Genomic DNA, 144,179 nt, shown 5'->3' with positions numbered 1-144,179 from the left:
AAGGCCTATTAAAACACTATACATACAACTTTTGAAGCATAAATATATTATAATTGTATGGAAAAAACTTAGTAGTCCATTATATTAGTACTGAAAATTCTTGATTGGAATCGAACCCGTCAAAAAAAATGGTGGACTATAATTAAAAATTCTTCAGAACCGCTCACGGAATTTTATACATATTTACTGCGGTTAATTCATTACTAACTCTAATTCCAAGCGTCTCTGTAGCGTTTTCATCCAAAGCTGACTGTCATTAGTGAATCGTATTATTGTTTTTGAAAATATTCTCCATAAAGATCTATGTAATTTTGCAACCAATTTCCGAAACACTTTTGCCGGTCGGATTGAGGTAATCTCCAAATTATGCTTTCCAAACGCATCAACCGCCTCTCCAGGTGTCGAAAAACATTGACGTACATATTAGTTTATCTTTTACGTACGGTAATAAAAAGAAGTCATTCGGTGGCAAATCAAGACTTAACGGTAGATGACTCATCAAATTGATGCTTTGAGTACCCAAAAATGCAGTTATTTTAGTCGATTTGTGGGAGTTCGTATTGTCGTGGTCTGTCCGTCTGCGGCAGTTAGTTTTCACTGATTTCTTCAAAACAATTGGCGAACAAATGGTTGTGTATCACTCTAAATTTATTCTTCTGCATTTTTCTGGTGGTATGGCTTTGATATATCCAGTTATTCCAAAAAAACAGGCAACCGTTTGCTTGGAAGTGCTTCGCGGGCGAACTACTTCTGTTAGATGCGACACATCTTGAAACACCCATGCAGTCGACTGATATTTACTGTCTGGCGCATGCGCGTCAATCAACTTTCACCATCTCTCACGATTTCATAGAAGTCTTTAGAAGCGCAGCTATCGTATTTTTTATCATTTCGCCTGACCAATCGACAAGAGCCTTTCTTTGAGCGATCGACAAATGGTGTGGGATTCAATGTGAAACAATTTTTTACAGTCAAATGTCCATGCAAGATTGAATGTATGCTGGTCCCACTAATGCACATAGTTGCCTCTATCTTACGATAGATCATATGACGATCTGGCAATATTAGTTTGTGCACAGCATCAAAAGTTTTCTTCACAAAATCCGTCTTGTACTGATCTACAATCTCGATTGACCATCGATAAGCGTCATCATCAAAAATTTAATTAAGTTCACCTCGTTCATATACACCATTGCTGATTTAATCCATGTCGAAGGTTGTAAACAATAATAGCTCCAAAATGTTCGCGGTTGAATTCAATTTTTTGTAGAGAAGAATATTTTAAGTCACTATGAACAACAAAAATAGGGGTCATGTCAAAACATTCTGAGTTTGTATAGTATCGAGAGTGTCAAACTTTAAGATAAAGTCGTGATTTCCCAGATTCAACGCCAAATTCCGAAACATAAAAGGCAACCTAAGTGCATATAGTACTATGCTCAAATTGAGAGGTGAATTTCTAATTTATATAATTTCGAAACGTAAGTTGGTAGTGCTGTTAGCGACATCTATGCTAAATTCAAAATATTCATTAGTTTTGTGAGGCTCTAAAAATGAATTCTTCGATTTTTACTATGTCTGCACTTATTGAACAAAGAAGTGCGATAATGCACCATCTCATACTGCATTGGTTATTCGTGATCATTTCGCCACATTTTCAACTAATATCGTGTCGCAACCACTGCATGCGCCTGATTTACCTTCGTGTAACTTCAGGCTATTCAGCAAATTCACATGGCCACTCCGAGGACACCGTTTTGACTCAATTGAGGATATAAAAGCTGAATCGAAGAAGACTCTGATGGCCATCACGACGGAGGATTTTCCCAGCTGCTATGATGACTGAAAAATTTGTGGGCATAAGTGAATTGCAGCGGGAGGGGATTACTTTGAAGGAGATGAAATGGACAAAAATCACCTTTCAATTTGATCACAGTAGTATATTGAATAGTTGGAGACAGCAAGGCTGAAGAGCTTGTAAGGAACTGGAAATTTGTGGTAGTTGTATAGCTGACTTCTAGGTAGGAAGTACGTTCGAAAATCGCTGGATAAATGCCAGTATTTGCACAGACGGAACGAAACCTTGATGTGGAGTTCGTCTTACGATGTCTAAAGGATTTCCTGAATTCAGTAATATGCATTTTTCTCTAGTTATAATGTTTGGACTGTTCACTTTGCTGCACGAACAATTTTGTTTGTTTAATCCTGTGAATCCTGTGTGGAATTTACTCAGCATTGTGTTATAGGCTGGTCAGATTCAGCCAAGTTTTACGAAACCACGGTTGTACCATATTAGCAATTACCACTTCAAGCATTCAAGTGAATTATACGGTCATATAAATAATTACATTATAGAATTTGTGATGTCAGTATAATTTCTCGATGTCGGTGCGTTTCGTCGCAGGGATTATGTTATTATTTAAAGCTACAAATGAGTAGGAAATCAGTCACAATAATATAACCTAAGTTAGTAAAGGAAACAACTGATGACCCACAACATCATAATGAAGAAATTCATTAAGTATATATGTATGTACGTATTCAGGAGTTATAGTATGTTCTCTGCCGAAGATATGTATATACGGTATGAAGGATATACTGAGGCTTAGTTTGACTTCGAATCTTTAACATTTTGGTAGAGTTTTGATCCGAATATTTTTCGGCAATATTGAGGCCAAACAATTTGGAGAATATTACCAGGACGAATTGGTTTAAAGTAGGAAAGTATTTAGATATGAGAACATATGCAAGGGAATATCAAAATTATATACAAAGTCTATCTACATATGTTTGTATGTATCTTTCGAATATCTTTGCTATGAACATAGTGTTGTAAGTATGTATTTATGGTTATATAAGTATGAACAGACATCCTTATATGGAATGGAAGGTTCACAAGCACAAGGCAGTTACATATAAGTACATAGTCGTACTTACATAGTATCTATGAGTCTACAGCTACTATATACTTAGAAGCACATTATATAAAAGCACACTTACAAATGTATATCTGTATGTATGCACTTGTTGTTTGCAGAAAATGTGAGCAGTAAAGTCAAAACTGAGTATACACACTTTATCGGCATATACTCAAGTATATGCTTATTTACGTAACTGCAAACATAAATTTTCATACCAAAATACAAATATATACAAATTTTGTATATACTTACTTGTATGTAAGCAACATGCAGCTAAGTATATACTTGCATTAAATATGTATATACATACATATATGTATGTAAGTAAGATGTGAAGATGAAATTTTCGCCACTGTGTCTCCGCATGCAAAAGTGTGGCAAATTCAGTACACTTCAATGCGGTTGAACTGAGTTTTTAACGGTTTCGGCGAGTTGGCAATGGCGGTTAGCTTAAAGCTCACGCACGGCCACGATGGCAAGGAAGACAAAACACAAATACATACATACTATGTATTTAAAGTATTTACTTTTACAAAGCAAAACTCATGCCGAATGCTGTGCGATGAGGAAATTTTGGGTAGCGAAATGTTAGAAAACCAGGTGGAACGTGGCAACGCGAAGAGAGAAAGGCGTGAGTTCGTATATACCTATGTATATATATACATACATATATTTATATATGTATGTGTAAATGTATGTATGTATACATCTATGAGTTTGCAATAGGCGAAGAGGACACGAGCAAAATCCAGATAGCTAAGAGAAATAAATGCATATTACTATGTACCTAGGCAGTAGGTAGATGCAGAGCTGCATAAGTTGACAGATGTAAGAGGAAAAACTTTTCCAGCGAAAAGAAACCAATGATCTATGAGTTGTGATGCTTTAGTGAAAGCCAACAAAAAAAAGCAAAAAAAAACACAAAAATTGTATGCAAAATTCAAACCAAATATACTTATGTATAAGGTGTGTTCTAAAATATCTAAACCTTTTCGGTATAGAAAAAAAATATAATATATTATTTTTAAAAGTTAATATTTATATTCAATATATATTTCATAAGACACAATTCAAAGATTAGAACGATGAGCCGGCGCATGCCAAAATTTTTTTTTAAGTTCTTGAGCACCTCAGTTAGGTTAGATTACTTTGGCTGACTGACACGCCATTTAAAGACCCACAGGTTTTTGTAATGCCATATCGAGGTTCATTAATACGAGTTAAAGTTAGGCCGTCCAGAACGTCAACGCTATTTGCAAGTTTAGTAGACACTCCCTTTCTAATTTGAATACTTTATCCAGTCCTTCATCCTGAACGGTGAAGTTTTCTAATTTCTAAGCCGAGCTCTAGATAAGGTCGAAACGTTTCTCTCAGGCCTATTTCATAGATAATAATCTCCATACGGCTACCAGTAAGTTGTGACCTGCAACTAGGCCAACAACCGTCCATCAATCTTTTCGAGGAAGTGTGAGTAGAAGATTTGCACGTTTTCACTCCACTCAATGCACATGATCTTGCGATTTGGCATGCCCTAATGGCATTCCATCTCATCTTGAACAGTCTGTCAGATCTTTCGGAAATTTCATTGTGTATCGTGTTTAACGTCTTTTTTATTTTCTGAACTAGTTCGGTAGTCAAACGAATGGCACTTTTGACAATCTCCTCAGCTATCACCCCGATTACGGCTTATTAAACCACTGGGATATCATTATAAAATGCTACTTTCAAGTTAGTTTTCAGTTTTGAAAATAATCACATGGAAAGAGATCAGGTGAAAACGGAGATATGTTTTTGGTCTTCATTTAATTCATGAGAAACAAAAGGCACAAACCCTTTCTTTTACCCAAAACTTCAGTTCAAATTCTCCAAATAGTGGTTTTACTCAATTTAAGCCCTCAGCCAACATTGTGGTAGCAAAATTTGCATCGCATGCCAATTATTTCACGGACCTTTTCCACCAATTCAGCATCATTTCTAGCTTCTGAACGACCGGGCCTTTGGTCGTCATTTAAATCGTCACGGCGTGTAAACCACATACATACATATAAACGTGGGTTCACGATCTGTGAAAGCTCTGTTGTTCCGGGAGTTAATTTTCAAAAATTTCACGGAGCCATGAAACCAAATTTGTATGAATTTGACTTTTAGTCACTTCGGAATCCAACATATATATACTCTAGGTGTAGTTAGGTTAGGTTAGATCATAGATTGTCGGATATTCATCCTTTGTGATATCCGCAAACTCCTAAATGAGGATCACCAGATCCTCATAGGTCGACGCAGCGTTTTGAGCTTACCTCAAATTTATAAAAGCTGTTAAGATCAAAGACCTATCTACCAAAACATTTCAATCTCAGTCTGACAAAAGTCGGACAAAAGAGAAAGAATTGACAAAAGAATTGGAGATTCCAAATGTAGTCAGGTCCTTCTCCGACTGGTCTTTCCAGCGGAGTTGAGCTCTTTCTCTTCCTTTGCTTCCCCCGGCGTTAACTGCGTCGAATACTCTCAGAGCTGGAGTGTTTTCATCCATTCGGACGACATGACCTAGCCAACGTAGCCGCTGTCTATTAATTCGTTGAACTATGTTAATGTCGTCTATATTTCTTACCGCTCACCATTCCATCGAATGCGATATTCGCCTTTGACAATGTTACCATAAATCTTCCTTTTTCACGAAAACTCGTAACGCCGACTCATCAGATATTGTCATCGTCCATGCTTCTGCACCATATAGCAGAATGGGGATGATAAATTACCTACGACTTCAATACTATACTAATATTATCAACAGTGACGTGGGAACCAAGTCTCGACGACTGTTTGTTTGATGATAGCAGATTGCCTTATACTAACACCATAAATTTCATCCACATTTTCGCTTTGCAAATTTATCCTCATTTTCTAAGATCAAATACATACATACATATTTATGTGCATGCGATCCAAATATAGTCGGCAAAAAAAATTTTTAACGATAGAGAAGTTTAAAGTCATATTAATCGCTATTCTTCTAAGATCAGTTAGCTTAAAGTTCACACCAAGGTTAAAAGGGGATTACATATAACCGAGCAATTTAAATGGACTAGTCGGCGTCGTATATTATCAGATTTTTTTACGTAATCACATATGTATGTATGTATGTATGTGTGTTCATTGTAAAACCCGCCCCTAATCATTGATTGAGATATACATATGTACATACAAAGCCTTTACACTTACAAGACATTCGTAGAAGGGTCGCCACCCAGGAAATAAGAGTGAAATATTAACCTTGACTTTTCTGAAACTATTTTTTGAATCGTGCCTTTATTTTATATTCTTTATAGATGAGTTAATATTGTATATACATAGTATTAATAACATCTATACATATGCTCTTGTTTACAAACCTTTTACTGGGTATTAACATCCATTTATGTTATTAAACATTAGAAAAGGGGATGGTTATTGCAGTTCGGACACGAATGACTGGTACTTCTAAGGAGTGTATTAATTTTCTGTTCTATGTACGAGTCTGTATGTAAGTGTACATATCAATAGCAAAAGTGTTAAAGCATAGCAAAAGAACTACGCAATTTCAAGCCGCAGAAATGTTGTATTAATGTGGTGGATGACATCAATAAACATGAGTCACAACTACATATGTATTTGCGCATAAAATATTTCAATCTTTTAATATAAAGCATAGAAAGTGGATTAAGGGTAAGTGAAACGACCCTATTGAACTACATAAATGCATGAGGAAACCAGCGACGACCCTGTAGAAATACCGATTAATTTTGACTTAGTTCCGAGCATAAACGTCAATGAAGTTAAGAAATTAATTTTAGTAACACAAACATGCTTACCATAGAGCCAAATCTAGGAGAGTGGCATAACGAACGAGTAACTGGTGTATGTACATCAAATAGGGACATATAATCTTATAAAGCTAGAATAGGGATGATTGCTCCTTAATGGGTTAAACACATAATCTCAAAAATTAAATTCAACTGGAACAATTGTGAAAAGTTTTTGACAAAAGAGCAGACTTAAACATAAACAAGTGAGGAAAACTATTGTTCAGTGCTTAAACGAAGAATATTAGGTTCATAAGAGCGTCCCTGGAACCCATTTTGATTTAGTAATAGTAAAAAATATTGCGACATTTTCAATGGGAATCGTGATTTTTCACGTCTCACGACAGTAGGGTCTAAGTACGTACCGGAACAGGCCCGAATTGTTATCCGGACAAGAACTGTCAACTCGGCACAATTTCTAGAATTTATTTCACGCTACAAGAACAAGATGATTTCCAAGGGCACCTAACATCTTTCTTAAAAAACCCACCATCTGATCAAGTTTGACCCGAACTGAACTACATTTATTACCGTTTGAAAAAAAAAACTGCTGATCATTTCAAATATACTATTGTTTAAATCCAATTTCCATAATTTGCTGTAATAATCGGCTGGGAGGATCTTCAGTGCCTTCGGCGAATTCGGATTTTTTTGGGTTTCGGTCCACTTTTGGAACGCTATGCGCTAGATTGTTGGACTGTTTCGACGCCATATTCATAAACTCCAGTGTCGGCACCAGTAATGAGATCAGGGTTGCGATTTTTTTGATTGAAGAACTTTTGGATTAAAAACTGAAAATTTTATTATTCTAAAACAAATTTCATTTCAATTCTTAATTATATGCTTGGGTTAAAATTTTTTATCCGGTATGATGGAACAACATTTTTTTTTTGATTTTTTAATCCGTTACTTTAATTTAAATGCTACTTCAATTAATTTTCATTTGATGATTTGCAACCCTGATGTAGGGTTCTCAGCTACGTCGTCAAACTTTTACGATCTTTACTCGACGTCATTTTTGCAAAAGGTTCAAGTCTTTTGGTAAAAATCTAAAATTAAACGCTACATCCTTTTGATCCTTTGCTATCTCTCTAATATCGATACGATGAATTTACAGCTCCGCTTCTTGAACTTTTTCGATGTTGTAATATTAACATAGGTGGTTGGACGACTCGCATGAGGCAAGTTTTCGATTACTTCACTTCACTTTCTCACTATATTCGTGATAAAGTAAACACCTTAAAACACTTCCTAAAAATTATAATTATTTTATTCCATGCTAAATATCACTGGACAATCGTTTTGCGTCGTAAACAAGAAGTTGTTAAACACACACACCAATAGACATATGGAGATCAAATTGCACAGAGAATATAAAAAATGAAAGAACGGAATTAAAAAAAAAACATTTTACTGATTCGGATTGCACGCGCAAACGGATCCGGGTCAAATTTGATAAGATGTTATAGTGGTTGAAAATACTCTTTAGCTAATTTATGTATATAGCACTCAAGATAAGATAGATTGATAACGAGATTTAAAGGTCACACGGAGTTCGACTATGCGATGAACATTGAACAACTCCACAGTTCTTTGACATTTACCTAAGTTTCATATTTATAAAAAAAAGGAAAGATTTTCCAACAATTTTGGGGGTGTGCGACAGAGTTGCAAATTGTTGACTGATTATATATAAATCCGAGTGCGTTCCCTTTCTGTTGGCCCGGATGTCGTAGAAACGATCCAGCGCGATGTATTTCAATAAGAATATTCAGAGTAATTATATGTATATGTATAACTTTTGGATTAGATTTACCCATAATTGTATGGCATAATCATGTTTAACAATGTTTTCTCCATATTTTTTGTACTGTATGCAAATCTATTTTTCATTCAAGACAGATCTTATTGAACAGAAGTCGTCTCTATTCTGTCTCAATTCCTTGGTCTTTATACTGAAGTTGATTGTATAGGTTGGGCGCACAGCCTAACACCTTTCTAGCGACGTCCACTGAAGTCAAGTTTGTTGTTTGCTCTATCTCTACCCGACAAATTGCAGGTGCAAATCCAGGCCGATTGAAATTTAAAAAAAAATCCTCCTAAATTTTCAGTCAATTCGTCTGCATTTGCGGCGTTAAAATTTTTCATAAAATTAAATCACACAATAATTCCTATAGGGCATCAACGTCCTTAAGAATGTCAGCGCAAAACTGTTACACGTTTAAATGGATATAACAACAACGCACGAGACATTTTTGTTGAGATTGCAACTGATACAACGCAGATTTCACACAAAACGCTAGAAAAACAGCAATTAAGGGCGACGCAAATAATTCGCCCTTAACGTACACATTCACAGGTAAAATTTTAGCTGCAACAATGCAAAATAAATCAACATTTTGAGCAGCTTTCAATAGTTCACTATGAGCACGCTGCTACAATTTGCCATATTTTCCTCTTTTGTTCTTTCAATCAATTTTTATGCGCCCTGTGTCATGAATACAAAAACAAGCCAACGCGCATTTAATTTTAAACCCCTAAAGTTGATACTTTTCCAAGGTACTTACTTTAAGAAACAACCCTCGAGTATGGTTTGGCAAAAACAAACAGAAATTCACAGCATTTGAGAGCGGCAACAATAACAAAAACAACAGCTAAATAAAAGACCACAAAGGACGGAAGAAGAAAAGGTCAAACTGTCAAGCAAACTTGTGCACATACAAATGCACTTACATATCTATTTACAAAAATTTAATATATACATATGTATGTATTTACATATTCAAGGGTATGTGTGTGTATGTAAGCGTGTTTTGAGTAAATTGTATCTAGATAAGGCACGTAAAATCCAGAAACCACTGGCTGACTAGCGGACAGCTTGACGTACTCGCGTACCGACAGAGATATTTACATATCTGCACATACATATATATGTATTCATACATATTCACACACATCTGCATGTAAAAACCGCTGAAATTCTTACGAACGCGCGAGGTGTGCCGAGAAATGGCAAATACTTTTCGATTAAGGGCGCTGCGCTGTGGACTTGGGTATGTGTACGCCTGTATAAGGGTCGCTTTTTGTCTTATTTTATATTTTGTGGAATATGTTTACGCGATGTAAACAGGCATTAATTGCGCATTAAATTAAGTAGAAATTGTATGTGCGTAACAACGGGCGAGAAATCATACAAACATTGCAGTAGAGGGATGGAGGGGGCAACGTATTTAGGTTGTCTCAAGAATCGACGAAGAATTGTGGACAAATTAAAATTGAGCGATAAAAATGCGAACAAAAGCCAAAAGTGTGAACATCGAAAAATACCAACGAAGCATAATAGAAAATATTTATTTTTAGCTTTGGATTTACGAACTACACAACTTCAAGTACACATACATATGTGCATGCATATGTATGTAAGTATCTGTGTACCCATAACCATATTCGTAAACAAAGAGAAATTAGCGCATAATTACATTCGAAAAATAAAAATTTAAGGCCTAACACCCAAACGAGCGAGTACAACAAACGAGAGGCTTCTCTCGTTCCATTTAGCTACTATTTTTCAGTTGATTTGTAGTTTTGCGAAACTGCCGACTTTTGATGACAGCAACTGCCTGTGATGACGTTACTTTATTTCAATAAATAACCTTTTTGTAGTGTTCTACGTCGTTAGACTCCGAGGCGAACGGCGTTGAGTTGCGCGACTAATTGACAGATCGTCGTGCTCAGTGTCACTGTGACACCACATTATATGGTATGCAGTACATCACATCATGGCAGATAATTGCGCAATTTATCGCATATTATATTTGCATTTATTAGAGCGACCTTGAGAAATGCATTTCCAATTAGCGTTTAATACATATGGATATAGTAAATAGTGGGAAATTTGTCGCCAATGTGCGAAGCTTTTCAAACTCTTGAAGCTGGCTAGGCTAAGTGCGCCGTTTTTAAACGCGTTTTTCTTGAGCCTACATAAGTACATACATATGTACTTACATATGTATGTTTTTAAAGTTGATTGGCAAGATTTGTCGAGAACTACTCAACCGATCTTCATGAAGTTTTACACATATTATTGATATACAATTCTTAAAGTCTTGGACCAAGGATTTTTTCGATAACTTTTTTGAAAAAATGTCGCACTATTTTCACTGAAATTTTCATTTTATTTGTAAAAAAATATCCGCCAAAAATCCAATTTTCAGTTTTTTTTCCTTCGTCACGGTTCTAAGTTAAGGTTTTAACTAAAACACTATTTTTCACTTTAGACGATCCTGGACTGGTGACTGTTCGCCAATGAGGGAGTTGGGAGGTATCTAACTAAGATCTGACTTGTTAGTTGGCTGTTCGTTGCTCCTCAACAGAGCACAGCATTCCAAAAAGAATCCTTACTATGGTTAGGGTTACAGAAAAGGGCTAGATAAAGGTGTCATGCGACCCTTGCCAAGGATCAGCCTTACTAATGGTGGAGACAACACCTTGGTCAACAAGCAGGCAAACGTGACATGAATGGAAAATGGACCGCGTATGCCGACAATTAAAATTTAAAAATAATGATATAAGAACTCTAGTAGTACTAAAAGGTCACTGTCTAATCGGCAGTTAACAGACTAGAACCGGTGAAATCGTTTAGCACTAAAACCTCAAGTCGAATGAAGAATTTTACTGAAACGAAGTAAATCTGCTGCGTTTTTGAAACGACCTTGAATAAATCTTGCAGTCCTTTCGCTTATTACACAGGTCAGTAAAGTATTACTTAAAACGGTATTTATTGAGTATCAGCCCTCGGCAGTTTAACCAAAACATTCGTCAAACAGTGCAACGTGTATTGACATACATATGTATGTATGTATGTATGTATGTACGAGCAACTCAAACCAACTGACATGTGCAGTGGGGGTGCACAACGTAATTCATACTTACATATGTACATATGTATGTACGAGCATGTGTTTACACATTCACCTATTGACGTAAATATTTGAGCATTTAAGAGCGGTGCAATTGATGCGCCATCACGTCAATCCGGTGTCGACTCCGGCACACAAACACATAAATGTATTATACTTAACAAAGATACAAAAAGCGACAAGTAGAAATGGAAAAGGCATAAACACATATTGAATTTGAGCGATGGATAGATACAGAAAATGAACGACGAAGGCGAGTAAGAACGACAAATGAGTTGCACGTGGCAGCTTCTCAGTGGGTAGAAGAGGTAATGGATATTAAAATAATGGCCCATGGCCCACCCGCCGCTGCTAATAGTGTGGAGTTTGAATGAAAATTCGAAGAGGAAGCCAAATAGCGAAGAAAGCAGTAGAAACAGTAGAAAACAAAACGGAATTGAGATTAAAATGGGTTTGTAGATACACACACACCCACACCCATGCAACTATGTATATATTTGTTTGTGGGTACAAGCATGAACGCTATACATACTTATGTACATATAATTAGGTATGTTTGTGGCGTAGTCAAGGCAATAAGTAAATTGTATGTAGAATAAAAAAATAAAAAATTGAAAAAATAATAAAATAAAAATAAAAAGTAGAAATGTATAATATTAATACCAAATATAGACAAAATATTATATATGTATGCGTCTCTTTTCACACCATTCTGTGCAGTAAATTTGTATGCAATTAGATACAAGATACATATGTACATATGTTTGTATGTGTGTGTGACTTTGCGTAAGAATGAAGAATGTAGCGAAAGTGTAGAGAAAATGGAAAATTACCAGCAGCTGTTTTTGTACAAATTCACACACTTTTTGTTGTAGTTGTTTTCTAATTTTCTGTTATTTCATTGCATTATGCTTACGACACAAGTACACAAGTTGTTTATATGGTTGCTGGTGGAAGTCAAGTACGTTTTCGTTTCACATTTACAATTGTGGAAAGGAACAATGTTGATAATCAAGGGCTTCTAGGTCGATGTAATGAGTACCTAATAATTTTATTTAGGGCCTTTTCTCAATGTCTGATTAACAGTCATCTGTCAGCTCAGTTGTGGCTAAAACAAGGTGCTTCATCGAAAGAAGCGGTCTTGGTTAAGTTAACCAGAAGTAACCAGACATTGTGAAAACGGCTCTTAAAATGTTATATGGTTTTTCGCGCCACAAGCATTATGATACGATGAGTTTTCGATCAAATACTTATATAACATTATTCCGGTAGATGGCGCCATATGCTAATTACTACCACAAATATATGTTTTAGGTCCTATTTGGTTAAGGAGTACACCTAGTGTGAACTTAATATAGAAAATCGTTTTTTAGATTTCGATATATTCTACCCTTAAGGAGATACAGGGGTTTACGGGTTTCAAAAAATCGATTTTTTGTTATTGTTTTATTAATTTCTACAACACCTTTAGAATATTGTCCTAAATTTTCAAGTTGATCCGAGTAATAGTTTCGGAGATACAGCCCTATGAACTTGTGCGCTCGAGGCTAGCTAGGCTAAGTGCGCCGTCTTTAAACGCGTTTTTTTAGAAACTTTGTTTTTGAAATGGGTTGGCAAGCAATCTAGAGAACTACTACACACTTACACAGGTCTTTGAGATACAATTCTTAAAAGCTTGGAGAAGATTTTTTTCGATTACAACTATTTGAAAAAAAAAAATTGGCGAAATTCTCCCGGAAATTTTCATTTTTTTCCATCGTCTAAATTCTATGTTAAGTTTTCACTAAAACTCGTATTTTTTCACTTTAGATGATCCTGTAAGAAGTAATCCTGTCAACACGGGCGCAATTTTTTCCTAGGGGTCACCGAAAATGGCTTCACAAAGCCCGAATTTAAAATATCTTTTTCCTAAAATTTCAAAATTTCTTTGTTAATAGTGTATTTGTAACAATAAAAAAGTGTAATAAAATATTTCAATTTTTATATGAGAAAAAACTGTTGAAAAAAGACTGTCTTTTACATGAGGAAACCCATGTAATCCCTTAAAATTATTTTTTTTTCAAGTAGATTCTGGTCGCATTCGAGCAATATAGTGATTTGCTAGTATTTACATACATATGTAATTCTTTATCTAGACCACACAGTATTTATTCATATATAAATATACTTTTGATATAGTATTTATCGTTTATTTATTTATTGAGTTTTGTACCATAATTTACCAAATAAGTTCTAATTTCACATCAACACGCTCATTTGCATTCACATTTTATTAGCTGAAATTTTTTTATATACGTACGTATATGTATGTATGCATGTATGCTAGACTGTGCCAAATAAATAAAATATATTTTTTTTTCGGTCCCATATCAAAATTTCGTTGAGAGTCACGAAAAAAATTTGTGTAAAAATTTGAGCCCTTTATCTTCATTTTTCAGTTAGCGCTCGCAAAAATAAGAATTTTCGCCAAAAAATGTCTTTTTTCATTCATTTTTTGGTTATAGATAATTTAAAATACCAAATATAAAAAAACCCTAGGTATGGTTTTGTAGGAAATTAAATTCTCTAATAATAGAATAGAGCTTGTAACTTGAAACGGCAGTTATATAACCCCGCCAGGGTACAACTGCAAAAATGACCTCATAGATGTCGTTAGTATAAGTATGTATGTGTCACAGCTGATTAGATGAAATTGGCTGCATTAGCTGACTAGTTTCTATTCTATAATTTGAGATATGTGGATATTTATTGTTATTTGTTTTGTAAAGATATATTACTTATGTCGTAAAATAGTTCAAATTATGTTTATCTTTTGGGTGCCGTTCATAATAATTTGCCATCACGCAAGCTGCCTAAAAATGGAGATGTTTTTAATTATTTCATGTTTAAGTACAAGATCTTAAAGAAAACAATTCGTGAATGTGCTGCCGAGGTTATAGAAGAAGTTCAAGAGATTTGGAGTGTTATGAACATAACACTTATAAAAAACAACATGCTATCACAAAAATCGAAACGCTTTTTACAGAATGGAGAAATTTAGATAAAAGTCGATTTAAAAAACATTCTGAGTTTCATCTGTTGAAAATAAAACAATAGAAAACGTTAATTTCGGCTGCACCGAAGCTAATATACCCTTTACAGGTTCGGAGATTATATTATTACCTTAAGCAGTAATATATGTTCAATTTCGTGAAGATACCACGTCAAATGCGAAAATTTTCCACATAAGCCCTTGATTTCGATCGTTCGGTTTGTCTGATAGCTATATGCTATAGTGAGCCGATCTGAACAATTTCTACCGTTATTACATTATTTCTATGAGCAATAACTCATACCAAATTTCGTGAAGATATGTATATCGTTAAATGAAGAAGTTTCCCATGCAAGCATTTGATTCCGATCGTTCAGTTTGTATGGCAGCTATATGTTATAGTGGTCCGATATCGGACCGTTCCGACAAATGAGCAGCTTCTTGAAGAGAAAATGAAGTTTGCAAAATTTCAAAACGATATCTTAAAAACTGAGGGACTAGTTCGTATATATACCGACAGACAGACGGACAGACAGATGGACATGGCTAAATCGACTCAGCTCGACGTACTCATAATTTATATATATACTTTATAGGGTTTCCGATGATTCCTTCTGGGTGTTACAAACTTCGTGACAAACTCAGTTTTTAAGATATCGTTTTTAAATTTTGCAAACGTCATTTTCTCTTCAAGCAGCTGCTCATTTGTCGGAACTGCCGATATCGGACCACTATAACATATAGCTGCCATACAAACTGAACGATCGGAATCAAGTTCTTGTATGGAAAGCTTTCACGTTTGACAAGATATATTCACAAAATTTGGTATGGATTATTTTCTAAGGAAACAATGTCATCTCCGAAAAAATTGTTCAGATCTGATTACTATAGCATATAGCTTTCATATAAACTGAACACATAGTTACTAAAAGAAATGCACCTGTGAAGGGTATATTAGCTTCGGGGCAGCCGAAGTTAACGTTTTTTCTTGTTTTTTCAAATTTCGCTTACTTTCTTTCTCCTTGGTCTGCTTCTCAGCGGGTTAACAATACCAATGCAATTTCTTTTTGGTATTGTTTGATTATTCTTTGATTTTGCATTAGCAACTTGTTTCCCTTTTTGTATGAATAAGAAGTTTTTGGAAATTTCCATTCAATCGCACGTGTTCTGTATATATGTATGTGATTATCCATACCTGATATCGAAATATAACGATTGTTAACGTTAAATTTGTTGTGCAAATAGTAATAGCATATGTATATCAATATATCTATATGTATGCATTTTTAATGTGAATAAAATCGATAGGAAATTGAATAAGAAATCAATCAGTTTGTATGGCAGCTAATAGGTGGGCTGAAAGTCCAGTCAGCGCCTAGCTTCAAAGATATGTACGTGTACAAATTTGACAGTTGTCAAACTAATAGTTAATGAGATAGATTTTGGGTGAAGCAACCAGCACCAGGGAAATTAACCGTTGAAAAGTGGTGTGCTAAATTTGAACGAGACGAAATAAGCACCGAGGATGATGCAAGCACCGGATGCCCTAAAGAGGCTGTTATCGACGAAAACAACAAAAAAAAATCTCCAAAATAATTTCGAATGCCCGTAAAGTGAAGTTGTTCGAGAGAGCTGTGACCCTAAAGATATCATAGGAACGCTTATCTGAATAATTATACATATTATGAATAAATTGGGTATGCGAAAGCTCTGTTGAAATCGGGAGCCGCGCAAGCTCACAATCCAACAAAAACAACTATCACTGATTCTGAGGAGTGTTTGAAGCTCTTTAATTTTAATTTTTGCGCCGATATGTGACAACGAACAAAACATGATTCCATTATTTCACTGCGGAAAGCCTGAAGAGACGCAAAAATCGGTTGGCAAGGTTATGACACAGTATCTAAAGATTCAAATGGCATCGGTATTTGTTTATAATATTCAACGACCATCGTCAAAAGAGAAAAACCATTAAAAGCGACTATTACTCTGCGTTATTGGAGCATTTGAAGAACAAAATCGCGAAAAACCGCCGTCATTTGAAGAAGACGAGAGTGCTGTTTTATCAACACAACGCACCATGTCACAAATCAAAGAATACGATCTCAAAATAACATGAATTGGGCTTCGAATTGCTTCCGCATCCACCGTATTCTCCAGATCTCGCCCCCAATGACTAATTTCCTGTTCTCAGAACTCAAGGCTTAAGGCAAATGTATTATAAACATAGTATTGAAATTTTTTTTAATGTTATAATCGCCCTCGAAAGTGGTATGTAGAATAATAAAATCAAATTTTATCAAACATTTTTTTCTCTGTTAACCTACAAACTCTTCAGCTGACTTGTTATACCCTAAAGTGAACCAATATCAACGGTTCCGACAAATTAGCAGCTTCTTAAGGAGAAAATGACGCGTGCAAAATTTCTTATCGATATCTCAAAAAATTAGGGACTACCGTAACTACTACATACTTAAATGCAAACATGACTAAATAGACTCAGTTCCACGCTCTGTTCATTTATGTGTGAATGTTCTTTATAGGGTCTGAGGCGTACTTCTGGTTGTTAAAAACTTGGTGGCAACTTAATTTACCCTGCACTGCACCTTGATAAAACAAGAAACAGTAGTTCTTGAATACAGATCTAACAAATCAACATAAGCATATTTAATTATGAAGTTACTGGGACCAGGAGCATTTGGCTACCGTTACGGCGCCATGGTAACCGACTATTTGGTGCCCGAAATTGAAGTTACCAGTCGAAATGCTGGAACGAGTCATCGATAATTGCCCTCAACGGCTGAACCATCTGAGACGTAGCAACGGCCAACATTTGAAAGAGATATTCATCAAAAAACAAATTGCAAAGAGTGTTCCTTCGAATGACAATAAACATTCCCCATTAAATTTGAAGTTTCTGTGTTTTTTCTTTAAAAAAGTAGGGATCCTCGAAATGGATAACCCTTTAAAAAAATAGATTAGAGTACCAAAAGTTCTGGCAACTTTAAAGTTTAGACAAGGCTAAACCTCTACGCAAAACCGATATTTTTGGCGCATTAATTTCGAAAATATCAAATATTTTATTCAAAATAAACTTACAGTATGACCTCCAATAATAACTGCTTCTGATTTGACACTTAACACACTTGCGACACTTGTTTCGAAACCGTTACTTTTTTGATTATGTTTATAGCTTCACAAATTACACAGTTACAAAAGGCCATTAAAAGCTAGATTATTTCTCATTAGTTTAATGCACTTTTTATACGCACTTTATAACCTTAAATTTTTTTTTTTTTTATAAATTCGTTTCTATTGCAACACACAGAATATTTTTGTTTGCGCTTCTTGGCCAAAGTATGTATATATAAAAGTATATAAGCGTATTTCTTAATTGTATTAAAATTTTAATAACATTTCAATAAATTAAAAACCACCTCCACTACATGCCGTTTGGCTGACGAACTCCACTTCAACCATCGGCGGCGCTATTTGTCTTTTCGCGATTTTTTTCCGACACTTTTGGGCCGAATAGGTGCTCAACGCTCAAACTCTCCACGAAATTCGGTTAGTTTTGGCATGCGTTTTTGTTGTTGTTTGATATTTTCTGCTGGTTTTTGGCTGCAGCTTCACGAATACTCATTTTGTATCTTTCGGCTATGTAGTTTTTTATTCGCGATGCACTTCCCACACACACACATGGACACATACACGTACAGTCACGACGAGTGTTGCGTTGCAGCTACTTGGGTGCACACGAATTGTTGCGAATATTCAGTGCACGTATGTATGTATGTTTGTATGTAGGTGGCTAGGTGGTTTGTGCCACATTTTGTTGCATGTAGAGAAATTACGCGATGCCCAGCTGCTGCTGACTGCACAACGGCGCTGTCCAAATGCTCCGTGTGTACGAATGCAATATTCGCTATTGCGCTTAGTTGCTCAGCACAGCTCAGTATATCTACTGTTGCTAACAGTTGTTGTTGTTGCTAAAAGTTGTTGTTATTGCTAACAGTTGTTGTTGTTGCTAGCGCTGTTGGCCGTTGTTGAATAGTTGTTGGCAATTGTTGCTGCACTGTCTAGGTTGTAATTTTTTCCTTGCCACAGTGATGATGCTGGTGACTGTGCTGCTGGCTTTTGTCTGGTTCGAACGCATTTACAACGCTTTGCCGACTGACTTTCATTTGAATTTCTCAACTCTTCAATGCACACAAACACGCACACACACACATATATACACATAAACAAAAACGAAGCAACAAACGTACACACAACAAATAGCGAAAGGCAAAAAAAAACAGCAAAAAGTTACGAACGAAGCACCAGAAATCAATGAGTAATGCGAGTTTTCACATTTCCTGCACACCATCTTCTGCCATATTTGAGTTTTTCGTTTCGTTTATGCAGCACTCGCAGTCGGCCCAGTGCACCCCGCCGCCCACCCAATGTCACCAACAACAGAATACACACAAGCACATATACTTTGTGACTCGCTTGATAACAGGCAAGCAACAATCGAAAACAACAACAAACAGATTTTTGTTAAATAAAAAAAAAATATTTTCTTTTCAGGTAGATTTTGTAGATTCTCCACTCTCCGCCCGTGGTTGTTGGTGATTCTATACTTGAAAGGCATTTTTGCTTTTATTTCTTTATATTAATATTTTTATCTTATTTTTCGATTTTTTTTTTTTAATTTTATACCATACGTATGTTTGTAGTATGTGCTTATTTATATTATCTGTTAGATTTGTTGCCTGCTTGAAAATAACTCAAAAGCAAATCAGCGAAGACCAGAAACAATGCAACGGTAAGCACTTTGAAAACATATCGCTGACGATCACGGCCATGTTGGCGTCGGGCGTCAGCGCTGAGGGCGATGAAATATTTGTTCGACGACGCTTGATGTTGCTAGCGTTGCACGGTGTTGACACATCGCCGTTGTTGTGACTGTCAGTGAGCGTGTAAATTGGTGTAGCGTTCCACTCTCTTATAAATGAAACGACAAACAAAAAAACAGGTAAGTTCGGCTGAAGCGATAATACCCTTTACAGGTGCATTTTTTATAGAACAAATTCGTATAAAAAGATCTTTCTCTTGATTTTGATAGATCAATTGTATGCATTCTATATGCTATGGTGGTCCGATATTGGCGATTCCGACAAATGAGCAGCTTCTTGGGAGAGAAGAACGTAAGTTAAATTTCAGATGGATATCTGAAAACTGCGCATATAAGACAAACAGACATGGAATTTCGACTCAGCTCGTCATGCTTAGCTTTTATGTACATATATATTTTTAGGGTTACATGAGTTTACGGGTTTCAAAAAATCGAGTCTTCTTAAATTCTACAACACCTCTAGAATATTGTCCTAAATTTTCAAGTTGATCCGAGTAGTAATTTCGGAGATACAGCCTTGAGAACTTATGCGCTTGAGGCTAGCCAGGCTAAGTACGCCGTCTTTAAAACACGTCTTTATCGAAACTGTGTTTTTGCAGTCGGTTGGCAAGATTTTTCGAGAGCTACTAAATTTTACACAGATATTTGGGATACAATTCTTAAAGTGTTGGACGAAGAATTTTATAAAAAATATTATGAAGAATGTTCATAGACCTTTCGGCGACCATGTATATTAGGTTATGTAGGTAAGTATGCTGATTACTTGTGCGGCCACGAATAATCTCACCTGGACTGCTATAGACACTTGTCGTTGTAATGCTCAGAACTTCTAGCTCTGAACCAGAAAAACCGCCTTATATCGACAAAACGCCTAGAGCCTGCCTCAAATTTATTAAGATGGCTAATATCTAAAAGTATTCTAGCCAAATTGCTGGGTTCGTAAAAAGTATGGCGACCGAAATTCTTCAGCCTTAATCTGGCGAAAGCTGAACAGTGGAGGAAAAAATGTCCACCTCATCTTCCTCATTGCAACTTTGACAAGTTGTATCCTCCAAACTCTTTAGCTTCACCTCGTGAGTGCCAATATACAGTTAGAACGACTATCAGTGTGGCGTTGTGTTCCTTGCCAAGAGATAACAGTTCAATTGACCTTTTATTGGCCACTCTGAGTCAGAAGGCTTTCACAACCGCACAATTGCTGGTTGCTGAGCAACGTTTGCTGAGCTCGGGCGAGCCCCATAGTTCTGCTGCCACTTCTGCTTGAAAGACAATACAGTGATCTGGCAGTCTGAGAAACGCTCACTAAGTCGCTTCTCCAGCGACTCCGCCCCACATGTTAAAAAAAAAGTTGATGAACAGGTTCATAACTTCTAACTCTCCGCATACAAAGGAGTCTTCAAAAGCTAAAACCTGTGCGATAAACAATAGTACATATACTCCTATAATGAGCGGTGAGATTCGTTTGAACTTTTTGATGACATTTTGTAAAGAATTAACGAAAATTGGAATGTTTTATAGGAAATGCGAGCCTCATTTTCAGGAAGGGATCGTAATATGTACTGATATCCGAAAAAAGGGACCCCAGGCAATCACTTACATTTTTGACTTCGGATCAGTTACAACCCCACTGTGATCTATCTAGGTTCCAAAATTAAACAATTCGTTACATAAAACTCTTAATGAACAATTTTCCAACGTACAAACTGTTAAAGATTAATTAAATCCTTAACAGGGATATACCCTGAGGTATATAACTGACCAGCGTGACGATCTGAGTAGATTTAGAAATGCCTTCTGTACCTCTGTATATAAACTGCTCATTTGTCAGAACCGCCAATTTGGGACAACTATACAAAATAACCGAACAAATTCATGTCCTTGCTTTTGAAAAAGCGTACAAAATACAGCTTGTACAAGAACTGAAGCTGCTGACCTTCCCAAGCGACACCGCATCGCTCTATGGGCTCTTGAAAAGTTCCAAGAAGATCTGACGTTTTCGAGCCAAATTTGGTTCAGCGATGAGGCCCATTTCTGACTCAATGGATATGTAAGCAAGCACAATTTCCGCATTTGGCACTAAGAGCAACCTGAAGAGATTCAAGAGTTGTCATTTAAGCCAGAAAAAACAACGGTCGATCGATCGATCCATATTTCTTCAAAGATGATGCCGGTGAGAACGTAACCGTCAATGGCGACCGTTATCACACCATTAAAAAAGAATTCTCGTTCTCGACGAAATTTGGTTTCAACAAGACGGTGTCACTTCTCATATAACGCTTCAATAAATGGATTTATTGAGCAGATAATTTCACGTTTTGGGCGGGTGCTTTGGAGCAAAACACCGCGCGTGGCATTCGCCAGTTAGCAATCGAAATGCTCGAACGAATCATCGAAAATTGGACTCAACGAAGGAACCATCTGAGACGTAGCCGCAGCCAACATTTGAAATAGATGATCTTCAAAAAATTAATGCCACCAAAGAATGTTCACTCAAATGATAATAAACATTCCCCATTAAATTTGAAGTTTCTGTGTTTCTCCTACAAAAAGTGGGGTACCTCGAAATGGACCACCCTATATAAGCTCTTCAACATTATAATCACTGTATCGAAATTGTGAATCATTACAGACTGGACATGGAATTCATATACACCCCACTTATAAATAAATATGTATGTAAACATAAAATATATATATACATATGTACTTATACATATGCATATACTTAGGTGCAAAACCATTTACGTGTCCATTTATTTACATGTCTATATATGTACATACATATACATATGTGTATGTATGTAAATGCTTTTACCTAATTAAAATTATACTGGTTTGACATGTATATATACATATGTACATATGTGTACATTATACACGTAATTAAAATATTCTGAACAGCTACTTGTGGCCTCTCATGAGTTAACTTATTAATATTATGTATGTATGTATGTAGAAAGATAGTAAAGCATATACAAGTAACTCTGCATATATTAGTATATATATATATTTATATAGTATATTGTATATGTGTATAGACGTAAAGAGATCAACCAGGAGCCTAAGAACAGAACGGCAAATAGTACATGAATGTAACTGACTGACATTGCCAACCAGCGACAGGCGGACAAACCAACAGCAGCAGCTGTTATCTGACAAAAAATGTAATAAAGTAGAAAATAAAACTCAAAAGGAAAATAAATAAAAATATAGCATAAAAATCATAATAAAGAGCGCATACACAAAATAAAAGAGGAAGTAGGAAAGTGTGAGCGCGATAAAGATGTGGAAATATAAAAAGTGTATAGAATTAGGAAGCTGATGGAGGCGCCATAAGAGGAAAAACTATCTGTAAGTGCATACATATGGAAGAATACATATGTACATATATAGAAAACACAGTATTAGGCATATAATAGATATGTATAAACATACAAGTACATAAGTGCTATGTACTTTTATTATATACAAATGAAGTACATTTCCGTTTACTCCAATAAATCCAGAGTAGCATTCATACGTATGTATGTACATACATATATACAAGCATACACATATGACACATATGTGCATACATACATATGTACATATGTATATGCATAAATAACGCTTGAATACGATTCAGAAACTTTAACGCATTGTAGTGTGTGCATCATCAAAAGCGAGATAAGCCTTATTTATTGAGAACACAGTACGTATGAATGCAAGCGTACGGTTTTACAAAAGCAAACAATCAAACACATTAAAACAACAGTGTACTCAATAAAGAAAATAACAACAGGTAGAGAATTTTCTACAAACGGCCACCAACCCTGCGAGAAAAATTCACTTAAAAATTAATAAATTTAAGTTGAGCGGCATTCATTTCAAATTAAGATGAATATTTTAGAACTGAAATAAATAAAACAAGAATCCATATTTATTTGCGCATCTTATAGCATAAATACAACTTTATCTTATTTTTGAACGCTCTGTTTGCATCGCAGTCATACGCTATGGTGGACCGATCTGACCGATTTCTTCGGAGATTGTACCGTTGCCTTAGGCAATAATCTATGCCAAATTTCATGACGATACCTTGACAAATAAAAAAAAAAATCATACTAGAACTGGATTTTGTTTGATCAGTTTGTATGGAAGCTATGTATGTATATGTTACAGTAGTCCGATTGGAACTATTTCTTCTGAGATTTTGCTGTTGTTTAAAAGAATAATTCATGCAATATTTCGTTAAGATACATTGGCATATAAAAGAGTTTTCCGTATAAGGATATGATTTTGATTGTTCACTTTGTATGGCAGCTATAGGCTATAGCCGTCCGATCTGTACAATTTGTTCAGAGATTGTAGCTTCTCTTCAGAAATATTATATACCAAATTTCATGCAGATATCTCATTATATAAAAAAGAATTCCATGCAAGGACTTTGTTTTGATTGTTCAGTTTATATGGCAGCTATATGATATAGTGATCCGATCTGAACAATTTGTTCAGAGATTGTAGCTTTTCTTCAGACAATATTATATGCCAAATTTCATGCAGATATCTCATTATATAAAAATTTTTCGATACAAGGACTTTATTTTGGTCGAAAAGTTTGTACGGCAGCTATAGGCTATAGTGATCCAATCTGAAGGGATTGTGCAGAGATTGTAGCTTTACTTTAGACAATATTAAATGCCAAATTTCATGAACATATCTCATTATATAAACTAGTTTTATATACATTTACTTGATTTTGATCCTTCAGAATGTATGGCAGCTATAGGCTATAGCGATCCGATCGCCGGTGTTTCCAACAAATAAGCAGCTTCTTGGGGAGAAAAGGAAGCAAGCAAAATTTCATATCATGTATGTATGTACTAGAGGATACTTCGCATAGAAGCAGTCAGACGGATGGATAGACGGTAATGGCTTAATCAATTCAGTTGGTTATATGCTCTACAACGCTTCCTGCTGGATATTGCAAACTTCATGGTGAACTTAATATCTACACACTGTTCAGGGTATAATTATGTGCGAAAAACTTTCTGCCAGGGAAGGTATATCAATTATAAGAACTTGGCTACACGTATGAAATACTTGAACCCGAAAAGGTTGCGTAACTTCGAACCATACAAAGGTTCCGATTGATTTATAGTAGTTTAAGCTTGCTTTCTCATTACTTTCTTCGAAGAATTGTTGATTGAAAAAAAAACAGATTTCGGGCATCAATTAAGTTTGAGTCATTTTTAAGATCAAAATACCAGCAAGGTTTTGGGCATATAAAAACGCACATATACAAACATACATATGTATATGTATGTGATCATATAAATATTTCAGTATAAGAAGTATAAATGAATAAGTTCCGATACAATAACTGCGAGTTGTCCTTGCAACAGGCATGTCGGCGCTGTGGCCATAAGTTTGTTACTTGGTTGGTTTCTCGGCTCACTGTTTCTAGGGGCGCACAGTATTATTGTTGCAAAAAATCAGGACAAAGGTAAAGGAGGAAAAATTTGTATACACAATGCTTGTGAGCCTAAGCATATACTCGGAACACATAAGTATGTATGTGTAAGACACAAAATTAGTTGTAGATAGATACATTTGCTTACATACATACATACTATATCAGAACACTGCACAACAAGCAACTGGCAGCTGCAGAGTAGAGATCAAACAACTGCAACTTGCAGCAGCCGAATAGTGTACCAACGTACTTTTGTATATAGATATATGTATATGTACTAACATACATACATATACCATATATACCTTACATATGTAAGTACATATGTACGTGTAGCACAGGAATCGCTTACAAGCATGCATATGTAAATATGTACTTGAATACACAAGTACATGCATACATATACATATACTTATATATGCTCCTATAATAGAGCGGATTGCAGTGGAGTAATATCGGGTGTACCGTGAGATTGGGTCGCCGCGAAATACAGCGAGTGCGTACACGGCGCGTTCTCGCGGCTGCTGCTGCTACCAACCGGCCGATCAGGCAGGCAAACCAACGGACTAGCTACATACATATGTACATATATACAAATGTTTATATGTATGTATGTATATATAATATATGCATTCCTATGCCAGCTTTATTCGAAAGGTATACTACAGACTACAAAATTCGACGATTCTCAATAACATCCACGTTGATGTGGACGACAAACGACGAACGACTGGGCGATGAGAACGTGGAATTGTGCTGGGCAAGGGGATGGTAGGTGTAATGCGTAGACAAGAAAATGCGATACATAAGATTGTGCATGCATATAAGAGTGGCATGCACATAAATATATGTATACATATGTATATGTACATATATTGTATGTAAGTACATACAACCGCGCATAACTGTTAACAAAAATGCATTAATATACATACATATGTACAAATGTATGTATGTAATGTGCGCTTGTTTGTAGCTACTACGAAAATGCATTCGAACTGCAGCTGGCAGAGGGGTGGGGCCACTTGCAGCCAAGAACAACAAAATGGGGCTATCGATTAATTTTGGTAGATACTAGCACTCAAACCTATATTTTTTTTAATTTTTTTACGCAAATGCAGGTAATTGTCGCTAATGAGTAAATTTATGTTATGTTTAACGGTAATTAGTCAGATCGTCACCTAAAATGCAAAACCACATATCAACAAAAAAATTCGAAATTGAGTTTTTTATATAGCCAAATTTCAAAATTCATTGCAATGTTTATTTTATAATTTAGATAGTTTTTCCTTCTCTTTGAAGTTTATGAAAAATTATGTTAACTTATTTTGAGATTTGGGTAACTAAACATAAGTACATGTATGTATGTATGTGTGTACATTTACACACACACACACTTTGAACCACATGTATGTACATACGTACATTTTTAACCACACAGAGTCATTGTGCGCCACTGCTTCCTACACTTTTATTCACTTTTATTATGCGTTATCAAAGAATTTTTTATATTAAAATGTATCCACACATACATGCCTAATATACATATACATATATGTATGTACATATCTATGTGTGTATCACCCAGCAGTTGTACGTGCCTAGCAGCATACTCTAGCATCTAGTCTAGAATTCCACGACTGACGTCATCCTTACCGATTATTAAATACTTAGGGCAAAGGGTGGAGACGTTAAAAACAACAAAAGTTATTTTTAGATTTTCCACACTCGTCAGACGTGGTGAACTTTATTTCAAAATGCGCAAATTACAAATAGTGGCGAGTAAATATACAAACATAGGTTTGTACAAAAACATAGACATATGTATGTATATATACTATGTATTTATATGTATACCCACCCAAGATTTTATAATATAATTTATACGCGTACTTAATTACATACAAATTTTTATAGCGCGATACTAAGCCGGTACCAATCAGCTGTTAATATAAGACATAACTCTCCATTATACTATAGAACTTCACTTAGGATAAAACTTCATATGAAATACATATAGGGGTTTCACATAGTCTCATAAAGTTATAAGCTATAACGATCCGAAAACATAGAGTTCCACTGACATTGAATTTGCAAAATTTTGCCATTTAAGGCTAAGCCTGAGGCAGATATAGCTAAATTTTGTATCAAAAACTAAAATGTCCAATAAACTCGAGTTTACGAATCTCCAAATTTTAGGCATCTATGTATGTATTCAGAGATTTCTTATCTAAACATTGGACTTATTGTTCTGAAACCGAATATGAGCAAACAAATTGTATTTTTTGAACCCGAACTCTAGCGATTTTTACTATGAAAAAAAAAATTTAACAACGAGTTTGCTTGAAGTTTTGTGTTTCAATAGAATCACTTCTACAAAATGTTGCCGAAGTGTTTTGGGAGTCCACTTTACCACGAATGCAGTATTAGTGCCTGGAAATCGTCGTGTGACTCAACAGATATTGGTGACATTTTGTTGAAGATTGGCGGAGGATGGAGCCGTGTGTATGTGTCACGCAAGTGAGGAAAGTTCTCTGAGCACCATTCACTTGAAATTGGCCGGGAACGATTATTTTATATATGGCTCGAGCAGTTCACGACTTCCGGTCTTAGACCAAAGAACATGAAAGCGAGCTAAAGTTAGAAGGTGAATCATCCCTGCCCAAGGTTATGCGCAGGGTTCGGGACCCGCCACGTTAACACCAACCCCAATGAACGGATCAAAAGAGCATCGGATGAGAGATCGCCCTTTCGATGATGAACCCTGCAATTTAAGGGCACGCACCTGAAATTTCCGGTCCCTTATTTGGGAAGGTGCCGCTGCCCAGTTGGTTAATGTCCTCGTAAGGGTAAAGGCTGACATCACCGCCCTGCAAGAAAATGTGATGGACGGGACAAGGACTGAGACGAGTAGGTCCTTGTGGCATTTACTACAATGGCCATATAAAGAATCGCAAATTTGGTGTGGGGATCGTGGTGCACATTGGCAACGGCGAATATCGCAGTCGATGAAACGATGAGCGAATTAAGACACAGCGGCTACGCTGACGCTGACTAGGTCATATCGTCCGAATGGATGAAAAACAGCTCTGAGAAGTAGAGAAGCAAAGAAAGAGGAAGACCTCCACTCCGTTGAAAAGACCAGGTGGAGAAGGATCTGGCAAAACTTGGAAACTCCAATTGACACCAAACAGTGGAAAGTAGTTCCTCCTGGCGCGCTGTTGTAAACTCAATTATAATCGCGTAAGCGGTGTCTACTCTAATAAAGAAAGAAGGAAGAGAAATTCATCAAACCCATTGTTACTGGTGACGGAACGTGTGTTTTGTGAATATGACATCGAAACTGTTCAACAATATAGCGAATGACGCTCTAAAAATTAGCCAAATCCGAAAAAGCCAAAATTCGCCCAAAGCCATCCTAGTCGAGGCTTATGACAAGTGTCAGGAAAATAATAAAGATTTGTATTAAAAATTTTGTAAATATTGTTTTTTGCTCTTTTCAAAAGCATTAGAAAATAAGTGAAAGGTAACACATATAATTAATTAATGAAACTTATTCTTCTTACTTGACTTTTCAACAGTAAGATTTACTTAAAATGTTGTCATCGTGTTTGTTTTGAACATTGTGGTGAATTAAAAATCGTCTTAAACTTACCTGAAAAGAGAAAAATATTTGTATGTAATTAATTATTTCTTTTTTATATAATACAAGTTAAGCTTATTATATGTATATTATATACAAAGGCTTCTTTATATAAAATTTGGTGTGATGTTTTTGCAATGGGAAATTTTGAAATCCAATGATAGGAACTATCACCGCAAAACTAATACGGTTATGTAAAGTGACTCGAGTAATACCAAAAGCTCCGTCAGGATCGCGATGGACATCTCCGAGACGTTCGATACCAAACGAGGTTTCAGACAAGGCGACTCCTTATCGTGCGACTTCTTCAATCTTCTGCTGGAGAAAATAATTCAAACTGCCGAGCTAAATAGAGAAGGTACAATCTGCTATAAGAGTGTACAGCTCTGCTGGCGTACATCGATATTGATATCTTTGGCCTCAACAACGGCGCCGTTAGTTCTGCTTTCTCCAGACTGGATAAGGAAGCGAAGCGTGTGGATCTGAAAGAGAACAAGATGATATATCCTCTATCATCAAGCAAACAGTGGTCACACTCGCGACATTGCTTCCACATCACTATTGTCAGTTATAACTTCGTAGTCGTAGATAATTTCGTCTATCTTGGAACCAGCCTCAACACCAACAACAATGTCAGCCTCGAAATGCAATGCAGACCTGCCAACAGGTGCTACTTCGGAATTGTAGACAATTCAGAAGTAAAGTCCTCTCTCGACGAACAAACGGACAAAGACCAAACTCTAGCAGTCCTCATTATTCCCGTGCTGCTATGTGATGTAGAAGCATCGACGATGATAACATCTGATGAGTCGACGTTACGAGTTTTCGGGAGAAAGGTTCTGCCGAAGATTTATGGCTCTTTGGGCATTGGCAACGGCGATTATTGCATTCGATGGAACGATGCGCTGTACGAGATATACGATGACGTTCACATAGTTCAGCGAATTTAAAGACCGCGGCTACGCTGGCTAGGTCATGTTTTCTAGAGCAATATTAGTGGTCTGTCTTTCACTAAAGATAAATCGAAGCAAGGCAATTCTAACTCTCACTCAAGGCCATAATAAATTCAGCGTAAAAGAATACATAAATTTATAGCTTGCATCGCATCCATTTTGGATGCATTTTCTCAATCCCCAGTTCATAACATAACATAATCTAAGTATATTAAAAATTCTGGCACCCTTGCGCAGTGGCAAAACTAACAGTTTCCTAAGCCGGATTTTATTTTTATTAGAACATGAAAAATTCTAATAATTTTCATGACACCAACGCCCCTGTGGGGAATTCGCCGATAACAACATCGCATCGACGACAGTGTAATCATCGTGGAATTCGTTGTTAGCTGTTGTTGTCGCTGTTTTGATTCGGGTCAATTATGTTGGTTATGGATTTTAAGCGAAGCCACATGACAAACGCGTAGTAGAGTATGTGTGTATGTATGTATACAATATGTGCCGAGTGCAGCGGGAGGAGCAAGCTCGCACTGGGAGATATGCGCGATATTGAAAACTTAAACGGAGAGCCAGTTGGCGAAGTGAATTTTATGAGCATGTGCAACTTTTCCAGTTTCACAATAATGGCATTCCGGTGCTGCTGCTGTAGGAGACGAAAGTGCTGAGAGTTAGGGGTGTTGAAAGAAAATTGTTTTTTTATTTTTTCTTAAATAATGAGAACGAAACTTTGTTCATGATTTCCTATTATATTTAACTTTCTGTTTAAATTTATGATAAATGTATGCATGTAAATAATTCTTATATATTTCTTATATTCTATTTATTGTACTTGAAGGTTAATTAGCTGAGCCATTATTTTAGAGCTATAAAATTTCCAAGAACGATAGCTGCCAAACTAACTGTCAAAATGAACACAGTTAATTTCATGACTCGAATTAGTTTTCAAATTGGAATTATCAAATACCTGGGGAAAGTTCGGCTAGGCTAACAGTCGAACGACAACGTGGCATCCGTTGGGCAGCTGAGAAGGCCGGTCCAATGTGATACCTAAGTACTTCTATGTAATGATCGAAAAAGCTCGGAAATCGGCAAAGCACTTTGAATCTTCCACAAATTTGTTGAGGCGGATGATACCGATTCCAGCTATTTCTCCCCGTCAACCTTGCAAAATCAGGACAATGGAGGAGAAAGTGCCTGACGAGATGTTTCCACCTCACCTGTACCATGCAACTTTGACAGTTAGCTAACAATTCAGCATGCAAGGGTATTAGACAATGTCCAGTAAGAACACTGACGACAGCAAGATGAACCTGTAAGCAAGTAGTGCAGGAGATACCCTCCTTCTGAACCAAGCCAGAAGGGTCTAGCAGTTACACAGAAGCTAGTTTTTGATCAGCGTCTGTTAAACGCACGCGAAGTCCTGGGGTTCAACGCCAGCGACTTCGCATCTGCAATAGAATTCAAGTCCTTCTGTGGATAAGATATCTTCGTGAAATTTGGCAAAGATAATTGTCTAACGCATCGTTAAAATTTTCGAAAAAAAAACTGTTGAAATCGGACTAAAACTTTTTTATTTGACAAGATATCTTCATGAAATTTGGCAAAGATTATTATCAAAGGCGTCGTTACAATCAACGCCAAAAAATTTCAGATCAGACCACTATAGCTATAGCTGCCATACAAGCTGAACTATCAAAATCAGAATAAAGATATTTTCTTATAGATTTTCATCATATAAAAAGGCAACTGTGAAAACTATTATATGTACATATGTACATATATTCGGTACAGCCGAAATTAACATTTTTTTCTTGTTTGGTATTAAAACCTGTCATCATCAACACAACATAAAAATTATTCATTTGAAATAAATAAAGAGTGGAAGCTATTAAATTAACTTCAAATTTTTATTAATTTCTCCCAACTTAATTTCTCACACTTAAAAAGTTTTAAATGGCAAAAATTAACAACCATCAATTGGCCGACGCACAGCAAGCATCTCTGTTCTTTAACATACATACATATACTACAAGTATTCTCTCCACTACTAAAATAGTGAGAACTCGCTTTCAATCCCCACTGTAGCAGTTGTCAAATAAATTACGCCTTCTATACACATACATACATATTTACATATATAAGTACATATATACATACATACGTATACAAATAAGTATATATCTACACTTAATAAACAGAAAATTCAACTCTACAAACACTCAACAAATTCTCACCCAAAATCTCCAACACATTGTTTTTGCGCTTTCGGATTCTTATTGCCGTTGCTCGGTGCTCGCTGCTCGCATTATATCACGTATGTATGTATGTTATTCGTGCCATGAATTCATTTTACTTGCATGCAAGCAACAGCAATCAACCCATTGACTGTTTAACGACATGCACGCGCTACGCGAATCTCGGATCGAACCGAGGCACAGCAGCAGCAGCACCAGCATGAGCAACCAACAAACAAACTACACCCGACTTCCCGAATGACCGAATTCCCCAAAGTGCTGGAGCGCAACGCAGCCAAAAGCAAAGCAAAAGCAAATATCCAACTCCTACAACGAGATGACTGAGACTTCGGGGTCGTGTGCTGTGACTGTAGCTGAGAAATAATCGATGATAAGCAAATGTTGTACTCATAGGCAGGCACCAAATATAATTGTTCTCTTTACTTCCGTCGCACGCTTTTCAAAGTGGGATTTGTACCATGCGACGACTTGCCAAAGTAGTACAAGCAATATTAACAAGTTGGAACTGCGCTCTTAAATTGCGACAACCGAACCGAGTCTGCTGCTGCTGCTGCTACTGCAGCCGTGCTGTGGCTTTGAGTGGCCTGTTCATCTGTCACCATGTAATAGTCGGCTACATTATAGCAGCAGTGTGCCAAGAGCGTACGCATAGATACTGTTAACAAGGCACCTCTGTCACCGATATATGTTGCCGTTTTGGCTTTTGTACGTTGTATGTATGTATGTATGTATATGTGTATGAACACAGTGACCCGAGAGTGCACCGCATTCCAGTCATTCCAACACATACTCACAATTTCGACGCGCGCTTGGCAAAAACTCGCAGCCCCCATGGTGTATGCCGGCGAAATCCATTTGGATTCATTTTGGTGGCCAGAGTGCAACTTTTATTGCATTGTAAGCATATAAATCAGCTGAAACGACGAGCCTGTGACGACGAAGGCTACGATGTTGCTGTACGAGATGACCAACGAAGCAGCAATGGCGAGTCACTATAATTTAGTCGTTGTGTTGTTAAAAGAGTTGCCAAGGTGCACTAATTGAATTGCTTGGTTGTATCATATACATCTTTTCTTGTGGCTCCAAACTCTCTCTTCAATTTAGGTGCTTTGGTTTTCCTTCAGTTCATCCGACAATATGGTAAAGTCGAAGAAATATTTGATATACCATCTATTCAAATTTGACACGGGCGTTTTCCCTCGATTTTTTTGCTGAATTTAAATGAAATCACGGCAATAAGAACTTTGCAAATATTGTAGAAGTATTTTGGGCTCTCTACTGAATCAAAAAGTCAAATAGTTGAGTGGCTTTGTGTCACTTCAATGAAGATCGTGAAACCATCGAAAACTTACTTCATTTAAGTTGTCCATCCACCACGGTTAATGACGATAATATCGAAAACTTTAAGTTCCACAGTTTCTTTGTCTTCGTCTTGGCATGCGAAAGATAGCAGAGGATCTCAACCTCAACTCCTATCGACAAGAATTGGGTTAATGTTTGGAGTATAAAACGTTTCAATGCTAAACTCATACCAAAAGACCGGAATTTTTGCAAAAATAGCAAAAGATCTCAACATCTCTAAAGTATCAAAAAGATTTTGGTAAATATTTTGGGTATAAAGCGTATCAATAATAAATTCGTACCAAAAGGCCGAAATTTTTGCAAAATTGACGGAGCGTAAAAGTCGCAAAAGAATTGTTTGTCGAGGTGGACTCTGCATTCCCCAAACGCATCTTTACTTGTGACGAGTCTTAGGCTAATGTACATACATACATACATAAATACGTGTATGAAGTTAAAACTGCTCAAAAATCTAGCGAATGGCGCTCCAAAAATGAGCCGTAACCGAAAAAAATCGCTGAAGGCACCGAAGGACATTCCAGCCGAAGCTTATAACAAGTGTATAGAAAATTGGCTTAAAAGCCTTGGTATGCTTTTGTTGGTTGAGGAGCCGATGTTTTTTAAGGTCTTAATTAAGATTTGTCAATCCAAGTCAAATGATCAATGAAGTGAGGAGTGAAGTGAATGGGAGACATAGAATAATTTGGTTACATTTTTTTCTATTTTAAATTTTAAAGTTTAAACCAATTCTTATTGTTCCAAATAAAGAAAATTGTACTCAGTACAAAATTTGTACAACTTACCCACCGTACTTTAAAGAACATTTATAAATTAATCAAAATAAGAAAGGACGATTCAATACATTTATATACAGACCTCTATATTAGTCTAAACACTCAAACAAATTCCATAATACCCGAAACACTTGGAAACCCTATTGCCGCTTTAAAGTAGCTACTATCTTATACAAACTAATAAAAAAATGGATTTAATTTACATTAGATCCCACATGAATTTCGTTGAGACAACATCCACTCAATTCAATTACAAGAGCACAAGACACGAAGAAAAGCAACACAAATCTTCAACAACTAAATCGCACGCCAAACCTGTTCCGCAGCCATTGAAACGTACCACATTTTCCAAGCTGGCTCATACAAACAAATAAATATAGGTATTACTTTCAGTGGTCTGAACGGAAAACGACCCCAACAAACTAACTAACCAGAGGCGCTAAAGTAATTACCCTCGAGTACCCCCCAAAGCGAACACGAAGCACACGATAAAACACGCGATAGATAGCCCACATTGAACCACTCACCCGACCAACAACCATTTAAAATGCATAGCACAACAGCTGACGGCAAGCAAGCAAACAAGTTCGATGCCAACGAACAAAAACAACGTCAACCGACGAAGCAAATAACCGAAAAAAAGCAACAGCAACGCCAGCAAAGCGAATACTATAAAGGCGAAAAAATGCACTCGCAGCAAAGCCGAGCAACAGCGTGCGTCTGAAGCTAAAAATAGTATTATATTTAAAAAATATTTATGTACGTATGTAAACATATTAACGATTACGCTGCCGACGGAGCGACAGCAATAGCAACAACGTCGCAGGCGACGCCGACGACAACGATGGAATATAAAAATGTTGAGAGATACGATAACATTGTTTGCACGATTTTCATAATAAATAGTACGGTTGTTGGTGTTATTGTTGCGGTAAAGCGACCTTCCGGTGCGCCGCACGACCAAACGACACCGCAAACATAAGCGGAGAGCGCCATAACAGCGCGCACAGCGCACAGCTGCTCCCCAACACAATACAATTTCAATGGAATGGTTGGAATGCTAGACTGTGATAAAGTCGCCTAAGACAAGTGAGAAATGAAACGAAATATGCGAAATGAGAAGCGTACGTACATGTGTATGTACAAATGAAAGTGGGGAGCCAGTCAGCAACAGCAAGAGCAATAGAAACGGGAACGGCAACGGAACTACCGCATGATGAGGTGATAATCCAGCTGGGGAGCGCACAGCAAGAAACGAATGCTGTAAACGAGACGACTACACGCTCAATGAGTGCAGCCAAACGCCGAGCGACGCTAAACGAATCGACACAAAAACATACCATACATATGAATGTAGAATATGCACAAGTAAACCAACGACCTTCTCTTAAATTTTCGCCTTTTCGCATGGCTGGTGCTTGTGTTTTTTAACGACGAGGCTTTAATAACTATTTGTGTGGAATTTGTTGGAATTTTATGTGTAATCGAGTTAATTACATGCAATAATTCGTTTTTAATAGCGTTTTTTATAAATGATTTATATATTAATGTAATTTAAATATCTATGGGTGTAGATGAGATGACTTCCTTAGTATGCTATAATCTCTTAAATAGTTGCTTAATTGTTTGAATACTCAAATGCGCAGTGTATACATAAATTCCACCTACATAATAACCATAAATAATTATAAATAAATGGCACACAAAAAGTTTTATATTTATATTTATGTGTGTATTTGCGTTTGTATCCACAAAGCTGTCGGCATTTGTTTTGTGCAAATCGCTCGGGTGCCCATTCCACAGCATTTAAGTGGATAGTAATCAGTGGACATAAACTTTTGTTCGAATTACATACTGCCACCATATTAAATTATCGCACTGTTAGTTTGCTTTTTAGCAAATTGTCGGCAAGGATTGCCATATTATTGATAATAAAAAATTAAAATCCATCATTTTCAGATTTTATTCCTTAAGACAGCCAAATAGGAAAATTACTCTAAAATCTGTTGATTTTAAGTTCTTACAGTGGGAGCTTTAGCTGGGGAGTAAAAGTTGTCTTTAGCTTTTTTTTTGTTAACTATACCTAACCTACTCCCAACTCCAGACTCTCCCACGGAACCCCTGATTAAGTATCACTTCGGGGGAGTGATAAGATATTTAAGTCGCCGTTATGGCACGGACTGACGGACGCCTAATCTGCACTATACAGAGTTTGTCCGGAAAGTAATAGGACTGAGTCGATTTAAAAAAATTTATGGAACCAATCGTTACAATTCTTTAAAAAATTTCAAAATAGGCTCCTTCTGCGTCGATGCAGCGCTGCCAGCGCGATTTCCAAGCCCGGCACGGGGGGCCATATTTGGGCCGTGGGGCGGCTGCGGAAGCGTTGGGATGCCGGCATGTTCACGTTTTCTTGGTACACTTCCACTCGCCGCAAATTTCTGGTCGTCAGTGAGCTCTTTTGGGACCATCTTCGCGCACACCTTGCGGCGGAAAAAAATCAGTCCCATTATTTTCCAGACTTTCAGTGGACTGGGGCACGTGTGTCGTCAAATTTTCCACCGTAAAACTGCCACCGAGTGTAGTTGTTAGTTTTCCCTTGTACTTTAAAAGCGAGGGTACGTCGGACTATTTGGACTAATGTCATGCTGGAATCTGTACAGGTAGCTTCAAAAGCACCCTTCACATTGGTGGTTGGGTTAGGTGGAGATCTAAATCCCCATGTCATCTGTATATCCACGAATGGATGTTCGGTATCAGTCTGTGGGTCCACCGTCATTTGAAAGAGGTTTGCCACTGCTGCTGCCATATAATGACTTAAGTTGACTCTCTCTTTTCTTTTGGCTCCTATAGACGGCTCTGATAACTTGTATACCTGCTCGCATACGTCACCCTGGATGTAAATGGACACATCATACTAGCTGTTACTTCAGCAGTATCACTTAAATTTGAACCTTGAGTCTATTATTACTCCCAGATACTTTAATTGTAGCTGTGAATGAATCTCACACTCCCCTATGGTCAGAGATATACTTTCATCCACTTTTGTAGTACTTATGAGCAAAACTTCTGTCTTTTGCACAGCCAGTTCTGAACTCAGACCCTTGATTCCATTGGAAATACAAATTTTTGTTGTACCGACTTTTTTTATGTAAAAATCGACAGACAAACCTTTCGCATTTTGAACAAGCAGGTGCCAAACACACACCAATTAATATATACGGATCAAATTTCTTACGAACATAAAAAAGGCTTATACCAATCTTGCTTGCACACCAGTCCGGGTCAAATTTGATCGGATAGTGTACATTGAGATTTATTCACTCCACTGTAATTCAAAACAACATTAGGTAATGCAATTTCGAATGTCTAATTGGCCTTTTAGAAATAGAAAGTGAAAAAAATCTTTCTCTTCGAATTTGTTGAAGGGAAATCAATAGTTATCAAAACTTGGAAGGTATTCAAAATTTCTGAGAATAAACCTTTCACGGGATCTGAATTGAAAGCTTATGACCCCGTTTGTCTTTAAAGACGACAGTGTTTTCAAATATTTTTTCTATAAAAACCAATCAGGTTTTAATCGCGTTATACCACATAAATCCAAAAATCCACGATATTTAAACAATTGAAAAATCTGGCAACCTCTTTATAAAGCTGTATATGTAACAGTGGCGCTCACACGCTCTTTCAGCTCAACGTCATCATGCAGCCGACCAGTTTCGTTGCTGCCGTCTCATTGTTGTTAACGCTTCGTGTCGTGCCGTCTGGCTTTCTGGTTTCAGTTTACTAGGCTAATCATCTGTTTTGGTTTTCAATGTTGATTCATTCAAAATAACACGACAGCAACGACGCGCACGAAGCACCAACAACGGCAGTCAAAGTAATAAAAACGCCACCACTCGCTCAGAGAGATTCCACTTGTACAATGAGTGTGCTGATTGCATGTATAATATATATATATGTGTGTGTGTGCGTGTTTGTATGTTTGGGGATGTGCGAATGGATGAATGTAAACGTACTCGCTTAAATATTATATGTGCTGATGCAGCAGAAAAACGGCCACGGGGCGTATAAGTAGTCTAAACGAGTAGTGGGTAAAAAAGTTCACACGCTACCCACCCCAGCCACACCCGCTGCTGCCCTGCACAGCACACGACGACAACGAAGTCGTAGAGGAAAGCAACGAACTGGTCGGATGGATGGTTTTGGTTTGTTGTCGGTTGCTTATACGGTTGTTTGGTTAGCTGGATTATTTGATGGAATGAGTGTACAAGTATGAAGTGTTTGCTTGGCCGGCTGTTGGAGTGTTGGTGGTTAGTGGCTGCCGGTATATATGTATATGCATGGCGTGTGGTTGGACGATATGAAGAGCGCGTAATAGTTGTTGTTTTTTGACGGTGAGAGTCGTCGGCACTGACGTTGGAAACAAGTTGGCATTAGTATATAAGTATGTGTGTACATGGTGTTATTGCAACGAGTTATTAAGAGCCAAGGCGTCACATCGGATTGCTTCGCTTTCCGACGTTGGGGTCGTGGTCGTCGATGTTGTTTTTGTCGTTGTCGGTGTCGGTGTCGGTATAGTTGTCGACTGCTTGAGCTGGGGCTGTCAACAGCAGCACGTTAGCGTCATTCAGTCAATTGTTGACTGTGACGGCGTTTGCTGCTGCGCGCGGCAGCAAATGTTAGCTGACTAGCCCGACTAGCTGGTTATAGTATGACTCTAAACAGCTGATTGCTGTTTTTATTACTTAAATCGCTTGTGGCTCATTACAAGTTTTGATAGAATTAAATATGGTAAAGTGATTAAATAAAGCAAGCACATATAACATATTGCCGACGATGTTGTAGCGACGCAAACCCACCACCTAACAACGGCGTTGACGCCTCCGCCTTTGACGATAGCACAATAGTACGTACGTACGTACGTTGGCACGATGGGAAGCAATTAGGCATGAGACGTCGACGTGAATGTTGAGGAGGCAAGGCCGGTAGCCATCGGTAGGTTTTTGCGGCAGCATTTACCGACCGACATTCACAGCACCGTAGCGGCTCGCGGCAGACGGTTGTTTGGCTGTTGACCGGCTGGCGCGCGCATTCACTTGTTCAACACACTATATAGCACAACATTTGGAATATGGCGGCTAGATACCACACTCACTCACTGCAGTAACATTGCCGGTTGGCGGACTTGGCACATTTGTTTGTTGTGGTTGTTGCATACACTGTAGCGGCAGTTGGTGTTTGCGATAAAAAAAACAGCGTTGTTTGTTGTATTCATTTCTGGTTGATCTTTTTATTTAGTAGCATATTTATTTATTTATTGTTAAATTTTGCAAAGATTTAAAAAGAAAGTGTGTTTTGTTTCTGAAAGGAAAAAAAATTACAACGAACTCGGCGGTAAAATCTCATCGAAATCGAGATTCGATATTCGAGGGAAAGATTAGGGGAACAGCCGCGTCAGCAAGCAAACGCGCACCAAACAGAAATTCAAAACCAGAAGCGAGCGCAAAGCAAAAGCAAACAAAGCGCCAAGCAGGCGAAACACCGCCAAAGGCAGGCAAACGCGCGAGTACAAAAACGAACGAACGCGCCATGCCGCACCATGCCGCTCAACGCGTTGGGGTTGCTCGCTTTGCCAGCGGTGAGAGCGGGAGCGCGCAGGGTGGCAAAAGGTAAACAAAGCGGTTGAATGGAAAAGAAACAACAACTTGTTCAACAACAACATCACAAAAGAGAGAACGCAACAAAAATGAGAGGACATAACAAAAATGCAGTGCGAAGTAAAGTGAACGAGCGCACGAATGAGAACGCGTTGATAGTGCGGCGCGCTCACAGCAAAATATGAGCGCACCGGCACGACGCTCAGCGCACGAGTTCAGAAAGACAAAACTGATAACAGCTGAACAATAAAAAACAACAACAAATACGCTAGTATGTATTCCATAGTGAATGCACTAAAAATTACGAAGCGGACCGCCTGCCTAAGCAGTTCACGCTGCATATGTAGACACACACATGCGCTTGGCGCATTGCATTGTCAACCGCACAGTCGAGCGGTTGAGCGGTCGTTATCGATAACGCATAACAAGCGTTTTGTAGTTCAGCGGCGCCTTCATACATGGCTTATTATAATAGGTATAGGTATTATAAACACGGCAGGCAGGCAGTCAGCTGCAATGATGAAGCGGCCAAGCGCGCGCGTGCACACAAGTCGACAGCGTGTAACCGCCAATGTAACAGGCAACCAGAGTCGTACATGACGAAACAGCAAGTAGCTGGCGATGAACGATTGCCGCACAAAATTTACCTTCAAAATGTGGGTTACGACGCGCTAGCCGGCAAACCGGTGACCCACCACTACTAAAAACACATAGAAAGAGAGGGAGAGAGCGAGCGCGCGCCATTGAGAGTATGCGCGTTGCTGATAACTCGAGACCGGTTCAACTGCTCGTCATATGGTCAACAATGTACTGTGGAGCGCGCGGTGAATTGAAGCAGCAAAAATAAATTTTATCTAAACTAAAGCTGAATGTCTGATTGAAGTACTTTTTGAATTCGCCAGCCTGATATCAATTGTTGGCACTCTGAAAGACTTTTAATTTATATTAGCTGAACCTCATAAGGTAAAACTAAAGGCTCATCTGTGGAAATCAACTTTTCCTATGTTAGTGTGAAGTTTGATTTCCATATGTTAATTAGTTTGTATTGCGCTGCAGTGTGTTAAGCAGGCTCCCCCGCTTTAGAGGCTTAAAAAAATAGATTTTTTTGAAAAATTTTTCGGGAAGGAAAGAACTAAGTGATTAAAGCAAAATTTCTAGGGTTTATAGTAATGTTTCTATTTATTTATTTTTTTTTGGTATTTTTTGATATTCTGCCTTTGGGAAGCATTTGCCCGATGCATCTCGCATGTGCATCTGTCGGACGGCGGGCAGTATGCAGGTCGTCATTTCTATCGGAAACAAAAAAATCAAAGATTCATATTTTTTAATAATTAACTTCTAGTTAAACTAAAAAAATTCCACAAAAAAGTGTAAAAATGTAACAATTTTTTAATAATTAAAAAAAAAAGTGGTTTCTGAACAAAAAAATTTTACTTTATGTTGTTCAAAAATATGTTCTAACTTGACTTTTCTTAGTTTTTTTTAGTTTAAATAGAAGATAATTGAATGCCAAAGCTAATAAATTTTGTCCCAATTCCATACGACGTTTAGTTTTTTTCTATCCTGCCCGCCAAATAAGAAAGATCGTAAAAAAGAAAAACCGAGAAATCGCTCATATATCTGCTATATCCGCTCATACATCTGCTAGACGCGCGGTCACTATTTTCCTTCTAGCTTCGAAAATATTTCAAATTCCCATCTAAAACTTTGGGGACATATTCTTAGATTATTTTTAAAGAGACTTAAGCAAAAACAAAAAAAAATCGATTTTTTGAAGCTTCTAAATCAGGCTCCTCACATAATGCCGTGAACAATTTGCCTAGTATAATTTTACTGTTATCGTCAATTTCAAACTAGTATAATTAACCGCTTTATAATTTTGATCTAAAATCACATGAAAAAATTTTGTATATTTCATTTTATCTATGTATGTATATATATGAACTTTTTTTGGTAGTATGGTAAACAGAAAAGTATATATATCCCGGAAAGTATGCTAGGAAGTTGCCTGAAACAAAAGACTTAAGCAGCAAACTTAACGGGTTACATGGGTTTACGGGTTTCAAAAAATCGATTTTTTGTATTATCTTATTATTAAATTTTACAACACCTCTAGAATATTGTCATACATTTTTAAGCTGATCCGAATAATAGTTTCAGAGATACAGCCTTGAGAACTTGTACACTCGAGACTAGCTAAGCTAAATGCGCCGTCTTTAAACGCGTTTTTCTCGAAACTGTGTGTTTTGAAGTCGGTTGGCAGGATTCCTCAAGAACTACTCAACCGATCTTTTTGAAATTTTACACAGGTCTTTGAGATACAATTCCTAAAGACTTGGACGAAGGATTTTTTTTCAATTACAACTATTTGAAAAATGAAATGTCGCGAAATTTTCATTGTTTTGTAAAAGTGTTTGCGAAAAGTCCAATTTTCAGTTTTTTTCCTTCGTCCAAGGTCTAAGTTAAGCTTTTAACTAAAACACGTACTTTTTCACTTTAGATGATACTGTAAGCAGTTATCTTACCAACGCGGGCGCATCTTTATTCAAAGGGGTTACCGAAAATGTCGTCGCAATGGCCGAGTTTAAAATATTCTTTTCCAAAAATTTCAGAATTTCTTTGTTTGTAACAATAAAAAATTCTAATAAAATATTTAATTTTTTTTATGAGAAAAAATGTGTTGAAAAATGCTGTATTTTAAGGTAAGAATATAGTAGGTGGCGAACTCAGGGTCAGGTCAAAGGCTTCAGCCGAAAATTAAAATTATTTGTTAAAACCTTTTTATAATTTAAAATAAACAGTGCCCAAAACTTTAAAAGCGTTTTTCTCAAACTTCTCTTAAACTTCAAAGTCGGGATGGAAAATTTCTCCGAAACGGTTGGACGGATCGACTTGGAATTTCACATGAACTGCTAGACATATGTATTTGTTAAATAATAATGGAAGAAATCAGATTTTATTCATAATTTTTTTTTTTTTCAGAAAGAACGACTTTCGCTTGGGAAGACAACATTTTCTCAAAAACTTAAATTTTTACTGGTTCTTCGATCACAGTCTGTTTCATCTCAAGTAATAAAAATATTGTTTGGTTTTCAAAATTGAGAAAATTTTTAGCAGAAAAATCTTCCTCACGGCCAAACATCTTTTTCGGAAGTCCTCCTGGAGATCGGCTAGGGATCCCGCGAAACAAAAATTTTTGAAAATTTATCATCGATTATTATAGTACTTTAAATTATGTATGTATATGTATATTTTTTATCTGAGTTCTTAAAAGAACACGTATCTGGTCACACGGATATCCTCACACACTTTGATTCATACCGGATTACTTGGATCATGGAGTCGACAAACCGAACTCTGTCGGCTCCTTCTCTGCCCATATACCGACGAAGGAGTGGGAAGAAGCCGTTGGAGGAGAGGTGCAGTGAGTTTTTTTACAGATAGACCAAAACTTAGAGGAAAGGTTGGTGGAAGGGTTTACTGTCAGGAGCTCTCTATCAACTCCAGCTTCAGACTTCCTGACTATTGCAGTGTCTTCTAAGCCGAGGTTGCAGCAGGTCTACTGCTCCGGAGTGCAGTCTCCGTCTCCTTCAGTGAAGTGACCATTCACTCAGATAGCAGTGCGCCGATACTAGCCTTGAACTCATTAACAGTGCGTTCAGGGTTGGTCGAGGAGTGCCTAACATCGCTATCAATAGCATCGAGTATCTTTGTGATAAGACTGGTATGGGTGCTAGGAAATTGCAAAGCTGATTTAATGATCTTTTTGCCCTCAGTAAGGCTAGCCTCTACCTAGTTGAGGGGCTTTTAACTCAAGACTTACTTCTTGATTCGCGACTCCCGCGTTTGGGAGGTCAAGACTTAGACACTTGGGAGCGCACACCTTCAAACAGCCCACCGGTATTTACTACTAAGCGTTTTTACTCATTTATAAGTTCGAACACAGGAGTTCCTTTCTATGGCTTAGCACTACATAGCGCAGTCGACATGCGATCTTTGATCAGCCATATAACCTAAACTAACCTCACTTAACCTATATTTTTCATTTATTAAATAAAATACCGTTTAAAAAAATCACAAAAACGCGTTATTATTCTTGATTTAAAAATTTTGAATAGCATTCATGGTTTTTGCGATCTTTGCATCGATTTTTTTTGTTTCTCAACCCACTGTGCGCTTAAAACTTGAACAGACACAGAGAGAATGTGCCCCACAGCGAGTTCACATAAATAAAGTGCATACAAATGCATATCTATGTAAGCATGTATTGCATAATAGAGTGCAAGGAAATAGCAATGGTATAACAGCTGTCAGCGTTGACAACGATACACACATATGTATGTATATACAGTACATATGTATGTACATTCATACAACATTTTAGGAGAGCGATATTAGAACACGAGCTGTTTTAGATATACACACGTGATAATATCAAAATAGTGAGCGAAACCAGAAATAAATACACTAATGAGAACAAAACTCAACATTATGACTACATACTAACGTATCTCCCTACATATCCATACATTTATCTTGTGACACTTCGTTGCTTTGCTTTTGCTTTGCTCTGTATTCTGATATTGTTTTTATCAACTTTCGTTTTTGTGTATAACTAAATTCTTATTTTCTTTCTATTTTTAATCGACCATATAATATCATACCCCCTTCGGCATACCTTCAAGTGATAAGTAATATTAGTAAGTTTGTAGGTAGATATGAACAGTCAAGCATAACAACAAAAGCTGCCTAACGTTAAAAGTCGTTTGATTGCCATTCTGTTAGACGTTTGGTTGGTTACTCGTTCGTTCTTCGTTCATTTACCTACAGCGCATTCATGAGGATTTTTGTTGTACAGCGCGAATGTGAGTTACTTGGATGTGAGAAAAAAATAGAAGGTAGCTAGCTGTGTCGCTATCCCTTTTTTAGACTTTTTGCACAGTTTTTGCACACTAGTGGCTTGTGCGTTTGTCTGTTTACTATTTTCATGAGAGAATGAATGCCTTTAATACTTATGCTCTTTTATTACTTATACGCTTGAATATACTATATTCAACGCTTGATGCTCCTCTTGTGTGAAAGCATCTGGGTATGTACTAAGCAATTGCTTTTCTGTTTTTTTTTTACTATTTCAAATACAGAAAAATAATTGTATGTATCTAGCTAGCGCTCAAAATGGTAAGACTTAAAAATAAATTAATTATTTTTTCATACAATCTGTAAAGTAAAAGTAAAGTGTAAACACATAATTTTATTAAATTTATTAATTTTTATTTTATTATTGATGAAAACAATGTTTGAGTAAATAACTTTAAATTACAAGGATAAACAGTTTTAAATTATATTATACGACTTGTGATAAGAGTTTAGAATAAGTTAAGAATCAGAAAATGCAGTTAAACTTCCATAACTCGAAGTTCTTCATAACCCGAACTCTTGATTTGGCAATAGAAGTCAAATTTCATTATTTAACTAGAAGCTTATTTGTTTATGTTGATTCGAGTTAGGGTTTAACTGTATATCATTCATATCATATAAAATAATCAAGGGGTACACCTAGTGATATTTTGAAAGGTGTAGACTATCGAATGAAGAGAATGTCATGAAATCATCCCCACAGTCACCTGCTTGAAGCGGAACCGCCTCCTAGAAGCATCAAGAGCATCTCAACTACGTCGACGAAATAAGACAATAGGCCGACCAGACTTCGGACGCAACAAACTTCAGGCATGCACTGACTGCCACTCATCAACTGGATCCATCAACACCTTCACAGTCTTCCTCTCAATGAATGGCGTATTTGGAGTCAAAGCACCACCCATTGCAGACGGCGAGTTCAAGTTGCCGCGAGAATCGGGAGTGAACCTTGCAGCAGTTTCGCTCTGGATACGGTAGCAGCTTAAACTCTCTCTCTTAAACACCTCTACCTATGGTCCGACCCGGCAAAAACGGCACGTTTCCTGAGCCTAGTGAGCGGTGACCATCACTAATCCTCAGAGATTCAACTAAAATTCATCGGGCAAAAAATTTCGTTTTATTGATAGATAATCCAGTGCTTCATCGAATCTTTTTTAGTTAATAAAATGTCCGCCTGAGGAATTTTTTCCCGGATATTTAGGCCAATTGTTAAAAATAAAAATTGAAATTACTGTATAAATTTCATTGATATATACGCAACGGCTTTCGAGCTACAGCGGTCAAAAAATTCAAAAAACATATCCGTACAACATATGGAAACACACCGATACGACCACGGTCCCAAAAATGCAAGGTTTAGAGAGTTTAAAAAATCGATAATAGTGGGGATAGTCAGACGGATATCAAAAAAGTTTCGCCTGAGAAAAATTTTATCACTTGAACTCCAAGACGCGTCGGGCCAGATACTTTCAAAACAACTTTTTTTTGGGCATTAAAGGTGGTAAAACATTTGATAGCAGATTTTTTTTTATTTCCAGAAAAGTAGTCGAAAAAGACTTCTGAATATTTTTAGTGATGTGGATAACGCCTACAATTACTAAGGTTTAATCTAGGATCACGAACTTGGTTTTTTTTTAACACTGAAATTGAGCGAAGCAAAACTCAATTGAAGTTAAAATGCCGACGATTTCAAACGATTTACGAACGAATTCAAACAATTACATGCGATGATCTCGTCAAAAACAAAAGTTTTCCATACAAGGACTGGGTTTTCTTCGAGTTCAGTTTGTATGTCATAGAATATGATTCGAGAACGAAAGCAAATTGTAATCATCAAAAATTTTCAACATATTCTCCAGTAAGATCTAAACTTTTGCATTCGTTTGAAGTAATTGTCGAAGCACTTTTGGCACTCTAATTGAGGCATCTCTAAAACATGTTTTTGAAAGCATAAATCGACTCTTCAGGTGTCGAAAAACATTGACCACTATCATTCAGTGCCAAGTCAGCACTTTTTGAAGGAAGATTTATCAAAATCAATGTTTTGAGTGCTCAAAAATGGAGTTGTTTCAATCCATATATGAAAGCTGGCATTGTCTTGGCGAAGAAGGCTGAGTCTTCATCGATTGGTTTTCGCGATTTCTTGAAAAATAATTGGCAAAAACTTGATTTTGTACTACTCAGAATTTACTGGAACAACAACTGATTTTGGACGACGTCCACGAAATTCGTCTTGGAGTGATCTACGATTTCAATTGTATGCACCATGGATAAACACTGGCCCTTGATGCAGATTCAAAACCAAAAATTTAATTAAGCTCAACGATGCACTATTGCTCAGATTTAATTCCAGATAGAATATTTCAAGTTACTGTAAACAACACAAATAGCGCTCATATTTCAAGAAGTTCTAAGTATGTATACCAAAAAAAATGTCAAATTTTACGAAAAAAATTGTGACTTTCCAAATTTCGACACTAGTGTTGCCAAATCCCGAAATATAAGAGGCAAATTACGTATTTTTTAGGGTCTCCGACGTCATATAATCCGTAATATATCCTATTCAGGGTATAAAAAATAATATTAAAGTGAAATGATTGGACGCCACTGTGAAATACAATGGGAGCTGTCCGACCTCTGTTTGCTTAAATAAATAATAAGATCCAGCAAACAATGCGCACAGTGTATGGATAACAGAATATAATTATGTTTACTCAAATTAAGTCGATACGGCGAGTACTAAGCCTTGAACAAACCATAAAACATGTAAAATAAATACAGGAAAGGAAAGGAAGAAGAATCAAACGAAACAAACTGACAAAGAAAAAATCAAATAAATCAAATTAAAGTGGAATGAAGAGCGAATAATGGAGGCAATAAACGTACACAAAATGGATTTGCTTTAATGAAACACATACATATGTACATATGTAGTATTACTAACAGGCGCCACTAATCGCAAAAAGCGGATTCACAAAGTAAATTTCGGGGCAGGCAAGGAAGAAGATGAGACGGAAAGCTGGGAATATAAATATGTATGTGTTACATGTAGTATGAGTGTGTGGCGACCTTAAAGAGGAGAAAAACTCCAGTGAAAGACAAACACTGATGTTGGCGTTGAAGGAGCTGAGCTTATCGGCGACAATAAGTTTGTAAACGGAGCGAAGTTGTATGTAAAAATTTACGTATGGCTGTGTGTGTGCATAGAAATGATTAACGTTTAGGTGGGATTGTGAGGTGGAGACTAGATAAAAGAGTGAATAAGGGGTAAAAATAACGAAACTGAAATATACATACATACATACATAAATTCAAATGTATATATTTCTACATGAAATAGAAACCTAAACAAGGTATATCTAGATATGTATAGTATGTATGTATGTACTTAAATATATGAAAAATATAAATAAAAGATACCAACCGAAAAGAATGATAGCAATAGCGAATATAACGCAAAATAAATGCAGAAAACAAAAAAAAAAATGCATACTATATACAATTATAATATGTAAGGCTTCTTAGCGAAATTTTCCGCTTGGTATACATTCTGTAGATTGTATGTATGTATGTACATACTCGTATATAAGCACTTCTCAGAGGATTAGTATGCAAACGGCACACTGTCTGTCACAAAGCGCATATGAAGCGTGTGAATGCGCCAACGCTCCACTGGCTAATGACTGCGGAATGAATGTGCGCGATGCTGCTAAACGGCGGCGAAAACAACGCCTGCATTGGCGTTGAACCACACCGGGGTCGGTTGCTCGCGCGACGGCGACGACTAATCGAACAAGCGACTAACCAGCTAGGCAGGCACCAATGATCCAACTAAAGCAAAATTTATTTAGTTAGCTGATTTGCCGTTACAACACCAGTGAAGTGGAGTGGTCGGTCAGTTAAACGAATAAAGCAGCCGACGCGCAGCGCACCTAAAAGTAACTACACAATGACGATGCACAGTCTACAAATTGTAACAGGGGCTGAGTTATTGGCAGGCAGCTACTCATCTAACTAAATAAGTTTGTGCAGAAATATAATTACAAGCTATAATAAATATTTAGCGGTGTGCAATGTGTACATATGTACCTACCTATAATTTTAAAGTACACTGTGCGTCAAAACCATAATATAAATTGTATAAAAATAATCAAACTGCTTAGTAGGATTAAATGGGTGCTATATAATTTGGTAAAATTAATATTGTTATATTAGGATCAAATCCGATAGATACTTAGCTTAATGGAACACACCGTTCATGTCGGGGAATCAACTGAGAATTTGACATTTGCTGTCTAGGAAGGTCAGTACTTTCAATTGTTGTTATTATTCACTTTACTCTTTAGGCTGAGCTACAGCTTGGCGAATTTTTGACGGCCTAAATTCTTACATGATCTGTGTATAACAAATAAGCCGCCCCCGACTAAGAGCATAACATAAACGGCAAACTAGGAAAACAAGGAACGAAGTAGAACCACGATTTCGACAAACGATTTGGAAACGTTAAACTTGGGCTGACGGCTGGAGCATTCTGTTATTTTAGTATGCAAGAGAACTCGCGGAGTCCCAAATTTCCGAAATTTATTGAACCAATCGTTACAATTCTGAAAAAACTTTCAAAATAGGCTCTTTCTGCGTCGATGAAGTGCTGCCAGCGCGATTTCCAAGCATTGAAGGTGTCACGGAAGGTATTCTCCAGAATAGCCTTGAGAGCCGAGGTGCATGCAGCTTGCATCCCCTTTGTCCCCTCAAAATGTTTGCCTTTCATCGGGCTTGTAAGGCAAGGAAACAAAAAAAAAGAGCTTCGTTTCAGTCTCTTGAAAATTTCCACGTAAAACTTGGCGTTGACGGTTGGTCCAGGAGGAACAAATTCATGGTGGACGATGCCTTTGATGTCAAAAAAGACAATGAGCATCGTTTTCATTTTGGATTTGCTCATTCTTCCCTTTTTTGAGCGACCGGCCCTCCCAAAAGGCCTGGTGCCACCGAAACACACCACTTCTAGCTAAAGCAACATCTGGGGGGTGAGCCTGCTTGATCATATCAAACGTCTCTGTAGCAGATTTACCAATTTTCACACAGAATTTAATCGAGGACCTCTGCTCCAACGAACGCTGCACTTTCGGCTTGCAGCACTCACAGAAACACTCCGTGCAAAAATGTTTGTCGGAGACAACTGACCAAGCTAGGAACGCCCTCTACCGAGTCCAGTTGGTGCGTCCACATGGTGAAACAACAATTTTTTTCTACTGAACCGAGTTCAATTTTTTATCTTAGTGTAATTAGGTCCCAAAACTTTAAGCACTTTTTATCGAAATTTTTTTGTCAGAGCAATTGAGGAGAATTTCTTCGAAACGCCTGAATCGATCGACTTGAGATTTTATTATTATTGTTTTTATTTAATATTTTTATTGAAAACTAATCGCTGATTATTATAGTAAATGAAATTCAGTAAATGAACATTTATTAATTAAATAAAATGACTCTCCAAAAAAAAAACGCAAACGGATTTTTTCTACTTGCTAATGAATAAATCCCCTTCATACTAAGGGCTTTAGGTAAAAAGCATACTCGTACAATATTTCTGCGTGGAAATCGCTAAAAAGCTGATAATTAATGAAAATAATCAATGGCCTGCTGCTTTTGTAATTGTATTTCTCAACCACTCGAATGCGTATATTAAAAATTTTGTTAGTAAAATTCCACACATTTTAAATAAACATAAAAAAGTCTCAAACTAATAAATTTTCCCTTCTCGAATTGAGAAAGTACCCAACACTTACCTTACTCAACTGTCAAAGCGGTTAACAACTGTGCCGCAACCGTACAGTGGTGAAATGCCGTTGTGCCTGCCATTGAACAGGTTCTCAGCATCGTTGTGGAGAGAGAGCAACGCGACAAATGACGAAGATTATATTAAACAATTTTCGTACGAAACAATTTTAAACTGTCCCCACTGTTTTATTGTATTGTGATTTATTGTTGTTTTTAACTGTATGTGTATAGATATTGTTGTTTTTCATTTGCACAGTACTTTCTCCACACTAACAATGCACCTAGGCATACACATGCATATGTGTGCGCATGCTATATGTCTATACTTATGTAGATACTTATGCGAATCGGTTGCTTATTTTCTCGGTGAACTTTGATATTACGAGCGCTTTTTACAGCTCCAAATTGGTAATTTGACACATACACATTATGTGGATCACAACAACAGTTAGGATATCATGACATTTCAATAAACTTTGCACACACTCCGAAATGTGGGGGGAGATGCGGTTGGAGTTTTTTTCAACGTTCACGTATTGCACTGGAAATTGTGTTAATTATTGCAAAACACTGTGCGTATACATATGTACATAAGTATGTGTAACTGTAATACACGAATTTATGACGATTTGTTATGTTGATTCGCTCAGATTTGCTGACAGCCTGGTTGGCTATTCGTAGAGTTCGGTAACTAGCTTTTGTTGTTGCTGACTTTGATGCATTATATTGACAAGTACTTACGTTATCTATCGATTCTCAAATACGAATGGCAAATCGTATAGAATTAAAAATAATATGTAGGAAAAGAGTAGACAGTAAAGTAACCTTGCGTATATCTATGTATGTATGTACGCAGGCACCGTATGCGCGAATGTTAGTAATACGTATGTATGTACTATGTGCGTGCACTAAGGTGGGATTGTTTGTTCAGAGCTATCGATATATGAATTAATAAAGGTAACAAAAACATATTCCGTTAAATGGTCAAGGGGTCGAATTATTAAAAAAAATATATTTCAAATTAGACATTTTTCATTTCCTGTGGTGATATGTATGTAAAGACTAAGCCTATGCGGACAATCGCGAAAGAATGTTCATTCGAATGATAACAAACATTTCCCATTAAAGTTGAAGTTTCGCCGTTTTTTTTTAAGTAAGGATCCTCGAAATTGATCACCTTTTATGTATAGGTCTCCTATGGCTCCGAAAAGCTTAGCTATTTCGACCTTATCAACGAAACCGCAAGAAAGAAATTTCGCATAAAACAAACACGCACTAGATTCGGAACATGGAAAATTCGCACACTCTCAGAAACATCACGGCTAGCCGCCCTAGTAAGCAAAGAACTCAATATTTGGCAGAAGGCAAAGAATATAATTTAATTTTCTTCTCAGCAAAATAATCAGTATTTCAAAACAGGAAGTATAATTCAGCTCGAAAACAGTTATATTTTACGATACTAAGCTAATAAATGATCTAGCCTAGAAAAGTGAATAGCGCCACTAAATCGTCGTTCTCGAGATTAGTGCAGAAGTTTTTGAAAAAATTAAGGAAATTCATAGTAGAAACCTATGGAAAAAGAAATACATACATATAAAATAATAAAAATGAAAGGAAAACTAATCTACGTTCGATCAGGGGTCGGAAAGAGGAAAGTAAGGGCGTTCTTGAACTTTTAAACGTTAAAAAGAGTTTATCTCGATTTATGGCAAGACTACAAGCCATATATAAAAAAGTTATATGGCTAAGCTGTAGGTAGGTAGGTAGGAGTGCAGCCCTATCGGGATCAATTAGCACTTGATGTGCCATTTTGATACACTATTCGTAGAACCTCCTGTATCTGCTATTACGTTTCACCTTCTCTCTCAAACCATTTTGAGGTTTCGATGAAACTACTTATGTCCGATATGCTTTTGGTGGAAGTCCCTTCAAGGTTTGGAGCTTGGTGGATTCCGAGTGTTTTGTGTCGGATCTGTGCTAGGGCTGGGCATTCGCAGAGAAAGTGGAAGATTGTTTCCTTGTTCCCTGCTACTCCGCAGCCACGGCAGATGTCGTTGTAGTTGCTTTATGTATGTATATTCCCGTGGTTTTCTAATAGAACTTCGCAGGCTTTGCTGTAAGTAACGAAAAGATGTACAACTTTTTTTAAAACCTTTTTCATATAATCTCAAAATGTCAAAATGTTCAATGATTTTATTTTTTTTTTTTTTTTTAATTATCTTCGTGGATACTCAACAGACAGAAGCCATATAAAATATATCTTTTAAGTTAGGTTAATCTGGTAGGGTAGTGAGTCACGAAAGACCAGTTTTCGTTCTTTGTGATACCAGTTGGAGTTCAGTTACTAGGTCCATGAGTAGTCGTCCTTTAGGATGCCTGCGCTTGGCACGAATTTTAAAAAACTCTGTAACCTCACTATCGAAGATATCGAGTGTATCATACCGTGGGGACCCCAGGAGCTCACAGCGTAGTCCTGCCACTGCAGAACAAGTGCACAAGAGATACTCCATTGTTTCCCTGGTGCCTTGCTGTAGACATTTCCTGCAGTCTTTTCGATCTGTGTATTTCAAAAACGTCGTTGAGATGTCAAAATATGCTAAGAGAAGGAACTTTTACCAAATTACATATCTTAACTATACTCTCTATACTATATGTCCAGTTAAAATCATTTATGAATAAATCTAAGCTCGATCTCTCTGAGAGTAGAAATTTTTTGTAGCAGACAAATCCAAAGGCGGTTATTTATAGTTCTAATTTTCAATATAAAAAACATCGAAATACATAGAAACATAAAGTTATATTTTCACTTTTATCTAATCTACACTACACTTTTTGATTTGGAGATGAGCTCAAAGTGAAAGACGAGTCGCCCATTTCTGCCAAATAGTTTCATAATCACATTAAATGTATACGATTAGTTGGAGAAATGCATTTTAATAAATGCACTTGTCTATGTGTGCACTTGTGTATGTGTGTGTGCGATAGCCAATGATGATAATGGAAAACTTTCTCGCTAGAAATTAATTGGCGAAAATGCAGCGACACAATTTGAGGCGAAATGAGGAAAAAATCAGCAAGCGATACATTGAGCATGAGAAGCGTACGTAAGCAAAACAAAAACAAAAAAATAATAAAAAAAAAAAAAAAAAAATAAAAAAAAAACAAAAAAACCAAAAAAAATACAAAACAAAGAAGAAAAATATAAAACCAAAACAAACTAAACATAAAAATAAAAACTAAAACAAAAACAAAAAGAAAAAACAAAATTAAACTTAAATACAAAAAACAAAACTAAAAAACGTTGAAAACTCAAGTGTGGAAAAGACAAAAACCAGATAAGTGCAGAAATCAACTAAACTGCATATGAAAGTGCGGAAATGTAATGGAACACAAAACATAGAAGAAGAAGCAGCAACACTACCAACAACAGCATACAAACACACACACACACATAAAACACGAATGCAAGGCGATGATAGTCACATAGATGCACAGTTAGTTAGATGCAGACAACATAAATAATAGCGCAAAGTAAAGTGCAAAAAAGATGGAAAAAAACCACACACAACTAGACGCGCGCGGAAATTCGCAATTGCAATTTTGCACAACAACAAAAGCCGGGACCACGAACAACACACACCACACAGTTTGTCGAACTAAACTGAACTGAACTGAACTGAGCCAAACTGCGAGCGAATGCCGAACTTGGGGAATGCGCCAATGGATGAATGGATTGTTGGACAAACCGACGGACCGACAAACAAACGCATAGACTGAAAGACGTACCGTCGGACGGGCGGCCGGGGGGTCGGATGGATTGGATAGTTGGTTTGTTGGCTGGTCGGTGTGTTTAAGATAAATAGTGGTAAAAGGTAAAAAAGGGGGGCAGAGGGTGGTACTGTTGCCGACTGGCGGCAGGTTGATGCTGCTGAAGGCTGTTCAAAGTGTGATTGCGATGGCTGCTTTTGATAGTGCAACTGCAGTTGCCGAGGCTGCTGTGCATGGGACACATTATTGGCGATGGCGGTGGTCATCACTGCAACCAAGCAAGCAAGCAAACAAAAAACAGCGGTGAGGTGGAAGCTGCGAAGACAAGGGCTGCCGCTGAACTGTGCATGAGCACACAAGCCCACATATACATACATACAAACATACATTTATATATATGTACATAAATGGAAGCCGCAGATGAGTACCGAAACTTTATCCATCTTGGCTTTTGTTGGTTCCGTCAGAGTAATCTCGCACAAAATAGAAAAAATGTTATTTTACTTAGGATAATATTTAAATTACGAAATACTGTGCAGCGCAGAGTATGGATTTTTGAAGAGCAAGCGTCTAAATGGCAGCCATGTTTTCCTTTCTTTTGTTTTGTTTTAGTTGTGCTTTCCAATGCATAGCCTACCTCATAGCGCTGCTCCCAACGCGGCCCACAAATTTTCAACGTTTAGTCACTCAGCCATGACATTTTCCCAGAGTTGCAACTTGCTAAGTTGCAAGTCGACATCAGAAATGTTGCATGCGTGTTAGCTTTTTTTTTGCATGTTATAAATCTACGCATTTCGGTACAGGCACATATGTACATACATATAAGATGAACTTCCATACATATGTACATATGTATATGTATATTTTTGTATATTAAAGTGCGTAGAAACTTGAGATAGCTTGTTTGTTGCATGCAACATGTATATAATGTATAAAAACATGGCCTCTATCTACTACTTGTTGGCGATAGTGCATACCTAATTACATACACAGATATTTTAATGAATTGTGGACTCGTGTGAGAAACAGAAAATCTATAGTCCATTTAATCAACTAAACGGGATATCTCAGGTGGAAGGTACAGTAGTCAAAATTGAATTATTTCCGATGAAAAAACGTAAATAAATAACGTGGATTTTTTATACTTGTAATGATAAAATTTATTGAGATAAAAAAAAAAACAATTACACCGCATTTAAATAAAAAAAGAGTAAGGAAGAGCCAAGTTCGAATGTAATCGAACATTTTGTACTCTTACTAGCATCGGAATATGGAAACACTTTTTAGAATAACAATAATCATATATATCGTATTATTATATTAGATTGTCAAATATCTCCCTTCCGCCTTTCTGTCTTTTGAATTTCGCGGCTATGTATAAAGCGCTACAGAGCTCGTATCTGGCAATACTATACATCTTTCAAAGGTCTTGACATAACCTACAAAACGACGCTATGCATGATTAGTTTGGATATTGTGTTCAACAGTTATAGCAATGTAAACACATACTAACGCCGAAATTTGCGCTATTTTAAAGTTTTCCGTCGTTAAAGGCAAATCCGCTAGAGAAACTTTCCGAGATTAATGGTGTTTTGAGTGATAGTACTCTGTCTACTCTATGAAAAACATCGAGTTAGACCGGCATGTGGCATCTCGTGACATCGCCCAGAAGTTGGGAGTTAGTAAACCGAATCAACGCCTGCGATATGCTGCTGAAACGGAACGAACTCGACCCATTTTTGAAGCGGATGGTGACTGGCGACGAAAAATGGATCACATACGACCGAAAACGATGGTGGTCGAAGGCCGATGAATCGTCCCAAACAGTGGCCAAGCCGGGATTGACGGCCAGGAAGGTTTTGCTGTATGTTTGGTGGGATTGGAAGGGAATCATCCACTATGAGCTGCTCCCATATGGCCAGACGATTAATTCTACCATCTACTGCGAACAACTGGACCGCTTGAAGCAGGCGATCGACCAGAAGCGTACAAAATTGGTCAACAGGAAGGATGTACCAGGACAACGCCAGACTCCACACTTCGTTAATGACTCGTCAGAAGCTACGGGAGCTCGGATGGGATGTTTCATCGCATCCATAATATAGCCCGGACATAGCGCAAGTGTTCCTATCCATAACGAACGCCCTTGTTGGTGTAAAGTTGAACTCAAAAGAGGCTTGTGAAAAGTGGCTGTCCGAGTTCAACGCAAATAAGGAGGGGGGCTTCTACAAGGGGGGTATTATGAAGTTGCCGTCTAGCTGGAAACATATTATCGAACGAAACGGCGCATATGTATTTTAACTATCCGATCACTATAACACTTTTTATAAAGCATTTAACAAAGAGCAAAAAAGCGGAAGGGAGATATTTGACGACTTCATATATGGGAGTTTGGGTAATTCGTTGAACAATTTCACATATTTTTGGCATTAAACTAGAGTACATCCAATATTATACGTTCAGTTAATTTTGCTGGGAGGTCTTACATAATGGCCAATATACATGGTATAAAGCCAACCGGAAGTTTGAAAATCTTATATATTAGGTATATAAGAGATAGGCATTGCGAAAAAGTGATCCTATTAGAGGTATTTTGTTCATCAGCCTTTTTTGGCAGATCTCGCGTGAGACGTGTCAAGCTGTCATGTTATTTTTGTTAAGTATTGCTTGTTATTATTATTGCTTACATATCGTTCAACTCTATTATGAAAATTCACGTTCTATAAAAAATGTATTTCGCGCGATTCGCTGAACTTATGATCAACATAATCGGCCTATTGAGCGTACTATTTGCAACATCACCACCCATCTTGAGAACCAGCATTCATTATTGGATACTATTCGACCGAATAATTCACGTCGAACACGCAGTGAAGAAAATATAGCAGGCGTAGCTGAGAGTGTACACGAAGGTCAGAGAGTCAATTCGACGTCGTTCGCAGCAACTGGACTAACGTATGGACCGACTTGGAGCATTTTACGTCGGGATATAAAATTAAAAGCGTACAAAATACAACTTGTGCACAATAGGCCCGACCTTCTCAAGCGACTTCGTTTTGCGCAATGGCTCTTGAAAAGTTCCAATAAGATCCAACGTTTTCGAGCCAAATTTTGTTCAACCATGAGGCCCATTTCTGCCTCAATGAGTATGTAAACAAACAAAATTGCCGCATTTGGGACCTTTGGGCAACCTGAAGAGATTCAAGAGCTATCATTTTATCCAGAAAAAAACAACGGTTGATAACCGACTATTTGATGAAATTGAATGTGATGTTATCGGCGACATTTGATTTCAACCAGACGACGGTACTTCCCACACAGCGCATCAATCAATGGATTTATTGAGAGAACACTTCGGTGATCAGATAATTTCACGTTTTGTGCCGGTCGATTGGCCACCAATAACGGGTGATATCATAGCGTTAGACTTTTTGCTGTGGGAATATGAAAAGAATAGGTCTATCCGATATAACCATTTAGGCTCAAAGATGCACCGTTATAGGTAAATATTAGTATATTATAGTATATTTCAAAATTGTATGTATCTGGCGCATTCATCCAGATATTGACTGCACCTTTAGGTGTTCTCAACAACGCCGACTGAACATGGTAATATTCCGAATTCACCCATTTTCACAGAGTTCCGAGAAATAACAAACAGATTTGTCCCGAATCAATTTGGTTATTATAGTTTGAATGGTTAAAGAAATATATATGTACATTAGACTAATTAAAGGGCGGACCCACGCACACTTTTTAAAAGTTTTCAGATGTAGATGTTCCTCCCTAATGCGATTGTACGAAATAACCGTCTTGTGGAGTTAAGTTACGGCCCTTTATAAATTTTCGATTAATGGCGTTTTGTGGACGTGACCATTGGCCCTTTTACAATACCAACTGTCTTTGGGTGCCAAGGAACATGTGTACCAAGTTTCAACAGTATACTTATCTGAATATTTATCCCATCCCGTTTTTTATTATGTTTCATATACTAGCAGTTCCTGTAATATTTAGCAAAACAACAAAAGGATAAATTTTATAGGATATTTTAAAGGTCGGCTTTAAGCTACTGAAATTTTTTTATTCAAGAAGATGGGTTTCGAAGTTCCAACGCTATCTACCACCGATGAGTTGGATTTCGGCAGGTTCGAGGTATATAAAGAATTGAATAGATCCTGAGAGACTATACCTGAAATAATAATCGCTCACAAGGTAATTTCAATGGTACGATGAGCTCTAATGCTCAATCGTTGAACGAAGTATGTGTGGAGTCCCAACCTTGTGAAAGCTTTAATGCAAATCCAACCTGTCAACGTGGTATGGACCACATTATGATTGTTAAAATTTTTATGGCAAACACGGCAAAAACCACTGCGACATACTGTAGTTTCACCAACGAACAGGCCTTGTGCGCAACAACAACAGCAAGAGCAATTGCAAACGCGAGAAAAATGCAGAATAATGCGTTTAACCGGGAGTAGTAAGCAACGGCTCAACAACGTAGTATACAGAAGATTGCAAATATGATTTTAAGTGAGCGAGAAAGCGAGATGATGAGGAGTTCACTTTAGCCGCGCTATACCTTCATACATATATGTATGTTGTGCTTCCAATGGCATACGCAGAAGTCGCATACTGGAATAGTGGAATTTGAAACCTGGAGACAGCCACTGCCACCACTAGCGAGGTGCAATGAGGGTAGTGAGAGGGGAGTAAAATGAGGAGCTTAAATATACCGAAACGAAGCGAAGCACGCACTTCGACTAACCAACAAGCGAGTCAGCTGGCCAACCAACTAACACATTTAATGAAAGCGTACGGAGGTTGCAAAACAAGCCGGGTGGCAGTCGACCGACATATTCGGCATGTTGTAACCCGGCGGAAGTCAGCAGCCGAACATCGCATACGCCTACACCTGCAAGAGCATCCTTCCATTAGACCAATACATACGAATGCAGTTTTCTGTACGAAACTGTCGGGGCGAGTGGCGTGTTGTGTGTTGTGGACTCAGGGTATAGGGGTTAGCAGCAAGCAGCAACAACTGTAATGCATTGATGTGAGCGAATCAACATTGCAGCAACCTAAAAACGCAATGAAATGCCAAAACCGAAGTACACAATAAACAAACAAAGGAACAAATGTAAGCCGGGCTATTCGTGCCAACGTAATGGACGACGACCCAGGGTTCTCATAACGTTTGTACTTTGGCGCAACCTACAACCACCATCTGGAACGCAATAACCGACACAGTTCGATGAAATGATTGCCAAATTGTGCGCTTGGAGAGCTCACACTCAGGCTGAAAAGTTCGCAACAACATAGGCGTTTTATGTTACGGCATGCAGGATATGGGAAGAGTGGCGTTGAGAGTAAGTTACTTTTTCTTTTAATCCACGGGGTGAGCGGGCAAATCACTGTTAGAGGAAATGAATAAAAAAATGGTGAATTAATATATTTTTAGGAACACACTTGCAGTTTCAAAAATTAATCACTTCAACAAGAACTTATGTATACTAATGGAAGCGTTGGCAGGAGGGTCGTGACTTTCTAAGTCAAGGGTCGTTTGAAGCAATGGACCCTAGTGGAACACCACAAGTATTGGACGACTACCGACACAGAGTTTGCCCATAAAGTAATTTTGGGGTAGTGTTGATGGTGGACAAACCAAAAAGCTTCAACTTCTGTAATATTGTTAGGGTGATCAAAGAGCACCTACTCTGAAGATTTCACCTTTAGAATGCTGAGCATGTGCGGAGGAAGATGATACGCTGGACCGGATTAGACGGGACATATTTCACGGTTACTAATGCTCCAACTTAAGAGACATTGGGCAGCTGTGATGGCAAAAATCATTCTTTTATGAGATTCAATGAGTTTCTGGATAAGGCTTCACATGGGAACACAACGGACCGTCACATAAACAGCCATGACATCGCTAAGGAACTTAACATTCATCATCAAACGGTTTTGAACCATTTAAAAAAAGGCTGGTTACACACAGAAGCTCGATGTTTCGGTACCACATGAATTGTCTGTGAAAAATTTGATGGACCGCATTAACATCTGCGATACGTTGCTGAAATGAAATGAAATCGAACCATTTCTGAAGCCAATGGTAACAGGAGACGAAAAGTGGATAAAATACGACAATAATGTGCGAAAAAGATCATTGTCCAAGCGTGGTGAAGCTCAACAAATGGTCGCAAAGCCAGGATTGACGCCTTGAAAGGTTATGCTGAGAGTTTGGTGGGATTGGAAAGGAATCATCCACTATGAGCTGCTCCAGTCTGGTCGAACGATTGATTCTAAATTTTACTGAAGATGAGAGAAGCAAGCAATCGAAAACAACGACAAGACCTGATTAACAGAAAGGGCTTCGTCGTCCATCAAGACAACGCTAGACCACACACACCTTTGATGGCTCGGCAAAAACTGGGGGAGCTTGGCTGGGAAGTTTTGATGCATCCATCATATAGCCCTGACCTTGCACCAACGGACTACCATTTGTTTCGGTCAATGCAGAACTCCTTTAATGGAGTACAGTTGACTTCAAGAGATGCCTGTAAAAATTACTTATCCCAGTTTTTCACCGAAAAACCAGAAAAGTCTTACACTGATGAAATAATGTCTCTAGCGGAAAATGGCAAAAAGTGGTCGACCAAAATGGTATATATTTTGAAGTTTGATTAGAAATACGAAAAGACTTTTTAGACTACATAATATAATTCGCTTGCACTGTGCTAGCACCCTTATAATAAACTTTTATACAGCATTCAAAGATTGTGCTAGGTTTTTAATATTAAAAATGGGTTTATATACATATACTTGCATAGTTCGTTGGCACAGGAAGATACGAAGATAATTAGTATATGTAAATATATATTCGTAATAGAAATAAAAGACAAAACTAAGGGCAACTTCCTGTTTCAGAGATTATGGCATACACGCTATTATCTTCGTATATAAAGGTACACATGTACATACATATATGTATGTGTTTGAATGCATCTTATGAAAAATATACACTGTTAAACCCCATGAGCTTTATATTTTATTAGTGACTTTTTTTCAATATAACTCATACCTCTGTATATGAATACCTACAGTATTCTTCCATGTATTATAGTATATGCACATACATACATATATGTGTAAAAGTTTACATTTCTCTTGTTGGTAAGGCGTAAGAAGTTTCCATTAAAATGAATTTTCATATAATGCTGAAGAGTGCAATATAATACATAAGAACTCTTGTATACAAAAGAGCACATACACATACATATGTACAGGACCTGTAGAGATATGTGTGGGTAGTTTTTTAAAAACTGTATTCAAATCCCAAGTATATATTACTGGATAATTAACACCCGGTCATCATCGGTTTTAAATCTCGCTAAGGACAATACAAAATAGTAATTTGAATATCACGTGATGAGCTAGGAGCTCTTGAGCATGAGAGCAAAATACCAGCCTTACTGAGGTACCTAACATGGCATATGTTAGTTCTAGCTAGCTTAGTTGAACCTACAAAATTATAAATCGAAAATTTACCAAAATTTCCCCGCAGGGCTTGCAAGGCATACTACAAACATACATACATACATATGTATGCACATATTGGTATGTATAAAAGTTTTTGCGATCAAGCATGGAAAGCTTTTCGTGACAGCCCTTATTTGTTTGGCGTAAGATAACATTTTCACCATTTTTGTCTTTCCTCATATTCTATAAATACACAATTTTCAAGGCGCCACTTGCATACTCGTACATGCGAATACCGCAGAGGAATGCATGTAAACTATCAAATTGGCCAATGTTTTAAAGCAAGCAATGAGACCTTGGTATTGCTATTAAATGCAATTATATTATTTAAATTATATTTTTCTATAATCTAAATTTATATGTATGTACTTACATCATAAAATATTAGCATTAGTATTTCTGCCAAGTGATAGCAAACTTACCTGAAAAGAGAAAAATAATTATTTATAATAATACGAAAATATTATGTATCTACATATGTACATATGTATATAAATAAGACTTTGATTCAATTCCAATTTTTGATAATTAGAGACTTCCAAGGTCTTGATCATATGACACCATTTTCTTCAAATACGTCTCAGATGGTCCACCCGTAGGAGTTCAATATTATTATATTACTCGTTCGAGCATTTCGACTGGTAACGGGCAAATGACACGCGTGGTGTTTTGCTCCTTTGTCGGACGGCAGGCAGGATGCAGGTCGCAATTTCTTTCCGAAACAAAAAATTCAAAGAGATTCATATTTTTTAATAATTTATCTTCTGGTTAAACTAAAAAAATTCCAAAAAAAAGTGTAAAATTAAAAAAAAAAATTTTTAAATTAAAAAACAGTGGTTTTTAACCAAAAACTTTTACTTTATGTTGTTTAAAAATATGTTCAAACTTGACTTTTCTTAGTTTTTTTTAGTTTAAATAGAAGATAATTTAATGCTAAAGATAATAAACCTTGCAACAATTCCATACAACGTTTAGTTTTTTTTTTCTATCCTATTCCTATTGTAAGGAAATGGTTAGAAATGAATTATTCGAAGTATTTCCCATCGCTAGTCACAACTTTTTACCATCTTTCTGACAAGGCTCGAATATTACGGTAAACAGTTTATCTTGTGATGCTATTCAAGAATCAAGCCATTTTTCGACGTCGGCTTGTGAGTGGAACCGCTTTGGAGCCAGATCATCTGCCATCGAACGTAACAAAAAATAATCGCACGGTGCAACATCTGGAAAATATAGCGGGTGGGATTTCCCATTTAAGCAATTAAAAATAGGTTTTAACCGGTTCTAGCAACGTAAGGTCTCTACGTGGAATATTTATTTTTCAAATTTCTAGGTTAAGTTTATCACGTCTCTGATATATCAAAATCGATCACCACTAACTGCTGGAGCTATCTATTGAGTTGCGCACCTAATACCATCCACGGTTTGAAATAAATTAATCAAGAAGTATTGAGTTTCTGATAACAGTGCGCATTTAACGCCTATCATCCAATATTAAACTTACTGTATGTACCGTTGAATTCAAAAAATTATCATTTCTAGCTTTCTTTTATCAGTTAATTATTGTGTTACCTATCCAGAATTAGATAAAACCTCTATAAGTTGTTCATAAAAAGAAAATATTCGGGAAAGTGAAAAGAAACCGCCGTCAAACGAAGCACAGGTTTTACTTACTGTGTGGGTTAAAGAAAAAAAGGCTCAGTGTTAACAGGAACCAGTATTAACACCAATGTCAGCCTCGAAATCCAACGCAGAATAACTGTTGCCTTACAGGTGCTGCCTTCGGACTGGGTAAGCATTTGAGAAGTAAAGTCCTCTCTTAACGAACAAAGACCAAACTCTACAATTCATTGATCATCCTCGTCCTGCCATGTGGTGCAGACGCATGGACGATAACAACATCTGATGAGTCGACGTTACGAGTTTTCGTTTGGCAACTGCGAATACCGCAGTCGTTGGAACGATGTGCTGTACGAGATATACGACGACAACAGCAATTTTCACCATATTATAAACGAAGTTATGCATGGTGGACTATTTTGCTTTTGCTTGAAGGTTCAAATGGCTACAATGCGAAAGTTACAAGAACAAAATGACACCAGAGTGAGTATACACAAACTTTTCTAAATCAGATTTTCGGACCATACGTTTACCGATCTTCTGCGCAAATTTGATACAGGTCCTTTAAATCACTAGTATTTCTAAATGATGGATTACGGGAATTACCGATAGATCACAGACTATTTTCAATGCCGTCGTGGCAGACGAAATATGATTCTCTAACGAATAATTTCATCGCCATTCAAATTTTCACTCGAAAATTACCATGCCTGCCAGGCTTATTTTAATTTCATGCAGAAATAAAAGTTGTAGACAACAAATAAAACGAAAAAAATAAGAATGTCTTATGGAAAGGAAAAAAAAATTAAATAAACAGGTTTGATTAGTTTTACCATTTGCCATTCTGGGGACAAACGTCAACGCCAATCGATCGGCGCATGTTCGTCGAATGTTGATCGTGTTAAATATGCTTGCAGATTTTCGCAAACTGTACGTAACACACACAAAAGCATACAGGCTGAAACGCTGAAACACTGAAGCCCAAACTGAAGCAACGAAGAGAACAAGCGTAAAAGTAAAAGCAAAAAAGTGACTCATATAATGCATTTCACGAAAAGTCAATGACTACCCAACGCCAACTGGCTGCTTTAGGCAGTCAATGCTCGGGTTCAACTTAGCTAAACATTTGTCAGGACCGTAATGTGTGTCCTAAGGCTAAGTGGCTGACACAGTGTGCGCGCTACCCGATTTCTTTTCGTTACACCACTTTTGTGCGAGTATCCAACATGCAATAACATGCGTGAAAGACCATTACATTTCGGCGTCAGGCTATAAATTACAGTCGCATAGGATTTATTTTATCAAGGGCGTATCGATAAGGGGGGTCAGTGCATAAATCATTGTTGGTAAATATTATTTAGTATTAATATACAGTTATGTTCATTGTTATCATTAAAAAAAGAGTTGAAAATCATAAAAATGTTTAAAAATTTAGAAACTTAGAGACACATCACAGACCCCTGCCGGCAAATATCTCTACACATAAGTACATACATATGTACAACTAACAACACTTGCGCCATCAGCAAACTAGCCGACAACCGATCGCGTAGCTAATCATGTGTCTGTGAGCAATGCTTAGCCGTTGATCGTTAAAGCGATCGCAACGTGGCTTATTACACAATTCAACACCAATAATTGTTGCAGACAGTAGTGGCAAGATGTTGCCAATATACAGACATACATACACACATACATATGTATCTATACCACATATCACATACAGTTGTTGTTAGTTACAAAACTCTTTCAGTTAGATGGCAGCTACAAAGAGTAATTGCCGATGTGTTACGTACCCATGTACGTATAAGAAGAAAAGAGGGTAGACTGAAGTTATAGGAGAGCCAAAACATGAGAAAATGTATAAAATAATGCCAAGTTTAGTGATTTCCTAGCTAGGAGGCGTTACAGCAAAACTAATAATTACCAAAATTTCACAACAATTTTACACTTCTCATGGCATTTGAGTACCAAAGTTATCGTTCTTCCATTCTTCTTCTTCTTTATTGGCGTAGACACCGCTTACGCGATATTAGCTGAATTTACAACGTCGTTCTGCATTTTCGCTGTTTGGAGCCATTTGGAAATTAAAAGTGTGGCCAGGTCCTTCTGCACCTGGTCTTTCCAAGGGAGTGGAGGTCTTCCTCCTCCTCTGCTTCTCCCGGAGGGTACTGCTTCGAATACGTTTATATCTGGAGCGTTATTATCCATTCGGACAACATGAACTAGCTCGCGTAGTCGCTTCCTCTTAATCCGCTAAACTATATCATTGTCCTACAGCTCACGTTCCATCAACTGCGGTATTCGCCGTTGCCAATGCCCAAAGGAAATCTTCTGCAACATCTTTCTGTCGAAAACTCGTAACTCCGACTCATCACATGTTGTAATTGACGAAAAATGTTTCCTTTGTAAAAACTTTCCACGGAAAGGTTTTGTTATTACTGAACAAAGTTCGTTTTGAAGCTTTAAATATTATTTATGATATTCTCAGGAGCTTTTCTTATGTGATTCCATATAAAAATCCTTTCACCCTAACTGACATTATAAACATATCAGAAATATAAAAACTCCCAATTTCAATTCCTCTTAGATAAGAGATTCAAGTGCTGACTCGGCAATGGACCCCGCTGCTGGCACTATCACAGCTTAGCATCTGGACTAGCCTCTCTTTCTAGCACGCTGCTTTGCATACTATGTATTATTGCCATTGATAAGAGAATACTTGGCGATAGGTGTAAAACGGTAGGTGTAGAGGTTCTCTGAACACAAAACTTAGCAAGGAAGAAATGCGTTGATTGGAGAAGTGGCTGCTACAGTTCACAGCGGTTGTAGTGCTACTGCCAAATTCTCTATGCAAATTAGAGGCTACAGTCCATCAAGACTCAAACTCCGAAAGTGTTGAAAGCGTCAACACTATGAAAGAGGAAGCTTTGCTACGCTCTTCGGGGGATGCCAAAGGTGCTATGTCGGCGATAAAGACAAGGCTGAGGGCAAAACCCAGTAAGGAGGCGTTGAAAACAAATGCGATCTACAAAGCAGCGGTGAAAATCGATGAAAGATTCAGCTGCAAGACCAATCGGACGAAGGAGAAAGTAGAAATGTTGGAATGGAGGAAGGCCGAGTTTACTAAGCAACGCGGCCGTAATTCACATCCACCGATCCGAGATTCGCAAACCTAATCGAGGAAGGAATGAAAATCCATGAAAGGTTCAACTGCGAGTCCAATCGGACGAAGGAGGAAGAGGAAAGGTTGGCTTGGGCTACGACAAAAATGGAGGTAGGCCGAGCATACTATGCAACGCGGCCGCAATTCGATCCGAGATTCGCAAACAAAGGAATGACAACCCAAAGGCAGCGGTCCGTTGAAAGTCAAATAGCAGATCGGCAAAACGACCGAAGAAAAAGGATGACACTGGAAGGCCAACGGCAGACTCGATCGAGAGAGCCCCACACCGTACAGGATGGCAGCGACGGCCAGCGAGATAGCCAAGAGGCATTTAATCGTGGCACTCATTAAGCGTAGCAACCCCCTTTCACAAATTACAGAGGAGAAGTGGAAAGCGGTAGATATTAGAGTAGACAAAAAGCAGATTCGGTCCAACCTAAAACTTTGAATGCCAATAGAGGCTGACGAAGAAGACAGAAGTTCGCTGATTTAACGTGAAAGCACACGCTTATTATGCTTGAATGTTACGGGTCTTGATGCAGCAAACTACTATGAAGAAATTTCGGCAGTTGCTTTGTCAAAAAAATATACCAAAAACGCTATTACTCGCATTTTTGAGAAAATATTTAGTATGAGGATAGAAGTAGATGCTTCCGCATCCAGATTTCGAGACATACTTTCACAAGTAGTTTAATTAATAACGTTTTAAAATTAATCCTAAGGATCACTTGAAGAAATATGTATATGTTTTATAAGTTTTGCTAACTTTGGAATACACCTTATTTGTGCATAATCTACGTAAATGGTACCCCTAAGTGCGTTTATAGCAAATACAAATGGCGAACGATTAAACGGCATATAAATGAATACAATGGGCGCGTAGTAAGTATGTAATGTATATTAATGTCTATATATGCACATTTATACATATGCATGCTTTAAAGTAAATCTGCACACCGAAGTTTTCATGGCAGCGTGCGATGTTGGCAAAGAGTGGTCAATACGTGAGCCAGTCAAGAGCGCGTCGATCGATCCGCCACTGCATAATCAAAGCATGTATATATGTATATACTTAAAGGTATACTAACCATATATATATTTATATGTACATATATATGTATGTATATTTTGCAAACACACAGCCTATGTCTGTGCCTGGAAAGGTAGCCAATGCCCCTCTAACAATAAGCACTAGAGCTATTTTGCTATTTCGTTTTATCATTTGCTGCCTTTTCTGGTTTTTAGTTCGTTGAACTTAGCTGAGAATTTGAACTCAATAAATGCAATTAAAGCAACAATAGCAAAATGTGATATTACTTGCATAGTCTGGACATTGCAATGCAATAATTTACGTTTGTTGTGCGACGAATGCTGTTCGTGTGATCTCGATCTTGGCATTATTACGGTATCAATGCGGATTACTTTTTATTAGCTATTATTTGTGTAGGTGGCGATTTGATTGTTTATTAATAAATGTTTAATGGATGAGTCGTAAAAATATACTAAATTTTATTTTTTTTTCAAACTTTTTAATATAAAGGCTGAACACGTATTTTTATAGGCTGGGCAGGGTATATTAAGTTCGCCACGAAGTTTATAATATTCAGAAGGAAAGTTTGGAGACTCTATAAAATATAAATACGAATTGATTCAAACTATCCGTTCAAAATCAAGTCTTTTTTGGAAAAGTTTTTTTTTTTGACAAGATATCTTGTCGAAATTTGACTTAGAATACTGTCCAAGGCAACGCTACAATACAATATTGCATATACATACGTAGCTGTCAGACGAACTACCCAATTCGTATAATTCCTTTAAGAAATACAACAGTAAGGCTATCGTAGCTTCGGTGCAAATGAGGTTAAAATTTTAACAAAGTTCCTGTTTTATTCTGGAAGGTTAGCCACTTAGAATAGCAGACAAAACAGAATTCCAGATAACATACGGCGAAGGAGTATGGCTTAACTGTTTTCATCATAAGTCTAAATTTGTTCAGGGTGTTTCAGTTTCTACTACAAAAATATCCGCGATGTCAAATGTCGACAAAAGATGACATCCCACCCAGATCTCCAAACTTCACCTGCCGTGACTTGTTTTTGTTCAGCTATGGTAATGAACAAACAGCTAGTCAAATTTTTGATTTTTCCAAAATGGCGGCTTCCCAACAAAAACAAGTTTTTTTTTTGAAAAAAAGTACACTTCAGTGTGGCATAAAAAAATCGAAATTATTAAAAACAATTCCTTGATTGAAAATGTGAATGGGAAGAAATCGAGCACGAGCAGTGAGCTTTTATACGAATGATTCGAAAATAGGAGGGAGAGGGCTGAAACCTATCGGTAGTCTTAACTTCAGCGAAGCAGAACCCATAGCTAAAACTGACATTAGCCATGCCTACAAATTTGTGATAGGCTTCAAGTGCTTATTCAAATTTTAAGGGTCTTATGATTGAGTATATAGGAGTTACTACATCGGATCGGCGTTCCAAGTAGTCCAAGTGAAACTTAGGATTGACTTCTTTGCCTTACCCAACTTAACTTTCCCTGACAAACATATCTCAGAAAGATCATGTGTAAATTTCGATCGGTCCATCCGTTCCGGAAATATTTTCGTCACCGATTCACCACTAACGGTAGAAATATACGTTTCACAAAATGCTTTTCTAATAGCAAGCCTTTCAGCCTTAATAACTGCCTTAATACTTGTAGGGCTTTAAATATATATGTATATGTAAACTATATAAACTAAAAAGAAAAATTCGGGAAAAGCAGCTTCAAATCTTTTTTCTTTGAGGAAATTTAGTTTCGAATCATTGTCCCGCTCTTTTGACATTTCTCTTCAGTAAGGTTTGCCATTTCATCATGGAAAGTTATACGATCCAACAACGAGTCGAAATTATTAAAATTTACTACCGAAATTCGGAGTCAGTGGCCTCAACTGTAAGAGCGCTATGTCCAATTTATGGTCGTCATAATCCTATCCTGTCAGATCAACAATTGAGCGTCTAGTGTCTAGCACAAAATGTTCCCGTTCCAGTGAGACAAAGAAGTGTCCGTAGTGTCGAGAATATTGCTGCCGCAAATTAGTCTCTCACACGTCGTTCTCAAGCGTTGGGCATCTCTGTGACGTCGGAGTGGCGAACTTTGCGAAAAGATCTTGGCCTACATCTTTACAAGATCAAAATGACGCAAGAACTGAAGCCGCTTGACCAACAGAATCATTGCATGTTCGTTAGTTGGGCTGAGCAACAACGTGAAAATGATCCGGATTTCCATCGAAAAATCATCTCCAGCGATGAGGCTCAATTCTGTCTGAATGGCTTCGTCAATAAGCAAAATATGCGTTATTGGTCAGGCAGCAATCCACGCGTACTCCATGAGTCACCATTGCATCAGAAAATATTACGGTTTGGTGCGGTTTATGGGCAGGGGGCGTATTGGGTCGTACTTCTGTCGTGATGATCAAAACCGGCACGTTATTGAGAATGGGAATCGCTACACTGGTGAACGTGTTATCCCACGAAATGGCCCAGTCAATTGGCCGCCTCGGTTGTGCGTTTTGACGCAGTTAGACTATTTTCTGTTTGTCAAGTCTAGGGTCTATGTCAACAAGCCAGCGACGATTGATGAACGTGAAATTGCAGCAGTCTCGGCCGATTTATGCTTGAAAATCGTCGAAAATTGGGTTCAGCGTCTGGACTTCTGCAAGAGTGCCCGGTGGTAGCCATGAAATCGAGTTCCATATATAATGACATCTACTTTCACAGAAGCGCTCTTATTAAACAACCCGTTATTAACATCAAACATTGCCAATTTTGTGTTAAGTTGAACACATGAGCATTGGTCTCCACTACGATTACTAAGCCATAAGGATCATGTACTTACAAGTCCATCATTAACTAAAGTGATAATTTAACGCCTGTTGATAGGTGAAAAGATCGAAACAGGTAGCAATAAAATATTGCACCAACTCGTAAAGTTCAACGCAGCTAAAAGGTAAAGTTGGACAAGTTGAAAGGAATCAGACCAAATGTAAATGGGTACCACAGGCAGATCGAGATGTAGTGTTCGTAGGCCTTGTGTAAATATGAATGAAGTTGTGTGGCAACATTTGTATGCGTTCGCAACTACTCATGCATATAAACGAAGCAACGAGTGCACTGAAATGGAATGAAATGCAGCACATACATACATATTTATGTGTATGTATGAATATATGTACATATGTATATATGTATACACCTATATGTATATATACTTGCGCAATATTCAATCTGTTGCAGGTTGCAGGTGCCGACGAAAGTCTAACAAAGCGAGCATGCAACAATAACATCGAGGACCACCATTTGATGTTGGTGGTGGAGCCGATGAGTGGAACGCGAAAGGCTGAGCATACGAAATATGCAGATGAATATGAATTGCATGTAAGTAGAAATGAAACAGTACCATCGATAGCGTCAAAATAGTCACGAAACACAACCAACAGCCAACAGTCATCAACAACCAAAAACAACAACTACTTACAACTAACAACAACAACAACATTAGCAGCTAGAAGAGCTTGCAAGAGCAACATAACAATAATATAGTTACATATCTAGGTGTATGTGTATGTGTGTGTACAGTTAATGCAATGACCAAAAGCTTCCGCCAACGACGTGGCAACAACAAAGCACGCCAATGATTGCACTTGAGCCTGAGCAATAATCGAAGTAATGCAACACAGACCAGCGATGCCGACGACTACAACGATACAAACGACAATAACAACAGCGATGACGACGACGACGACGACGACGTTGACGCAGCGGGCAGTGCAATCTCTGGCCCCAACTGCCACCATAATAATACCAGGTAGTAGGTAGTCAGTTTCACAGTGGGCAATATGGTAAATGCAATTGTTGTTGCTCATATGTTGTTATTGTATAGCTGTCGTGTCGGATTTGTTGTTAGCTGTTTGTGTGCAACATTCGACTCGCTCACACTCATACTTGCAGCCAAATGCCAAAAATTCTAAATTTCAAATACATACTCGTCCGTCCACTCGAAGGTGCGTGCGTCCTATAAAAGTACATATGCTTGTATACACCCTGTATTCATACATACATACAACATATATGTATATGTATTCAGCTAGCATATGTGTTTGTGTGTATGGAATGCACTTGCATGACAACAACTTCAGCGCCTCCCAACTGTACCAAAATGCGCTGCAACGCCATTCAGCCAGGGACCTAAAAGCCTAGCCCAAACGGGCTAACAAGCACCCGGCCAGGCCAGGCCACCTCTTTTGTGGCAGCTCCGATGCTGAGTTTATGTGTATCTAAGTTAAAATGTGCAGAAATCTAAGCTCAGTGCAAAAACAACAATAAACAACATACATATGTACATTCATTCACACATATTAATTATGTATACCTTGCGCTTGGACGGGGCGAACGAAAATTTCATTGCATCAGCAAATTATAGCAAGGTTCTAGAGATTAGAAAAAATGCACGCAGAGTACATTAACATTAATATTGAAGAAAGGGTTTGCTTTCTAGTTATATAATAAGTTCGAAGGAGTTAATGTCATACGAAAAATACAATAAACAAGAAAAAAAGTTAGCTTCGGCTGACACAACACTAAACACCCTTCACAGGTGCATTTCTTTTATCGCAAAGGGCATACAAAGACTTTTATCTTCATATTGATCGTTTAGTTTGTATGGCAGCTATATGCTCTAGTCGTGGGATCTGTACAATAGGTTCGAATATTGCACTCTTGCTTTGGATAATAATTCATGAAGATATTTTACAAATAAAAGAGTTTTCTACACAGGGGATTGATTGTGATCGTTTAGTTTGTATAACAACTACAGGGTATAGTTGTCCGATAAAAGCGGTTCCGACAAATGAGTGGGGAGAAAAGAACCTCTTCAAAATTTCAAACCGATATCTCAAAAACTGAGGGACTAGTTCACGTATATACAGACGGAGATGGTTAAATCAACATGTTGTAACCGGCCCTTGACCTGACCTTTAAAACGTTCCAAAGGCGCATGTATAAATTTGACAGTTGGCGGATCATTAGTTTGTGAATTATATCATTTTGATTGCTTTTTGAACGTGTACATCATATCATTCACCAATATTTGGGTATGGGAAAGCTCTGTGCACAGTGGGTACTTTGCGAACTCACTTTTGAGAATAAATAATTACGAGTTGATAATTCGAGTTTCTGCGTCGAATCCCCAGTCATCCGAGTGAACTGGACTTTACGATCCCGCTTCAAAGCGTGAAAAAATACAACAGTCGGCTGGCAAGATTATGAGGTATTTATTTTAGGATGTGCATGGAATGACTTTTTATTGATTACCTTGAATAAGGAAGGAACTTCAACACAGCGATTATTACAAAGCGTTGTTAGGCCGTTTGAAGAGTCGGTATAACCGAGTTTTGAAATTGAGTCACTTAGTTAATCTTATTGACATCATAAAGAAAAGCTAAGGTCTCAAACTTTCACAAGTGATACATTTTTGTCTGGCAGGGTTCCGCGTTGCTCTTTCTTCAAAGCATCCCTTCGGTTAGCTGTTACGCGGCCCGACTCATTGTACTACTGTGCCCAAAAAATAAGGTGACATTTGAATTTAAACTGCGCGCGGCGAAGGATTTGGAGAATTTTTTTTTTAGGTTGGTAGTACTGTCAGTCACATTTATGTCAAATTTCATGTCAAAATATTCATTAGTGTTTGAAATACGTTCTGCGAAAGATTTATGGTCCTTTGCGCGTTAGCCACGGCGAATACCGCAATCGATAGAACGATGAGCTGTACGAGATATACGACGACATCGACATAGTTCAGCGAATTAAAAGACAGCGGCTACGCTGGCTAGGTCATGTTGTCCGGATGGACGAAAACACTCCAGCTCTGAAAATATTCGACGCAGTACCCGCCGGGGGAAGCAGAGGAAGAGGAAGACCTCCACTCCGTTGGAAGGACCAAGTGGAGAAGGACCTGGCTTCACTTGGAATATCCAATTGGCGCCACGTAGCGAAAAGAAGAAACGACTGGCGCGCTGTTGTTAACTGGCTATAATCGCTTAAGCGGTTTCTACGCCAATTAAGAAAAATAAGTTTGAGATACGTGTCGTTTTGTGAGCTGATAAAAGTGAGTTTTTCGTTTTTTGCGATGTCGAAATTTGTTGAGCAAAGAATTTGCATTAAATTTTGTTTACGGAATCAATTTTCTGCTACGGATACGTTGAGGATGGTGCAGAAAGCCTTTGGTGATGAGGCTATGTCTAAAAAAAATGTTTACAAGTGCTATAGTGAGTTCCAAGCCGGCGATGAACGTGTCGAAGACGAAGAGCGTCCAGGGCGACCATCAACCTCAACCGACGAAGCTCACGTTCAACAAATCAAAGATTTGGTGTTGAAAACCCGTCGGTTAACAATTAGAGACCTTGTTGATGAAGTTGGCATATCGAAAGCCTCAGCCAATACCATTTTGAAGGATGTTTTGGGCCTCAAGCGAAAACATTGAATTTTTTGGAAAAAAGGCGTCGCGTTGAAGGGTGATGCTTTCCGACTACCAGGGTGTCATGAAACGCATTATAACTGGCGATGAGACCTGGATCTATGCTTACGACCCCGAAACAACCGATCAATCGAGCGAATATCGTGCCAAAAGAGAGCCGAGACCAAAAAAATCGCGCAAAAGTCGATCAAAAATCAAGGTCATGTTGACTGTTTTCTTCGATTATCGTGGTGTTGTGCATTATGAATTCCTTCCAACCGGTCAAACAGTCAACAACGAATATTATTTGAATGTTATGCGTCGTTTGCGTAACGCTATCCGACTAAAAAGGCCGGAATTGTGGAAAGACAATTCTTGGTTTTCACACCACGATAATGCACCATCCCATACTGCCCTTGTAATTCGTGATCATTTCGCCAAAACCTCAACCCATATCGTTCCGCAACCACCGTATTCACCTGATCTGGCGCGACTTCTGGATGTTCACCAAGCTGAAAAGACCGCTCCGTGGACACCATTTTTATACGATAGAGGAGATTCAAGCCGCAGCGAAGACGGAACTGAAGGCCATTCCGGAAAGTTACTACAACCAGTGTTTCGAAGATTGGAAAATCCGTTGGCATAAGTGCATTGCATCGGGAGGGGATTACTTTGAAGGGGATGAAATTGATTTGGAAGAATAAATAAAGAATTTTCAAAATAAATACAATGTCACCTTATTTTTTGGGCACAGTATTTCGAAGATTTAGCTCACGACGAATAGTTTCTCTTTGCTTTATTGCAGAAGTGACTCGATGGAAAAAGTTTTCATTCAAATGAAAAGGTGTTGCTAAAATATTAATTTTGAAAGCATCGAAGCTTCACTCTATTGAATTGATATAAATTTACATTTATTCTTTGCATATATTACGATAAAGTTGTCCATTTAATCACTGCAAACTGCCGTAATGACTAAAGAATACAAGGTAAGATAGCGAATACTAAATATAGCTATCACGAATTTAAAATTTAAATCCAATTCGGCATCTATACTTCTAGGGTCCTTCAGTTCGATATCACAATGGACACATCACAGATGAAAGACGAAGTTCAGCTAAGCGTCATTTTGTCAGATTCGACTAGTTCAAACGATTGTACGGTAAATTTAGCTATAGCTTTTAGGAACAAAAACGCTAAGGTCTCAAACCTTAACATATCTAATGACTGTTTCGGTCGATTATACGGTTCAAAGAGAGAGAGCGTATGATAAAGCCAATACAATGCTGATATATACTCGTCCGACAGTGTTAGCTCTTTTTCCATCAACATGAACTGAGAACTATCGAAACAAGATAAACGAGTTTAGATTCTATTCCGTCATAGTTATTAACTTACTCTTTTTTGACAGGTGTGTCAGCTGTCCTGTTATTTTTGTTCAGCATTGTTTGGCATTTCATCATGGAAAGTCTTACGACTGAACAACGTTTACATATCGTTCAATTTTATTGCGAAAATTCAACTTGTGTAAATAATGTTTCGCGCGCTTCGCTCAACTTATGGTCAACATAATCGGCCTACTGCACGTACTATTCGCAAAACCATGGTGAGGCCCAACATTCATTATTGGATAATATTCAACCGAATAGACCACGTCCAACACCCAGTGAGGAAAATAAAGCTGAAAGTATCCTGTCTAGTCGATTCGGCGCCGTTCGCAGCAACTCGGACTGACGTATTGAATGACTTGCCGCATTTTACATCGAGATTTTAAATTGAAAGCGTTCAAAATATAGATTGTGCAAGAACTAAAACCGCTTGACCTTCCCAAGCGACATTGATTCGCTCTATAGGGTCTTCAAAAGTTCCAAGAAGATCCGACGTGTTAGGCCCAAATTTTGTTCTTAATATATATTTATATGTATATATGCACATATGAGTATACACACACAAAATTTAAAGTCGATCCGACGAATATTTTCGAAGTTATAGACACATTAGTGAAGGCGGGCCGACTACATGTAAAGTGCTTTCAAAACTTTAAGCTCGTTTTTTTCGAAACGGTGTTTTCAAAGTGGGTGAGCAAGATTTCTCAGAAACGGCTGAACCGATCGGTCTGAAATTTTTACACAAGCTTCTTAACTATTTTTTATTAATTAATCGAAGGATTTCCCCATCTGATGAAAATTTCTTATTTTTATAAATAATTAAAGATCCGAAAATCGAACCTTTTGCTTTGAGTAGCCGCCATTTTGTCAAAAATTTTTTTGTTTTCTAATTCCTTCGATCAAACACTAGATTATTTATTATATTAATGAAATTTATTTGGTTTTTGCATTTTAGATGATCCAGTCCAGAGATATCGTGCTCACCGCAAGAGGCCTTTTTTTTGCGGACCTCTGCAAAATTGGTAATATCAACGTTCCCGATAATTATTTTTGGCAAAAAAAAAATATGTGAATATAGTTTAAGGTTGTCATAATATACCTGCAAAGTTTCAAATCAATAAGCCAAATAGTTTGCTTAGAAAAAATTATTGAAAAATGCCTTTTTTCGACCTCCTAACTGTATATAACCCCTTAAATACGGTATAATAAGGTCGTTCAAAATCACGTGTTACGGAACTTGTTTCTCAAAAAACGACTATTATGTCAAAAATCAAAATTTTGTCAAAATCAAAATTTTGTCAAAAATCAACTGTTCTTTGACCATTTTCAAATACAATTTTTTTGGGGGTTTTTTGATTTGACAGAACATTTTTCTCCAAAACTGATTTTCTCCTCCTGAAGATTTGCTATCGCATCAATGGAATACAATATTTTTCAAAAATTAATCGCAGATTATTAAAGTCCACTAAATTCTGTAAATGTTCATTATTTTTAGTTATCTATCAATTAAATAAAAAAAAACAACAAAAAACACGTTTTTTTTTACTTGGTTGGATGCAACCTCTTAAATTACAAAAAAATATGAATGAAAGTAATCTAAGCACTGCTTTCCTAAATATACCAAAGCTTGATTCATTAAGAAAATGGTGATAATGGTGCTGAAACAAATGATGTACAAATTGAAAATCTCACAAAATATCTGGTTTCAAAACTGAAACAACAATCAAGAGCGAACATCAACTCGAAGTAATATTTTTCACGCCGAGTTGCCACGAAATGCAAAATTTATTATTTTACATGAGAAAAAGTATAATAAAACATTTCATATAATTGTTTGTATGTATATGCATATAGAGTAACAGTATGTACATAAATCCATACAAGAACGTTATATGTATAAGCGGAAGTAAGCATTTTATTAAACCCTATCATCTTCCACGAAGGCTGTAGGTATGACAAAACAACAGGGTAACACGATGGCGTATACGCAACCACAAATAAATGGAACGTTGCAAACGGGGGACGGTCACGAACATATACAATATGGCTGCCAACCCCTATAAGAAACAGGAGTCAGTACCCAATCGTAGCGCTAATATAGGATCCATTAATGGGCCGTTTGTTTGCAAGTCGGCATATTTGTTTACTCGTATGTAAGTTTGTATGTGTACATACATGTATGTATGCAAGCTTCTAGGCATAAAATTGCGTGTTTTTCGTGGCACTTATACGGGTGTATGCGTATAGCCGAACACAGTATGTTATCATGCTCTGGACGACTACTTTCTACCAAGACCCATCATCTCTGTTTTTATATGCAAAAGTGCATAAGCGTTAGAAAATTATAAAAAAAAAAGAAAAATTCATAGCAGTTTGAAACCCATCGAAAATGAAAGTTAAAGTAATAAAAATTAAGGAAAAAATAATTTACGGCCGATCTGAGATCGGGAAAAGGAAGGGGAGGCTAGTGGTTGAATTTTTAAGGGCCAAAAACTGTTTATCTAGGTTTTCTCCAAAACTACGAGTCCTATTGAAAAAATGTATAAGGAAATGTTGTAGGTAGTGAAAAGATCTATATCTATCCCAGACTTTTTACACAAAACTTTAACATCAATTCCATAACTGCACCTTATTTTGGAATGATTGTTTCGCAATCCACTGTTTCAGTTCCCACCAAAGGTTTTTAATTGGATTCAAGTGAGGGGACTGACTTAAGTTGTACTGGAACCAAGCTGCTATCAACTTCGAAGTATGTTTAGGACATTCATCGTGTTCTCCAATATATCTTTATATTGGAATCTATTCATGGTGTCCGTAAGATGATGTATTGGTCATATGCCATATCATGAAAAACAGTTCTCGACCATTATGTCTACCATGTTTAACAGTTCCATTTGTAAACCGTGTATGCAACTCTTTGACCTTCGGACGGCGAACATTGCGTCTGGCAATATTCCTGAACAAATGAATTTTTGTTTCTTTGCACTACAAGATGTTGCGACATTTTTTTCCGTTACCTAGACTGGACCAATTTCCATGATTTTACACGATTTTATAATCTTATTCTAAAATTGTTTGTTGCAATAAAGATATTTTTCTCGCTAACCTGGCAGGTAAATTAGCTCGTTGGGAATATATTATCTTACCATTGTGGCCATAAATGATTCTTGAAGGTATGAATGGGTCCTTTTTAGCGATACATGACGATACGGCTGCCTGTTGCTGTAGGTGTTTTTTTAGTCGACTGAGAATTTCGACATTCTTTTTAATTTTTAGGGTATTCAGCACAAAATACAATGGACGCCTTAAGTTTTTAGCGATATTTCAAAGACTTCAGCCCTATTTTTTGGCATTTGAGTCGATTTTCTCCTCATCCGCAATGCAAGCTTTATTTTTACCCGTCTATAAAATGTTTAAGGTATAATTGGACTTAAACAAGGAGCTATACAACCGAACGAACGAAGCATAAAAAGAATTCGTCCAATTTACTGAAAATCTTAGAAAAATAAGTATGTATGTACTTATTATTTTGACCACTTAAAAATCGAACTTCAACAATAGACCGCCACGCTTACTTCAATTAGGGGATTCACCATTTTCGTTTCACTCAAAAACTAGGTTATTTGAAATTTTCACATAAATTTAGAGAAATTTAGAGGTTATGTGAAAAAAGTCTGTGTGTAAGAAATTATAAATCTCTTCATTGCCTACAACATTGCCAAATAACTTTTTCTATAGGACTCGTAGTTTTGCCGGAAATCAAGATAAATCCTTTTTAAAAACTAAAAATTAAACCACGCTTTCCTTTTCCGGATGAGTTTCCATATCTCGGCTGGGATGACCTTCACTGCCTCCAGTGTATTCTGTTTTTTTCGCATCTTTATGCGACCTATACTCAAAGTCGTTTTTGCAATGGATTTAAAGTATTTCTTCGAATATTGCATTGACACGCTTATAACTAAAATGTGTTGAGTCGATCCATGAGATATGTTTGTTGAAGGTCTCTGCTCTCTCTTTAACATTTCTATGTTATCCACATTAATCAAGGCAAGATTTGGATGACTTCCCGACCTCCATTTAATGCTTTGTGCCACTCAAATACTTGAGTTCGCCATAAAGGGGCTTTTGCAATATTTTCAACGATTGAGATCAAACTTCACATGAACATAAAAAAGTTTGTTCCAAAAAAATAGCGATTCAGTTGGGGCGCGCAGTTTATATGGATAAGTCTGAATCAAATTTGATCGGGTGGCACTTACACATTAAACCTTTTTGAGGGAAGAATCATGCTGTCTTTATGCAGGTTTGCAACTATTTACACCTTACTAATAACATCCACTGAGAAAATTGGAATTTTATAGCTTAATTGGATTGGAAACACGGTTTCGTCAAGACAATTCTCTTCTCTATCCATTTTAATACTTCCACACAGGACAAAAAGATTTGTTGAGAAGCTACAAATGTTGATATCGCGCTGAAGGCCTTTAGAGTTGCAACGTCAAATGAAAATATACAATATTACTGCTACCAAACAAACTCGAAAATGTTCAACACAAAATTAAGGGAAATGTCAAAAAAAAATGAAAAATATAAACAAATGAAAATTTAGCCCAAAAATTCTATAATGACAATAAATATAAATGAGCTCAGGACAATGATTTTCGGCTACAGTTGAAAATAGAAAGTTTTTACATATGCTCGATTTATACATACATATATGAAATAAGAGAGAAACCATACAGCAAACTGTTTAAAATATCTGCTTGTTATTTTTCGCACTTTGTTTTAAGGAAAAGGGCAAATAGCTGAGCATTTTATAATCGATAGAAGTGCTACACTGTTCCAACGACATTGACCTGACATGTTACAGGAAGAGTCTTGGATTTTTATCCTACCAAGGACTATCAACTAGGCAACATTCTTCAAATTTATTTCAGAAATGTTTTCCGCCGCAACAACAACAATCATTAGTCACATACCAATTTGTTGAACGCAGCTCGAACATTTTTCGACAGATTTCACTACATTGAGGCTAGCACATACTATTATTAATATATATTATACAATGTGGGTTTAACATTAAAAGCATTTGTGCACTAACGGTAGTTACATGTCTCAATGTAAGAAAATACATCAACACTAATTTATTTAATTGCCTATTATATATTTAATTTGTACCTCAAAATAAAAGTTGCGGTTAGGTAAGTTTAAATTGAACTGGTCAAGGACATACTTACATATTTAACACAATTTACACTATTTAAAAAGTTACGAAATTCAAGCATAATACATATTATTTAGAGAGCAACATAAATGAATATAGACATTCGGCCATACTTTTTGCCTGCAGTTAGGTGTCCTGCTTAATACCCCTCCAAACCATTCAACTTTTACTGTCATCGTCAGAATGAGCAATAAATCAAAGCTTTTTCGCTTTTTATTTAAATATATTTCACATAGTATATACATATTTACATATGTACATATGTATATATGGCATATTAATTTATGTGCATGAATATATGCTTTTTCTTAGCACTAACCTTAAAACGACTCATTTTTCGTTGCTTAATTAGTGGCATAATTTTGGTTGTCCTCCACACTCGGACTTACTACTGGATATGTCACCTGATCTAATTATGTATAACTGGAACGTATAAGTAAATACTCCACAACGTCTTCGTTCAATGACACGGTGAGCAACTCTGTTACACTTATGTTGGATTATTTTAGTATTTTTTTGTAGTTACGTTTTCCACAAACCAAATGCGAAACATACACTAACATGTGCACATTTTTACATTGTTTACTTTATTTTTATATTTTATTTTTGCACAAATTTCTATAAATTTACAAGAAGAAATAAGTAAGTACAGTAACAAACATACATCACAAACGCAAAATTCAGTCAGCCAAAGGCAATGTGTCGGCCAAGTCACAGTACGAAATATCTCATATAACCGGCGAATGGCAAACAAACCGCACAGACAGCACGTTGCTGAAAGAGTTGCTGTTGCAACGAAACTGAAAATCTCAGCAACAAAACACTTCGGCTATCAGTTGGGAATGCCATCCACATCACTTGCCAATGCTAGAAATGGCAGCATGCGGCGGTGGCAAAGGCAAAAATGAAGGTAGCGCCTATAAACAGACAAGACAGGGGAGAGGATAGGAATCAAAGTGTGCTTAACTATGGGAAAAGCACCTTGACAATATGGACAGCGGTATTAACAACAAAAGCGAGCACTGGGGCCATAATACACACTAATAATTGTAAAGTTGATATTGGAGGAACCATTAAAATAACAGGAACTGAAGTTTAAGGAAAACTTTCATTTGGAAAAGATGGGCTTAAAAACAAATTTGCAAATGTAAAATAGATTCTTATATGGTATTAATTTTGCCTTCCATATACATATTTTGAAAAAAACCTACCTTTAGTAGTTATATGATAAAAAAACCAATTATTTAATTAGGTACCTACTTACGGCGAAGTAGGGTTTTAAAATTTCTTTGACGATGTTTTAAAAACAAAAAAAGTGGATTTTCGAAAATCCCTCTCGGTGCAAACTGCAAAAAAATTTTATTAAGCGATAAGAGTCTTGATATTTTGATATCGGATGTTTCAACACCACGTTGTCAGTTACCCGGCAAACCCACATTTTTCCTAGGCACCTTTGAATACTTGGTGCTATTGCGGTATTTTTTTTCTTTATTAATATGGGCCCTGTAATATACAATTGCATTTAAAAAAATATATTTAACTGTGTTCTCAAAAAAATTAAAAAAATGGGTCTTGTTTTACTCGAATTTAAATAACTACTATTGACAATGAATTTGGGTTCTACTTTTGTTCCGGGTAATGTAACTCCTGCTTATAATGTATTTGCTATTATAGCTCACAGCATTTGTTAAAGCTATTATTTCTATTAATAGTACATATTCTTATTGGAGATGCTTAAATGTATAAAATTATGACAATTTGAAAATTTCCACGCCGCGTTTAGCCAAATTGAACCCAACCACACAGACGCACATGACCAAGTCTACGCAAATATATAGTCTTGCGCATTCCTAATTTGTTTCCAATAAATAAATACTGTAAATAAATAATATTTGGCTATACATCTACAGATACGCATGAATATTTCACTTTTCCTAATTATTTACATATATATTTACCCTGACTCCAAGAAAACGCGCCTCGAGCAGCTCCTGCTTTCTCGGATCCAACGAAGCTTGAAACTGATCCATTGCCTTGCAAACTTGCAAATTCACACTTAATATCTATAAAACTATATTTTAGCACTAGTTATTTTTCACTAACAGCGTAATATATTGCGATTCAAAACAATTATTATTGCAAAAAATTACATTCACCAAAATTTGTCCGCGAAAACCGGCGTACACTGCTTTACCGACGTGCAATTAACGCGATCAAAACAAACAAAACAAACGCGAAACGTATGAAAAATGGCAACACTTATCCCAATTTTATTATTAGTACGGCAGTTCTCCGGCTTAAGAGCAATGAGATTAAACATACGTAATAAACACAAAAACAAACGTCTATTTACGTTGCGTCGCTTACAACGTTACGTTGGCACATTTTATTTTACTGATAGTAGCCGTGTCTCTCCCCCTTGCAACCGCACTAATACAAGCAAAACTGCAATTTTACGTGCTCCAACATGGTTCATTCACACTTTCTTATAGCAAAATATACAATTCTTTCAAAAGCAAGTATGTCGTATATTCACTGATTACCGATTTTCACTTATTTATTCTATATTTATGAGTTCAAATCCCGATTATTTGTGAAACACATACTAAAAATCAACGCGAAAAATTTAGCGGAAGAATAGTCAGTCAAAATGCACACAATTTTACTCACACACAAACTAAACATTTCATGTGAGCGCCGAAACAGCTGCGTTGGTATGAATGCTGCCATCTCACACAAATTTAGGTCGAATTGAAAAACTCATAGAAACTTTAACAGAAGTCGCTGGGAGCGCTGTTAGGTAATTAACCCGTGACTTAACCGATAGATGGCTTCCAGAGAAGGAATGGAATTACATTCTACAAATATGAGAGTATTATGTAATTACGTTAATAAGAAATATAGAAAAAAATATAATTATGAAGTTTTGGGTTGTTTTAAAAAGTAGCATAGGAGTATGTAGTAGCAAACTTTAGTACTTAATAGCATTTGTACTAAGTGCATTTTTAGACTTAATTTTTTTTTTGCTTTATACGTTGAAAATGATAAATTAAGTTTCCCACAAAGTGTAATATATATGTATAAATGATCAGAAATACAATCTGAGTCGATTTATCCATATTCGTCTGTCCATCGTCTGTCCATTCGTCTGTCTGTATATAAGCGAACTAGTCTCTCGGCTTTTGACATTTCGCTCCAAATGTCGTCGTCATCCTCCCTGGCATGCTCCTCAAACAGCGCCCGCTCCTCTGGAGAGAGCATCAAGGAAGCTAAACTTACGCTTAGCTTCTTGACCCCCCTTGCCTGCAGCTGCGCCGATTGCCACTTGCCGTTATACATAAATTGGGGGTCACTTTCACACATGTTCAAATTTTCTTGGCACATTTCCACTCGCCGTTATTTCTGATCGTCAGTAAGCACTTTTGTGACCATTTTCTCCCATACCTTGCGCATGTTCAAGTGCTCCGTCACAATGTCACATGAACCACACAGCTTAGGTCGTAGGTCGCAGTCGTAGGTTTTCATCAATTTCCTCTTCCCGACCCTCCAAAAAGGCCTGATGCAACTGAAACACACCACTTCTAGCTAAAGCAACAGCTGGTCGCAAATTTACTAGTTTCACACAGAATTTAATCGCGTACCTCTGCTCTAACGTATGCTGCACTTTCGGTTTGCACCATTCTCGGAAACACGTCGCGCGAAAATGCTTGTGCTGATTCTCCAGCTGCTCGGAAACAACTGACCAGCCGATCGTTCGTTAGCTAGGAACGCCCTCTACCGAATCCAGTTGGTACGCGCAAGTTCCGAAGTGCAATCGCGGCGGAAGAAAATCAATCCTATTACTTTCCGGACAAACCCTGTAAGTATGGGAGGACCTTAAACCACCCACTTTTTGATTAATTCACATATCTCGAGACCCGCTCGACTGATTTAAACCAAATTCAGTATTCGAAATTCGACAGCCACGAATCGAACCAAAACTATTCAAGCTCCTATGTACTGAATATGTGGACCTAGTGCTTAAGTTGACACTATATCGAAAATATAGGTCAATGTGGGATATATAATTGAGGGAACCCTTTCCTGATAGTAGTATGTCTGTGTGCTACAAATGGGCTAGATCGGATCCCATATACCGAATATAAACACTTCCGAACCTCTGAGGGGCTTTATACTGCATATATTGGTCAATAATAAAATCGTACGAAAACTCGCCATAGACCCTCTATAACTAACAAGCCTTGTTTACCTGAAGGTACTTTCCTTGCTTTGATCTTTGGAAGTTGTAAAAATATGAAACGTTCGGTTATACCCGAACTTAGCTCTTCCTTACTTGTTTCTTATTAAATTTTGTTTTACTCTTTGCCTGTACGTACCAAACGTATTATGTTTGGAAGTAATAATTATACTTTATTTATTTCATTTCCGCTTCTATAAATTCTCACAAGTGTACATTTTTCGAACGTAAATTAAAATATTTCGCTATTTCCGGTGCTGATTTGTCACTGATGCCTTTAGCCACTTTAGTTATAGCCCTATTGACGAGTTCCTTTTGATGCAAGTCATCTGCAGCGCTAATTATTTGGAATAATGTTTCATTATCGACATCTAAGAATTGATCTTTCCATGCTTCCATGTTGTTATCGTCCAAATCATAGGATGCATCCTCACATTTTTCGGCCCATATGATAATGCGACGCAAAATGTTTGATGTGATTTTATTTAATGAGATGCAACCTTCTTGGTCCGACACCTTTTTCGCTTCTTGAACTACCTGCGATTTCTCAAATAATGAGTCACGGGTGCCGAGCACTTCCCCATCCTTGGTACGAATTCGCAAATCATTTAGTGCCATGAAATATGGTAGCGAATATACTATTGTATGTAGGTATATATGTACGTATGTGTGTATGTACTTAAGTACGTTAATAAGTCGTTGTAAATGCTACGGTGCCATAGGTGAACTGAGCTCAAATAGTATTTTGTTGTTAACTATAAAGTGCCAGAGTGTTCAGTTTGTGGAAGCAAGTATAGAACATATATACATACGTTTTTATGTATGGGTGTACGTAAATATTAAATAACGTTTAATTGGCGCCTTAGCTTCTACAAATGTACTTACACTGTTTATATTAACTATAAGAATATTTATTATTCTATTGTATAAATTATTAATGTACGTTGTGCCTTTGAAGCTTGCTATTAGACGAAGACAGCAACTGTCGTCATCTAATTGACTTCCTAGGAAATTAGAAAGGTAAATTTTTGTAAAAGTCCGTGATTTGGATTACATCAAAAACTGCTATTATATTAATACACTGCTTACGGTAACAACCTGTCCGATACTGGTTCGGTGAAACATTAAGTCGATCTCGCTTTACTCAACACGCTCACCTGCATTAAAACGTTGTCAACTCTGCATTCCTGACTCCTCTTCTGACACATAAAAACTCTTTTCTCATAAAACTTAGTTTAATTTAACTGTTGCAATAACAACAACCGTTAATTTTCTATGTAATTGTCAGTTATGCGCTTCACACACCTTTCATTAAGAGAATTTGTAATACAACTAGCAAAATCAAATTTACAGGTCTCAATTTACTGAAACCGTTCGCACGAATCCAATCAAGATACGAAGTCACATCGGTGTAATAACCGGCATGTTCGGGTATACCACATTTAACGCCAAATGATACAATGCCCGTTACACTGCCATTACATATCAGCGGACCACCCGAATCACCACTGCACGAATCTTTCTCAGGATCATCCAAATCGCCAGCACACATCATGCCAAAAGCATATTTGTCAGTTCTAGCGTCACAGTAATTGTCTGGCAATATATAGACATCCACATGTAATATTACATCTGGCATCGGGCCCCTCTAGAATAACTAATAATTGCAATTCCTACATATTTTTTTATAAAAGCTTTTACTCACGAAAAAAATTCGACCCCAGCCAAGCACGGTGCATTTAGTATAAGGCGGTAATGGGTGGGTTTGCAAACTAATCCTCTGCACGGCAACGCCGTCTTCATATATATTTTTTACCAACAACAATATACCAATATCATTTCGAAAAGTTAAAGGCTTGTAGTAGACGTGTCGTATAATTTTATCAACTTTTAAGACTTGTGTTGTTTCAGTTGGTACCAAACGCTTCGGGGTTCCCGCCACGACCGTTAAATCTGACGGTTTCAGCCGTATTCGGCTGTGGCTAAATTTATAGAAACGCTTATGTACTCATTAATACATTTTTAAACATCAAATAATTATATTACCGCCTACAGACACAATGTGCTGCGGTCAGAATAACTTTGGGTGAGATTATGGAGCCGCCACATTTGTGATCATCTCCAAAAAACCATTTGTGTTTGCTTCCCCGTATGGAGACAACATATTTTGCCAAAGTATCTATCTTAGGACGATAACCGCCGGTTATCAAGAATTTATAATTTTCCTTAGCATCCGCCATTATGATTTTGCTATTGTTTTTTGCACAAAGATATGTTTCCAATCGTAAAATGGTGAACAAAACTATTGACACTAAAATTTTTTCAATTGAACACATTTCTAACTTCTGATGAATATGATTCAATAATAATAATAAAAATAATTGAATCATGCTTGATGTAAGACTCAACATCTCAAACTGTTATGTTATCGAAAGAGAAGTTTTGTTTTAACTTTTTGTAACCAATATTTTGTTTTATTTGGAATCTTTATTATTATTAAAATGACAGTAACTAAATTTGCTCACAAAAACGATGATGTTAAAGTACAATGAAAAATATTATACCTAATTGATCCCACCTTCATAATCAATTTAAGCGAAAGGGGTGATCTAATGGAAGATATATTCTTAGTCTCCTACATTGTTTCCTAAGAAAAACCAATGCAGTGTGAGACGGTGCATTAACGCACTTCTTTATTCAATAAATTCATAGAAAAAATCGAAGAATTCACTGTTCGAGCCTCACAAAACGACGTGAAATTTAGCATAGATGTCATTAACAGTACTACCAACTTACGGAAAAAAATTACCAATTCGAAAAACACCCGACGTATAAATTAAAAATTCACCTTTCAATTTGATCACAGTATTATTTCATGCCTAAGGGTAAACACAACTTGTATGGACTTTCCAATATTAACGCCAATGTTCCAATCCACATCTTGTTATCCTTAATGGTTGTCGATAATCGTCTCCATGACCTTTAGGTGGCAGAAGGTTAAACTTATTGGCCTGAAGAACTTGGCTGTAGTGTAATTCTTTTTGTCTGGTATGGGAATAAACTTGAATAAGGATCTTCTTTTATGCTATGCACCATCACCAATATCAGTTGTTATTCCCCATTTTACAGGAGTCTTGGCCATATACTATATATTTTTGGCGATTTTTTTTCAAAAGAGTTTATTGCCCACAGTTTGCTGGCTTTAGGCCTTCCTTATGAATGCTTAAGTGCATAATTATTAATTATTCTTTTACAATCCTTAAGTATTCGTTGTGTCCTCGCTGTTAAGTCATTTTACTTTCTTTTGTATCTTCTGCTAGTGCTTTGTGCTTATTCTGGTATTCTGGTACTGCTTCTGGTATTGACGCTATGCTTCCTAAAGTTTGATCATTTCTCTTCGCTCTATTAAACCATTTCCTTACTATTTTCTATTATTGCTGATAGTTGTGAATTGCGCCATGGACCACATGTTCTTTTCTCTTTCATTGAAAACTTGCTGCAAATGCTTCGATTTTGCTATTCTTTATGTTTTCTATTTTCTGTTGCAGTTCTTGGAAGTTTATTGCTTTATTCATTAACAACAAAGATTTTCCTAGGATATCAATTAATAACCCTGAGGAGTATTCTACAATTCTGACATTGTTGGTACAGAAGACACCATCCATTTAGAGATCATGCTCTTAGACCAGGTGGTTCCAGGTTGTTATGTCTAATACACATTTGCTATTCCTACCATAGTTACGTACATATGTACTTGCCCCAATGAAGATGTAATGCTTTGATCTCCTCTTCTACTTTCACAGCATCTGTTTTAGCGATTGGGGGGTCCATCTGACAAGCAAAGTCTGAAAATTTGCTGACTTCTTCAATGCTATAACCATCACTAATCTCGCTAGCACCAAAGGTGTTTTGAAGATGTGTGGCAAACTCAACGTTTTCTTGTTTTTTCATTTCACTACAAAAAATGCGATGAGTGATTTTAATAGTTGTTTCTTTGTACTTAGAATTCGACCCAATTTTTTTATTATTAGATAGAAACTAAATAAGATATTTTCAAAATATAAAGCTTACACAGAAATATTTTCAATTAATAAGCGTGTTATTTACATCACTAGTCTTTCGTTATAAAAATCTGCAATACAATTACCAAAATAAAATTCACAGGTCTTAATTTATCTAGTCCATTCTTACGAATCCAATCACGATATGAAGACACATTAGTATAATAACTTGCCTCGTCGTGTAAAGCACAGCCATAACCATATGATACAATACCCGTTACACTGCCATTACATATCAGCGGGCCACCCGAATCACCAGCGCACGAATCTTTCTCAAAATCATCCTCATCGGTAGCACATATCATGCCAAAAAAAAAATCATCGTCTCTCTCTTCACAGAATTCAGTTGGCATTATATAGATATCGGTGTGTAATATTAAATCTGGCATCGGACCCAGCTAGAATAATTAACAGTTGAAGTACCCATTTATTGTATTATAATAGCTTTTACTCACGCTAAAAATTCGACCCCATCCAAGCACGGTGCATTTTGTATGAGGAGGTAATGAGCTGGTTTGCAGACTAATCCTCTGTGCTGAAACACCGTCTTCATATATATTTTTTAGCAGCAATAACAAAGCAATATCATTGTGCATAGTCTCAGGGTCGTAGTAGGCGTGGCTAATAACTCTATCAACTTTTAAGGCTTGTGTTTTTTCAGTAACAACCAAGCGCCTCGGAGTTCCAGCTATGACCAATAAATCAGACGGTCTCAATTCTATTCGGGTACCGCTGAGTTTAGAGAAGTATTTATCTATATACCCATTCAGATTTTTTTACACGAACCTCAAATTATTACATCATACAAACGCAATGTGCTGCAGTCAGAATAACTTTGGGTGAGATTATGGAGCCACCACAATTGTGATCATCTCCAAAAAACCTTTCATATTTTTTTCCTCGTATGGAGACAACATATTTTGCCAAATTATCTATCTTAGGACGATAACCGCCGGTTATCAAAAATCTATATTTTTCTTTAGCATCTTCCATTATGATCTTGCTATTGAGATTTGCACAAAGATATGTTTCCAATCGTAAAATGGTGAACAAAACCATTGACACTAAAATTTTTTCAATTGAACACATTTCTAATTTCTTATAACCAGGATTCAATACTATTTAAAATTGTATTATGCTTGATGTGTAAACAAATCAAATTGATATTATGTGTTAAAATAGAAAACATGAAAAAGTTCTAAGTTCGGTAGAAGTTAGTTTGTGTGTACATAAGTATGTACATACTATGTATGTATGTAAATAATAAATATTTTACCCTCGGATGTTCTTCAGATATTATGACCGTTTGCCGCCTCGATGGTAGTCACTTTGTCGTTGGTGGGGAGGTTTAACTGTTTGGTCATCACCTCTATTCAAGGACCCTGTCGCCGGAGTTTCCTGCCCTTTTAGGCGAATATACACGGGAAGACGACTGTCTCTCCATCAGCCAAAAGCTTAACATAAAATAAATCACGAAAATAGCAAGCAGAAGATATGCGGATTATCTTTCCATATCTTCAAATCAAAGAGACGATAAGAGAAGAGACATCGACTATACAACAGGAGAGGTCAACTGCTCCGAAGCAATATACACTAAGGCCTGGCCGAAAACACAGCTATCCTGAGGCTATAAATGTCCTAAGTGGTGTTTGTCTCTGAAAGAACTGGCCATAGTGAATGAGTCGCATAAGGGGTCGGATGATGTGGTCATCGCTCGAGGGCAGAAGTCATGATCCTCCAAATGTCAGGTAAGAGGAAAAAAAGATAAATCCGCAGAATCCGAATTTTAGACATACAGGTAGTGCAGGAAACGAAATTGCAAACAAACTTGCGAAAGAAGCGATCCCCCGACGTTCCCTGTGCCCTTGTGTTCAATAAGCAGGCACACGATATAGGAGAAACTGAGACATGAAAAAAACAGAAAATAAAGAAAGGTACTGATTAGTAGTGGCGGAATTAGACAAACGGCTACAACACCAGAAGATATAAAAATGTTTTTTATTTATTAAAAATAACTTAAGTATAATAACAAGATTTATTACAGGACACTGCCGACTGAACGAACATATGCACAGAAATGTACTCTGACCAGACTTGTCGGTGCTGTGAGCTAAAATCGGAGACACCAATGCACATGCGATGCTGTAGCTTGAAGAAGGCTAACGCTTCCAGGAGTCATTCCGAGGCAAAACTACATTAAATCCATCAATCTCTCAAGCATCTGAGGTCTTTTAACAGCAACGCCGTCGATAAACTTGGTTTCCTGGGTTAGACTACTTTCTCCTGTTAGATGACTACGATGACCATTAAATATTATCCCCTTGTACACTCCGACATACCCAACTTATGTCCTGCATACAACGATTCACCGTACGATACTAATCACCTTTTTGCATGCCACATGAAGCCATCTCACTTAATTTCTTTTTACCTGTTGTCCTAACCCGTCGAAACAGCTCATATTTTGGGCCTCCCGCTAAGTGACCTCGATGAAGGCTAAAATGTTACGTGTAAAAAAGTTCAAATCAATATCTCAAAAACTGAATGACTATATACAGACCGACGGACGGAAAGACAGACTCATATGACTAAATCGGCTCAGCTCGTCATTCTGATCAAATATAGCTATTTTATATAGTATCCTAATAGATTTTACAAATTTCGTGACAAACTTTTCTACAAAAAAAATAGAAGTTCTTCTAAAAAATTATGAAGAGGTCGTTGTTAAATCGAATGTAGAATCACTTCAGCCTTTTTATACCCTGAACAGGGTATATTAAGTTTGTCACGAAGTTTATAACACCCAGAAGGAAGCGTCGGAGACCTTATAAAGTATTTATATAAATGATCAGTATGTTGAGCTGAGTCGATTTGTCCGTCAGTCTGTCTGTCAGTATATAGAGAAAACTTTCACATTTGTCAATGTATCTTCACAAAAGTTGACACAGATAATTTTCTAAGGCAACAATGTAATCTCCGAAGAAATTGTTCAGTTCGGCTTACTATGGCATATAGCTGCCATACAATCTGAACGATCGGAATCAAGTTCTTGTATGGAAAACTTTTGCATTTGACAAGATATACTCACGAAATTTGGTATAGATTTGGCCACCATATCAACATCTATGTATGTACATATGCATATCACAGTAATTTATGGCAAAAAATTAGGTCAAAATTTACAAGAGCGACTTTTCCCAAAACTTTACCGAATATTTTTCGCACTATTCGACTGTCAGTTAATTGAAGACCCATACGACCTTATTTTTTCGCTACTCATTAAATCAACCGCAGCAAGTCTTTATATTTGACGTTTGCAACGCAAATCAATTTTGCTTTTCCGCCCACTTCGTCGAATTCCCCAGTTCCGGTGCCGGTTTACTTTTCTTTGATGCGAGAGAGAGCTGTCAAAACTCACATTTTTTATAACATTTGCCAATGATGCTACTGCTGAAGAGTATTAGATTGGCTATTTTATGAATAATTGTTGGGTATTATATATAAACAAAGATGAGAAAGCAAAGCAATTCACAAAAAATATCAAAATTTGTATGCTAGTACTAATAAGTACATATGTATGTAGATAAGTGATCATATTTTTTATAATTAATGTAACAATTTAAAATAATAAATAAACAGAAAAACAAAACAATTCATAAAACAACGTCACATATTCAAGAGAAATGTCTTCAATACATGTACATATATACTTATATACTTCACCACACATTTCTTTATTTTAGGCATTTTCGATAAACTATACAAAACAATAAATTAAACACTTTGAAAAGGCATATATAACTGCTAAAATGCAAAATCAATAATTAATTTACATAAAAATTTATTTTGCCAAAATATGTTGGCACAGTTCAATAAAATTTCGTTTCACACTGATTTTGTCAGGTAATTATAGCGGTTTACTTCTGGCATCTCGCATTTTCTGAAATCAGCTGATAGAAATTCCCTGATCTCCATCGATGTCTAATAATCAGAGAACTCGTTTGAGAGAAAAATGAGAGCCAATGCGAGAGATTCGTATCATATTATCCATGACGCTATTATCAGCAGTTGCGATCATTTCCATTGTATAAAATGTTTGTATAAATGATTCTACACTGGGTGAAACACTAAGTCGATCTCATATTATTCAACCGCTCTCTAACACGCTCACCTACATTAAAACATTGTCAACTCCTCACTCCTGCCCCTAACACATAAAACACTTTTCTCATTAAACTTAGTTTAATTTAACTGTTGTAATAACAACAACCGTTAATTTTCTATATAATTGTCTGTTATGCGCTTCACATACCTTTCATTAAGAAAATTTGCAAAACCATTAGCAAAATCAAATTTACAGGTCTCAATTTACCGAAACCGTTCTCACGAATCCAATCAAGATACGAAGTCACATTGGTATAAAAAGCGGCATATCGGGTACCACAATTATGGCCAAATGATACAATACCCGTTACACTGCCATTGCATATCAACGGACCACCCGAATCACCATGGCATGAATTTTGTTCAAAATCATCCTCATCGGCAGCACACATCATGCCAAACAAAAACGGATAGACTCTCTCTTCACAGGATTCAGTTGGCATTATATAGACATCGGCGTGTAATATTAAATCAGGAATCGGACCCAGCTAGAATAATTAACAGTTGAAGTACCCTTTTATTGTATTATAATAGCTTTTACTCACGAAAAAAATGCGACCCCACCCAAGCACGGTGCATTTAGTATACGGAGGCAATATGTTGGTTTGCAGACTAATCCTCTGTGCTGAAACACCGTCTTCATATATATTTTTTAGCAACAATAACAAAGCAATATCATTATGCAAAGTCTGAGGGTCGAAGTAGGCGTGTCTAATAACTCTATCAACTTTTAAGGCTTGTGTTTTTTCAGTAACAACCAAGCGCCTCGGAGTTCCAGCTACGACCAATATATCGGACGGTCTCAATTCTATTCGGGTACCGCTGAATTTAGAGAAGTATTTATATACTTATTATGATTTTTTACACGAACCTCAAATTATTACATCACACAAACGCAATGTGCTGCAGTCAGAATAACTTTGGGTGAGATTATGGAGCCACCACAATAGTGATCATCTCCAAAAAACTTTTCATATTTTTTTCCTCGTATGGAGACAACATATTTTGCCAAATTATCTATCTTAGGACGATAACCGCCGGTTATCAAAAATCTATATTTTTCTTTAGTATTCTCCATTATGATCTTTCTATTGTTTTTTGCACAAAGATATGTTTCCAAACGCAAAATGTTGAACAAAATTATTGACACTAAAAGCTTTTTCATAGAACACATTTCTAATTTCTAATAAACAGGATTCAATACTATTTAAAATTGTATTATGCTTGATGTGGAAACAAATCAAATTGATATTACGAGTATGTGTTCGAAATAGAAAAGATGAAAAAGTTCTAATTTCGGCTGAAGATGAGTTTCCGGAACGTTTGTCAGCATAAACGAGAGTTTATATCTAATATTGATTGAATTCCGAAGGCAGCCGATTCTACATTGCCAAAATTGGCCTAAGAACTGTTATTCCGGCGAAATTACTCTGTTTGGATTAGTATGCTTTAGGTTAAGTTTGTCATAATTGGAGCACTACCTAGCAGCAGAGCTGTTGCGCATCCTCTTGATATCATTTAAACTCCACCTGGTTAGGTGATACATTGCAATGGAAGGAGCCATCTTAAGACCTTCTCATGAATGACTGCCAGTTTAATCATCCATCTTCTTTGCGTTCCTTATCCAATTTAGACCCAGGTTCCATAAAAGGTTTCTTTCAAAATTGTTTGCCCAGAGGTGCCTCTTACTACTGCGATCCCCTGTGCTAAATTATAATTTTCTTAATTTAGTGCTAATTTATGGCACGTTATAGGTTTTCGATTAATAACGTTTTGTGGGAGTGGCAGTGGTCCGTTTATTTTTCTGCCACGGAACACGCATGCCAACTGTCATCAAGATATCTGGATTTTTACTCAAGTTACCGCTTGCACGGTCGGACGGATAGACAGACAGTCACCCGGATTTCAACTCGTCTCGACATCCCGATCATTTATATACATATATGTATAAAACCCTATATCTGTCTCAATTAGTTTTAAGTGATACATACAAGCTTTAGGTGAACTAAACTTTGTAGTAACATGCTGCAAGAGTATAAAAATATAACTGGTTCGGCTTTTCAGAACTCACCGAAGGTGATCGGAGCTGCTACCGCTCGCTTCATCCCTATGGTAGATTAGCATAAGTGTATAAAATGGGTAAAACACTTGAAGTTCTGTTACCTCCATCGGAGTTTAAGCAAGCTAAGGACTATTGAAAAGAAGTACACCAGCTATTTTAGAGGACTGTTTACACTGCACCCTTCAAGCGTACAATATTTACACCGATGAGTAGGTTCAGAGTGTCAACAGCACGACAACATCGTCGAAAACTTGTCGCTGACCACTCTTCATATACCGAATGTGTGGAAAGCTGGTATAGTGGTCGTCATACTGGCACCTGTCAAACTCACCAATCTAGGGAGACTTATCGTCCGATAACTCTCCTTACCAAAGTGATGAAGACACTTGAGACATCTTTAGTCCCGACCTTCATTCACCGCCTGAGTCAAGCATACCCTTCAATATCGTTTCTTGAGAGTATACAGAACTTGGCGTTATAATCATCTGTACAGCGTTGAGCCTTTCAAAAGCTTTTGACACAGTGAAACACACAACGTTACTGAAAACATCGAACAATCTACGCTCCCTACAGGGCTGAATAGGTGGGCCATGAACTGTCCGAGAGGTCGGCAATCATCCGTACTAATTCGATATTGATGTCAGATGTCAATGGAATTGATGGCATGTGCGCAAAAGTAAACAGTTTTCTCACTCCTTTTCTGCAGAGAGCCTAACGCTTTCGCCCACCAAACACGCAATGACCGTATTAACGAACTATACGTTGAGGTATAGTGGATGTCATGAAAATTCCTACAGTCAACAACCCTAAGGCGTTTTAGGCATTACGCTGGACAGCCTGTGTTCCTCCACTCTGTATAAGACAACGATTATTGCCAGAGTATAGAGCCACAAGAAAATCCTCAAGTCGCTAACCAACCACAGCAAGTTTGTTGCTGCTGCTGCTGCTGCTGCCTCTGCTCCACCTGCTGCCGAAAAGAAGGAAGAAGTCAAAAAGGAGGAGTCGGAGTCCGAGGAAGACGACGAGATGGGTTTCGGTCTCTTCGACTAAACAACTCAACACGAAAGTTGAGGAAGGTAATAAGGACGCGATGTTGGTAACATGCAAGGCAATCGGTCAACCTGTCATTAAGAATACAGCATCGATACAGCCGTCTGATGTTGTAAAACGCAGACGAAAAAGCTTCAGACGTGTCAGAACACTGCACTCCGTACCCTAACATGATGCTTCCTGATTCGATAAGGCACACAATACAAAATGTTTTCGCAGAGATCATTCCTGCAGTCATTTACTTAATGCGGAACCGCCTCCGTAGAGCATCAAAAAGTCAAAAACACCTTCCCAGACTGCCTTCCAGTGAATGGCGTATTTGGAATTGAACCACGACCAATAAAAACTAATATTCATATCATTTTTTACTTCACATTCCTTCTATTATGAAAATTTGTAACACAATTAGCGAGAGAAAGTTTACAGAGCTTAATTTACTGAATCCATTCTCACGAATCCAATCGAGATACGAAGTCACATTAGTATAATAACCAGCACGGTAGGGTACAGCACAGCCAAATCCAAATGATACAATACCCGTTACACTGCCATTACATATCAGCGGACCACCTGAATCACCAGTGCACGAATCTTTCCCAGAATCAGTCACATCTCTAGCACACATCATGCCAAAACCAAAGTGTCTATAACTAACTTCACAGAGTTCGGTTGGAAAAATATAAATATCAGCATGTAATATTAAATCTGGCATTGGACCCAACTAACATATTTATTTAATTAATAGTACAGATTGGTATTGATTTAAAATATGTTTTACTCACGTTAAAAATTCGACCCCAGCCAAGCACGGTGCATAATGTATACGGAGGCAATGAGTTGGTTTGCAGACTAATCCTCTGTGCTGAAACACCGTCTTCATATATATTTTTTAGCAACAATAACAAAGCAATATCATTTCGAATAGTTATAGGGCAATAGTAGGTATGTCTAATAACTTTATCAACTTTTAAGGCTTGTGTTTTTTCAGTAACAACCAAGCGCCTCGGAGTTCCAGCTATGACCAATAAATCAGACGGTCTCAATTCTATTCGGGTACCGCTGAATTTAGAGAAGTATTTATCTATATACCCATTCAGATTTTTTTACACGAACCTCAAATTATTACATCATACAAACGCAATGTGCTGCAGTCAGAATAAATTTGGGTGAGATTATGGAGCCAACACAATTGTGATCATCTCCAAAAAACCATTGATATTTTTTTCCTCGTATGGAGACAACATATTTTGCCAAATTATCTATCTTAGGACGATAACCGCCGGTTATCAAGAATTTATAATTTTCCTTAGCATCCTCCATTATGATTTTGCTATTGTTTTTTGCACAAAGATATGTTTCCAATCGTAAAATGGTGAACAAAACTATTGACACTAAAATTTTTTCAATTGAACACATTTCTAACTTCTTGTGAATTTGATTCAATAATAATAATTATAACTTGATGTAAGACTCAACATTTCAAACTGCTATGTAATCGAAAGAGTTTTGTTTTTTGTTTTAACTTTTTGTAACTAATATTTTGTTTTATTTGGAATCTTTATTATTATTAAAATGACAGTAACTAAATTTTCTCACAAAAACAATGATGTTAAAGTACAATGAAAAATATTATACCTAATTGATCCCACCTTCATAATCAATTGAAGCGAAAGGGGTGATCTAATGGAAGATATATTCTTACTCTCCTACATTGTTTCCTAAGAAAAACCAATGCAGTGTGAGATGGTGCATTATCGCACTTCTTTATTCAATAAATTCAGACATAGGAAAAATCGAAGAATTCACTTTTAGAGCCTCACAAAACGACGTGAAATTTAGCATAGATGTCATTAAGAGTACTACCAACTTACGGAAAAAAATTACCAATTCGAAAAACACCCGACGTATAAATTAAAAATTCACCTTTCAATTTGATCACAGTATTATTTCATGCCTAAGGGTAAACACAACTTGTATGGACTTTCCAATATTATCGCCAATGTTCCAATCCACATCTTGTTATCCTTAATGGTTGTCGATAATCGTCTCCATGACCTTTAGGTGGCAGAAGGTTAAACTTATTGGCCTGAAGAACTTGGCTGTAGTGTAATTCTTTTTGTCTGGTATGGGAATAAACTTGAATAGGGATCTTCTTTTATGCTATGCACCACCACTAATATCAGTTGTTGTTCCCCATTTTAGAGGAGTCTTGGTCATATACTATATATTTTTGGCGATTTTTTTTCAAAAGAGTTTATTGCCTACAGTTTGCTGGCTTTAGGCCTTCCTTATGAATGCTTAAGTGCATAATTATTAATTATTCTTTTACAATCCTTAAGTATTCGTTGTGTCGTCGCTGTTAAGTCATTTTACTTTCTTTTGTATCTTCTGCTAGTGCTTTGTGCTTATTCTGGTATTCTGGTACTGCTTCTGGTATTGACGCTATGCTTCCTAAAGTTTGATCATTTCTCTTCGCTCTATTAAACCATTTCCTTACTATTTTCTATTATTGCTGATAGTTGTGAATTGCGCCATGGACCACATGTTCTTTTCTCTGGCATTGAAAACTTGCAATCGGGCTGCAAATGCTTCGATTTTGCTATTCTTTATGTTTTCTATTTTCTGTTGCAGTTCTTGGAAGTTTATTGCTTTATTCATTAACAACAAAGATTTTCCTAGGATATCAATTAATAACCCTGAGGAGTATTCTACAATTCTGACATTGTTGGTACAGAAGACACCATCCATTTAGAGATCATGCTCTTAGACCAGGTGGTTCCAGGTTGTTATGTCTAACACACATTTGCTATTCCTACCATAGTTACGAACGTGTATGTACTTGCCCCAATGAAGATGTAATGCTTTGATCTCCTCTTCTACTTTCACAGCATCTGTTTTAGCGATTGGGGGGTCCATCTGACAAGCAAAGTCTGAAAATTTGCTGACTTCTTCAATGCTATAACCATCACTAATCTCGCTAGCACCAAAGGTGTTTTGAAGATGTGTGGCAAACTCAACGTTTTCTTGTTTTTTCATTTCACTACAAAAAATGCGATGAGTGATTTTATTACACTGCCATTACATATCAGCGGGCCACCCGAATCACCAGCGCACGAATCTTTCTCAAAATCATCCTCATCGGTAGCACATATCATGCCAAAAAAAAAATCATCGTCTCTCTCTTCACAGAATTCAGTTGGCATTATATAGATATCGGCGTGTAATATTAAATCTGGCATCGGACCCAGCTAGAATAATTAACAGTTGAAGTACCCTTTTATTGTATTATAATAGCTTTTACTCACGCTAAAAATTCGACCCCATCCAAGCACGGTGCATTTTGTATGAGGAGGTAATGAGTTGGTTTGCAGACTGATCCTCTGTGCTGAAACACCGTCTTCATATATACATATTTTTTAGCAGCAATAACAAAGCAATATCATTGTGCATAGTCTCAGGGTCGTAGTAGGCGTGGCTAATAACTCTATCAACTTTTAAGGCTTGTGTTTTTTCAGTAACAACCAAGCGCCTCGGAGTTCCAGCTATGACCAATAAATCAGACGGTCTCAATTCTATTCGGGTACCGCTGAGTTTAGAGAAGTATTTATCTATATACCCATTCAGATTTTTTTACACGAACCTCAAATTATTACATCATACAAACGCAATGTGCTGCAGTCAGAATAACTTTGGGTGAGATTATGGAGCCACCACAATTGTGATCATCTCCAAAAAACCTTTCATATTTTTTTCCTCGTATGGAGACAACATATTTTGCCAAATTATCTATCTTAGGACGATAACCGCCGGTTATCAAAAATCTATATTTTTCTTTAGTATTCCCTATTATGATCTTTCTATTGTTTTTTGCAAAAAGATATGTTTCCAAACGCAAAATGTTGAACAAAATTATTGACACTAAAAGCTTTTTCAATTGAACACATTTCTAACTTCTTATGAACAGGATTCAATACTAATTAATTTATATTAATTTTAATATATTCGAAAGTGAAAAGGTGAAAAAGTCTAAGTTCGGTTGAAGTTAGTTTGTATGTACATACATACTAAGTATGTAAATAATAAATACTTTAACCTCGGATGTTCTTCAGATACTAGGACCGTTTGCCTCCTCGATGGTAGTCACTTTGTCGTTGGTGCGGAAGCTTAACAGCTTGGTCATCACCACTATTCAAGGACCCTGTTTCCGGAGTTTCCTGCCCTTTTGGGCGAATATAAGTATACGGGAAGATGACTGTCCCTCCACCAGCCAAAAGCTTCCGAAAGAAGCTCAAGAGACCGCTTACCACGAAATAAATCGCTAAAATAGCAAGCACGACACAGAACATCACGAGCAGACATACTCATAGAAGAGATGCGGAAAGTGTCTCATCTTCCATATCTTCAAATTAAAGAGTCGAGAAGAGAAGTGACATCGACTAGACAACAGGAGAGGTCAACTGCTCCGAAGCCACATACACTAAGACCTGGCCGAAGACACAGCAATCCTGAGGTTATAAAAGTTGTCAGGGTAGCAATGCTTCCTCCGAAAGAGCTGGTCAAAAGGGATGAGGCGTTTATGGGCTCGAATTAAATGGCCATCGCTCTAGTGTAGCAGTCATGGACTTCCAAAGATCAGGTAAGAGAAATGAAAGATAATTTGACACTAGTTATATAAGATCTCACTTGCGAGAACCCTCGAACATATACATATCTCTGTATTTCAAAATTTATAAGTAGAGTTCTAGCGGAGCCAAGCCAAGTTCTTCAGGCCAATAAGTTTAACATTGTGCAACTTAAAGGCCATGTAGGCGATTATCCACAACCATTAAAGGCAACACGATGTGGTACACAGTTGGAGCCAAGACTCCAAAAGTAATTGGTGCGAGGATAATGGGCCAAAGGACAAAGCTGCCAATACTTATGTATACCCTAGCATGCTCCGAGCAGAAATATTTACCATCACCTTACATATGTATGTGAAGTCATACTCAGTAGAATGACTATTAATCAACTTATGGATAGTGTGGGAATGTGTCATGAAACTAAATGCAGTAGACGAACGGAATAAAGTTTGGCTATTCTGGGTTCCGTACTTAAAGGTATTGCAGGAAAGGAAATAGCAAACAAACTTGTGAAAGAAGCGGCCCGCAGACGGGCCCTATGCCCTTCTATCCATTAAGTAGACACACGATAAAGAAGGAACTGAGACATGAAAAAAAAGAAAATAAAGAAAGGTACTGATTAGTAGTGGCGGAATAAGACAAACGGCTACAACACCAGAAGATATAAAAATGTTTTTATTTAGTAAAAATAACTTAAGTATAATAACATGATTTTTTAGAGGATACTGCCGACTGAACGAGCATTTGCACAGAAATGTACTCTGACGAGACTTGTCGGTGCTGTGAGCTAAACTCGAAGACACCAGTGCAAATATCGTGACATGCGATGCTGTAGCTAGAAGAAGGCTGACGCTTCCAGAAATCATTCCGAGGCAAAACTACATTAAATCCATCAATCCCTCAAGCATCTGAAGGGTTTTAGGATTGAACGAAATAATGTGAAAGAATCAGAGGGCACAATTCTACCAATACATATATCAATCTATCCACAGCGACTATATTAACTGGGCGAAACAGTATGGACCATACACTTGACAGCCTCCTTTACTTCGCAAAGGAGCGCGATTATTGCCAAAGTATCAAGTCGCTAGCCGGCAAAACCTGGGGAAAAGCAACCGGCCGGCTGGTCATTATCTACATAGCACTAGTATCGTCGGCTGGACTGACTGACTGTTGTTGTTGTTGTAGCGACAGAATTCTGCCGAGTTGACAGTCCTTGGCCGGATAAAAATCCGGGTCCGTTCCGGTTACGTAGACCCGACTGTCATGGGAACGACTGACTGACTGACTGTCATTCACAGCGGAGCCATTAACACCTTCACCAACTCCCTATCAGTGAATGGTATACTTGAAGATAAAGCAATTCCTAAAGCAGATAGAGAGCTCGAGTTGCCCCGAGAGTCAGGAATGGCCCTTTCGCAAATTCCGTTTGGATTTTGTAGCAGGTTAAACTACAGAATTGTCCTCTAAATACTAAATTGTCCTGCGTGCAAAGAGTTCTCGCATGACTCCAACCACCTCTTTGAATGCATATTGAATCCTACTTATCTAAGACCCCTCTCGATAAACTTGGTTTCCTGGGTAGACTACTTCTTCCTGTTAGATGACTGCGATGACCATTAAATATTTTCCTCCAAGTCTCCCCTTGTATACCCCGACTTACCCATCTTATGTCCTGCATACAACGGTTCACCGTACGATACTAATCACCTTTTGAAGCCATCTCCTTTCTCCCTGTGGTCCGTAGCCGTCGAAACAGCTCGTTTTTTGGGCTTCCCGTTAAGTGAACTCGATGACAGCCAGCATGCTACTTTCCCCCCAAGCAGGGTCTAGGTACTTGTTACAACAACTTTCCAACAAATGAACAGCTTCTTGGGGAGAAAAGGACGTTGATATGTCAAATTTCAAATCAATATCTCAAAAACTGAGGGACTAAATACAGACCGCCGGACGGATAGACAGACCATATGACTAAATCGATTCAGCTTGTCTTGCCGATCAATTATATAATACGTTCATATTTTATAGAGTATCCACAAATTTCGTGAAAAACTTAATATCCCTGCTCAGGGTAAAAATATAAAAGCTCTTCTATAAATAAAAGCTCTTCTAACAAATTATGAAAAGGTCTTTCTTAAGTCGAATGTAGAATTCGACCCTTTTTGTTCTCTTAAATACCTGCAGCATTAATCGCCACCATACCAACTTCTACATATGTAAGTTTATCACAATAGTTTATGGTAAAGAATTAGGTAAAAGTCTACAAGGACGACTTTTCCCAAAAATTTACGGATTAAATACTTTTAATCTAAAGAGCTCTTTGAATTTGCTTTATACTTAAGTGTAGTTTCGGTGCGAACGCAACATAAAGTTGATGGAATACGAAATCGTGTATTTCGTCGAAATAGAAAATAAGGCCTTTTGTTGTTGTTGTGTGACTATAAACTTTCCTAAAAACAATTTTCAGGAATGCTTCCGAGTTAACTGTTTGTGTCAGGTACCAAATTCGGGATATCAAGTATTTCGTAGAATATAAACAATTTTGTTGTTGTTGTAGTGACACAAAACTTCCCCAAAAACAATTTTGAAGAATGATTCCGAGTTGACTGTTTGTCAGGTATCAAATCCCGGTACGTTCCGAAAGCACTCTTACAAACAATATATGTATGAACATATGTATATACATATATTTGAACGGTAGAAACTAAAACAATCAACCGAAGAAATACATATTATTAACTTTTTTCTTAGTTAGCTTTAAAAAAATATAATATTGTAAATAAATAATGAATACACAATCAAAATTATACCATTATTACAAAACTTCGTATCGTTTTTGGGGAAAATCAATTACATTTATTGCGAAATATTGTTTAAATATGTTAAGAGATTTTAAAGGAATCTCAGCAGTGACAATTCAAGCCATAAAATTTTGATTAAAATTTTATACTGATCTCTCCTTTATAGTAATATTTTTTTTATACATTAGTTAATATAAGGGCTATTGTGTTTTGAATATATACTACTTTATTTTTCCTCACACCATTCGTTCTCTTTACGAACTTGTTCCTCTTCTGCTGGCGTGAAATCGTTTTTGATATTGAAAGTTTTCCGGATCTCTTCGGGTGTTTTACCTTTAATCATATTTGCCACAGTTTTACAAGTTACATCCAGCAACCCTTTAATATCCAAGTAATTAGCGGCTAAAATTAGTTCAAAGAGTGTGCCCTGATCAACTTTCAAAAAATCTGCATCCCAGGAGGAGATATCATCGGTACGTTTTTCTTTGTTCTCATCATCTTCGGTTGGTTGTGGATCGTCTTTGTGATACGTAGCCCATGTAAGTACTTTACGCAGTATGGCAGAATTCACATTAGGTAATGGAACAGTAGCGTTTTCGCTATCATCCATGCCGCAATCTTCCAACATTGTTTTTATTGTACCTGAGCATTTTGCGATTTGCACGTCAGTTTCGAAGTTTTCGTTGTCTGATGATTGCAAGGTAATAGGCATCTTGATATTCTATTTCTGAAATTAAGAATAAGTCAAATAATATATGTATACACACATGCACAAATGTTTATGGTATATTTAGAAAACTTTGATTGCTCTACAGCTCTATGTTTTTACCGTCACCGAAACGCACCTTTTCTTTACAATTTATCAAAACTTTCAGATCTTGTATTCACGACAAAACGCAATATAATTGCTTCAATATATTCCAAATATTTGGTTTTAAACGATTGCAACAGTCCTGTAAATCTAACGAATGAATTTTTTGGGACCTTTTGCACTGCTCAAAATAAATTCACGAATGACAAATGACAAAGGCGCAAATATAAGTACATATTTCAGGGTTGTATTCACAATATTATTTTAGAGTTGCCAGAAAATTGCAAATATTCGTCTGGAAAAATATTTTGTTTCCCAGAATTTTTTTCAGGTAGATAAAAATATTTTCTTTCATCGTAATTTATTAAATAAAGACTTGCATTAAAACTATATTTATGTTCATTGAAACTTTAAGTTATTTGTATAAACAGTTTCAACGATACGGTAAAGTCACATCATAAATCTATTACATTCGTCAACTCTACAGCTCAGGTTTCGTTAAACTCTTTTACTTTTCGCTTTTGTTCTGCTGCTGTCATCTTGATTGAAATGAAGATGTAAATAAAAAAATTATTTTTTTTTATATATTTTTTTTACACTTCTTATTCTGGCAATTTAGAAATACATTGTTTTTTTTGTATCCAGTAAAGCAACATAATAATCTAATGAGCTACAGTGCAGTCGTCATATGTCCACAAAAAAGTGGAGGCACAGGCGCTAGTTCCAAAGAGACGTACATGGTTATAACGTCTGGCAGCCCATAATGCGTAAAAGGCCATCAAAAGCAATACGGTTAAAATGGATAAAATCAATTGATAAAAAATTGTCATTTTCCGATAGCTGAAAAGATATTGGCATAATGTCAGGAGAACACCGTAAATATTTAAATCTTGTAATTCACATGGATACTTTATTTTGAACAGTCCGCATACGTGATTGATGGCCGCATTCACAACATTTTACGTCATTAAGTGTTCGAAAAAGGTCTGCCTTTTGCTTCTCCTTATATTTACAAAATATATCACGGATATCGTCAGATAATTCCATTATATCCGACATATTCCAAGGATTTAAAAAAATAAGTATAATAAACAGCGATCACAAAAAATATATGTATATTTGATGAATTGATATTTTCAAATTTGAGTTACTCTTCTGTGTTGCTAGATTACAACAATTCGTGCAACACTAAAGAATAATAATGTATATTATCCAGGTTCCTAAATATTATGCATAACCTGTAGAATAATTATAGATAAATTAAATTAAAGATAAATGAATAAGCTTAAAATTAGATTGAGTAAAATTCGATAAAGTGTTTTATAATGTAGCAATATATTATTGCCCGTGTGTTCATGCTATAATTGCTTATGGCAGACGATTTTTGGTGGTTTCGGTACGAGTTTATTATCGCGACGACGAACGAGGACAACTACAACGAAGTCGAAGACGCTGCTAAGAATTTTTGTGGTTTCTGTTTCTTTTTTATTCGTTGTGAAGTGAACGTGAATTCAGAATTCTATATATTTTTATTATTTTTACGCAGCAATATTTGAGCTTATCTCTACTAATAGATTAAAGTGATTAAGAAAAAAAACGATTTTATAGAGGGTGTAATGGCGTGAGGGAAGCGAAAACAAAGAAGTTGAAACTTCTGTGTTTTGTGCGTGAGAGCTCGCTCGGAGTTTCTCGCCAGCACAGACGGCTAGACAGCAAGACAGCAGTCAGAAAAGTTGAGCAGAAGGAAGTTTAGGTTGGAAAAATAATCGGCTGTAAATTGTTTGCAAATTGAAAGCAGCTGAAGATATCGTTTAACAATTTGCAGATCTATGGGAGCTATTTTCATAGCGGCTTTTAATCTGGTAAATAATTGCAAAAATGTATTTATACAGGTAAAATTTTTTTCGTTCTTGAGGACGACGGTGTTTTTTTCTTGCATTTTCTCAATTTTGCTGTTGACGCTGGCTGGTAATTTTTTCCAGTTATGCCTTTCAGTATAGTGTTATCTCGTTTGTACCAACGTGAATAGAAAGGTGTAGACTTTGTAATGTGATTATTCCCTTTGTCTTCAGAAGTACACATATTGTGATTGTTAATTGAGGTGTATTGAACGGGTACCATTTCGGCAGAAAACCATTCGATATTAAGTGATCTAATAAAGTTTATTTGCTGTGTTATTATAAAACTAATCCATATTTATGGGTTCGAAGTATGTAGTGAATGACTTTTGATTGAATTTTTTGTGTTTCTGTACTTTTTAAACGACGGAAAAGCATATTACTGCAATAGTGGCATTGGTCGGCTTCGACAGCTGATGCGATTTCGCGACAGGGCTGCGCAAGTATCGCGACACAGCGTGCTCCACTGCTAAACAGTCGTTTCGCTCTCACTTAAAGCTGAATACGAATGCGAAAGTTTAGCCCTTTTTTTTATCGAGTGCGTTCAATTATAGCTACCGCTGGCTTTTCTGTGACAAGATCAAAACAGGCATGTTAGTGCTTTAATTTGATGAATGAAAAATTAATTGACAGTGATTGCTATTTAAAATATAAAGGATAAGAATAAAAAGTTTTGAACTGTCCAATGTTTTGTGAAACGCCAGATTGCTTGCAAATATTGTATGCCAAAGGAATACGGACTTTGTATACATATATATTAGATATATTTTGGAGACGGCGACAACTCTACCAGTCACTTTAGTTTTGTATGACAGTCAGTTTTTTTTATAATTATTTGGAAAAATCAATTGTATTTCCAGTTTAAAATAACTCTTGTGCAATAGCAGGAGGATAGTTAGAATATTGTACGTCTTATAACATTTTACACAACTTTCCAAAATACCTACTCAATAAGCCATATTTAGTTTCACCTTAACACATCAGGGGAAGCAAAACAATGATTGCCAACCAGTTTTAAATTGATAATTGTTATACATTGTTATGTTTTGACATACTTATTAATTTAATTATTGTATTTTTTATTATAGTGACTGTTAACTGTTAAGCAGGTGCCTAAGCATCAGCGGCAGTGACAGGAAGACAATGGTTGTTGGTTCGAATCATCAGCGGCGTGGTGGTGGTGATACTGGCAGCAATAGCAAAAGCGGAAATTCTTCGTCCAACGCAATCTCCTCCACCTCAAATAATAGTACGTCTAGTTACCATCATTCAGCTCATAACACAGGTCATCATAATACTAGTGGCAAAACAAATTCGATGTCTTCACATAATAATGGCGGAAGTAATACCCATAGCAGTTCAAATGGTCATGCCCAACATCAGAGTACATACAATGCATACACAAATGGCTATCATTTAGGCAGTACGATTGGCGGCACAAATGGAGCTGCTAGTAATAGTGTTAGTCGACTTTCACAGTCGACGGGGATGACACCAAAAGAACTTTCCGAAAACGATGACCTAGCAACTTCACTGATTTTGGACCCGCATTTGGGTTTTCAGACGCATAAAATGAACATTCGATATCGTCCACTCAAAGTGGATAGTGCTCAGTTAAAAGCTGTAGTGGATGATTTTATTGCAACACAAAATTATGATGTGGCGGTAAAAAAGATATTTAATGGCCCTTGGATACCAAGAAGTTTTAAAAGTAAAAACAAAATAAGCTTCAAGCGACTACACGATCATGTAAGATTTTTTATTCTATGCTTAAAATAGATTTGTTCAATACAACTTCATAATAAACATATGTATATTTTTTTATTAATGTTTACCCATATGATATTTTCAGATAATTCGTTATTTACGTGTGTTTGATAAGGATAGTGGTTTTGTAATTGAGGCATGTTATCGTTACTCACTCGAAGGTCAGAAGGGTGCCAAAATCAGTTCGACAAAGCGGTGGTCAAAGAATGATAAAATCGAATGCTTGGTTGGTTGCATTGCTGAGTTGTCTGAAGCTGAAGAAGCTGCTTTATTGCATACAGGCAAAAATGATTTTTCTGTTATGTACAGCTGTCGAAAAAACTGTGCCCAGTTATGGCTGGGACCTGCTGCTTATATAAATCACGACTGTCGGGCGAATTGTAAATTTGTTGCCACTGGACGCGATACCGCATGTGTGAAAGTGTTACGCGATATTGAAGTTGGTGAAGAAATTACCTGTTTTTATGGGGAGGACTTTTTCGGCGATGGCAACTGTTATTGTGAGTGTGAAACTTGTGAGCGGCGTGGAACCGGCGCATTTGCCGGTAAGGTTATAAACGGCCACACTGGCAGCGATGCTGGTGCCTTAGCAATGGGGTTAAGTGGAGCTTGTGTAATTGGTATAAACTCGCATGATCCATCTGCAAGTGGTGGTTATCGATTACGTGAAACTGACAATCGTATAAATCGTATTAAAAGCCGTGCCAACTCTACAAATTCAACACACCTTGATACAAACACGTGTGCGGCAAACGCACCCACAACTACTGAAAGCTCTGCAGGGGCTCAGATTGCCAAGAAGACGGAAGGTGACGCCGGCATTGCTATGGAAGTCCCTAATTTAGAAACAATGAAAAAACAACAACCTACTGTGGTAGTGACCCCGTTAACGATGAAGGAATTGCGACAAAAAGGTATGACCAAATACGATGCCGAAATGATCATGGCCAACACATACCAACGGCATCATCATCATCAGCAGCATCACTCTCATCAACATGTATCGCAGCAAGATATTAATGGCAAACATTCTGCAACTGATACCATATCAGGTAGTAAAGTAGGTGGTAGCAGTTTTAATGTAGGGAGAGAATCGCTACGCAAATCGGCACGAGTAAACAGCACCAGCAGCACGATATCTTCTGGTTCAGCGGACGAACTTTCTGTAAGTGCCGTAACAGCTGTGTCCCGTAACGCCAGCGCCGGTGCCGTGGCCAAAGCGAATGCAACAAATGCAGCGGCTGAACCAAAGTCGAGCGCAGCCACTACTGTGGCACGACGGCCAATACGAAAAAATCCTAGCAATGTTGTGCATAAAACTAATTCGTACAACAACAAGACAAGTGGCTATCTTACACGTAGCACTAGCAGCAGACAAACACGTGCTGCAGCAGCGGAATGTGCAGAGGAAACGGAAGAATGCTGCGATCTAAGGGATACAAATGATTTCAATGAAATGGACGAGGAAATTGATAATGACATGGAACAACAACAACGCACCGACGCAGCAATTGATGTTGCCAGAACAGCAACAGTTGTGGGAGACGAAAAGGTCGGACTGTCTAAAGGCACCGAACGCCAGCGACATGACAAACCAATACGCCTGCGCAATGGACTGACTCGCGCCGCCGCCGCCGCAACTTTGCATAACAACAGCGGCGGGCGTATACTGCGCAATCACCACCAGCATCAGTCGACTGCACACAATAGTGATACAACCGCGTCAAGCATTGGCACGGAATTAAAATCAACTGCCACTGATGCCCATACGAATCGTAATATTTATAACAGTAAAAATAGTTCTAACAATAGCAGTAGTTTAAGTAGTAATTGTAGTAGTAGTAGTAGTGCTAATGATTCAAATGAGTTCTTTAGCGGAATTGCGGATAGGTTGCCGACTAGCAGACACTATGCTAACACAGCCACTATGCAAGAAGTTACCAACTTTGACCCAAGCTCAGCACTTTGCCATGCTGACGATGAGAATGGAGTGAATGCCACAGGCACCACTCACATTAGAAATAAAAGTATTAGTCCAAGTTATCGAAAAAATTTAATAGATTCATTTGAAGAGGCGTCAGTGACACAAGCGCAAGAATCTATTGGGACGTGTCTTGCGAAAGATTCTATGCAAACACACGCACAACGTGCAACTCGTCGAAATCAGCAACGCATCGCTATTAAAACCGATATCAGTACAATACCAACAACAAATGGCACTATAACAACGCGTAAGCGGAGTCTATCTCAGCTAACGGAACAACAAGTGCATGACGTTAATAATCGCAACGGTAGCGAGAATGATGTGCAAGACAAAGCTGCGACACACGGTACAGTCGATAGAAACTGCGCGCCTGTTGTTGCTGTTACGGCCATGGAAACACTCTTGAAGACACCGGAGCGGCGCTTGAAGTTGACGCTGCGTATGAAGCGTTCCCCAATACTCGACGAAGTTATAGAATCGGGGACTAGCCTGAGCGACGAGAGTAGCAGTTTTAACGGTTCATTCAGTCGTGCCTCATCTCATTCCGCCGAACCGGTGGAGTATGAGATTTTACGCATGGAAGGTATTTCCGAACACGGTGGTGACTTTGATAGCATTCCGCTAAAGCGTAAAAAGCGTCACAAAACGAATAAAGAGCACCATCATCACCATCGACACCGTAGTCGCCATCGGCAGCATCAACGCTACAATGCTGCTGATGAATTATCGCATAGTATGAATGTTGAAGTTTCTACCACGCCCCCGGCGGGTGTACCAGCCGCACAGTCCAGTCCACAAGCTGCTGTACTGCCCCCACTGGCCACTGATGCTAACGGCTGTGCGGTGCACACGCCACAAAAAAAGCGACTACGTTTGATATTTGGCAATGAGACGCACACAATCGACATTCCAGCGATTAGTTCAAATACTAGCCTAAATAGCACTCCGTTCAATACCAGCGGTAGCAGCGCCGAGTGTGAAAATGAAACGGGCGACATGAGCGAGTCTACAATTGCTTCGAATGCCACCAACACAACACATTCGGCGGTTGCTGTCACACCCACGACCAGCACTAACGTCAGTGCTGACACCAGCATTAGTACACGCGCAAATGCATCGTTGATGGCCAACGCTTCAACGCATTCAATATCATCCAATGCACCTACCGAGCCAGCCATTTCGCCGCAATCGCATTCGAATTCTAATTCGAGCTTGTGTTCTTCGAATTCCATCTTCGCGTCGGCCTGCTCGACAGCATCTGCGCCCACATCGTTGCCACAGAGTGACAAACACGACCAGCGTGAGCAAATTGTTGCTTCCTCAGCAATAAATTTTGCACACACCACGGTAGCGACGTCTGTAACTATTCCGCCGTCGACAATCGCGCCGGTAGTAGCAACAAATACTGTTGTGGTGGCACCGCCAATGTTGCAACACAAACCCTTTACATTGCTGCAGCAGCACTTGCAGACTTCCGCAGTTACACCCACCGTTACAACCCCACATAATAACTTTAGCACTTACATGCAACATCCGCTAGGTGGAACGGGCAGCATCACTGGCTTGCCAAAGACTGCAACAGCAACTGGTCCTAGCGGCAACAACAACTGCATTGCCAGCAACTTGAATGGCGCAGCAGCTGCGCTGGCGCCAACCTTGTTTTTATCGCAGGCGAGCGTGCCAAAACATACCTTCGGCTCTTGTGCCTTACTGCCGCCCCCCACTTTCGCACGCAATTTAACAACCAGTGGTCACACGTTGTCCATGGGTTCTACAGCGATCACTGCCACTGCTGCGAGCGCGTCACACAAAGCAGTTGCCAGTGCGTCGTTGCGTGCTCTCAATGCGTATACAACCACATCAACAACAACGATGACAATTGGTACAACAACAGCAGTGTCTAGCGTAAACGCGCTAGGCAGTGTACTCAGTGGTGGTGGTGGTGGTAATGGTGTTGCCACCACCTTAATGGTCAAGAAAACGACTGATCTCCTCATGAATTGACCTTCATTGTTGGCAATTGTTGTACATTGTGTTTCGCAAAGGGCAGTAGTGCTGTCGCTGCGTTTGTGGCTGTGTTCTTGGCTGGATAGTGTTGCTGCGGGCGCCAGGCGCGTTCCGTTTTCAGCATTTTAATCACATGTTGTTGCATTCTATTAAAGCGTGTTTAGTAGTTAATTTTCTATGTGTGTGTGTGCGTGTGTTGTGTTGTGAGTTTGGTAGCGCTGGTTGAGCGACAATTGAAATTCAACATTTTTTTTTAACGAATAGTACGAAATGTTTTGCGGTTTGGTTCAAAGTAAAGTAATAGTTTATTTTAGATTATTACAGGTTAAGTAAAATGAATTAAATTAATGAATAATTATGGACAATTAAATGATTAATTTCTTAAGTAAATATTATATTTCATAACAAAAAAGTTCATTATCAGGGAAAAATTTCGTAAACTATAACTGTGGGTTTCTAATCTCTCAATTAAAATTGAAAGTGGTTAAAATAAATATTACTTATAGAAAATTTGAAAAGCAGTTTTAAAAGCTAAGCTTCCCAAAAAGATCATAACAAAAACGGGCTTTCGTTTCCTCGATAAAGCCGCTTGTGCACCACCGAATGTCTGGATTTATTATTTATTTGCACATGTTGTTTTTTCACAGTGAAAGCAATCAAATATAATGATTTTTATCATCAATTACAAAAAATTTCGACAAAAAATAATTTCACAATTTTAATTTAATTTCAAACAAACACTATATTTAAACGGAATGGTTTGTGAAATTTATGTGTTGAAATTATGTATTTTCAAATTTATCTTCCTGTTCTAGTTAATTCAATAATATGCTAAAATCATGCTTTTATATTATGCATCATAAACATTTTTGGTGTGTGCTTAAATCGAAAATATTTAAATGTTTCGAACTCTTTTAGAAAATTCATAGGAAAATAGTTTTTTTTTTTTTGTAATGTCCAGCTTTATTTAATTTTTTTTTGTTTGGAAATTTATCGTAACTCTTACTTTCCTCATTGAAATGGTGTATTGTATGGATATGAATGATGTTGATCAGTTTTTCTTTTTTTTTTTTTTTCTCTTCTTTTCTCTACTTTTTATATTGCAGATGAAAAACTTATAAATAATAAAAGAAATGAATTGACTTTAAGTAGCAATGCTAAAGTTGATGATTATGTAGATAATAATCCCTTTAAATTCTACAATAATCCATCTAACAGCTATGAACATGGGTGTATAGGTCAAAGCAACAACAACAGTAACAAACATGGATCGTACGAGAAGAACCAAAAGGGCCACAAACCAATTGCTAATAGCTTCTCAGATATTCTTTATAATAATAATGAGATGTATTTGAATACTGAAACCACGAAACAGAATAGCGGTAGAATAACAAAAACTACAACAAAATATATTGATAGCGAAAATCCTAATACAAATAATAATTCAATGGTTAAGAAGTTACGTATAGAAATCAATCGAATTCAAATCATGTATAGTTAAATTGCAAAAAAAAATAAGCATATTAATACGCAAGCCTGCATAAAATATGAGCCTCGAATGGAGTCGCAAAAATTGTAACTTTCCATTAAATGGCAATTAAAAACAAAAGTTGAAAGTTGATTAATACAAAAATAAATGAAAAATTCATTATTACTCAGTACATTAGTTAAAGCATTCTTAATAAATGTCGGTTGTGCGACCGGAAGTTGAAATTAATGAAATAAATGAATAAAATTGAATAGTAGAATGAAATGTAAAGAATAAAAAAATGAAAGTCGAGCGTAAATTAGTATCTCAGCGCTGCCAGGTAGCGTATATTAATTATTAAACAGAACTTTGACATATATGTAAATAAAACAAACTATGTAAACATTTTCTCCAATAGTGTTCTAAAATCCGATTAAAATGTTGCTAAATGATTTTAAATCGTAATGCATAAAATAAATTCTACAGAAAATTCAAAAAGTGAAAAAAATTTCAAAATATTAATGCAGGAAATGCTGGTAATATATTATAAGAATATAGGGTTTCTAAGGAAAAAATAATGAAGAAATGTGTATAGTATATCAATAAAATATTAACTTATTATTGAAACATATTTCTCAAATAATCTTTATATGCTGTCGTAATGACGCAATATGAAATGAAATTTGTCATTACCGATATTTTCTGTTAATCCTTTTTCCTTATTTCGTAAAGAAGTACTGATACTTTTGTTTAATGCAAATTGCCAATCAAATGCTAGAAACTTGAATGTCATACAATAACAATCAATCAAACGTCAAATTGGCTATTATACCGTTAGATCGCGCTCAGCTGCTTAAACTTCAAAACTAATTTGTACCCTTAAATATTATTTTCGTTTTAAAAATAATGAATTGTATAAATTTTTTTGTTTTGCATACCAAAGTCTAAAAATTCTCTAACTGTGGTGTAGAGAGCATACAATAGGAAAAAATGGAATAAATTTAAGTGTAATCATAAAACGGATAGTTTTACATTAAGCTGATTTGTAAATATTACAAAACAATTGTGTTCTTTATATTAATATTAATTAATTATATGAAAACTGATTCATATAAAACTAATAAACGTAAAAGAAATCTTATAAATTAGCGCAATAATATAATGAATGTAAAATAGATAAAGAAAAACACTTAATGCAAAGCACTAAACAACAAATTAAATAGAAAGAGTGATAAAATTGTTAAAACAAGAAATCAATTGACCAATTGCAAACAATTTGTAGAAATAATAATTAATTAAAAAATAAACAAAATGTAATGATAAGTAAAAGCTTATTAATTATTTTCAACTTAAAATGCCAATGCATGTGCATTTCCATAAACAAGAAATACAAAAATATTAGTTTTAACAAAAATTTAGTATGTTTAGTTAATTATTTACGCTTTGCCAATATCTACAGTTTTAAGTTGTTTTCCAATATTTACGTATGTATAGCGATAATATAATAAATTTGTTTATTTTGTTCTCATAGTTTAACTTTTCACTTTAGTTAAATAAGCATACATACAAACTTTAAAGCATTCATCTCATTTAGTTTTAATGCAAATAGAATTAATTTACTGATACTTTTACCGATTAAATAAAGTTTCATTAAATATTTGTATACATTAAAGAAATAAAAATTACGAAAAGTATACCAATTTATTATAAAGTATTTGTATTTGTCGCATGCTATAAAAGAAACAAAAACAAACGTTAATTTCGGTTGCAATGACGTTATAATGCCCTTCACAAATAAAAATTTTCCATACTAGAACTAAATTTTGATCGGTTAGTTTGTATGATATGGTATTTATATGTTATAGTGGTATACTCGGAAAATATACATCGGGAGAATGTAGTTTGGATAATAATCCATACAAAAATTCTTGAAGATATCTCGTCAAATAAAACAAATTACTAAACAAGGACTTAAGTAAGTACGACAGCTATTTGCTAAAGTTGTCCCTTAGATATTGGTCTATTGTGCCCTCCCCAGTTGTTGTAGCAACAGAATTCTCCCGAGTTGACAGTACTTGACCGGATAAAAAATCCGGGTTCATCTCGGTTACGTATTCCCCATTGTCGTGGGAATGTATGCCTTCCTATAACACATATGTTCACAAAGGTCCAGCATTCTAAAAAATTCCGGAAGCAAACGCAATGGACGTGAAGTGTCCCTGTCCATGTAGCTGCTTCCAAGGGCATTGATGCGGCTTCTACAAATTGCTTGGAAGTCTAGATAGTTGTCCGGACCGGTCGGACAACGTCGTAATCAAATGAGCAGCTTTTTGGAGAGAAAAGAACGTGTGGAAAAGTTCGAACTGATAACTCAAACCCTGAAGCATTATTTCGCGTATATATAGACAGATGACGGACATGGTATAGTTCTTTCATATATCTTATTGTAAAAGCTATAGTGATTACAATTTATTGCTAAATAGTCTTAAGCGACGTTATCGGAAAAAACTTAATGTTTTGCAGTTGCGACCCAAGAAAGGAAAGTTACTGCGGACTTTGAGCGATGAGAATATTCAACCAACACTTAATATAATACATCCTTTTAAATAACTTGGTATCAAATCCATTTATTTTGCAATCATTTTGACAAACTAATTCTAAATTATTATTTAGCTTTTAATCAAGAATGCTGCAGTTTAATAGCAAATACGATATAAATTATTTGTAGGCGATCTCAATAGCGCCTTAGTGGGTTTAAAGATGAAATAAAAAAGAGCAAGATCCCTCTGTTATCGCGATGAAATTGTTAACGCCGCTTAGTGGCCATATTTCTGGAATTCCCATTCCCTATTGTCTAATGGACACACCTGTCGGGTTTTTAACCAACGGGAGATGCAATGAAAATGAAATGCATGATTACAGACACCCCAAGCAACAGTACATTCCTCGCTGGTAGCAGACGCCTGATTGGCCTGACATTCTATACACAAATCCATTATATGGTTACGGCAAATAGCGCAATTGTCTACAACAATATCTAGAAATAGAAAAAAATCGACAGTATTACTAAAATAATTTGGGTAATTATTTGGGGTTTATACGGACTTCAGTTCAAGGTTATGTAGTAATGAAGCAAATTACTACACAGAAATAATAAGTAAATTTGATTATATTATGCATACCCCAGGCCCATAAAGCGACGGCATTCCACTAAAAGTTAAAAAAAGGTGTATTTTTTGTTAACTGTAAAACTTGAGAATGAAATGTACGTACTCACCTTTTTTACATCGAAACGCTTCTTTTCTCCTTTGCTACTTGAAGTTGGTACCTCGAAATCTTCCTCGTCGACCTCCATTTCAATTCGTTTGGGGATTGTCCGCAAACGATTTGATTAAAAATTTCAAAATTAAACTTCTATATTGCTCAAATTTGCTAAAATATGGTATAATTGTTAACAATTGAAAACAATGCTTGAACAAATTACAACAACGAAGTGTAATGTCAAATTTTGCATGCAAGATGACTGTCGCTTTGTAACAATGTTGCCTGCTTTAAAATAAAAATTGTGTAAAATCGTTGAGACTGCTATTTATCACATTTTAAATAATTATGAAAAAGGATTTGTGTGTAAAATCAGCTGCTTTATGACGGAAAACCGATTGCTTACACATCTATTTTTTTAATGCAATTTTTTTTAATAATTCGTGTTTGGGAGGTATGCTATATTAAGCGTTAGCAACATTGTTTTACTGTTTTCCCAGACTACTGTTAACTATGGCCTTCAACATGATCAATGATGCCATATTAAATAAAAAAAATAAAATTTTATTTTTCGTCTTAAAAATATAAATATCTGACGCCCAAGCGATCATTCCATAAATTTAAATTATTATTGCAAAATATGAAATTAAGTACTACCTTTAGACATGAAAATCTTGTAGTAATAAATGCAAAAGTTGTGAAATTATTAAACAATTTTCGATTATATGAGGCATCTGACTCGCCCTGTTTTTAAAATGACGCTTGTGTTTGCGCCAAGCCTTCAGTTTTCGCGTTATTTTTGCATCGAAGGAAAGAAAACTATTGGAAAAGTGTTTAAATAGAGGTATTATAGTGAATTGTGAATAAATATAGTGAAAAAGTGAATCGCGAGTGTTTTTATCATGTGTGTAGTGTAAAAAATGTTCAAAAGTAGTTCGAAAAATGTGTTTAATCGCCACGCAAAAAATGTATGATACTTGTGTCCAGTAACAGCAAGAAGATTCCAAGTTTAAATATTAACAGCAGTCTTTCAATCCGGAAATAGCTCGGTTAGATGTTTCCGTTCATGTCTATACAAAATCGTAATTTTATTGGACCAATTGAGATTTACGAGAAAATGTTGGATTTTGCGGTTGCAATGTCATTTAGGAAAACAAAGCTAAATCAGAGAATGTGAGACATATTTTATGTTCTCTGGCTGAATTTACTTACATTAAGGTAAGCCGTTTGAATCGCATTGTGTTTATATAAGTATGTACATGTTTGTATGTATGTCTAATAAGATTGTTGTATTAATTGTACGTTTTTATTGTTGTATTAATTTAAAACATATTCATTACCTCTTCTTGTCATATAATTAATGTTTCAGGTCAATGCATTTTCTAGAAACAAAGTTAACTGTAATAATACAATTAATTTGCTCATAACAAAAATAGACCGATTGAAGCGGTACATATGTATGTATGTACATATGTTTTTATCGCATGCGATATTTTCCTCGCATGCATTTTTTATATTGCATCATAATCAAAATAATAAAAAATAATTTGTTTTGATTTTTTGGTAAAAATGGAAATTAAAAAAAAAAGATTTTAAACAGTAACGATAGCTTGCATGGCCATTAAAAAAGTTAATTTTTAAAAGGAGAAGTTAAGTGGAAAGCACTTTGAAAGAAATTGGATTGAAATCCAAAAATCAAAGTAATTTATTCTACTATAGATGAATACAACTAATGGTGGACGGATTTTGATTTTTGACAAAATGGCGTTTTTCCAAAAAAAAAAATTTGATAAAATTTTAACTTCAGATTTGCTTAAAAAATCGAAAACACCAAATTTATTATTATTTCTTTCATTACCTGTCATATATGTATGTATGTGTGCCAGTGGCATAGATACATATGTGTGTGTGAAGAGAAATTTTCAAATCGAGAGATATATGTACATACATACATACGTACATAGTTATTTCGTATTTTCCTGCCCGACTCTGAGAACAGCGTTTCGGAAAACGCGTTTTAAATTTTGGAAACTGACTAAAATTTCTTAAAAATTTTTTGGCCTGATTTTACTTACTTTCACATTGTAGTAAAAGGTAGTGAAAAATTGAAAACTATTTTCAACACTATGGTTCATGAAAACAGTATTAGTGCAAAAGCAGAGTTCATGTTTACTATAATTTTTTTTTGTAAATTTGTCAAAAAAATATTTTTATTTATAAGTACAATATTAAATTATGTTTATCTACATTAAAAAAACACTCTGTATACTTTCTTATGACTTATGATATCTACAATTATGTCAAATACATGGGTACATACATATCTATAATAATACATTGTTCTATAGAAAAATACTGGCTCAAAGGAAAAATGCTTAATTTACTATAATTCTGCATGCTTTGACTAATCATAAAAATAATTATGAACATAAATAGATATAACTAATTAAAAAATTACAATTAAATGTGCTTCTTGAACCTATTAGGTTCAATTTTGTCGAATGTATTGCGAATCAGCTAAAAGAAAAAGTTATTTCCTTCAATGTGTCTTAGCTTTGTAAGTGATTTTCCACACTTCGAAAAGGCATATTGTCGAGTGAAAACGGTAAAATATAGCCAGTGGCATAGATATGTGTGTGATGATAGTCCAACCCCAAACACCAAAGAATACCAGATTTGTTTCGCGAAAAACTGCACGTCCTTTGATCAGAGTGTTGATAAACCAAATTGCAATATTTACTATAAGCAAAAATGTAACAATTTCGCGACCCGGCTTGCGGCGTGCCTGTTTGGCGCCTTTACAGCGACGATGGCTTGCATGGAGTATGAACATGGTCTGTAGTGAGGTCTCTGCCAAACCAAGGATCTCAGCAACAATGCCTTTCGAATGAGAATAGTGAAATATGAGAAAAGTAAAGATCGCAAATGCGAAATTGAGGGTTGATTTTCACTTACCCTCTATACGATCCGGCACCGCATCCCATTTGGAGAAGTAGCTGCCCAAAATGCTAAACATGCCATAGAGATAAACACCAGTCTGCGCCACAATCAGCAATTGATTGTCCAGTTCCATTGAGTGATGATCATCGCTGGAGTTTTGCACATATTTCAGATCGCGTATCAATATGAGACCTACGAAATTGAAAATCCTTTACTTTACTTTAAATGTATTGGTTGTACGCGGCCTTACCAGCAATTATGGCCGCTGTGCAAATAAAGTACGTAATTATTTCCCAAATGGTGACCTCTTGCGTTGCAACCAATTCATAGCCGGGTTGTGTGTACAGCACAAAGTACATGATCATCGATATAATCGTCATTACAATCATAATTATACCGAAGAAGAGCCCCTTATGCGACTGTGAACAATCTACGGAGAAATGATTTGCCGGTTTCTGATGTGCCGGTTTTATCGAACTCTTTCTAGATCGATCGATATCCGGAATGGAGCGCACTGTCTTCCACATCTCATAAAGTATAACGGCACAGATGAGTGAATACTCGATGGTACAGGGGAAGAGGAATGGCGCCACTTCCTGCACCAATGCGCCCATAATGTTGGTGCGTGAACAACCGACCGACACTTGCGTTGATGTGTTCCCCGCTGATGCTATCGTCACATTTGTGAGTACATTCTGTATGGTTGTGGCGATCGTATTATTCATGCTGTCCGTAATATGCTGTGTATGTGTTAGAGATTCATCACTCCAATCGGTAGTCCCGTGAGCCTCGGTTGGGAATAGCGCCTCAGTTGCATCGCTTTCGTGGTGGCCAATGTGAAAGATTTCATGTTTCGTCTCCTCAACTAACACATACAACCACTCGCACAGATTGGTGGCAACCATGTGCATTAGGCCAAAACGACAGATGACTTTGTGACGTGCCATATCCAAATAGGTTGTATTGAGGAAGATAAACTGTATTTGCACGATGGCGAGCAGCATGCGACAAATCGGTGTAATTGCAATAAAGACATCACCACAACCGGCCTTGCCGTTCAATTCAAAATACTGACCGAATTCCAAACCCGAATACACCATAGTGCCGATGGCAAAAGCAATGGCGCCGACGCGCAGATAAAAACTGCCGAAATGTGTGACCTTGTGTTTCAAATGTATATTTTGAGTTTCCTCATCTGTGCATATAAAATAAATTACTATTAGTTGTTATTGCCTGGGGTGATTTTAAAAATTATCACACACATATTTATACATTTTCATAGCGATTGCTTAAGAGCTAATATTTGAAGAAATTTTCGTTGAACCGGCGGTTTACTAATAAGTCAGGTGCTCCAGTCTGAAAGACTCACTTGTGCGAACAGAGATTGGTAATAATTAATGCGGTCATCAGATTAAGAAGGTCTGCCGTTCCTATCTAGTCGGGTCTACGTAACCGGAACGGACCCGGACTTTTACCAAGAACTGTCAACTCAGCAAAACAACAACAACAACAACTTCCTTGATTATGGTTATAAAAACACTTTCTTTAAGTGGTTAGGTTAGTCAGAGTCCTCAAAAATGGTTTCACTTTGACAATTCATTCTAGAAATTAGGGGAAAAAAATGGATTTTCTCTTTTTCAGGTTCCATTAAAGATGAGTTTAAGTTAATATAAAACTTGTATACCCTGAAGAATATGTAGAAGGCCCTAGGGAAATATAGCTGGTGATAAAGGGTGATCCACTTCGATGTACAATATTTTTTTTTTAAGGAAAAACACAGAAATTTCAAATTTAATGGAGAATGTTTATTACCATTTGAAAAAACATTCATTGGCATTTATTTTTTGAAGATTTTCTCGTTCAAATGTTGGACGAGGCTACGTCTCAGATGGTCTCTAGTTGGATCACCTCTATGTATCTGTGTGTACGCGATATGTATATGAAATTTTGTAACCGTTCTATTCTTCCCAAGAAACTGCTTGATATCGAACCACTATAGCATATTGTAGATCAGAACGAACAAATATATCTTGACGAAACATGGGCTATGTCCAAAACAATGACACAATCTCCGAAGAAAATGTTCAGATCGGACTATCAGCCATTCAGGTTGACCAATCAAAGTATGAATATATAGATTTGATTAAAAAATATGTTTTCCTTATTAAGCGAATTTCAAGTCGAAGGTTATTTATGTATACCAAACAATATAGCTAGAAAGAACAACCGTGTTTCTAAGAACTTCTGCTTTCTCCAACAAATTATGAAACGGAACCAAATCGTGGCAGTTGGCTTGACATAAATTCGTCTCCGAGCTTCAAACTTTAATTTCTCAGATACAGAAGGCGAAGTAGTCCACTAATTAGAGCTAGAAGCCATTAGTTTTTAGGTCTTAGAAAATTGAGATTCCAAAACTGTTCGGAAGGGAATTGCTAGTATATTTTTCCAAATAACTATAGTGATCTTACTCTATATGGTAATTTCTGCTGAATATTCATCTCTTATTCGGATTTCCATCTACTTAAATAGAGTACATAAAAAATTATTACTTACGAAAAGTTTTCAAGGCATTGAAGAGCGTACGATTCCGCAAGGTCGTTGCATAAAGGAAGGCAACAAAAAGTATGCTTCCCATATACAAATAAACATAGAAGCCCTGGTATACATAATTGGGTATTTGTTTTGATATCACTTCGGTAATGGGCAAACATACGCCCACCAAAACTAGTATTTTACAATAAAATGCCGAAAGTGCAGCACTCAAAGCGTCACTGGAAACAAACACAAAAGCAATTGATAAAGTCAAAAACACAAAACTTGAGATAGTATCTCGAACACACTTCGCCATATACTTACTTGCCTTTGCGCCGATTTTTGACCTTCATTTGCTTCGCAGCAAAGTGGCGATCGTCTCCATCTCCATGTGCGTTGATTGTGACCATAGAGGTGGCGGCGGTGTCCGCAAGTGACCGACTGTTTACATGGAGAGAAGTAAAACAATAAATAAATTTGAAGAAAAAATGTGCACAACGAAAACAAAAAAAAAATAAAAGCATGCCGCATATGCTTGAACCTGTACCCGAAAGGACTTTTCGACGCGTGACCATTCGCCTCCTTGCCATTCTTGCCGCGAAACAGCGCCGATGGTCGCCGTGCCAAGATATCCTGCAGCAGCAACGATGGACGTCGTGATATTTGCAAAGTTTGTATACTCGTACTATTGCTGTTCGTCGGTGGTATGCCATTCGAGTGCTTCTCTAGTTTATCGTTTTTCTCAGCGCCACCACCATGGCTGGTAAACTCAATGGCTGGTAGTAGCGCCTGTCGCGCATTGCCCGTGCTGACAAGCTCCAGATTTGTTTGTGAACGCACTAACGGTGAGATGGGGTGTGCCATGATCGGCACGTTATGGTAGCCGCACTGGTCGCAAGGTGTGCGCGCGAGACGTTTCGATTGTGTCGACTGATTGTAGGAGGGTGTAGCGACGATCGTTGGTATAGAGAGCGAGGATATTGGTTTTATGTCGACGGTTTTGTAAAAGTAATCACTATTGTTGGCCGCTTGATTTTTGCTGCATGTAAAATAGAATTTTATTCACATTAAGTACGAAGAAGTGTTGGCAAGCAAGTGTGTTTAGTGACAGTGTGGTGCGTGTCTGTGCTAAGCTGCGTAAGCGGCGCTTCGTGTCGTGTGATATTGTGACTTAGATCGCATAATAGTGTGCTGTAAAGTCAGGCGGATCTTAAATTTGCTGTTGTATCTAATCAAATCTGACTCCGACTGGTCCAATGAAACTGCTCGCGCAAACTGATAAAAATTTACGACGCGAAAAGTTTGCGATTTTTATCATGGAACATTTTTGAGCTATTAGTTTGCTGAAAGTTTTGTGATTTCAATGGAAGGAATGCTACAGCAACGTTGAAAATGCTTGTTGGGTTTTTCGGGGAGTCTTTTTTATCATAATATGACTGCATAAAACATTCCGTGAAGCTCGTGAAGTCAACGAAAACCACCTATGTATATTATGATGATAACATCAAAAAAGTTAAATAAACTACAGTGTTAGCATCAGATATATAGCGGAAGATCTCAACATCTCTTATAGATGAACTCAAGAGATTTTTGATGATTTTTTAGGTAGTTTTTTGGGTAAAAGAGAGGCTTGGCAACGTAGTTGAGAAGCTTACAGTCATCAAACGCATCATTATAATTAACTAGACATGGGTTTATCAATATGATGCCGAAACTGTCTAACAATCAACCGAATGGCGCTCCAAAATTAACCGGAAAATCAAACTCCATTGATGGCCACTCCAGTCGAGGCTTATAACAAGTGTACAATTTGACTAATAATCTATTTTGATGGCGATATTAAAGATTTATATTAAAAATGTATGAAAAATTTTTCCAGTCCGGGTCAAATTTGATCAGATAATACATTTTTGGTTTTTTAGTTAGTATTTAATTGGTGAGTTGCAAGGCAACATTTAAAACACGTGCTTAACAAATTCGTTTATATGCTATTAGGTTATGTATTTGACTAAATAACTGTTATTTAAATATTTTTTTTCTATTTTTCGATATTAACCGTCACTGTAAACCCACAACCGACGAGTTTAAAACTTAAATTTAAACTGACAATGAACTGTCGTAATACACCACAAGAGCAAATTATTGTTCAAAAAATCCTTACATATTTTCCATTTGGACTTGAAATACCATTTCTGTGCAAGTCAATTATGCACCGCCTAAATTGATAAGAAGATTGATGATGTGTCAGTGAAAGCGTGATTGATTTCATCAAATTCAAATTATTCGCATATTTATTTGTAAATGGAGAAAATCAATACTAAAGGTATATATGTACATGCATATGAATATACATTTGTGAAAATATAAATATCTGTTTTTTTTTATATAAAAACAAAAATGTTAAAGTACTCGTACTATTTGTTAAGGCCCTTGACATTCCGCTTAACAAACCACGGGATTTGTTTTAAGATTAGCGTTTACAGCAAAGAATGTGCAGGATATGTGTGCACGTGGCTTATACATATAACAATTTTTCGATGAAATTGAACATAAAAATGCAAAATATTATAAATCACCTAAAATTTCGCATGAGGAAATGCTAAACGCCACGTCTAGACGACTTTGCTTAAATGTCAGGCAAATTTTAATTTTATATTTTCCTTATCTATTTTCATTCAAATATCAATATTTATTATCTATATCAGTATATTACTTTTTGCTGCGTCATTTATATATTGAAATACCAAAATATAAGAAAAATGTTCAGCTCTGCATTGTTGTTGCAATGGAAATTGATTTAATACTTGTGGGGTTGTATATGAAATTTTATAGTTTCGCCTTCCAAATTAATTTTATTTTTTCTAATCTTTTTCAAGGCCAATCTATAATGAATATTACTGGGTTTTCCAATAAGGGTGATATGATTTCTAAGTGTCGTGTCCGCCATTTTTAATATGTCGCGATTTTTTTTTTGCATTGTATTCGGTGATGTTTACAATTTCATGGTGGTAACATATACGCAAGAACAACGTTTACAAAATGAACAATTTTATTATCAAAATAATCGTTCTCCAATTGCAAATTTTCGTGCGCCTTTGCCATTTTATCCATTTTTTATTATCGTAATGATCCTTCACCTGTGCTCGCCATTCGTCGATTTGTTGAAAATTTCGTGCGTATATTCTCTTTACATAATGTTCAAGTGCCAATAAGACAAAGAACCGCTCCAAGTAATGAAAATATTGCTGCAGTTCAGGCAAGTGTTGCTGAAGACCGCAGTTTAGCGATTCCAAGAAGTTCTCAAGAGTTGCGATAGTTTGAACCGTTTGAACCGTTTGGGACCAACCTTTCCCCTCATGAAGATTTTTTCTATTCAAAAATGCAGCTCTTCTATATATTAATAGGGAGTAGTAGGGAATTTTATCTAAATTTATCTTGGATTTATCATTAACTAATATTGGATCGTTTACTAAGTAATTCCGTTTGATGACAACATCTGATCTCATTGAATTTTATCGCATCCAACTTCACACTTAACCGCTTTACCATTATATATATGAACAGCCTTACTACATATAGCCTTATGTGTAAAAAATTTTCTAAATTTTTCGGAGTGTTTCTTATTTGGTGCTCTATCGAAAATGGAAGATCGAAAACAGCCTTTTCCAAATGTTTCACTGTCAAGGCGGTAAAAATGCCGTTCAAACCAGACAAAAATTATATGATGTGTAAGGAGAAGATATGATGATCGATCGCCATTGCCAAAATTGGTTTATAAAATTTTATTCCAGCAATTACGATCTGGAAATGCACCACGTCCTGGAAAAATCTTGAAACCGATGTGGATAAAAAAAATCCTTAGTCAATGCAAATTGTCGAATAACAACTCGGAAGATTGATGAAAACAAATTTGATTGACTCGCTAAAAGTTTTTGCAGCTTGATTAGGAGGTACTACCACACCAACCATGTTCTCCAGATTTGGCACCGAAACCAGTAATAGTCCGAACTGGGTTTGGTAGCACCCAATTTTTTTTTAATTTTTTGAATGGGGGAATCTTCACCACAAATGTGAATATTAAAAAACCACTTGGACCAGTTTTTTGCCTGCAAGGATCAAGAATTATATGAGTGTGGAATCAATATCTTTCATCAAATGTGGCAAAAGGTGTTCAATCAAAATGGAGAATATATAACTTCATAAAATATTTTACACCATAAAAAATCATGTTTAAATTTCACTAAAAAAAATAAAATTACTTAGTGAACGAGTCAATAAGGATTTCAGCTTCGGAACTGAACATAAAGGGTGATCCAAGTAGACGTACTTTTTTCAACGTAAACCGTCAAAATCGACCGTTATCGCGTCATGATAACTAATTATTTGGTGCCTAAAATAGAAGGTTTGGTTTCAACAAGACGGCGGTGATATCACACTGTTGAACGTTTTTTGCTGTGAGGATATGTAAACTCTAAAGCTTCTGCGGACAATGCCGCTTCCATGCAGGCCTTGGAGAAAAACATCACACGTGTCATTTGCTCTTATCACTCGAAATGCTCAAACGTGTCATCGAAAATTGGACTTAATGGATGGACCATCTTCAAAAAATAAATGCCAAAGCATGTTCTTTCAAATGATAATAAACATTTCCCATTAAATTTGAAGTTTCTGTGTTTTTTATTTAAAAAAGTAGGGAACCTCGAAATCGATCACACTTTATGTTCTTATTTCTGAACAAATGTATTGAACTGAGTCCTCTCTTTTCATAATTTAAAATTACTACGTTTGACTCTTCAAAATTCAGGTTTTTTTGTTAGGAAACGTTTGAAACTGGCTGGAGTTCACATAGTCGGTTTTGTATTCATAACAACCTTTCTAAAATATGGGTCAAAGATAAAGACGACCACAAAACCTAAGAATGGCCGTCGATATAGCTAAATATTTCGATTATGTAATAATAATATAAGCGATGTTATCTCTGATAATTTTAAGTCCACCGTTATATTATATATGAGACATATTTATAAAATTATCTTATCTTTGAATATGAACCCACCTTAAACTTCACATTACCTTACTTTGATTATATAAAATATTATATACTCGCATATTAATATTAAGGCTTAGACAAAATATTCGTTTGGTTTTGATACAAAGCATGTATGTAGCTTTCACCTTTTGTCAGTCCATAAAAATATTTCAAATCATCAATCAATTGGGGATTTGTTTTAATGAACGTGTCTATATACACATTCAAATTTTTAGTATCAACTAGAAAAACCACGAGTTGAAAAAAAAAAAATATTGTATTGTTGTTTCAGAAATGTGACAAGCATCAATAAATTAATAACATCTTAGCAAGTTTTTAACTTGAGCTACTAACTGAATTAGTTTAACGAATTTTGCAAAGTGATGTTTTCTAGATTACCAAATATCGATTTACGAATGTATGTACCGAAGCTAAAATGCTTTCAAAGGTTTTTTTTATCATCTTTGTTTGATGAAAAAGTATTTCATGGAAAATATTCCAGGAGTTACGTAAAATTGCTCATTTTTGGTCTAAGTGGGTTAATCACTAGATATTGAAGACAAACATTTCTCTTTTTAACTTTAAAGCTTGCCGAATGTGCCGTTTAGGAGGAAATTACATGTTAATTACATCTGTTTTCCTACTATAATGCAAAACCGCGTCTAACGCGATATATTTGTAAATAGTTTTGCAATGGTATACAGTATTGAGCCATAAAATAGCAACACTGCTGCCATACAAACTAAACGTTCAAAATTCAATCCTTGTATGGAAAATTTTTTATTAGACAAGAGTAGCAGCGTACATTGTGGCAAAAAAGTACACGGAAATTGTAAATAAAAGAAAATATTTATGAATATTTACTTTGCCAAAAACTTTTCATTAGCACTTTTTGGGGTGGGTGTGTGAAACGCTGAAGGAGCTGAATATTGTTTTTTTTATCTCTTCGCTCGACTGAAAACGGGTTCCATTTCGATGATTGTTGCATTGTTTGCATGCCAAACTCATAAACCCATGTCTCATCGGCAGTTATAATGCTCTCCATGAATGTGGGATCGGAATTCGCATGATCATGTATGTCCGAAGAGATCTGTTTACGGTACTCTTTTTGAAAAAAAATCTGTTTTATCGGGACGAGTCGAGCAAGAACGCGTTTCATACCCAAAATATTCACCAAAACCATCTCTCTATTTAAATATTTTCAATAGTTGAAGAGAGTGAAGGTTGTTCAGAAAGAAGCATGTCTTCAACGATCTCTAGATTGTCTTTGAAAGCTTTATACCATTCGCAGGCTTGTGTTTTGATAAAACTGTATCACCGTAAGCATTTTCCAAAATTTGCCACAATTCCGCACACGAAAATTTGATAGAAATACAAAAATTTAGACAAATTCTTTGTCGTTGCTTTTATCCATTGTAAAAATCGCAACGCACTACTGAGCTGTACCGACTTAAGCACTTGCTGTAAACAAACCAGTTGACAGATCGCGCTCTTATTAGGCGTAGTGATTTAGGACAGTGCTCCAACTTAGCAAAATATTTTTTTTTTTTAATATTATCAATATTACCCGGGGGATTTAATTAAAATTTTCGGGTTCTTTTTTGTCACACTGTACGGTAAAATTCGTTCTGACTTGATTTAATTTGACATTTAGAAACAATTTTATACAATTTAAACTGAAATAGTGACTTTCTTAGTTTCTAACAAAACATCTTTACTTCCTTGCACACCACTGCACAATGAGAAAGTGAGTCTATGCAAATTTACGCAGACCTACATAATGTACTTACAGGCACCTATACAGATGCATAGACTACATATTATTCCATGTAAGTCGGGGGGTGCGTGTGGGTGCGGAGTGGTACGGTTTGACTAAAAGCTAACAAATTATGAGGAAGCGTGCCGAGCGTGTTAACAAATTAAGCGGTCAACTAATTGCTTGATGTTAATTTGGTCGACTGGTCGGTCAGCCAAATATGCACAGACATATGTATGTGTGTATGTATGTATATATGTATGTATGTGTATAGTAAGTTACAGGATAAGTGGCTGATTAGCTAGCTGGTTGGTTAGTGTCGAGGTCTTTCCACAATTGCTGGTTTTAGCTAATGATTACGTATACGCAGAGGCATTTACACCCTTAAATACACTCAAATGCCTACAATGCCTAGAATTTAAATTTTTTTGTGCTAAACTCATTACAACTTTACACTTATTTAAATATGTTTGTGAATAATTGCACATTTGTTTTTGCAAACTTTTGTGTTCGCTTGACTTCCTACACATGTTGACGCAAAGTTAATTTAATTTGTGTAATATTGAAAATCGCACTTTTGGCTTAATGCAGTAATGAATGTGTTAAATAGAATTATTAGCAATTACTTGTATATGAATTGAAAGAAAAAATAAATATAAATAAGAAGTGCAACAGAAAAAGTAACTTTCATGCGAAAAGTAACAAAATGTGATTATTTCTTTGTACATGTTAGTTTAGACATACTACTAATGTGTTTACATTGTAGAGATAATTTGCCAGATTTGAACGCAATTAAGTATATGTGAAAATGAGAATTTGGCTTTCATTATTGCTTTTCCGGATACGCCAAATTCTGAGGAGTTTTAAAAGAATTTGTTGTTTCACATGAAACTGGAAGATTAACGTGAATTCTGCCAGTAAGCAATATTATTATTACTATAAGGTATAAAGTAACAGCGAATGTTTGAAAATCTTCTATTTAGTATTTGGAGATTACAGGAAGTATATCCTCCATTTCAGGCAGGAGAATTAGAAATATATTTTTTCTGGATTCTATTAAGGTTGCTTTCGTATTGGCCGAAAGATGGAGTATAAAATCAATCGGAAGTGCGAAAATATTTATTTCAGATATACGGATGTTAAGGGGTTAAATAGGTTTCCTCGGGTAAAACAACAATTTTTTCTCTCAAATAAAAAGATAAATATTTTATTTTATTACAAACATTCACTATTAACAAAAAAATTCTGAAATTTTTGGAAACAAAATTTTAAATTTGGCGATTGGGACGCCATTTCCGGGGACCACTCCGAAAAAAGATGAGCCCGCATTGGCAGGATAACTTCTTACAGTATTATCTAAATTGAAAAAATACGTGTTTTAGTTAAAACCCTTACGTAGAACTTGAACGAAGGAAAAAAAAAACTGAAAATTGGATTTTTCGCAGACATTTTTACAAAAAAAAAAATTAAAATTTCGCGACATTTTTTTCTCCAAAAATACTTCTTTCAAGTCCTTAAGAATTGTATCTCAAAGACCGGTGCAAAATTTCATGAAGATCGGTTGAGTAGTTCTCGAAAAATCTTGCCAATCGACTTCAAAAGCACAGTTTCGAGAAAATTGCCAAAAATATTTCTCGATTGAAAATTTAGGACAATATTCTAGTGGTGTTGTATAATTTAATAAGACAACAAAAAAATTCGATATTTTGAAACCCGTAAACCCATGTAATCCCTTAAAGAAAATATTGACGTATGAAGCTAATACAAATTCGCTTGGACGTATTATTTCTATCTCCAGCAGTTTACAACTGATATCCGATAAGATTCTCAAGCTTAACGTATAGACACCGGTAAGGAATCGACCAGTTAGAGCCCATAAAACGAGGAAAAGGTAATATCACTGAGTATAAAGGAAATAAAAAGGTATTTAGACCAAAAATTATGTCCATAGAGAACCTTCTCCATAAGAATGATGCTAGATTTATATTTTTGTAACTTTTGAAACAAAAAAGTAAATAAAGTCAAATCATACTTGTTAAAGTAGTAATAATTTTAGATGGAGAAAATTGGAGGCTTATACAAACAGCATTAATTTCATTTGAGGACCATTATTACCAATATAAAGGCTTGTTCGCTATTAAAAAAATATATTTTTTTTTTCAAAAAGTGGACTCACGCTTTGATCGTCACTATTCCAATAAAAACGTACGCAAAATGTGTAAACTTACGTTTTGCTTAGAATATATACTACCTTAAGGGATCCTAAAAGCAATATGATAAGCTCATAATCGACAGCTCTCTTTACGGTAATTACCGAGCAAATAGCCTTTCCATTTTTGCTTTTTGGGAACGTTATAATCTCCTAAGCAATTTTTGTCCAAATTTTTGCGATTCTGCACTGACACTTTAATTATATTTTAATAATGATATTACTATCTGCTTTGAAGTTTTTATTTCGAACTCACTTTAAGCTGATAAATTTTAAGCCGCCACTGATTTAAAGCACAAAAGTATAAATTTTAAGTAAATATTTATCATTTGTCTAGGCGGTTGAGAAGCCTATTAATATTTGCATTTGTCTAATATTTACGCGCTACAATAATTATCGAGATCGTTGGCTTAACAAAGGGCCGGACATAAAAACGTTGTGAGAGACAGAGATATGCTAAAGTTTTATTAGTTGCTAAAGTCAACAAATGCGATTCTGTTTTCTGAAATGAGAAGTAGTTACATGTGCGTATTAAAAAGTAATCAATATTAGTGATACTACGATTTGGTCAATTGAATGTGTGAATTAAGTTTAAATGAATGAATGATTGGGTTTAGCATTTCACACAAACATTTCTTAACATTCATATGTTTAGACTATTGACAGGTCTAAAGTTAACATGTTTAAAATTAATAATATTAGTTAATAATCTACAGTTTTGGGTCTGACGACTTAGATTTTAATTTAAATTTAAGAAATATAGAAGAGACATAGCGCGAACTAACGCCAACACGGTGTTCCTAAATAAAGCGGCAACTTGACGTCAAGTTCTCACTTAAATTCTAAAATTAGTACAAAAGAAGTAAAATGCAAAACGAATTAATTTATTAAAAATACATAAATTACTTCTTAACCCACTGTCAAAATCAATTTTTTTATGAACATAAGGAATTTTTGACGGTAATATGACAGGAAAATAATCAGACGAATATGAAATTAGAAGAGTACATAGTAAAAATCCCTAAATATTTCTGACAACTCACTAATAAGTAATATAATAGTCATACCAATCAGCACACTAAGAGCCAATGCTGCTGTCTCTCAAATATGATCATCGATTAAATTTTGAAAGAACTCCACTTTGATAATACCATAGCTCAACAAATTGTTGATGTTATAGTAAATACTAACGGATGATCCAAATAGAAGTACTTTATTCAATTGCTTTTTTTTGACAGTTCACGCGTGAATCGTGTCAAGCTGTCATGTTATTTCTGTTCAGTATTTTTTGGCATTTCATAATGGAAAGACTTACGCCTGAACAACGTTATTAGATAGTTCAACTTTATTATAAAAACTCACGTAATCGGCCTACTGGGCATTCTATGCACAACACCATTACCAATCTTGAGACCCAGAATTCATTATTGTATAATATTCGACCGAATAGATCACGTCCAGCACGCAGTGAAGAAAATATAGCAGTCTTAGCTGAGACCATACACAAAAAACGTGGAGGGTCGATTCGGCACATTCGCAGCAACTCGGACTGAGGTATGGAACGACTTGCCGCATTTTACGTCAATAATTTAAACTGAAAGCGTATAAAAAGCTCTATGGGCTTTTGATAATTTCAAAGAATATCAGACGTTATCGAGCCAAATTTACAAATTTTGTAATCGTCTATGGTGACCGTTATCGCTCAGTTATAACCGACTATTTGACGCCTGAAATTGAAGCTCGTGATCTAGCCGACATTTTGTTTCAAGAAGACAGCGCTGCTTCTCACACATCGCATCAATCAATGGCTTTATTGAGAGAATGCTTCGGTGAGCCGATAATTTCACGTTTCGGGACGGTTGAAAACATCACGCGTGTCATTCACCAATTACCAGTCGAAATACTCGAACAGGTCATCGAAAATTTGACTCAACGGATGGACCACATGAGACGCAGCCGCGACCAACAATTGAAAGAGACAAACTTCAAAAATTAATGTCAAAGAACGTTTTTTTGAATGATAATAAACATTCCCCATTAAATCTGAAGTTTCAGAGTTTTTTTTAATGTAGGGAACCTCGAAATGGATCACCCTTATATGTACCGTACATAAAATTATTATGAAAATTATTAATTGTTGTTTTTCAAAATTTAGACTGTAATCATTTTATAAGACTCTAATACTGTGAAAAAAAGTACAAGGACTATAACATATAAATGTGCACAAATCCTAAAGGTTCTTATCTCACAAACGCACCACCCAAAATTAAATAGCAAGAAAATGGTCTAAATTAACTTTCCAGCGATGTTGTCGTTATAGATCGGTAAAGTTATATTAAAATTAAAGAATTACACAAAAAAAAATTATTCACGATTAGGATACAGTATCGCAACGTTTTATAAAACTTATAAAAAATCCGTTTTTGTAGAAGATTAAAATTAAGGACTGTTGTTTCAGTAAGTTGGCACAACCACCAACGACGTATTACTTTAAGTGCGAATCTTTGAAGCAAATTCTTTCAGAAATAAAAAGATGGACATTAACTGAACAGCTCAATTCAAAGAACAATCCCATAACTCTCATTAAATCAAACAGACATATTCAAAGGAAGTTACTGAACATTTCACGAAACAACGGCTAACGTGTCATTAAAAATTCTTATTACTCCAGGTTATAGTAGCAATATTTCCTATTTCAAAATCTTACTTAGTACTTCGATCTTATTTGTATATATACATAAATTGTTATACACTGAACTAGGGTATATTAAGTTATACACGAAATTTGTAACACCCAGCAGGAAACGTTAGACGTGGAGACCTTGATTTAGCCACGTCTGTATGTCTGTCTTTATATATGCGAACTAATCCTTAAGCTTTTGAGATATCCATCTCAAAGTTTTCACACGTCGTTTTCTTATTTTTGTGCCGTCATACAAACTGACCGATCAATATGAAGTTGTTGTGTAGAAAAATTTTTTATTTTGCAAGATGTCGTCACGAACTTGAGCATAGATTGTTATCCAAGCCAAAGCTATGATCTTCGAATAAATTGTTCGAAAATTGACTATTGCATATAATCCGAAATTCAGGGTTTTCTTGTTTCTATTACCTTTTGGAAGGGAGCAATCATTTTCCTCAAGCCACATAAAATGAACAAAATTGGCTAGGGTTTGATTGCGTCCACAAAAACACGATTACGATCGATTTTACGTCCCCAATTATTTATTGTCATGAAAAATATCAACTAAAATACTATATTTTTCCTCTCTGATGTACTTGCAAAACTAAGCTTAGAAATTCTATTCTTCAAAGTGGGGTGCCGGTCAAATACAACACCTCGTAATCTGTTCGCTATTGTTCCAACTACTTAATATTCAGGAAGTTAATAATCCAGATTGTTTTGTAAATAAGTGGTTCAAAGTGGTTTTTAATGCATTTTCGAAGTAGAATGTAATCATTTGTTTGTTACCAATACAATAGACCAATTCGAATTAATGCGCAAACTGTCAGCGCTGAGGGTTGAAAACCCTTTGTAAATGGCAATAACTTCGCGTTAGCAATTATCACTTCGAAACGCAATGGAGTTCACAGTTATATTGCTTACGCACAGCACCAAACACCGTTTCTTCAAATATTTATTTTAATTTGTTTTTGATTTATTTTTCTTATTTAAACAAACTTTTGCACTTCGCCTGGCATTTCATTGTGATAGCGAACGCGTTGTTTCGGTTTCCACAAGCCCAATGGGCCGAGAACTGCGGATGCTCTGCTACCCACAGCACCGCCCAACGAGGATTGACGCGGCCGATACAGATCACTCATCGACATCTTCCGACGAAAGCTTAAATCAAACTGAGTTCGAGTTGTTCACATTACATGAGTTAAGTGTGAACATCGAAGTGTATTTGTAGTAGTAAATATTCGTAAATCTACTTAGACTCTTCATACGTCTCCATAAAATATGTTTCAACTGCGAAAGTTGAAGATGCTCAGTAAACTGAGCTCGGGAGGCGTCGACAAGTGCGCGTCACAAATCAAAGTGGAAAAAATTCAACTAGTTTGCACTGCCTATGTGCTCATTACTCTTTAATTGTGCGAATTATTAGCACCTTTACAAATTTTATTATTAATAATTTTGCGGGAAATGCAGTGAGACCACGCTATGTGATATAGTTTTTCGATATTATTATTTATGCTAAAATCAAGTTTTTTTGGGTATGAAGTTAGGTTAGGTTAGATCGCTGATCGAAGATCGGATGTGGACTGGTATATGTATGGTATATGTGTTAGACCATATAAATTAGCAAAACGCTTAGTAGTCAATACCGGTGGGATAAATAAACACGGGACAGTCAAGAAGGAAGTATTGAGTAGTTTCATCCTCATTTCCTTCTATACAGCTTCTGCAGCCTTACTGCGTGGATGCCAATACGGAAACGACCCGTTAAAAGCCGACAGCTAGGGAGACGCTACCCTTACTGAGGACAAAGAGATCAATAGATCTCTTGCGATAGATCTTGAGTCAAAACGTTTTTGCGACAGCGCATGTACTGATGGTGGCCAAGCCCTGACCAAGCTTCCCCGAAGTAGTAGTAGAACACAAGAAGATCACCGATTCGCCTTTTCTTGCTAGCTCATCACGTTTACGGTTTCCTGCGATTCTGCTGTGGTTAGGCACCCATACCAGTCTTATCACAAAGACACTCGGTGCTATTGTTAGCAAGGGTAGGCACTCTTTGACCAGGCCTGAACGCACTGGGACAGTATCGCCGCTTTGCTATCTGAGTGGATGGTCACTTCTGGTTTGCTAGCAAAGCGGATGATACTTTTGCCAATCTCATTATCTATTTCATATCCTGGAACGCTTTTGTCGCTGAGAGTCCTGTATATATGCAGCCGCTTTCCGGCAGCCACTTTCCGAAAGCCACTTTCCGACAGCCACTAAATCTACTGCTTCTAAGAACATTATCTCATTTCGACCATTATTGATGTTCTTTATGTCGTTTCCTACATATCTGTAGCTTTTCTGACCGCAAAGACTTCTGCGTTAAGTATTTATATGGCAGTATTTCATGACCTTGAAAGTTAGCGTGAGATTTTCCACTGCGTAACCTTTCTACTGCAGCCATTGGACTTGTTGTTAATGCTCCCGTTATGCAGAGAGACTATATGAGATTTTGTTGGCAGGGATCCACCACATCAAAGCACCATAAAGCAAGATTGGCTTGACTACCGCTGTGAAACACCAATGCATAAGGACAGGCGATAGGTGCCATATTGCCCCTGGCATCCTCTTACATGCGTAGAGGGCACCACCGACCAACTTGCTGTCCAAAATTACTCCCAGGTACTTGATATGATCCTTAGTAGTTCATTCTTCCTCGTTGAGTCTCGGAGATTGTCATGACGGCATCTTGTACCTGCTTGTATAGAGTACCATATCCGTCTTATCGGCATTTAGCTCATGGTTAAATAAAAAAATTTTTACCCCAAGAATTCCTAATTCTCCATTCACCTATTTTCTAATATTGTATATAAAATTTGCGTTTCTGTTGCACAGTCGCTTTTTCAAGGTTTTACTGTGCTTATCAAGCTTTGTTGTTTACTTATCTTATTTCTCTTTTTCCATCTAAAGAGATTTATGATAGGATATTTTTTCTCCAGAAATTTCAGTGTATAATATTTTTTTTTCGCTATTATATCGTTATTTTAGTGTTTTGCAAATATGCATAAGCCATTAGCGAGGGCAATTAAGTGTATTAATCATAAAGTCGCGTTCGAAGAGCTTTTAATTCAAAGTTTGCGATTTTTCAATAATTTTTCATGCGTAGCAATGCATTTGCAGTAGATTTAAACATTTTGTATTTATAAATAGAAATTTCCTTCAGCAAAAATAAACTCATAGGCTAGCAACAATAATAAAGTATTTATATCGGTACAGGGCAATTATGTGTTATCTATGTTAAGTGGCTTCTTTGTTGGAAAAAGATTCTTGAATCCACACATTGTAGGTGCTTTTTCATCACATGAACTGTTATCAGTATAGATCTAGATAGATAGTTAGCATTAAATTGAGGTGTGTACTGTGACCTGAAGTTTATTGCGCTTGGCGATGCTTGTAGATTGTTGCCAGTAATAGTCAGTACTCTCTGAATTATAGAAATGTTATGACAGAGATTGACAGCTCTTCGGTCACAATAATCCTGAAACTAAAATTAAGTATTTTCTTAGTTTTTTTGGACGTTATCGGCGACATCAATTTAATTGAAATTTTCTTGTGTTAATCATGGATGGCAAATTACTTCAAGGACGAAAAGTGTTGTAGATAGTTTCGGGGCTAGTTTCGTCTCTTATCCTTTGAAATCCGAAGCTTAGCTCGTATTTCCAAGTAGGCATTTCGATAAATTATGTTTAATGAAAAGTAAGTACAACGCCAATCGAAAACGGTCCTGATGTAATCACGTTGGGGTTGACGATCAGGGAAGTTTTGCTGCATGTTTGGTGCAATATACAAGAATTATCTATTATTATGAGCTGCTCTCCTATGTCCAAATTCCTTTTGGGATTTACTGCCAACAATTGGACCATCTGAAGGAAGCAATCGTCCAAAAGCGGTCAGAATTGGCCAATGGGAAAGGATTTGTGTTCCATCAGGATGAGGTCGCCACACACATCAATAGTGACTTTTTAGAAGCTCCGGAAGCGTGGTTGGGACATTCTTATGAAAGCACCTTGTAGTCCGGATGTGACCACAAGTGATTATTATCTGTTCCTGGCTATGGTGAATGCTGTAGCTTATGAAAATCGAAAGTTACAGTTTTTTGCCAATAGAGACGAGGCTAAAGTGACATGAAATTACCTTCAAATGGCAACAAGGTATCGAATAAAGCGGTGCAAATCGATCATTCTAACTATCCTAAGTAAAACTTTCAATTTATTGAAACATTAATGGATTTCTTTTTACCAGACCCTGTATAATTTATTAGAGTGCGGAGCTACATCCAATATTCAAAAGTTCTGAAACCATAGCTGATATTATGCCGATATACTACGATCTCCTCATAGTATACGCTGGTAAATAAATGTATCAAGTTTCATGAAGATTTTTACCCCAACTTTCGATAATGCTATTTATCATGAATTTAGCTCTCTTCCTCATCCGGTTAGTTTTTTATTGTCTTTTATTAATTTTATTAGTTTTTGCTTTGACACGCAACATTGTCCAGAACAAATTTGTTATAATCTGAGCAACATATTGCGAGATTATAAAAATGCAGCAATGCACTAATAGAAATATTTGTTAGCAGCACACTTAAGTTACTGGTGATAACAGTATATGTTTAATAGTAAACAAAGTTAGAAAATAATAAAAAAAAATACAAAATTCACGAAACATTTAACCTTGGCACGTATGTACATATATTCAAAATATTAACTTATGTAACAAAAATATAATCGGCCACTAATGTACTTCCGAAAGCTAGCCAATTAGAAAGTCATTAACAGCTAATTAACAATTGATTTTTGCACGTGCTTTTTTTATTGGAGACTTATGATTTAGTTATAAGGGTAGATACATGATGGATGTTTTTATACCTTGAACATGGTACATTAAGTTTACTACAACGTTTGTAAACGCCTGAAGGAAACGTCGAAGATCCTAGCCATGTCCCTGTATACATATGTATATGCGAACCAGTCCCTTAGTTTTTGAGATATCGATCTGAATATTTGCACATGACCTTGTGTCTTTAAGGGGCAGCTCATTTGCCGAAAGCGCCGATATCGGCCTACTATAGCATATAGCTCCATACAAGCAGTCCTATCAAAATCAAGCTCCTGTATGGGAAACCTTTTTATTAGACAAGATATCTTCACGAAATTCGGCGATTGTTATTGGCAAAGATGACGTTTTAATTTCCGAATATATTGTTCAGATCGGAACACTATAGCAAATAGCTGTCATATAAAATGATCGATCAAAATTAAGTCCTTGTATGAAAACTGCTTTATTTGGCAAGATTTTTTCACGAAATTTAGTATATCTTATAGACGAAGGCAACGCTACAATCTCTGAATTGAACGTTCAGATCGGATCACTATAGCATATAGCTGCTATACAAACTGACCGATTAAAGTCAAGTCAAGTTAAGTTGTGTAAAAAATCAATTTCTAGCATGCGAAACCTTTTTATTTGTGAAGGGTATTATAACCGAACCGAAGTTACGTCTTATCTTGTTATATTTGGAATTGTTGTTTCATTGTCCAATTTCTGCGCTCATATTTCAAGTATTGTCATATTTGCATTAAATCGTTTTCGTCATATCTAGACTCGTTGGCAAAGTGAGATTTTCGTAATTAAATTGGCAAATTTTGATACATGTGCCAGACACATACATATTGTAAATTTATCAAGCTTTACCAATTAACACATTCAAGTACGTATGTATGTAAGAAGCATGATTTGTTGTCGATTGGCGACTGCTGTATTTTCAAGTGAAAATTTCGTCACAACACTATTTGGCGGCGTGAAATTGTGGAAAGGTGTGCGAACATATGAAATTTAAATAATAAATCTCTGTGTTACGAATTCTCCACACACTCTATTTTATTGTTTTGCGGTTTTGTTGTTTGCTTTCATTAATTTACACCGCAAAAACTGCACTTAAAAGTGGGAAAACACATTTGCTTTCTTTAAATGATTCGCATTTACTGTCGCTGAGATGATTGCTACTGTTGTTGTGATTATTTTTGTTGCTGTTGTTTTTGTTGTTGATGTTATTTTGTTTGTTGTTGTTGCATTTGTGATGTCACTTCCTTGGCGTAGATACTTTTCTAAAGTTGCTTGTGATAAAAGCGGAATAAATCGCAAAAAAGCTGGCGAGTGTAAACCACACAAAAATATCTAAAAAATCTGTTGCTTGTGTAATCTATTCAAATTGCTAGGCTCGGCTGACACAATAACAATTAGCAGCCCATTCATTGCGGTTTCAGGTTCAAGATTTTAGCGGCAAAACTGTATGCACCAAATGTATTTAGAAAGTGCGAGTCTATTTTGAGTTAGGAAAACTTTTCATTTCTCGTGTCATCCTACCTGAATCTCACTGAAGGCATTCTGTAGTATTTTGGCAGTGGTATCGTAAGTGGACGGCTAGGCATTTATGTGTTTTTTAATATTTATGAATCTTTTTATACGCAATTCACAATATTTTTCCACTGCTCCTCCTTAAACACACGCTTTGAGTTTAGTAAACAATATTTTTTTTTAATTGTTATAAATTTTTTTTTTAATTTCCACTGCTCATTTTTAGCACTTTTTGCTTTAATTAATTTTCGCGCTTTCCCTGAATTATTTTGACTTTTTTATTGCTATTTTTTAACTTTTTTCTAAACGCTCGATTGCAAGTTAGTCCGGCTATTTCGCGAAACCGACTGAGCGCGTCCAATACCTTTGACTTGCTTGTCCAAAATTTACTTATCGATGTGGTGTTAATTTTGCAAGTTCGTGCGCGTAAATTGATAAGTTGAACGTTGAACGTGTTTATTTAACTAAATGCCTGTCTAATGCCAGTGACAAATCGCTTGAAATATATTAATATTTTAATACATACTTACTATATTTAAATAGTATGTGTCATCGAGCTTATACCGTTAGCAATAAAAAGATATGTAACTATAACTCTGTTTATTTGTTGAGTTATGTTTAGTTTGATGCAAGAAAAGGACGTTAAGATGATTACAAAACAAAAAAACGTTACCTTCTACAGCACCGGAATCATAATAGCCTACACAGGAGCATTTTTAATGGCATAAAAAGTTTAAAAAGAGCAGTTTGAATTGTAGCTATATGCTTTAGTCGACCCATCTGACCAGTTTATTCGGAGATTTTAGTAATAATAACAATCTACAAAAATTTCGTGGAGACACCTTCTGAAATAAAAAGTTTTCCATACAAGAATTTGAATTTGATCGTTTAGTTTGTATGACAGCCAATCGCTATAGTGATCCGATCGGCTATACTTGGAAATTAAAGCGTGATCTTGGCCAACAACATTCGACGAATTTCGTGAAGACATCTTGTCTTATAAAAAAGTAGTCCATTTAAGAATTTGGTTTTAATAGGTCTGTTTGTTTGGGACATGACCCGTCATGCTGTTCATTTATATAGTATGTGCTATAGTTGTACGATATCGGATATGGTTCAGACAAATGAGCTGTTGTTTAGGGAGAAAGGACTAGTGCATAATTTCAGATCGATATCTCAAACACTGAGAGCTAAAAAGTGCGAATAATTTTTAACCTTAACTCATTTCTACAATGCTTAGTAACTAAATGCGTGAGTTTCTTTCCCCACAAGTTTTAAGCCCATTCAAACAATATGTTGATGCAGATAAGTCAAGCGATGGGATCGAAGCCATTGCTTGATTAGTGCAGGTTCGACTTCCTAACAACTTAACTTTCAAAGTAGTGACAAATCGACAAATGCAGAGTTATCCAACAGTTTTAAATCTCAACTTTAAACGTCTATAAGCTGTTGGAATATAAAGTTTTGTATACCCATTTTTTTGAACCTAGCATAGTGAGAATGATGCGATTCAGCTCTAATAAGCACTATTTCGTTTGATAGTTCGTCGCAGTCATTTCATAACTTCACTCTCATAGGAACCCCCATCCTTATTTGCAAACAACTGGGATAGCTATTTTTCACAAGCTTCTTTTGAGTCGAATTTTCTACCAGTAAAATCATTTTCGATAGTCAGGAACAGAAAGTAATTACATGGCGCCAGGTCCGGACTATAAGGTGGATACACAAAAACATCCTAAGCTGCCGGATCTTTTGGTGAGTCTCTAACGCCGTGTGTGTCCAGGTGTCTTGGTAGTAAAAATTGTGGCTTTTGGACTTTTGCTTTCTTTAGATGGTCCAATCGTTGAAAGCATCGGCCCAGATTAAGAAATTGGGTGTAGTTGCCTTAACTCAGGCGGCACCCACACCATGGAACTTTTTATATTTTTGTTCTAGTCTTTTGTAGGTAAATGGTTGCAAACGGGTTCCTTCGCTTTATCAATATTTTGGACAACTGGTCTTCTCTAGATCTAGATGCAACCAAGCTAAGCTACTGAAATATTAGCTTGCACTTAATACAAGCATACGGTCGAACTGCTATAATATTGTGTTGTTTATAAAAATGTTTCAAAAAAAACCTTATCACCGAATCAATTGAGGTAAAATGATATTTTGACCAGGATGTTCTAAGGTTCTAAGTTACTTTAAAGTAGAGATAAATATTTCTACGAATACTATTTTTATGTAAACAACGCCAATCTCAATAATTTTTGTTTAATGTCTAATTTTATCGAAGGTATGTGGGTACAATTGACCATGTCGGAGGGATTTCGCGGGCACGTAGCGTAATTTCGTGACGAAGTCTAAAGTTCGTATATAGTTAAATGATATAGTTAAGGCAACAATTCCATTGACTGACTTTCGTCGATGTCCTATTTAAGTCCAGTATATACTTCCCCGGGTAAATGATATTTTAAAGAAATGTGTTTTGCTAAGTTTGTAGGATTGTCCTTAATTAGGTTAGGTTAGTTTATGTTAATCTGGTAAGCCAATAAGCCACGCATACACCAGTTTTAGTTCTTTGCGATACCAGAAGGAGTTCAGTTCCTAGGTCAAAGAGGAGCAGTCATCCTTTAGGATGCGCTTGACGAGCATTTCAAGAAGCTCTGTCCAGTGTACCAGTACCTCTTCTAGTGTATCATATCATGGGCACCCCAGATGCTTACAGCGTAGACTTGCCAATGCGGGACAAGTGAACAAGAGATACTCCATTGTTTAAATATTTCTTGCAATCTTCTCGTTTTGTCAACCTCATTCTTCACCATACTTCTGTCCTGATGGTCGTATAGACAATGCGTGGGTTTCCCAATGTTGATCACGTTTTCGGATGTTAGCAGTACAACATTCTTGCCAATCTCGTCCACTATTTCATTGCCCTCGAGACCTTTGTGACCCGGCACCCAGTAGAAGTGAAGTTTCCTGCTTCTGGCAACACTTTCGACTGCTGCCCTGCTTATCAAGACACTTCTGGCCGATATGCGATACGAGATTATTGCTTTGGTTGCTGGCTCTTTAGATGTTGACTCTGGAATTACCTGCAGGTGCATTGTGGTCAGCTCCGCGGCTTTCGCAATAACAAAGACCTCAACTTGAAATATAGTGCAGTCCGGCAACTTAAAAAGGCTGCCTTAAGCCGAACTCTGGGCAGTATATCCCGACGCAAAATCCATCCTCCATTTTTGAGCCATCCGTATAAATGTTTAGAGTGTGCGCAAGCAGCTAACATATCTTTACGTCAACCATCTTTTTCTATGTTTTCTTTGAACCTTTTTTCTAAGTTGAAAAGTGGGATCATGTAGTCGGTGCTTGCCAAACCGCCATTACCCACCGAGCTATGCCCGAAGGTTCTATATGTAAATTCTCTTGCAGTCAGTAGTCGTCCTGTCGATTTTGCTGCGCAGTTCTCACCGAAGTCAAACAATATAGTTAAGTGATAAACTCCAGTGACTGTCTTTCGGTGTTGCCTTATTTAAGTCGAGCGTATAAATTTGGTACATTTTGAAAATTTCTATTTATCGTTATTTTTGAAAGCCTGTATTCACTAGCCATTAACCATAATTTTTGGGCTCGGTCTTGTCAAAAAGTTTTCATATTTCAATAATTATTTTTTAGAGTCGTGTAATCCTTCTTATTTTTGATAGAGGTAAAGAACTCGATAAAAATGCGTTTCTGTGATTCATATCTTATTAAATTAATAACAATACATACTATATGAGTTTTATCTATGATATGATAAAATTTAAGCTTTATATTTAAAACATACCATTTATCTATCTTTTAAGCAATAA

General features: G+C 36.6%; 10 protein-coding genes and 1 pseudogene across 17 annotated transcripts; 1 reads left to right on the top strand and 10 right to left on the bottom strand.

Annotated features, from left to right (window-relative positions):
• Positions 1-84,972: 84,972 nt before the first annotated feature.
• On the bottom strand, positions 84,973-85,564 carry LOC120774513 (SKP1-like protein 7). Its single transcript, XM_040104206.1, has one exon. It carries the CDS (start codon positions 85,458-85,460, stop codon positions 85,047-85,049), a length of 414 nt encoding a protein of 137 aa, XP_039960140.1. The 5' UTR covers positions 85,461-85,564; the 3' UTR covers positions 84,973-85,046.
• Positions 85,512-87,178, bottom strand: LOC120774512 (anionic trypsin-2-like). Of its 4 annotated transcripts, none has more exons than XR_005705257.1 (4): positions 86,889-87,178; positions 86,548-86,824; positions 85,728-86,490; positions 85,512-85,597 (listed from the first exon to the last, which is right to left on the bottom strand). XR_005705257.1 is itself a non-coding variant. In XM_040104204.1 (3 exons), exons 1-3 carry the CDS (start codon positions 87,176-87,178, stop codon positions 86,140-86,142), a joined length of 918 nt encoding a protein of 305 aa, XP_039960138.1. In that variant the 3' UTR covers positions 85,713-86,139. The 4 variants fall into 4 exon arrangements, 1 of the variants encoding a protein (XP_039960138.1); XR_005705255.1 differs by lacking the exon at positions 85,512-85,597 and having other exon boundaries at positions 85,713-85,846; positions 85,932-86,490; XR_005705256.1 differs by lacking the exon at positions 85,512-85,597 and having other exon boundaries at positions 85,713-85,846; positions 86,000-86,490.
• A 1,775-nt stretch (positions 87,179-88,953) lies between these two features.
• LOC120773810 (anionic trypsin-2-like) lies at positions 88,954-89,992 on the bottom strand. Its single transcript, XM_040102917.1, has 3 exons — positions 89,703-89,992; positions 89,359-89,635; positions 88,954-89,301 (listed from the first exon to the last, which is right to left on the bottom strand). Exons 1-3 carry the CDS (start codon positions 89,990-89,992, stop codon positions 88,954-88,956), a joined length of 915 nt encoding a protein of 304 aa, XP_039958851.1.
• A 3,215-nt stretch (positions 89,993-93,207) lies between these two features.
• LOC120776181 (mast cell protease 1A-like) lies at positions 93,208-94,241 on the bottom strand. The gene is made up of 3 exons (XM_040106799.1): positions 93,952-94,241; positions 93,613-93,889; positions 93,208-93,555 (listed from the first exon to the last, which is right to left on the bottom strand). Exons 1-3 carry the CDS (start codon positions 94,239-94,241, stop codon positions 93,208-93,210), a joined length of 915 nt encoding a protein of 304 aa, XP_039962733.1.
• A 2,308-nt stretch (positions 94,242-96,549) lies between these two features.
• Positions 96,550-97,600, bottom strand: LOC120775791 (anionic trypsin-2-like). Its single transcript, XM_040106131.1, has 3 exons — positions 97,306-97,600; positions 96,962-97,238; positions 96,550-96,900 (listed from the first exon to the last, which is right to left on the bottom strand). Exons 1-3 carry the CDS (start codon positions 97,593-97,595, stop codon positions 96,550-96,552), a joined length of 918 nt encoding a protein of 305 aa, XP_039962065.1. The 5' UTR covers positions 97,596-97,600.
• Positions 97,601-99,211: 1,611 nt separating this feature from the next.
• LOC120773809 lies at positions 99,212-100,888 on the bottom strand (annotated as a pseudogene).
• Positions 100,889-103,631: 2,743 nt separating this feature from the next.
• On the bottom strand, positions 103,632-104,621 carry LOC120775822 (S-phase kinase-associated protein 1). The gene is made up of 2 exons (XM_040106177.1): positions 104,448-104,621; positions 103,632-104,329 (listed from the first exon to the last, which is right to left on the bottom strand). The coding sequence occupies exon 2, from the start codon at positions 104,312-104,314 to the stop codon at positions 103,829-103,831; it is 486 nt and encodes a 161-aa protein (XP_039962111.1). The 5' UTR covers positions 104,315-104,329; positions 104,448-104,621; the 3' UTR covers positions 103,632-103,828.
• A 408-nt stretch (positions 104,622-105,029) lies between these two features.
• On the bottom strand, positions 105,030-105,683 carry LOC120775309. The gene is made up of 2 exons (XM_040105444.1): positions 105,315-105,683; positions 105,030-105,253 (listed from the first exon to the last, which is right to left on the bottom strand). The coding sequence occupies exons 1-2, from the start codon at positions 105,470-105,472 to the stop codon at positions 105,076-105,078; spliced, it is 336 nt and encodes a 111-aa protein (XP_039961378.1). The 5' UTR covers positions 105,473-105,683; the 3' UTR covers positions 105,030-105,075.
• A 136-nt stretch (positions 105,684-105,819) lies between these two features.
• On the top strand, positions 105,820-113,169 carry LOC120773754 (histone-lysine N-methyltransferase Suv4-20). 3 transcript variants are annotated; one of them, XM_040102820.1, is made up of 3 exons: positions 105,820-106,275; positions 107,400-108,060; positions 108,164-113,169. In XM_040102820.1, the coding sequence occupies exons 2-3, from the start codon at positions 107,455-107,457 to the stop codon at positions 112,064-112,066; spliced, it is 4,509 nt and encodes a 1,502-aa protein (XP_039958754.1). In that variant the 5' UTR covers positions 105,820-106,275; positions 107,400-107,454; the 3' UTR covers positions 112,067-113,169. The 3 variants fall into 3 exon arrangements, with proteins under 3 accessions (XP_039958754.1, XP_039958756.1, XP_039958755.1); XM_040102822.1 differs by lacking the exon at positions 105,820-106,275 and adding an exon at positions 106,513-106,615; XM_040102821.1 differs by lacking the exon at positions 105,820-106,275 and adding an exon at positions 106,513-106,622.
• Positions 113,170-116,144: 2,975 nt separating this feature from the next.
• Positions 116,145-117,118, bottom strand: LOC120775661 (RING-box protein 1A). The gene is made up of 3 exons (XM_040105929.1): positions 116,815-117,118; positions 116,720-116,747; positions 116,145-116,574 (listed from the first exon to the last, which is right to left on the bottom strand). Exons 1-3 carry the CDS (start codon positions 116,890-116,892, stop codon positions 116,354-116,356), a joined length of 327 nt encoding a protein of 108 aa, XP_039961863.1. The 5' UTR covers positions 116,893-117,118; the 3' UTR covers positions 116,145-116,353.
• A 1,929-nt stretch (positions 117,119-119,047) lies between these two features.
• LOC120775756 (proton channel OtopLc) lies at positions 119,048-140,558 on the bottom strand. 3 transcript variants are annotated; one of them, XM_040106089.1, is made up of 7 exons: positions 134,947-135,095; positions 122,818-123,309; positions 122,595-122,711; positions 122,292-122,509; positions 119,989-120,933; positions 119,754-119,930; positions 119,048-119,678 (listed from the first exon to the last, which is right to left on the bottom strand). In XM_040106089.1, exons 1-7 carry the CDS (start codon positions 135,093-135,095, stop codon positions 119,338-119,340), a joined length of 2,439 nt encoding a protein of 812 aa, XP_039962023.1. In that variant the 3' UTR covers positions 119,048-119,337. The 3 variants fall into 3 exon arrangements, with proteins under 3 accessions (XP_039962023.1, XP_039962024.1, XP_039962025.1); XM_040106090.1 differs by lacking the exon at positions 134,947-135,095 and adding an exon at positions 124,847-124,897; XM_040106091.1 differs by lacking the exons at positions 122,818-123,309; positions 134,947-135,095 and adding an exon at positions 140,362-140,558.
• Between the last annotated feature and the right edge of the window lie 3,621 nt (positions 140,559-144,179).

This window comes from Bactrocera tryoni, chromosome 4, assembly GCF_016617805.1.
Source record: "Bactrocera tryoni isolate S06 chromosome 4, CSIRO_BtryS06_freeze2, whole genome shotgun sequence".
NCBI lineage: Eukaryota > Metazoa > Arthropoda > Insecta > Diptera > Tephritidae > Bactrocera > Bactrocera tryoni.
Note: the sequence above shows the minus strand (reverse complement) of the source record. Positions and strands in the feature narration are given on the sequence as shown.

Bases quoted from the DNA above. Each gene is read 5' to 3' on its own strand.
- LOC120775822 (XM_040106177.1), bottom strand. From the start codon at position 104,314: ATGCCTATTACCTTGCAATCATCAGACAACGAAAACTTCGAAACTGAC.
- LOC120775309 (XM_040105444.1), bottom strand. From the start codon at position 105,472: ATGTCGGATATAATGGAATTATCTGACGATATCCGTGATATATTTTGT. The intron at 105,254-105,314 runs GTGAATTACAAG...ATATCTTTTCAG, and splicing joins GTTCAAAATAAAGTATCCAT to CTATCGGAAAATGACAATTT.
- LOC120776181 (XM_040106799.1), bottom strand. From the start codon at position 94,241: ATGTGTTCTATGAAAAAGCTTTTAGTGTCAATAATTTTGTTCAACATT. The intron at 93,890-93,951 runs GTAATAATTTGA...CTCTAAATTCAG, and splicing joins GCACATTGCGTTTGTGTGAT to CGGTACCCGAATAGAATTGA. The intron at 93,556-93,612 runs GTGAGTAAAAGC...TAATTATTCTAG, and splicing joins GGTGGGGTCGCATTTTTTTC to CTGGGTCCGATTCCTGATTT.
- LOC120774512 (XM_040104204.1), bottom strand. From the start codon at position 87,178: ATGTGTTCAATTGAAAAAATTTTAGTGTCAATAGTTTTGTTCACCATT. The intron at 86,825-86,888 runs GTAATATAATTA...CTATAAATTTAG, and splicing joins GCACATTGTGTCTGTAGGCG to CCACAGCCGAATACGGCTGA. The intron at 86,491-86,547 runs GTGAGTAAAAGC...TAGTTATTCTAG, and splicing joins GCTGGGGTCGAATTTTTTTC to AGGGGCCCGATGCCAGATGT.
- LOC120775756 (XM_040106089.1), bottom strand. From the start codon at position 135,095: ATGTCGATGAGTGATCTGTATCGGCCGCGTCAATCCTCGTTGGGCGGT. The intron at 122,510-122,594 runs GTAAGTATATGG...GTTTGTTTCCAG, and splicing joins AAAAATCGGCGCAAAGGCAA to TGACGCTTTGAGTGCTGCAC. The intron at 120,934-122,291 runs GTAAGTAATAAT...TTATATGCACAG, and splicing joins CAATGCCTTGAAAACTTTTC to ATGAGGAAACTCAAAATATA.
- LOC120775791 (XM_040106131.1), bottom strand. From the start codon at position 97,595: ATGTGTTCAATTGAAAAAATTTTAGTGTCAATAGTTTTGTTCACCATT. The intron at 97,239-97,305 runs GTAATAATTTGA...CTCTAAATTCAG, and splicing joins GCACATTGCGTTTGTATGAT to CGGTACCCGAATAGAATTGA. The intron at 96,901-96,961 runs GTGAGTAAAACA...TAAATATGTTAG, and splicing joins GCTGGGGTCGAATTTTTAAC to TTGGGTCCAATGCCAGATTT.
- LOC120773754 (XM_040102820.1), top strand. From the start codon at position 107,455: ATGGTTGTTGGTTCGAATCATCAGCGGCGTGGTGGTGGTGATACTGGC. The intron at 108,061-108,163 runs GTAAGATTTTTT...TGATATTTTCAG, and splicing joins TCAAGCGACTACACGATCAT to ATAATTCGTTATTTACGTGT.
- LOC120773810 (XM_040102917.1), bottom strand. From the start codon at position 89,992: ATGTGTTCAATTGAAAAAATTTTAGTGTCAATGGTTTTGTTCACCATT. The intron at 89,636-89,702 runs GTAATAATTTGA...CTCTAAACTCAG, and splicing joins GCACATTGCGTTTGTATGAT to CGGTACCCGAATAGAATTGA. The intron at 89,302-89,358 runs GTGAGTAAAAGC...TAATTATTCTAG, and splicing joins GATGGGGTCGAATTTTTAGC to CTGGGTCCGATGCCAGATTT.
- LOC120774513 (XM_040104206.1), bottom strand. From the start codon at position 85,460: ATGGCACTAAATGATTTGCGAATTCGTACCAAGGATGGGGAAGTGCTC.
- LOC120775661 (XM_040105929.1), bottom strand. From the start codon at position 116,892: ATGGAGGTCGACGAGGAAGATTTCGAGGTACCAACTTCAAGTAGCAAA. The intron at 116,748-116,814 runs GTGAGTACGTAC...TTTAACTTTTAG, and splicing joins AGCGTTTCGATGTAAAAAAG to TGGAATGCCGTCGCTTTATG. The intron at 116,575-116,719 runs GTATGCATAATA...TTCTATTTCTAG, and splicing joins CGTCGCTTTATGGGCCTGGG to ATATTGTTGTAGACAATTGC.